Here is a 144,179-nt window from a genome sequence, read left to right on the forward strand (position 1 = left end):
TTCCTCACTCCCTCTTAGGATGGAGCTGTTGCAATGCTAACGATTCCAAGGTTGAATTTTGCCCGGTGCAAACTTTGATGAAGTTAGCAGGATAGGCAATGAGTTCCACAATTATTTGATTCCCATCATAAGTTTTCCCTCATGCTCCACCTCACCTTGTGCAAGCTGAACAGCTACACAGTCCTAAAAATTTTCTGCATCAAAAATATTCAAAAGATAATAAGACTGAGAGACACAATGAGCTTTTTCTGCCAACTAGTTTGCCAGCAATTTTGCATATACAAACACAGATGCAGTTTAAAGGAACCAAAAGTCATCACAATCTTGATACTCACCCCTGCATTGCAGAATTTTAAAGAACCTGGATATCTCAGTGCAGCCCCCGAGGTTTTGTTTTCAGCAGGACATGACAGACACCACTGCATACGCCAAGCATGTAGTAGATTTTATTAAGCATAACTTTGGTTCTAAGTATTCCACCCTCATTCTTGTAATACCTTTAGTTAAAAACAATTATACAAGAGCAAATACAAAAAATATTAAATTATGAAAACAAATCCATTAAGGCTCCCTTTTTATATTTATATATATTTATATATGTACACTCAAACAAGTGCAGATATTAACAGAAGGTTAAAGCCACAAAAATGCTAAAAAATTTACTACTATACTATCAAAAGCAAGAGTTTTAAAAAAGTACAAAGTGGTAAGTGAGCCATTTTCAAATCACTGAAATATTTGCCGGATTGCTTCAAAACCCATATAGCTAAAGGGAAGATTAACAATTGCTTACGCTGACTGGCAAGCAGTTTCTTACTTGAGTAGCCGCACAGGACACTTGTGGTGTGACTAGCTGACCACCCATTTAAGGGTTGCCCATTCTAGCCCAATCCTGACTTTAAAGACAAGCTTTTGCCTGTCAATTTGACATGAAGGTGGCTGGGATTCCTAGACTAAAGGGTCAGCAGAATTCAAAGATGTTCTAACACACACGTTGATGTTCTGTTCACACAGAGAATTAATTCCAACCGAAAACAAAAACCTACCTCACGCTGTATGTACAAGGGAGTTTTCTGGCCTCCTGTGTTTCAGACAGAGAAACTCTACCCTGAATCACAAGCTAACATGGAGAGAAAGCAGAATGCCTTCAGCCTTGAAAGGCCCAATCCAACACACTCACTGAAGCCAAAGAGAGGTCCTTGTCTCCCACTGACTCTAGTGCCATTTGGTTTACACCAACTTCATTTCACTGTGCATGCATGGTAGGATTGCTGTGTTCACCAAGGGGAAATGGCTGAGAAGAAATGGTCTGCTCAAGCCAGAGGAGAGTCTCCTCACCAACTTCCAGACATTTCCACACTGAGCAGAAGGTTAATAGTGGAGTGGAAACCAAGAGGCATGAAGTTTGGTAGGCTGGGAGTGGCTAAGATAAAACATGAGCATGGCATGGAAGGCTCATATATAGTGCTGTCTCAACAACATGAAACAAACTCAATCAGTGCAAGTGTTTGAATAATGTGCTGCCAGAAAGGAAGATCCTCTCCTTCCAGAAGAAGGGAAGGAGAGAGTGAAGAACCTGCAACACTCAGGGTGTTCCTTTGTTGAGAAAATACATGGAAGAGTCTTACGTTTGGCCTTTGCCTTTTTTATGTCCATAATCTGAACAGTCTGGTAGGCCATCTTCATATTTAATCTTCTAGATGTGAGTCACACTGCAAGTCTAAATCAATGGCAATAGACTTATCACAATTCAATTTACTCTCAATCTGATTATGTCCTCATAAAAAATGCCTGGATCTTGACAAATTGAAGTCTGTATCTAGGAAACATTTCTAATTGTGAGCATTTTGTCCCAAGTGCTGTGCTGACATTGTATTTAAAATGTCCAACACTTACAGGAAATGCAAAAGGAGCTAAAAAACAAACCAACAAACCCTCCCCCACCACCTCTACAATACAAACATACCACTGTTGATATTAATAAAAAGTGTTCTCAAACAGTTATGTCCAATGTCATTACAAAGTAGAAATTATTTTGTTTAGCATCCTAAGGCAAAGACTAAGATTAGATCCTCAGCTGATGAGGATGAACACAGCTTCAGTGAGAGCTAGGACTGTGCCGACCAAGGAAGATGAGGATTTCTCCCCAGATTCTGAAGATAAGGTACCTGCACCCATTCACAACAGGTGAGAATCCAATTCTATAATCCTACATGAGTAATCTGTTCCCCACTCCTCAACCCAGGCTTTCCTGGATAACTAGTAGTCATAAGCATGAAGGATCAGATTCTGCCATCCATGTGCAAGCTGAGCAATATTTTATTTAATGGCAAGACACAGGGGCAACTTGTGGAAAGGCAGAAGGTGACAGAATTGGACCCTAAGACTCAGTGGTAACACACTCCCCTTCTTTCTTGAGGCTAAAGGAAGGATGGGATAAAATGAATTTCATTTTATGCCTCACTTTAGGGAAAAAAAATTCCATTTCAGTAGATTCCAACGATCAGTTTGGTCTGGCTTAAATGCTGCTCTGTTGCACGAACTGCAACAAGTTCCTGCAAGCAAAGAGCCGGAACTGATGGCAGATCAGATTCCTGATTTCAGTTCCAGCAAATAAGTTTGAACACTACCGAGTAATGTGTTAACACTGTACTCAGATGACCATGTCCTTAGATGAGAAAGGCCACAACAGCAAAGTAAGTAGGACTTCAGAACACTAAAAGTAGAAGACAGGTCATTTTGCATTGAGAGGTAAATTCACAGGTAGCACTGCACAGGCCTGTACACAACGGTGTAAGTTTAAAGACAGAGAGAAATCAGCTTCTGGATTCTCCCTGGTGAGAGGATCATCAGATTTCTGCTCCTTCATAGCCCAAATTCTACAAGCCAAACAAGGAAAAATGGGCTTTAAGGCTGCTCAACTTTTCACTGCTGGTGAATTTGAAGCATTCTCATCTTGCCCACAGCTGCCTATCCTAGTGGGGATGGGCAGCAGTGATCAACACACCTCCATCCTCCCGGATTTGATAAAAATTCCAACGGAACACAAATTATTGTGGGATATACACAGGCTGTAGTTCTAGATGGAGGCAATCTACCTGCACAGCAAAGCTTCGTAAGACATCACAGGAGGATTTTTGTTCTTTTTAAAGCAAAATATAATCTGTGTATATCTCCACTAAACTAGGATCACAAGAGATAAAGCAGTGCAACACTGAAGGAGTTTCTCTAGTATCCCTGGTTAAAATCTCTGAGTAAGCATATCAGACTGGTCCATGACTCTGAACTGACAAACAGACTCCTTATCCATTGATCTCAAGACTGCATTTGGCAAGTCGATCTGTTTATGGTACTGTCTTTTTAATCCACACATCCCAGGAATTAAAAATCTCATCTTCAGTAAGTGTCAGCTGGATGCTGTTATTTTTCCTCTCGAGGGGCAAATCTGAGACAACTTGCAAAAGCCTCTCTCTGCAGGAAAGCTGGAAGTCTGAGCAGGCGCTGGCTCTAGGAGTCTGGTGCTTCTGTTGCTTCCTGGACCGTCCTCCTCAAGTTGCCCTTGACTTTGACAAATTCAGGTGCATTTTCCTGCTCTTCCTGCATCTTCTGCTGCTCCAGTTCCAGCTTAAAAGGGAATCACATAAAAAAAAAAGTATATAAAACAGATCTTCAAATTACAAGACAAAAACCTAAAGGTTTCAATAACTGGCCATGCAAAACTCTTTAAAATGCTTCCTTTCTTTCTCTCATGGAAAAGATGAAGTTGCATTTCTTTGGGAGTATCTGTTCTCATAAATGATAATTCTTTTCAAATCCTCGGCTTTAGCTCATTCCAGATGTCCACCTTTGCCAGACGGACAAAAACTCTGCAAGCCCAGTATGAGAATAAGATGGAAGCATTTTTGAAGAAATTCTTGAACACCTTCATTAAAGAAACTACAATAATTCCTTTCTCTGGCTTTTACAACAGGACAAGGACAAATGTGCCTTGTGGGAGAACACATGTGAACAGCTACTACTGAGCACACTTGCAGAATTTATTTGAGTGTTTAAGTATGGATTTCTGTATCTAACTTGAGCCTCTTTTGGTGTATCCATTTTGTCTATCACAAAAAGAAAAAAAAAAAAATCCTCCTTGGCCCCTAGTTGTCCGTTTTTGAGAGCCCATTCACTGACATTTTTAACCCACTTGGAGCTCCTGCCCATGGAGACACTCAAAATTACATGTGAGGTTAGACACTCTGCTCTATGGGGCAAGGCTGTACAGTGCCCGTACAGAACACAGCTTACACGTCACACAGAATACAGATTGCTTGGCAATCCTCAGTGAAAGCAGATAAGTCAGCAGAAAGGAAGAAACAACCCTTTAGAAAACTAACAAAAGCTCCTGAAAGGAGCTTTTTTTTTTTTTTTTTTTTTTTTAACAGACCAAGGTCTTCCTGATTAATGGGGACCATGTATGGCTCTACCTAAATAATCTCTACTTTGTCTCTGGTTCACTGGCAAGGCACATGCCTTGTTAGAATAAATCACGACAACGTTCCTCCATGAGTCGTGTTGTAAATTAACGCTGTTCCTATGATGTTTACAGTTACAATATTGTTTGCAATGGGCAGGCTTTTCCTCTTCTACAGAATTTTCTATTCTACATATGTCCTTGGATAGCTCAGTTTCAAATCAAATCTTCCCACAAGCTGAACCATTTGAAGCTGGGTCCTTAAGAGCAGAAAGGAAAAGTGACAGGATGATACCCTTAAAAAGACAATAGCTTTCTCCCTCCAAAAATATTTCTAAGCCTAATTAAAAAAAAAAACTATAATAAAACCCCCAAACCTAAATAATGATTGGATTACACCTAATTTTCAATAGAGTAATTATTTGGCTTAATTGATTTCCATTGAGAAAAACAGAAGATACTGTTTTAAAGCATTCATTTATTTAAAAATAAATGCAATGCTTCAGGCACAGTGACTTCTTTGATGAGGTGCTTCACTGTAGAGATATTTCCTCGCAGGTACACGAAGTGCCTTAAGAGGCACAGACATGTTTGGCTGGCCCTGTGCCTAGCAGTAAGCTTCACCACAATGAACTCCAATTCCACATATCTCCATACTCAGGATCTTTTCCTTCATTTGAAAATGCCAATGGGCTCACACGTTTTAAGGCTACAAAAGATATTTTTAAAGTTGTCTAGTTTCTTATGTACCCCAGGAGAAAGAATCAATTGATTTTTTTATTCATTAAGCATCCACCAGTTTTGCTGCACTACAGCCTAACAGCCATTCTTAGTGGATCATCTCTTAACAGTCAGGCTACAAGAGTTGACTAATTCACCACAGTGTCAACGGTTAAATAAGGTCAGTGCTCCACACACATTCCTGTTGTCTGGTGCAGGATTCATTTGACCAAAGGCACACACCATATGCAGTTCCTATAGAGTAAGTGACAACAAACAGGTAATTGTAGAGTGTGATTTGACTCATCCTAAAAAAGATATCTGCATTTGATCAGAGGAAATGTGCCAAAAATTGGCTGCTGCTTCTCTCCTGTCTACAAAGGGAGTCTCAGGTAAGTAGCTCAGATGTAGGTGTGTAAAGGTAGTGTTATTCCCCAACTCACCTGCTCCAGTTTCTGCTGCCGTTTCAGTAGCTCTATTTCCAGGTCTGATTTCTTCTTTTGTGCTTCCTCTTCTTTTTGTTGTTTAATAACTTGATCTCGTTTCCTTTTCTCCATCACCTTCTGTAGCTCTGGTTTGTTCTGAGGTGCAAGACCCCTTCAAATTAAATGGGAGGAGTGGTGGTATGGGGGGGAACAGGGAAGAAAGAGATCAGTTTTAATTAGCAGAAATTCACACAGAACTGTAGGCACGTTTTCTAAAGTCAAGTAGTTGCCTGTTTAGATACATTGGAATATAAATAATTAATTAAAAGGAAAAAACATGCAGACATTTGCCTGGTTTCTAACCAAAACCCTAAACTAGAATTTAAGTCATATTATTACTGAGGATATTTCCCTTTAACGTGCATGCTAGTATTTCTCCTGTATAATTCACTACTTTGACTTTCATCTTCTTCTAGTCTTCCCTCCACTCTCTCAATTCCAGAAGAATGGATTTAAAAAAAAAAAAAATAAAAAAAAAATCACAAATCAAGTCTCTAGTAGAGCTAGAAACAAATTTTGGACAAAAGGCTTCCCTTGGTGGCTGGTAACTAAGAGATTGTGTTCAGACAATCCTACGCAGGGTGTTATGCCCATAGAAGTTTGCATGAACAGAACTAAAACATGGTCTCCCTCTGGATTTTGTCACACTGCTCCTGGAAATCGTGGATTCTGTCCTTCCCTGAAAAATGTGAGAGCTTTACCCATGCCTGGCTGCAAAGTTATTTCCAGTGAGAGCTCCCAGGCTACACTCAAAACCACAGAGCTAAGACAACAAAAATCCAGAATAAAAAAAAGTTGCAATCACCTTGGAGACCAGACAAAGGCCGGAAGATTCTCCCTCTCAAAAGACTTTAGGTACTACATCAACTGCGCATTTCAAGTCTGTTCAGCACAAATTGCTTTCCAAGACAACTACTCTAAAATGAGAAAGATTACTCTTTGGGAAGATGCGTGAATTCATTTATACAGGCACACAAACAGATACACACTTAGTCCTACTTATTTTTGTGACTTCAGCTATTTCTTTTATCTCTGTTATGCTATGATGTTTTCAAAATTTGTTATGATAAGATTCAAAGCTCTCCCTTGTATTCAGATATTAGCGTCACTTAAGTCTGAGCAGAAAGATCTAAAATTTGCCTTTGTTATTGTCATCTCCCCTGTGAAGACTATTATGCGAAAACATCCAGCATTAAGTTTAACATCAACCATTTTTTATTTCAATTTTAAGAAACTCAATAATCTGAATAAGCTTTCAGAAAGCGTATTTTTACCTTCCCCTACTTGGTCTGTATCTGTGGTTGCCTAATTCTTCCATAACATGCATACCTGACAGCACGTCCAATAATACATTAAAATGCCATTTTATGGTGACATCTATGAATGACTCCATATATTATGCAACACTCTATCCCTGTACATACCCTGACAGCAAAATCAAATATTTAGCAACACAAAAGCTGTTCCCTATTTCTCATAATAGGTCTCATGGCCTGAATGCAACAGAAACTACAAGATTGTGTTCGTATTTTATATTTACTACTTTTTAAATTACATTTTAACACATAAAACTGAAGTCAGGCAGAGAAAAGCTGGAGTGATTTTTTGTTACTACTACTACTACTACTGGATCAGTGAGGGCTGAACCAATGGAAACTTCCATACTGGCAATTAGCAATCAAGACAGCCACAAACCAGATGCAAGCTGCTAAGTAACATTACTCGGTCCTGCTTTTTTTCAGTAAGGTTGCACTGTAACAAAGCAGATGCACAAGACTGATTTAGATGTGCTGTAGCTATAATAAAGGGGACCTGCAGAAGATACAAGCAAATACAACCTCTCAGTCTAAATAAGTGGGGTTGGTAGTCAGATCTGTAACACAACAACTGTATTGTCAATCCTGTTTTCACTCTCATATGTAAAAAGGAAAAGTAACAAACAGGTGACTACTGGATTAACTGGGTATCTTGTATCACCTCCTAGTGATTGTTCTGGTTAAATAAAAAATCCTACATCTTTGATACAGAGTAAGCAAAGTGTGCTATAACACAAGTTAGAGCTGATAGGATTAAAACCTCGAAGGGACAGGACCAATACTCTGCAGAACTGAGGTTGACTCCTAATAAGTAAAACCAGTTTAAGATAAGTGACCAATGCCTTGAGGTACCACTACCTGGATCTTTGTTTGCCCCAAACAACTACCATTTCTGCAAGTAAATAACTATATCATTTAAAGACTCAATAGACACTGCTCACAGTAGGCATGGAGAATGATTGGACCAGCACTGGCTAATATCTTCTAAGATCCAGAAAAGGCTGTTCAGAGCTGACTGGTAAAAAAGTGAAGCTGCTGGTGCCTACACTGAGTCTTCACAATAAAATAAGGTGCATGTTAAGCAGAATTCTGTAGGAGTACCAGAAGTCCTCCATACATATGACAGTTTACAGTAACAAAGCAGAACACAAGCCTAATATCTACATTACCAAAAAGCCTCATATCACAGCTAGGACAGTGGCACGAAGCACAGAAGACTAACCCTCTTCCCAAAACCACAAGTTTTTCTGCTGGTGAAAACCCTCAAAGTATTTTGTTTCTGCACCAATAAATAAGAATCTAAAATTAACAGCTGCAGCTAATCAAAATCACAATAAGAGAAGAGTGGGTATTGAGGGCTGCACAACTCCTCTGTGTAATAGGATATTCTCCTAGAAGAAAAGAACTCCATACTATTTAAAAGTGCTTTATGCTTTCATAAACTTAAAAGAAAAAAAGTAGCCTTAATTTATTGCAGCCTCCACATCCTTTAGAATAAGACCATAAGTCGGGAAACTTCAACTATCTTTCTTTCAATGACTATAAACTTCTTGGTGCTAGGAACTGACTTTGATGTTTAATCCCATTAACGAAAAATAGGACAAACACCTATTTAGGCCAGTTTCTTCCAATTCAGTTGGCGTTCTGTAAAACATTTCTACTTCTTCATCACTAAAGAAATGCTGTATTGTGTATCCAATTCATTTAGAATTAAGTATCTAAGCCTAGCATTTGTGAGGATTTTGCTATTACACATAGAAAAGACCCCTTCTCCCCTCAAAATACTACCCTACCGGGGGGGGGGGTGGGGTGGGGTGGGGTGGGGTGGGGAAGAGAAACTTTCATGATGTGACTCTTATTGCCAAATAGACAAACCCAGTTGTGCTGGAGTAGCTGAAGCAATAGCTTCCTCCTCTCCGTTATCAAGGTCCTGGGTCTCAAAAAGCCTGAATGGCTGCTACCAGCACTTTATTCTCAGATGCATTCTCAAATACTGTTCTTCGACTTCTGTTTTGTGGATCCCCACACCCTTGCCTTTGGAAAGTCCATTCTGGGCAGCTTCAATGCACCAAATCACTAATTTCTATCATAGTTAGCTTCTGTTTGTTTAAATGGAGAAGCATCACAAGGTTTGGTGGCTTTTTCTCCACCGTGTGGTCTGGCGGCTATTTTCTTAATACGCTTTCTAAATAAGTCCTTCACTGCTGAAGAGATTTAGTAACAGAACTTCAGCTATTTCTGGGCCAAGTGCCTGTGTCTCTGAAGTTGATGAAATCAAGTTCCAGTTATTTACATCTCTAAAAGCAATATATAGAGCAACAGCTGTGCATCCAATCCCAGAATGGAGGAAGCAGCATTTGCGTAACATACAAAGAAACACTTGTGCAGCAGCAGAGCAGGCACCAGACTACCACACTGCATTGCAAGAAAGATCAAGTAAATAGAGAACAGTCTCATGTGAAATAAAAATATATGATTTCTTTGATTTAAAAGTGGCTCCATAAAATTAGAGCACTGGGAACAGTGAAAACCCACAGATTTTATCATCCTGCTGGTAATAGCAGAATTTTGTGAAATATTTGATAAAGTTAAGAGTTCAAGACAAATTACGGTGCCCAGGTAACCAATATGAAATGTAATAGGGGAGAACTGAACTGCTTCCTCTTGAAACTGACCCTTTGTGAGTATTCACAAAAACAAAATTAGAAGTCTTTTATAGCAAGCTTTTGCAAAGCAACTGAAATTCAAACAGAAATAAATGCCACGGTTAAGAAACAGTCTTTTCACCTACAAGATCTGAATCAAAAAGTGTCTGCTGGGTTTTGGGTAATACGAGTTTTAGTTTCATCAAGGTGACAAGCTGTGTGTTTGGGGTGGGAGGGTGGCACAAGTCATTTTTTAGACTCTTACCTTTTCTGATTCATAAGCAACTCTCTGTGGAGATCTTGATGATTCCGGGATGACTTCACAGGATTAATTAATTTCTGAGGTCTAATTAATTCAGGATTGTCATCATCTATGTAGTCTGGTTCAGCCATAATCTTTCTTGGAATGGGATATGGGTCTTTGGGTTCAGTGTCCTTGTTCACAGTATCTGTAAAACGGGGAAAACTGCAGTAAATCTGCATTGAAAGGCCTTTTAAAGATGTATTAAAACATAAAGGCAGCATATTACATTGGTAACTGTTATGCTTTTCCTAGATTAATTTTGTCTGTAGTAAGTAAAGGCTCTCAGAGCAAACATCAGTAGTATCTTTTTAAATAGATCGCAATTTCACAACAATGTCATCTCCAACAGTCTTCATCCATTGACTTGGAGACACAGATCCCCCCCATTTTAAGAATTAGACAAATAATTTAGGTTAAGCGCGTGAAGAGCTCTATTGATTTTAATAAGCCTACTCAGATGAAGCATTTTTAGATCAGCAATACTGAGACCCTTAAGACATTCCTGCCATCCAGTATCATGTCAGCTATGGGGAAAACACCTTCTGTGGATAAGCCCTGAACTGTACTGCACTGAGCAAAAGCTTCTGGGTGGAAATTGCCAGATCTGCAATTGTTGGGATGGGGGGACATATTTTTGAGGGGAAAGGTAAAGGAGAAAAAGTTGGATGAGATTGTTTCTTAAAGGCCATATTTCACCCAGTGAAAATCCACAGAAGTTCACTGATCTAAAGGCAATGAAGTCTTTATGATTTATATCATCTGGAAACATGGCTTTTTCCTATCCTAAAAAGCTTGTTTATACACCAAATCACAACTTTTAATCAACAGCTGACAAGTAAACTATGGTTTCAAATAATTTATATGTGACCATTCATATCCCATTCCACTACAAAGCCTCAGTCACAAAAAGTTCAGCATCCAAAACAAAGCACATTCAGAGCAATTCTGCCTTCGTTTGCTGTTGTGGAACCTGCACACAGAATCTGCAATTATCAGTTTGATGAAACATTGGCCCCTCAAACAGACCCTAAAAAAATAATCTCACAGCATGTGGGTTTACATAGATGAAACAACGGGACATGAAAGAAAAGGCGAGAGACCTCCATTAGCCTGACTGGCAGAACAGCTGAATGCTGAACACTGTATGGTACGGGGCTATGACACAGATCAGAGAATCACTGGGATTTGCTGCGTATTTTCCAGTAAAAGCTGAATATGTACTTTAATTTAGATCCCACTGTTACCAGCCCTTCCCTCCCTCTCTCACTCCACGGGCTGCAAAACCTGGCCAAATTCAGTCTCAGTTTAATCCCTAAACTATTTTCTTTCATTAGGAATCTCATATTGTTGCTCAAGTCTGATTCAAAATCCACTTGACATAGCGGAAAGATTTCCACTAATACTTCAGTATATTAATACTGAACAGTACCACCATCACCCTGCTTGGGCTGCACGTGTGCTTACAGATGAAAAAGCAAAACGACAGGACTAAGTTTTCAGCAGATGCGGGGAAGCCACTCTAGATTTGAGTGTGTCCAATGGACCCGGGATAGCCCTTTCAGCTTCTTTGTTTGAATGGATGATGTGAATTGTGTTTTACTGGTGCTACATCTCACACAGATGAGCAAGCTTCTACAAAGCAAATCCAATGAGAAACAGCTTACCAGTGTGAGCGGCTCTCAGGGTGGCCCCTGCATTAGTTTTTCAAGGCAAGTTTATATGTAGCATTTTTTAACTCTGTGGGGGTGCTAGTTCTCACAGAGACCTCTGAAACTAATATAAAAATTGCCCACAGTTCAAAACTATGTAAGTATATTGCTGTACATGACATAAACCTCTTACTGACATTGATCATGCAATAAAAATACTTCTTCCATCACCCCTTCAGAGCCCTTCCTGCTTCAGTCAAGCAACCAGCTATCACCACACATGTCAAATATACAGGATCATTGGAAAACTGTGGTCAGAAGAAACTTGGAAGATTTCTAATCCAAACTCCTGCTGAGAGCAGGAACAGCTATGAGATCAGACCAGGTTGCTTAGGACTTTACACAGTAAAGTCCTGAAGTCCTCCAAGGCTGCACAGCCTCTGTGGGCAACCCTGCTCACCCATCTTCATGGTGAAGTTTTCCCTACACCTATATGAACCTCTTGTTTCAACTCATGCCTGTTGCCTCTCACCCTCCAGCCATGCGCCATGGTGAAGTGCCTGGCTCCATCCACCTTCTTGGTAAGTTCCTCCTAGGCACAGGGAGCTGCTGTTAGTCCCCCCAACCCTGCCTCTGCTCCGGGCTGAGCCGGCCCAGGTCCCTCAGCCTTTGCCACAGCACCAGCGCCCTGGCCTCCAGCTCATCTTGTGTGGCCCCTCGCTAAATTCCTATCTCAAATCCCTCATTGTTTAGTTGCATGCCATATAAAAAAAAAAAAAAAAACCAAACCCCCCAAAACCCGAACCACGGCATACTTTTCAACATATAACACATAGCACCATGCTGCTAATAAAAAATGTGTGGAAGTCTTTTCTCTTTACCATAGACAATGAATAAACTAGCTGTAGTTCTTTTCTTTTTTTTAAATAAGGACACAATGATTCATACTTCCTCAGTGTTCATTTCAGGCTTATCACAACTAAAACAACTCAGATGTTACATATCCAGCCACCACCCAAAATAAACCTGCTCTGCAAGTATTTGTTTTTCTGTACCCCTCTATCAGTTCTGACGCATTGATGGGGCTGCAAGTCTTCTAGAAAGCATTTGTCGTCGGCAGCTCTCCATTAAAGTAAATCCAAAAATAACCTGCTGCTCCTTCAAGACAAGTTTTCTGTTTGCTTAGACGAAGATGAAAAACGCAGAATTACCCTACAACTGTCTGCCATAATGTACTATTTTTTTTAACACGAGCCCCTGAAAACAATTTCATTCAGTCATTTCTCAGAAAGTTTCATGTAATACTTTGCAGCACATAGATTTGCTTTTGGCAAGCCCTTAAAATAAAGTCTATTGATTCCTCTTTCTTCTGTCCCATCTCTATTTTTAAAAATGTATTCAACTCAGAGGTCAGGAATTGTGGTTTCCTAATGTAACATGAACTCTACTAGCAGCAAACTTGAATGAATAAAACTCCCTTGGGAACTGAAGATGCTTTCAGTGTGTGATTAGGCTGCAAATGATTTCAGCTAGGATTTCCAAACAGAGCCAGCAAAATAGGGCACCCAGTTCCCACTCAGTGAATCCTCTCACACCCTTTGCAAACCTCAGTCTGGCTGGAGGCCACCAACCCAGTCCCGCAGAGTCACTGTGTAATATTATACACAAACAATACAAATAAGACAGTGTGATTTCTACCCACACCCTTTCAAAGCAAACATTTAAAAAAGCACAGGCAAGTTTCACATAAAAAGGAAACTGAGGCACAAAGGATTCACCATGCCAATGGCAGACAGTAACAGAGCTGGCAGTGTAGCCCCACAGTTTCATTCTGAGATTCAGGCTCACACCAATAAACCAGTCAAGCTTTCAAGAATCCCTTCAAAGTCATCAAAGTTTAGTCAATTAAAAAAAATAAATTAATTCCACAAGTCTCTAGTGCTCATCACCACAAAAGTACACAACCCATAAAGCTGCTTTCAGATCATCACTAGGTGCAACAGTGGGACATGAACAATCCAAATAATCACTTAGCAGGAATATGCCTCCTTAAGAGCATCCGAGAGGCTCCTTTTAACCATCTGCTGTTACATGATCAATTGAGAATGCACAATCCATTTCTGTGTTTCCCCATTACCTTGCTCCAAAACAAAGGAAAGAGATTTGGATTCAGGGGATGTTTTAGCTGAGCTTGGCTCAAGTTTAATACAACCACTAATTTGGCAGGTGCTTCCCCAGTGCTTTTGCTGAATTAGCTGTTGCTGCACAAGCAGCACAAAAGCATTTATCTACCCTATCTTGTCCTGCCTGAGTAACATTCACAGACTTTGTCCATGACTTCTTACGTACGCATGGATTTTCATCGAGAAAGAATAAATTGGGGATGCTACATGGAAGAGGAATTCTAACTCCTCAAACAGAACTACAAAGCAATTTCAATATCCCAGTAGACAAAGAAAATGCCTCTGTATAAAAATAACTTCAAGTATCCTCTCAGACAGAAATTTAATGTTTTCAGATACAAAGATACTCTTAGAGCAATCAAGAAGTACCATACTGGTACCTCAGTCTTGGAGAGCCAAGACCAAGTGGTCACATACTTGCAATTCTCTCATTTATTTTCCTTGGAGCACAAGTAAATTCAGGGAGAATGGAAAAGACCTGTCAAGTTGATCATACTGAAGAGATACAACTGAACCAGGGTGTGCCAGAAGCATGCAAGTTGCATCTGGGGGAGCATGTCCAACAGACACGTTTGCTTCCAATGTTACTTATTTTTTATTCTATCTATAGAGGGTATTTTTCAGAAAAAGTCCCTTAATGGTAGTAACACTAGAAACACGCGTACAAAGAGAACTACAGACAGCCACTAGCATTTTTAACAGATTCAGAGTAGATCTTAACAGCACTGGGTTAAGGATTCAGCAGCTGCCAGAGCTTTTGCTACAACAGGGCTCCCATAGCTTTCACAACAGAGGAAAGTTCATGCCAAAAAAACCCTCGTGTTTATATGGCATTCAGGGATTGCTCATAACAGAAATCACCCTCTACATATGGAATCTGAATATAAAAATTCCTGCGAGACACCATATATTTATATTATTACACACATATATGGCATTTTCACCTTTCAAATGATTCCCACAATTATTTCCAGCTATGAAAGCAGACGTGGAGTTGAGGTCCCTTAAAAAGCAGATAAATAAATACCTAAAAATACCGATGAACATAAAAATAACAGACTAGTCCAGGATCCAAAAGTTACATTAAGGCTAAATTCACATGATTTCCTTTTTGCCTTTATAAATTCCTGAATTAATATCTTCCACAGAAGCATTAGCTCAAACACTGAGTACCTCCTGAAGATTTTATTCTCAAAAAGCTTCAACATCTGTTCTGAGCTGTACTGTAAACCATCAAACGCTATTTTTTAAGACTTACATTTTTAGCTCTTTAAACTACTGCGTAGACTTGTGGTTTGTTACAAGTAACCCAAAGGCATTCTTTGAGAAGAAATATGGTTTTTCTCTCCCCCTTCCGATTTCAAGAGGAATTTGAATAAAAATTCTTCAGCACGTCTCTGCTTAGACATTACACAACCAGCACCGCTTGTATCAGCCAGCTCAGGTGGAAAGCAAAAGAACTACTTAAATGCAGAGTGGGCTTTCCAGGCACCATCTCAGCACTGCTTGCACATGAAAGCTCACCACTGCTATCATTTTTACCCATATGTTCTGGGTGCAGTAAGAGGCACTTGACTAGAGAGATTTACTTGATTAATCCTTGATTGTAGATATGATTAATAACTTCCCACAGTTCAACCTTTAATTCAAAGTAAGAGTTCCTGAAAATAGAATACAAAATACCCTTCCCAGACAAGATGCTCAAGCCAGCCACTGTCCAAGGAGTTTGGCTCTTATTCACACTGTCTTTCACAACTGAAAGGGATGATAGGGTTTGGATCATGGCAAAACACAGCCAGACTGCCTGCGGAGGTAGAGGGAAGGACCAGAGAGGTCCCGGCGGCTGCAATTTCTCCCAGCCCCTCATGCTTTGTTCAAAAAGGCTGCCACTTCCCAGCTACTCAAGTTTTGCTTCTAGATCAGAAGAGGAGAGTGTCTTCACCTGCCTCAGAATCAAACATGTTTAGGGCAGGGTGTACCTACTGTGCCACAGGGATCGCTCATCAACTATCCACCTGTTACTAGATTACTTACTACATTACTATTCTTCAAACAAAATGACTTTTAAACTCTTTGGCAGCCATCTGGCTTTTATTTATGACTCCAGCATTGCCTTATTGATCTTAGACAGGTTATTTCATCCCTGTGTGCCCCAGCTCACACATGTACAGAAGAGCATCTTAGAAATCACCACGAGCTTCTGCAAGGCCAATCTCGCTGCTTCTGGTCATGCACTTCTAAATCTTCAGATCCCAGCAGACACAAAGAAGTAGCAAGACTGAAAAACTTCTGTCCATACTATGCCAGAACAGTTTAACTCACAGCACCTTCCTTATACTGGGTATCATCAGTTAACGGCTTCATTAGTTGCATGGCTGCCAAAAGACTGACAGACCACGTAGACATCTCGCAGGAACAAGGGTGCCACTCCTGCTCACCTGATCAGGGCAGCCCAAAGCAATCTCGGTGATGTCAAGGATATGGAAAGAAGAAGGGCTTGCTGGCTACTGAAGCTGTTCCTGTTGTCACTTTAGAGGATAAAATGAACTAAACCACTCAAAATTTCAAGGACATCCAGTTAACACTCATTTTCTTCCCTTAAGTACTGCTGAGAGAGTAATGTCAACAAAGCATAGAAAAATCATCCACTAGATGAGAAACCAGAAGAAAGATGGTCATTTTAAAGATGTTTGCATTGGCACTGATACCTAAAGGGAGACAGAATGCAAGATTTGGGGCAGTGCTCCACACTGTTACAATTCTCTCAAATGCAAAGAGCTGTTTATAGCTTTCATTCAATTTAAATACCACCAGGCAGTCTCTGTTCCTGTGCTCTGAAGTACAGTCAAGTCTTGGGTGCTAAGGGAAGAGCCTAGATCCTCCCAGAGACTGAGGGCTAAAGAGCAATGCTGGCAAGGGCAGAATGGCTGGTTCCTTGTGGTCTCTAGTCTACTTGGAAAAGAGATGCAGAAAGACACAAACTGCTTTAAGAATAGCCTCACCTTCCACTAAAATCACTAGGACCAATGAACAGGAATTTGTATTAATCCAGAAGAATTTTTCCTCAGGATGCAAGATCTGTGACGAAGCTCTCTGCCACCAGCTTTGAAATCAGATGAAAGTACCAACTCTAAATAGTTGCATTTCTTCTCTTGCTCAGTTAAAATGCTGAAGAAGTATCAATGCAGCTGTGTAGAGGTGGAAGATGAAAGAAAGAAAGTGCCTCTCCCCTCCTACTGCAACAAGAGGTCTCCACGCAAGGTGGGCTGTAAGAGCACTGGGAGAGAAGAAGGTGAGGGAGACCTTCATTCACCACTGCAGGCAGAGACTAGATCCCCTTTTTGTCAGACGCAGGCAAAACATGGATATAGACTTTCTGGGCAACAAACTACTTAGCAGCTCATTTTTAATACAGGCAGTGGAAATGACAGAAAGACACGGGATGAGGACTAGCACACTGTGAACAGTGCCCATCTTCCCTAAATCCTGGTCTATGCTGTAACACCATGGTTCCAATCTAAGACTAACGGCAGATAAAGCAGACAATGCATCTTATCTGCATCATTCCTCTTCCCCAAAAGTCCTGAATGTTTATTAAGGACTTTCTATCCTCCATATTCCTTTTGCTCAGGTCCTTGTGATTACTGAAAACCCTAGACAGGGTTGGGGATATGGAAAGCTATTCTGATGGCAAGAAGAAGAGCCAGTGTTTTGGACACCTCTCATCAAAAAGGCCTTTAGTAACTATATTGCTTTCTTCCTGAAGAACAACAGCATGTCATACACACACCCTCTCCCCTCCACCTCATCTAACGTCATTCATTTGAAAGGAATAAATCATGACTAGCAAAGGGATGCAACTAAATATATATTTGGCTTTCACCAATACACTACACAGGTAATTATTATACTGCAGTAAACATGACTTTCAGGAGAAGATCACTGAAATTATGCCTCCTACAAAATGCACTCCACAGCACAGTTTGCAACTAGATTAATCCCAAAAGGTAACTAGCAATTTATTCATACATGGGTCAACAGTGATCCATATGCGATTCTGAAGTGACACATTTTTAAAAGAGATTTTAAGATTAGAAAAGCAAATAAGATCAGTTTATACTCCCTGCAGCTACAGTGCACCATCAGTGTTCGAGACCAGTCAGTCTGGACCACAAAATTAAAAATCAGGGCAGGTTCAGTTGAATCAAATCTAACTACATTAAAATATGGGATTTCGTAGGAAAACTGAGCCTTGATTCCAAAATCAGAAGTCCAAAGAGTCAGAGGACAGTTTCTTCAGGGCTTCACTGTTGCAAATGTTAAGAACTATCAAACAGTGTCACCCAGTGGTAAAGGACTTCCTGCAGACAGGAACAGAGTAGAAAAAGTCAAGGGGAGAAGGGGGAAGACTGACCCAAATCTATGTTTATATAAACCGCTAAAGTTAAAGAGCAAACAGACTAAATCCCACACCATTTTAGCAGCAAGTCTTACTTCTAAGTCATTCCATTTCTGAAAACATCAGCATTAGAGGACAGTGATTCTTCAAATATAAAAGGTTTAACACTGAAGAGGTATATTGCTGAGGGTGAGGGGCAAATCCAAAGCAGCCAGCAGCCTCTGATTAATTGGGAGAGTGGAAACATTTCAAACATCTGACTTGAGATGCTTAAAAGGAGAGTGGTGAATCTTGAATGCTCTTTAAATCTAGTTCACAAAACTTCAGCAAGATTCTTCCAGGGAAGAGAGAAAGACGTCGATGGTGGTTGGTTTTGCACTTGTTCTGTATTTTCTTCACAAGATCTAGTGAGCAAGATGAGAGAGTAATGTGTGCCCCAGTAAGGCAAAGCAAGGTCCAGGAACAAAAGAGTGTAGGTAATAGTCCTGAAACAGAAATCCTCTTCCAGATGCTATGATGATGATGATGATGATGATGATGACGATGACGACGGAGGGTCCTAGTAAATATTCAGCTGGGCAGACATCTATGCCAGATATAAGCCAAAAAGGGTAAAATGACCTTTGATATAAGTGACAACATTTCAGAGCAAGAGAAGAGACAGGTTACTTGGCACATATGTAAACCTGATTGGCACAGCAAACAGTTTTCTAATTTATATAGAAAATAGGAAGGTAAAAAGCAAATGGAAGAGCAATACCTATAAACTGGAGAACATGCCCTATACTGAGGCAGTTCTAAGAGCTCTGCTCATTTGTTTTTTTAAAAAGTGAAGATTAAGACCAGCCTGATTATCCTATAAGCAACAAGCCTGACAACGGTTTGAGAAATTCCAGTGACTGGAGATTGGGGCTACAAAACCAAATTCCTAAAATAAGACGCATGGTTTAAAAGTAAGGGGAATAAAACACTAGATTTCATAAAAGATTTGTGTTCAATTGCATGGAGAGACCAAATTACAGGATCATAATTATCCCTTATAGTTTTACAAATTTATAAATCTATGAGTGCAATTAATAAGTGTTTGCAAAGGGGTCAGAAAATTAAAATCTCTGCATTAATCAGGTAGTTATGCATTCAGTAGCTAGAGCAGCAAAAATGAGACCAAGCGAGCAAAGTATTTCACATGCTGCCTAAGTTACACCAGTGCTGTAAATTCCCGAGTCTTGCCAATCGGGGCTGGTGAACCTCCAGATTTTGCTTCATGCCACGTGCTGCTGCTCCTTAGGGCACACCAGCGTCCTGCCTGGGGTTATGGCACAGCACGATCTGCTGAGCTGTCATGCCTCGTCTCCCCTCTGGGTGTTTCTGAATGACAACTTAAAAGGAATTCTACCACCCATAAAAGAAGCCCGTTTTCAACAAATTCAAAAACACCAACATAATGAAAAACACACAGTCCACTGCAGCTTGCCAGATTCCTAAATATATTCATAGGTAGTTATGTAAAAGTTAAGTACTTCTTCAGACTATCAATTACCTGCCAACTCAACAACTCAAGTTCCCTTCATTTTCTAGGAAGGGACCCCCTTCCTAGGAAAGGGAGAAAAAAAAAAAAGATTAAAAATCTGCACTGGCAAAGATTGCTTTTTTCTTCTCTCTTTGGTGGCAAACAGCTCAAAGCAAGCATCCAGCCTCTGTTTTGGATTCTTAACACAAGGAGTATCTTTTCCTAGAAACAGAGAAAAGGAAACAAAAAGAAATAATTTTCTTAAACCTATTGCTACTCCAAGCTAACACACTCCCAGCTTACTCACAGGAAAGAAATAAAACCTTCACCTCAAGGAGTTAGTCTTGGCCTAGGCAACTACATCCACATTCCAGCCTGCACTGTGTCCACGGACACCTTTCCTCGGCCAGACCTGTTTTATCTACTCTTAGCTGGCAGAGATGTATTTTAGGTATGTGGCTCCTCACCGCAACTCAGTCGAAAAGGACACCACTACAAATGCAGAGAAGAAAGACCTGAAGGAAAAGGCAAGAATAAGGAGACCAGTAAAAACTGATGACCTGATCTTCCAAAAGTGCAGTGGAGTAAGAAATTCAAGAGAAGGCTGTTGCACACCCTACTCATGACCTTAATCAAAGGCATGATACCCTAATGGGTTTAAAAGGAATGAGTAGGTATAAGAATGTATGTCAGCCAGAACAAGCCTCCTGAAAACATATGCTACAGGAGGCAGGGCATACACAATATGGGTTTAGGACTATCAAGCCTGATACACGTGCAGCTATTAAACTGCAACAGTGACCAACAGGAGCCCTGCAAAGAACACGACATGCCACAGGCCACTTAGTGGACCATCATCTTCTCACTGCTTGATGGAAGAAATGAGAGTTCTGAAAAACAAGAATTTATAAAAAACAAAAATTGAAAAAAATGCTGACACTGGGTCACATCTGTCAAAGCTGGTGACTTTTTACATGCTTTTTATGAGCAGCTACAATCAACAGCTTTTACTGCAACCTCATAAATCAGGAAGCTCTGACACCAGGGCAAGGCTGAGTATCAGTCAGTATACTGCACATAAAAGGGTAACACAGCCTGCCTTGCTTCTCAGACGGAAGGGCGTTGTTTTCTAAAGGAACATGCCTCCATCTGAACAGTGTATTGAACTGTTGCTCACACAACTGAGTTGCCTTTGGCCTTTTAGCCTCCCTGGAATGAAGAACCCAGAATGTCATCACCTAAAACAAAAGCAGTCACACAAGCATAGCATGTACACAGGGGAGATTTTAGCTTATACTCTGACAGAAGAAATTGTGTACGGTGACACATATGTGTAGGGTGTTTTCTAGGTCATCTTCTTGTTTTGGTTTTCTTAGAAAGGTTTGAAGAGGTTCAGGAAGGGAAAAACAGACCACCACTCCCTAATCCCTCCAGAAAGGAACTACCCAACAAATTCCAAGTAGTTAATGAAGAAAAATAAGAAACTAGAGGGATGACCCCAGTCTCTCCACAAAGGGATTGTTTGCTGAGCTTGTGAGCTGGTGGCAGGAAAGGAATTTCCTACAATTGTTACCTTTCTGCTTGACAGATCACCTGAAGGGAAATTTCAAGACTGTCCTTCCTCAGCAGCACTTATGAAGGGGGCCAGCCGTGCCACCGGAGTTAGTAGGACCGCTCAGCTTTGCTCCTCTCATCCTTCCCCAGGGCTTTTGAGAGGGCGGCTTATTTGTTTTATGTGCTACAGAAGTGGAACTGAACTGGACTTAAACTTGACCTGGAAGAACTCTTAAGTACGTAAGTTGAACAAGCAAACAAACACGCAGCAGTCCTAAGAGGCACCAAAGGGATGTCCGTCAAACTGTTAAACCACTTGCATCCCAAAAAATTACATACTAGTTCACAATGGTCTCATAAAGGAAAATAAAGTGTGCATATTCTTGTCTCTTCATGCTCAAAAATAAAGAAAAACCTTAAAGAATCAAAAACCAAAGGGCTGCAAAACAAGACTCACATAAAGCCAAGAAAGGGGATGAAAGCCTTTGTCGTGCAATGTCTGCAGCTGAGGAACAAAAGCAGTATTAGGTCACAGCTTGGCTCTTGCTAGTCAAGGTTCATGAAAGTAGTGTACAGAGCTTCCAGAGAATTGAATGCCGTTTGTCATTCGCATATAGACAACCAGACAACCACATCTCTGAAAGAGGGTGCTGTCAGCCTGAAGAGAAAAGCCTTCTCACAAGCCTTGGAGCCCTCTTATTAACACCACTTCACAGGTGACTCAGCTTACTTTACAACAGGCAAGCTGAAAAGCTGTCTCCTAGCTCCAGTTTTAACAGCAGCAGCTTAATTAATACGATGAATACCTATTGATAGGCAATCATAACTGCCAACTGCCAGCTGCACCTCTTCATGCCTGAGGCCAGCCCTGTTCTTTGTTCCTCTGCTGAACAGACAACTTGGGGGGCTCTTAGCACCTGCTGGGCCCGCAACCGAAGAGGGAAACTTTCAGGCCAACAAACTTTGTATGCTGGCAATAAACTGCATGTTAAGAACTCCTTAAAAATGTTACCATGTGGTGTCCCCAGCAGGACATCATCTTACTGTCTCAGATGTTTGTAGAAGGAAGGAAGAAACGGCAAGACGTGTTTCTGCAGTCCTCTTCCTGCTCTCATTCAATAGCTAAAAGGTCTATTTTAAAAAACCCAAATATGGAAAATTCCAACGAGCCTGTATGACCCCCATGTTTTTTAAAAAGCACACCTCTGTTTTGCAACCAGAAGACGCTCACGGCTGAATACTCAGCACTCCAGTGAACACATTGCACCACGTCACAGCCCAGCAAGCACTGCCTTTCATGTTTCCTATCACTAAATTAATTACTAGTTTTCTCCGTGACTGTGTAACCTACAAAGATATTATGGACTTATTAGAAGGAGAGGAACTGTGTTTGTGATCAAGGGTGACAGAGGAGCTGGTATTTGTGTAGGCATCTCATGCATTCTTGATTCCTTGGGTTGTGCCTCACCCCAGGAAAGGTAGGTAGTTTGCAAATGTGAGCACAATTTCTAAAAAATGAAAGGAGGTGGAAGCCCATTTCCTTTACTGTAAACTTGACCTGTTACTAGTCCCATAAATCTGAATAAAACAATCCAGCCTTCCACAACACTTTCAAACATTTTAACCCAAGTTGCTCAAGTTCCTACATACATCACAGTTTGTCCACCATCTTAGAACACAAATCACTTTCTCAACCTGCTTGCTTAACAAGTAGTGGAGAATTCCAGATTGCCAAAGTAGAAAATTTACATCTGCTTCTTTTTTTTTAATTAGACAGTCATGTTTTGCCACGATTCACTGAGGAATTACGTTTTAAAACTGCAAAAAAATTACTGAGCAAGGGGAATTCATCAAAATATAAAGTGGGACCTGTTCATTATAATGGGCTTGGTCACAACAGAGGCTCACTCACTCAGCAGGAAAGCTGCCCCGTAATTACAGCAAGGAACCGAGTCACGACAGAAGAGAGACGCTCTATTCTCAGCTCTACCAAAAATTGGATTTGTGATGCTGAGCAAGTCACTGAGGCTTAAATTAATCTGGAACAGGCTGTGGTTGTCAGCACAAGACAACATGTTGGATACCAAATGCTGAGAGAGCAAGACAGGCTTTTTTGGATGAGCAGATCAGTAAGAAACATCATAAATTACGACAACACTATGCTTTGTTCTATTATAGGCAGCGTTTTGTCAAAAGTTTTGGAGCCATTTCAGGTTAAGCACTCTTTTTTTTAGGATTGAACAAATGCTTGTTTTAGAATCAAGAGGCAAAATTCAAATAGGTAATTTGCCGAATGAAGTTTAGAAAATGAAATTGATGGTTTAAAATAAGCTAAGAAGTTATGGATTAACAGATACAGAGAATAAAATTTAGAAAAGATGTTAGAGTTAATAACACAGAGGCTGTGAACTTCTCGGTGCTGCAAAAGAAATGCCAGGGATTTATGAGTCTTATGCCTGAAGGACCAATGCCATTTTCACCCCAAGCCTATTTTTATGAATTTCTTCCTTCCCAAGTTATTAAAGTCCCTACTGTTTTCTTTTTTGTTATATGTCGATGGATTTATCACCTCAAAAACAAAAAAAGACACATTAAACACATGCTTTTGTATGCTGTACTAGTAAATAAGTTCTCAGAAATTACTCCAAGATGAAGATCCACATTGAAAAACCGGAATGAGAGCTGGGAGCCTGAGGGCTTTCCTATCCCACTGGTGAATACAGCACGTTCTTCTCAAGCATGTTAGTAATAAGACAGAGACCCATTTATCAAAATCTGTCCTCTTTAAAACAGCATGTACTCCTCAACAGTCTCAGTGCTCAGCAGGGTGTAAATACTGCATCTTCAGCCACTGCATCAATGCGAGTTTACATATACGTTAGTGTTTAAGATTACAGAAAATGTTTGCTACAGTTAAGTCCCATTTCATCAAAAGAATGTTAATAGTCATCCTTTAATATGAATGTTAACAAGTCAGCCATAGCTTTTTTCATATCATCGAAATATACGATGTTATAAACACAGGTTTTCTACCTACTACACTGAACCCAACAGCCTGCCTGCACAGAGGATGTCGTCCCACCCGCTTTAACATTGATCCCAAAAAAGCAATTGGAAAAGCTGCACAGAAACACAACAAAGGCAGCATTTTTACTGCCAGACAGCAACAGGATCTATTTCCAGTTTAGAAATGCATTTGGTTATGAAAGCAAACAGGCTATCAAAGTAATCCAGGAGCCCTCCCCTGCATAGATTTGTCATTAATACTTCTCGTTCTCTTAACCTACACCTTTCCAGCACTGCTGAGAGCAGCACTGTCACAGGTACTAATGGCACCAAACTACAACTGGTAAGTGTTTCAACATGGCAAACATGGTTTGACCATGGTGTTAGCTCAGCCACATATGCATCTTAAAGATCTTTGCAGCATATGACAGCTTGCTCCAGCCAGTCCCAAATCAGCGGTATTTGAGAAACTCTATAGCAATGATCAGCTCATGCTGCACCCGTATGCACAGGCCCTGCAGGAAAGCAAAACCCCCAGAAGAGACAGACACAGTCAGGTGGGATCACGCAATTTCTGCCAGTGCAATGCACTAGTGAAAATCAGCACACAGGTCTATCTGTACCAGTATCAAGCAAACCTATTCCAGACTGGGAACAGCTGGGCCAGCATAAACACATCAGCTAGTGAGGAGAATTGTACCACTTCAACTGTACAGACAAAGCAGTACGACTTGTAGGAAAAGGTTAGAATCCCAGTAACATTTAAGATCGGACTAAAAAGTGCAAGTGGAAGAGGGGAATATCTCTATTACGGACATTGTCAGATAAAAAATCCAAGCTCCTTCATCTTTCACAATATATGCAGGCAATGAGGAAGGAGTTACAAAAGGCTAAAATAACAAGATTTCAATCATTATCATTTGAGTTGCATTAGAGCTCATGTTATACATTTATTTTGCAAACGGCAATTAGAACCAAAATTAGAGCAACCTCACTGTCCACACACACTTGAGAGAGTCATTATGCTCCACAAGCTTACAGTCCACACAGAGGGCTGAATCATTATCCCCATTTTATATCCTGTATCTTCCTGGAAGCCAATGGCCTTTGGGGCTTACAAAATAGAAGAACTTTTGGAAATTTTACCTTTGACTGCCCTCAGTCAATGTTGCTTCCCTCCAGAGAGACATGACCCTCAGCTCGTCTTTCACACAAAGGTAACATCCCGCTCACACTTTAGGTAACTGTTGAGTTTAGATTTTCCAGATAAAAAAAAGATGTTGGTTGCCACCTTCATTCTCAAACCTCACCTTGCCTGCACTACTAACCTGTTTGCTGCAAAGTCGTGATGCATGAGATGCAATATTATGTGTGTTTGAGCAGGGTGACAGTCGCCTACCTCCATGAGAGTCCACCAACATGACATCATCTTGTACACAGCTAAGCTAACAACTCCACAGTTTCGGGTTAAACACCCTCTTTCACAAGAGCCCTTTCCCTCTCACAAACACACCTAATTAAACATACACCTCAGGGCCTGGTGGAACCAATAATAAGTTTTGTGGTTGTACAGGGGTGCAGATTTTGGTTCAGGAAGTATATGCCTGCAAATTAATTTTGAACCCCATCCTACTGGGCTCAGTGTTTTCATATGGCTTCTACTCAACATAAACATTTACTACTATTGAAAACCTAGTGTTTCCAGGAAAACAATGTTTAGTTAAATTCACACAGTGATAAAAAAAATGACAATAAGACCATTAAAAGTTTGAAGTCAATGGATGAACTTTGCAAGTCAGCAGCAGTGGTTTTACTAGAGTGCATGCCAGCAAACATGCCTGTCCATCATCAGAAGTACCAGTCTTACTAGTAGGAAGAGTAACAAATTTGTTAGTTGTTTCCAGTAGAGCCAAAAGGGCAAAGTTTGTAGAGGCTAGAGCACAGGCTTTTATCAGGGAAAAGAGATTTATGCACAATTTCAGAGTTCTTTAATCTCCTCCAGGGGGTATTTCCATTGCTAGAGAGTGCTGACATCCATTTTAGAGAAAACCTCTGAACGTGTCTTTTAAATATCCCTTCCCAAAAAACTCCCCATGGGACAGCTGCATTACTTCAACAAGTGGCTTGAGAGGCAGGAGGAGACAGTATGTTAAATGGGTAAGGCAGACACACGGAAGGCCAAGGCAACAAGAATTTCATCCAAATTCTCGTGTCTTGTTCTCCCCTTCTTTACATCAGATAAATCAACATAGTTCAGCCGTAAACACCTTCTATTAATCTTGCCCAAGACCTCAGCTAAAAACTGAAGACATCAACCACTTGTCTCTGTCTTGCTTAAGCCCTTTTATATATCCCACTCTAACCCTTGTTTATACCATTATGATTATTATCTAATTATAAACAATGGCTTGATTAAAACATACATATTTATAGAAGCATTCATGTCACCTACCTTTAGGCCTTTAACTGCTGTAGCTAAAATGGGAAAGCAAGCTCCTTATAGCATTAGCATGGTTATCCAGAGGGCAAACCAAAGCAGCTATGCTGAGCACTAATGTCAAATATCATCGCTCTCAAGCAGCTTGCAGAGACACTTGCCTTCCTCTACTGGGGTTATGAGAAGTCCAGGGAGCCTAGACTCCCAAACTGCTTTTTAATAGCAGTGGGAAAGGTCCTTCAAAAATCGAAATAGAAATTCCAGCTCAAATTTTATAAATTACAGTAATACTGAACAAATCAAACCTGCCACTGCTTTCTACAGTATCTGCAGTATGCCAGTTACTTCCAGCTTCACATACTGTATAATTTAAAACCATGGACTATACTCAGTTTAATCATTTCCTGTATTATTCACTGCATTGTGTGCAATACCTTGTGGATTAATTATCTAGGTAACAAAATGACTGCAAGAGCCATTAATGTTGCCGGTCTGAAGTAGTCATGTAAAGAACCAGAGCAATATGCTCCTGCAATCTACAGCATGAGGGAAACTGAACTGAAGAACAACCCCTCCTACCTGCCACATAAGGGTGAAAAAACCCCTTCCTCCATGTGCAGGAAGGTGACTAAACCATTATGCCACTGTGGAAAGTCCCAATGGCTGGGAAAATTGAAGAGACGAAAGGGCTTTCATACCTGGAAGCCAAACTGTTCAAAAGAATGGAGAGAAGGGTCACTGAGTCTAACACATCTGACTCTTCTTCATCTGAAATCCAATAAGGAGCCAGAACTTCTTATCAATCACTACATGAACTTACTGTATAGTAAATGCTATATGGTGAAAACTATTTTTTTAGTCCTGTATGTAGAATCCCAAAGAGTAGTGCAACACCATCAATAGCTGAACTCACTGCGGAGCCCAGTGGATCCCCAGTACTGACTGCTCAGAGGATGCAGATGCCCCCTCTTCTCCCCAAGCACCCAGAAGTTCTCACCTCCTTGCATGAAGTGGCTAGCTAAACACCAGGAGCAGGGCATGGGTGGAACAAAACCACAGTTACTAAGTGGGACGATCCACTTCACCTAATAGTGACATCTAGAAAAATATGTACCCAGGCTAAGATGGTCCTTTCAGCTGGCCTAAGCCAATCCAGACTTTTTCTGTAGAGAGAAAAAAAAGAGGACAGCACTTCTGGGAAATGACCTGTTAGAGCAGGCCCAGAGGAGGACCATGAAAACGGTCAGAGGCTGGAACACCTCTCCTGTGAAGAAAGGCTGAGAGAGTTGGGGTTGTTCAGCCTGAAGAAGAAAAGGCTCTGGGAAGACCTTATAGCAGCCTTTCAATATATAAAGGGGGCTTATAAAAAGATGGAGAAAGACTTTGTACCAGGGTCTGTAGTGACAGGACAAGGGGCAACCATTTTAAACTGAAAGAAGGTACGTTTAGATTGGACATAAGGAAGAAATTCTTTACAATGAGGGTGCTGAAATACTGGGACAGGTTGCCCAGATAAGCTGTAGATACCCCATCAGTGGAAATGTTCAAAGTCAGGTTGGACAGGGCTTTGAGCAACCTGATCTAGTGAAAGATGTCCCTGCCTACTGCAGGGGGGGTGGATGAGATGAACTTTAAAGACCCCTTCCAATCCAAACCCTTCTGTGATTCCATGACTGATCACATTCATATTAGGATGGGATAAACATGTTTTTGAGGGTGCTTGTACTGATCGACAAAAGCAATCCAACACTGAGAGAGATACTGCACCCAAGGTGACAGAGCCCTCCTAGACCCAGGACACGCACACAGGTGAAGGAAGCCCTTGAGCAGAATTACTGCTCTCCCTAACCACAGATGTGGCCATGTACCACCAGCAGGCTCAGCTTGCACATCTGGAAATGTCTCATTTCTGTGCATCCTGGTTAAGCAAGAGGCACAGATTTCTGTTTGAAGGCAATATAAATTGCACCACTGGAAATACCAATGGAAATATTTCTGTTATTTCCAGGCCACCAAACACAAGTACACGTACTAGTTTACTGCTCTGGTTTCCACTTTGAGAAATGCCTTTAATGGAAGCATACCAAATGCCTCTGAACATAGATGTGCCTAAACTGCATCTCCAAGAGAACTGTTTTTAAATTAACTTTGAGCATGTTCTAACCTGAAAAGGGAGAAGGAGAGGGAAGAAAAAAAAAAAAAGAGGAAAAGAGGAAGAAGGTCTCTTTTGTGTTATTCTTCTTTCTGCGAAAACAAGAGGAAATAGGTGTTGGTACAAGCAGAAAGGAAGACAGATTTACATCTCAAAGTTTCAAAACAAAGTGCTATCAGCAAAAATATTAGATTATTGATGCAGAGAGAGAGAGGAAGTTGCAAAGCTGCTTAACATTTCAAGAAGCTGTGAGGCTTTTCACTCAGTGCTGTAGCTGGGGAAAATAAAAATATTCTTTGAGTAGGATTTAGTAACTCAATAACAAAAGTCAAATAGATTAAATGCTGCATCTGTTGTTATAATTAAATTAACAAAGTACTGATAGAATCATGCATGTTTTCCCCTTGTGTACCATACCCTGGGCAAAGATGTGCTGTAGCTGTACATATTTCCTGTGTTATAAATTAAAACACAAGCCAAATTCACCCTGCCTGCAATGCTATTAAAAATCAAGGAAAATTACTCCAGGGATAAATCTGGCCCAGAGATGTTTTTCAACAAAGATGAGTTTCAGAATAAATTCTACCAAAATAGGTCTGTGCGGAAATACTTGAAACATTTTCACTGGTGTTCCCAGAGCACCTCTTTAAAAATATATTGGAACAGATAGTTGCCAGTATTAAATAGGTGGAAAATTTGAAGACAATGTTTTAGAATACTCTGTTTCCAGGTGATCAACCTGATATTCTTACAGTCTGGATTTGTGGGGCGTGGTTTTGTTGTTGCTGCTGTTTCATTTTTTTGTTTGTTTTCAGGATTTTTTGGGGGGTTGGGGTTCGTTGTTGTTTTGGTTTTTGTTTAAAATACCGAAGTATCTGCTGTCTTAAACAAAGGCCACTTTATATGCAGCTCAACTTGGATACCAAGAACTGAGGAGCTCAGAAATTACAGGTATACTTGGAGAATCAGAACCATGCATTCAAGAGATTTCAAATTTTTACACCAAGATTGCACAATCAGATGAAATACTACTTACTATAAATAGCATGAGGTTAGACTCTTGGCTGGCATGAGCTGGAGCCAGTCTACTAAAATCAATTAATCTTCCTCCGCTTATCTGACTCACTCAGGGAATGTGCACAACATTAACATTACAGTTCTCCACAGAGTCGCACATGCAGAAGTGCTGGCAAGGGCAGTGGCCTCGGTTAAGCTTCACACGCAGTAGCACGATGCTGGAGACCTGCATGAATGCACCCCTAACACTTCTCCCACAGAAGAGTGCGTCAACTAAAATGATGAAAACAGCCATAAAACACACACAAGTTGCTGAAAGCAATGTATCTACAGCAATGTGCGCAGCTAGCAACCACTGTAATCCCATTTTTGCAGAATCATAGAAAACTGGGCTGGAAGGAACTTCCAAGAGGCCATTCATCCCTTCCCTCCCCAGGGCAAGATGTAGCACACCTACACACCCCTGATGTCTCCTTCTTCCTCAGAAGTTTTTGAGCCAAAATCTTTCATTCATGATCTCAGTCCAAACCAAGATGTGATTCAAACCCATTTGTTCATCTCATTTTAAGCTCCAGGTGTTGGCCTTTAATGCCAATAAACACACAGAACATCAAACTGGCTGGCTAGTTCCTATGTGAATACAGAGCTGAGCCTTTGCTAACACAGGGACAGCGGAAGATACAAACAGGTAGGATTAATGATTTTTTTAGAGCAAGAGTCAAACACAGCAGAAATAAAAAATCTGTTCAACAGACCTCCATTGCAGGAGATATTTTTAGCACATCTGTAGGAGACCACAGAGGTCATGAGAAAATCTGCAATGCTGTCATGGAGGCCATCCTCTCCATAACAGGCACTGAGAGGCAGCGGGTGTACATACCCTCCCGCTGCCATACAGAAGAGGCCACACTGTTCCCAGAGAGTGCTGTTCTCTCCAGTGTTGCTCTGACCAAGCCTGTTTTCCATCCCCCAGCTTTTACAAGTTTGTGACAAAGTCCCCTTGCAATGGCACAGGAGCATGTACTTCTCTTCCCCTCTGTTTTCCCACCAGAAAGTCACAGGCTCAGAAGAGAGTTCCACAGAGCAGACAGCTCCTGGCTCCCCTGCCTCCCAAACCTCACAGGGCACAAATCCAGAGATGGAGTCTGTGGAGGGAGGAAAGGGGAGGCTGGCAAGGAAGGCCATTAACTGTGGTATTTTGCAAAAATAGTACTTGGATGGTTCTCACCAGCACAGAAAGATTCAGGACTAACAGTGCTACTGATGGTGCTTCTGTAGTAAGGTAAAGAGAGAAGGGTCTGGACATCAGATCCTAGTCTTAGAAAACTTTTAAATTATTAAAGCAAGGCATCAATTCTTGTAACAAGGCGCTGCAGCTTATTTAAAGAAAATAACGCACTAATAAGAACATTCTTTTCCTTCCACATCTTCCAAGCATGGCATCACTAGGATCTGTTTGGAAATGTTTCCATTGCTTCTGCCACAGTCCCAAAAACAATCTTATGCTTGTAAAGAGATGCAACCCAGTCTCCTCATTGAGATTGTAAAGCAGAATACATATTTCTTCTATTTTTTTCCCCATATATTTCTTTGCATGCAATTATTGAGGCAAATCATGCTCCTCAATCTCCTGGGACTCAGTTTATTCTAATAATTGAGAGAGCTTTTTTCTTCTCTGATGTTCTGTTTTTCAGGGCAAGGTTATTTTTTTTGTGTATGATCCTTTTTCAATTATGCAAAACCCATGGCAAAAGTGTAATAAAAAAGCAACAACTCTCTTGCTTATTTTTGTGTTCTGACATTTTCATTTCATGTCATAATGAGTCTAATCAATCTATCCTGCATTACACACTTATCACATTCCTAACCAGTAGCAATTAGAAATAGATATCCGATTTCTTTCTTCCAGAATTGTATGAAAATTAATATCACTTGTCACAAAAAGAATTCAGACTACAAAGAGCAACACAAAAAAACACGAAGTATTTTAATTTGATACCATTCTTCATGCAGTTCTCAAATCAAAAGCAACAATGTTAAATTCTATTATTAGTCCTCCTGCTTGGATCATCACTCTGAATAAAGGCATTAATGAGATGGAGACCTGTAAAGCATTGTCTTAGAAGCCATAAAACATAAAACTAAAATTGAACAATTTGGTCCTCAGGGTTAAGAATTCTCACTAAATCACACAATCACCAAGAAAAGGCTGAAGTACTGAACAAAGAGCATCTGTAGTGGCTCTGTTCCTTTCTGTACAAGTGACAGGCAGGGTATCTCTCGGGTGACAAATGCGCGAGTCTTCCCATGACCCATATTAGAGATGTTGTACCCGTCGTGGTCAGGGAGCCACACTGGCAGCTTTCCATCCCGGGGCTCGAATTCTTACAGCTGCCCATGCACAGGACTTTCCTGCTCTCCTCCGATACGCTTGCCCTTATTTTCCGAGAGGCAACAAGCACAGTTGTCCCAGTTAAGCAGGAGGTGTCCTGCACCAGTAAGACCCAACCGGTCTCACATTGGCAGCTGCAATAAAAACAACTGCTCCACTTCGGCAAGGAGCAGCCAGTTGCTGCAACAGCCAGCTCTGCCCCAGCAGATGGAAGTGGTGATGTTTCTTCAGATTGGTTACAGAAGTCTTGCCTTTAATTTCACTTGGAAGCTTGTCCCTGCCTATCAGGTTTGTTCACTTGGTGCATCAGCCATTTGTTCTTTAAAAAGTTCAAATGGGGGAAAAAAGGCTGTAGAAGCTGGAGTAATGCTGAGCTCTTCTGTAACTACAGCTTCTGTATCTGTATCTCTAGAAGTGGCTATATCACATCCAGAGTACGTTGGCTTACCACCTCAGAAGTCAGAGGCCTGCCCCAGTTTCAATTTCCATTGCTGCCTGTCACTCAGTTGCATGCTAACTGTGAAATACAGACTGTGACTACAGCAAAGATGGACATAGAGTACAAAATATTCAGTGATTCAGCCTCAGCTCTCAACTATCTACTCAGATGTCACATCCATTTCATAAAAACATCCACCTGTTCTGCATCCGTGTTAATGGGGAGAAAAAAAGACGAATCTTGCAGATGTGCAAAGCTCAGACAACAATAAAACAGGTCAATGATCAGATAAAGACTCAGGGTGAATACACTGTGAAAGAAGGCATGAATTTTGTTTCCTCGCAAGGTAACAAGACAGACTGACAGTAATGCCTATTGCAAAACTGTCTCACAAAAAAAGAGTGACACAATGAGGGATCCAGGACATTTGTATGCAAACCCATTTAAGCTGAATCCCATAAAGCATATACAGGAGCGGGGGTGCAAGAATTGCACAACTGTTAGCTTGCACATTACCTGAATCTTGGACAAAATGCCTGTGGCCAGCCATCTCGGGGATTTCCAGGCAGTCTTAGGAAAGTCTAATGGCTCACCAGCTGCTACTGAAACCTATGTTCAAGAAGAGGCTAAAAAAATACCAAGTGATCTCTTATTAGGTCCAGACTTGCCACTGAACAAAGTAACAGGATAGGCAGGATCCAAGGAGTCTCTCCTTTATTTGAGCGATCCCTTGAGGCCCAGTCCCTCCAAGAGGGACAGCAATTACAAAGCTTTCATTAGCAAACAATTAACCTCGCAGTCACCAAAAACTTAAAAGTTTCATTTAGCACATGAAATTTTTTCATTCCCTTCTAAATCCTTTATACAATCTGCATATCAGCAAGTACAGATCACCGTTTTTATTTTAATATAGCAAACTAAATATAACCCTGATAGTTAAGAGTGAAATAAAGAAACAATGGCAGATTTTGAATACTGATGGTTATTTCCATCCCCACCCCCAATATTTGCACGTGTCTTCCACATGCTGAGTAAATAAAAACCCAGAGAGAAATACACACTGTGGGTCGGATCTTTCAGCAGGTATAAGTCAGCATGGTCTGAAATGACTCTTCATACATAATTACACTGCCAAATACTTAATGAAAAGAATTGAGTGGATGTCAGCATATGCTTCATGTAAAACAGAGAAGACAAGAGTTAAATTAAGCCTCACTATAGGAACTGTATCATATGGTTTAAAAGAAAACCACACTACAAACACATGTGCAGGCCTGAAAACGGGTAAAAAGCATGAGAAATGTCAGCTGAGGTCTGGTCCTCACAAGGCAGGAGATTCAACAGCAAGGGATACTATTATCCATTGCATCCAGAGAACTGGTTTTATAGGAACTGGCAGGCTTTCTGCTCCAAAGCAGCTGCTTGAATATTTAGCTTGAAAGGCAGACTATTCCTTGCATTTTCTTTGGTGTGTCTTTTAGATGTACTGCTAAACCACTCTGCTGACACAGCAGTGCCAAATGGCAACGTGCTTCATATGGGACCAGAGTGCCTTTAGGCTGAATAAGTGCCTGGTAAAAACTGCACATGGTTTATACGGCACACTGAAGCGGAGACCACAGCACTGTACAGATGCCAGAGGCGCCTGGAAGCTGTCGTGTAATTTTCAAGGACACGGCTCAGTACGTTCACATCAAGCAGTGTGGTTGTACAGGAGCCATTTTCAGTGCTGGCTATTTTGTCGTAAAGACAAAGAAGGAAGCAGTCAGTAAGAGACAGAAACCTGTGCAGTCAGGACAGCAGCAAATGACTCATGTACTGTAGAGATGCACACAAGACTAGTCCATGCTAGTCGGAGCTATTACCGATAATAACTCCAACAGCCTGCATTACATAGATACCAGGTTTGCAGGCTACACATCTGCCAGTTTTCTTGCTAGATAGTGAAAAACAGCATACATCTAATCACTCAAGAGCAATAATTCCCTTTCCTGCTTCAATCTTCTGTTACACAGTTTCATCTCATCCAAGAGACTTAAAATATATAAATTAACAATATCTGATTTTTTGCTGGAACAGTGGAACAAAATAACTGATAAATTGAAACTTAAAAAAAAAGAAGATAATGCAAAAAAATCGATGTTCAGCAACCGAAAATAATTTCCAAAGCAATAATTCAGCTTAGTGTGTGATTTTACACACACCCAGAGACACAGTTTTTCCACATATTAAACTAATGCTATCTAGAACAAAAGATGTACTCAGCTTCCCTTTGAAAAGCCCATCACACAAGTAGGTATCTAATAAATAAAGAGACAACTGTAGTCTGATACAATATGGCAATTTCAGTCTAACACAGAATCTTGCTGGCACTGAGACTGATGCCACACATTTTAAAGGAAAGCTACTAGACCTTTCCTGGTGTGAATATTTAATGTTTTGAGAGAAGCGAGAGAATTTTGTGTTTAGAAGTTACTCCATCAGAAGCACACACTGTTCTCTTAAACACTTTATTTAAATTAGGGATAACCAACTTGTAAGATTGCTCACAAAATCTCCAACCCCTCAAGCAAAGCAAGAGCTCCTCAGTCAGAAAAGCTGTGGACAAACAGGATTATCAGTCTGGCTTGCGAGTGAGAATAGCCTGTTAAAAAAGGCAGAATCACATTTCCATGTGGAAAATTTTAAAATAATTATTACTAAATATAACATCTCAGATTCCCCCCCCCCCCATTTCATTTACAATAATACACATACGCTCATCTCTGCTTGTTCCTTTAGATAACAACAGGTAGCAAAGTCAAAGTCATGTTCTTGTTCAAAATCTCTTGGGCATTGAGAGGTCCCTCCCAGGTTCCCCTGGAGGGGAACAGCAACACTGAGACCACAAGGAAACAGGCAGGCATGTCCAGGGGGGGAAAGGAATAGCAAATACCTGCATGTGGCTCTCAGACCCATCTTCTCCATAGGCCTCAAAATATCCACAAGGTAGCCAAAATTCCCATACAAATCTGAACTGGGGGCAGGGGGGAGGGAAAGAATCAAGTATTAGTATGTTTCAATTTGAAAGTGTCATTAAGAATTATAATTCTGAGGTAGTTACATGGGGGGGGGGGATAAAAATCAAGCAAGAAGGAGCCGTTTGATATGGCACCTAGATGCCAAGAGAGAGAAGCATTTATTCCACCACACTGAAATATTTTATATTCACAGTCATCGCCACAGTGTTGAATAAAGTGAAGGAAAGTGTTGCTGCTTCTTCCTCGTATCATTCTCTGCTATGGCACCCTCTGCCATCCAAATTCCCACTCCCTCTCACACCTTTACAAAATGTCAGTGCAGTGACTTTCTAGGAATTTGGGCCAAGTTCAAGAATACCCATCTGCTCCCGTTGGAGAGGAATGAGATCAGACTGTAAATGCGTGGCAGACTCCTAGCAAAGAGACAAGTGAGCACAATTTGGACACATATGAAAGTCAGTCCCAGCTTTCTTCATTCAAATTAAAAACTTTAGACTCGCCCCTGTCTCACTGTAATGAAGCATTCATATATTCAGTTCATCATCCATTTAGGTTAAGTGCATGTATAGGCAAGCACTCTCAAGACACTTCATTAATCTACATTTATCTTAAAGATGTTTAGAATTGTAGACGTGCACGCACAAGATGAGTTTTTCAAGACTTCAAAGCAATTAGGTCTTGAGAAAAGTGGCTTCGGTAGCACATGTTCTCACAGTTATTTAAATAAATTCAAATCAAATATATGTTTAAATCAGCACAAGACTTCTCATTAGACACAGGCATTTTTTCCGGTTTTAAGAGCTTTTTTGAATTGCTTTGCACTCTGTACTTAGGAGCATGCACGTATGCAGGTAGTCAGCTTGTAGGATGGTGCCCCTTCACAAACCTACACATGCCCCCCCCCAGGTTCAAAAATGGAATTTATAATACTTTGTCATTACAGTTAGTACACCACAGAAATATATATACAAAAGACATGCTTCATATCTAAACATCAGTCTTTCAAGTAACTTGCAGAAACAGACAGCAGAAACAGAGCCAACAACTGAAGAGCAGAGCAGCACACCCACTGGGATAAGTGCTGGAGCAAACCTGGGTCAGCAAGTCCCTGACTGCTTGGAAGGAAGCACACAGACTAGAGAAAGGCTGCAACAGCAGAGAAGAAAACCAGAATACACCACAGCTCCTGGGCAACTCGCATTCACTTCCTCACTTGTGTTCTGAAGTGCATAAATCTGGAGTCACCTTCTGGAGATGTTTCTCCCCACCTGACTGGTCGTCACGGTAGCCCAGGGCTAAAGTTAGGAGCAGAAGCCTGAAGTTGTCCACTGAACACTTCTAACTTCCTTATTTGGTAAGATAGTAAACATTTAAAACAAAAACCAAAAACAAACACAAAAAACAAAACCCAGAAGTCAAACTATTGCCCAAAGCTATATGAGAACTTATGTAGAACTGGAAACTGAAGATGGATCATGAAAGTCCCAGTTGAGCACTGTAAGATTAGCCCTTCTGCATTTGACCATCTACTACACTCCTATATGTGCAGTAATTTCAAATCCTGCCTATTTAAACTTTAACAGAAGACTCTTGAATTTTCCATCATTGCAAAAAAAGCCGACCCTAACTCTGGCGGAGAATATTAGACTTCCTTATAATCCCAAGTGTGTCTCTTGCTTCCATATATTTATTTTCCTTTTAAGTCCATTTGTGGACTTAAAAGAAGAATAAATAGTCCATTTCTTGGCCAAGTCCATCTCTTGGCCACAAACATAGCCAAGAAAAAACAATGTGATTACATTCTGCATGTGGTTAAAGCCTGAAGCCTGCTTTTTTAAAACAGACACATAAGCATACAGATACGTATGTACCATATACGTATACTCCCACATATATATAACAAGCTTTTGTTAATAATCAGAACAGATCTTGATGAATCACCTCTATTTGATTTTTTTTTTAATGATTCTTGTAAAAAGCAATTCCCAAATGTGCAAACTATTAAGAAAATATGTGAAAAAACAAAGTCTGATTGGCAGACTAAAGTTGTAGGCTGAATAAGACATGAGCCTGTTTAGCATTAATGCCAGAAGATCCCCTCTCACTCTAAAAATCTGACATACCATTTTCTTTATTAGCTCTAAATCAACTATTCATTTACTTTACATTAAAATTAGGAAATTAGAAATTAATACAGGCGATTTAGAACTGAAGTCATGCAAAGACAGCACTTCTTTTTTAATAGACTTGCAGTTTAGAAGTGAATATTACTGCACGCTGCGGAATTGCTACAACAGTCCACAAGGGCAGCACTAGAAGTCTGTCGATATAACCATTAAGATTTAATTTACTAATTGTAACAGAGTTGATTAATTCAAGGCTTCCTTTTCCACTAATTGAATACCACAAACTGCCTCCAACTATTATGAGTTTAGATCCAAGTATATGAGCAAGGAATGACTATCTCATGCACCATCTAGAATTCCAGTTTCACAGATCAAGGAAAGGAAATTTTTTAAAATGGGGCAAGAAAAAGAAAGGCAAGATAATGCTTCACCCTAGTCAAAAAGTCACTGCAACTCAGATTAACTTACAATTCATGAAACTTTAGTAAAAAAGCATAGAAATGAAAGTGTGACCCTTAAAAAGAAAGGTCAGATGTTCCATTAATTTCCTCTTACGTTTTTGTGAAGCACGTGGTCCAAGGTCACCGACAAGTCTATTACAAGTCACAAATATGCCACCAGTAGAGATCCAAGAGTTTCCCTTCCAAGCTAGAGACAATTACCAACAAAACAGAAGACACCACTCTAGGACCAAGCTGAATAAAGTGAGCCAGAGCTCTTCATCAGCAATCACGTTTAATAGAAATGACAATATAGAGAAACAGCTTTGCAGCCAGAGCCTGTGGCTGGCACAGCTCCCAGTGCATTGGGACAGTTAACTCCTGCAGAACATTACAGTTGCTCATAGCCCCTACTCACTGCAGAAGCCTTGCTAACATTTGTGTTTACTACTCTAGGTCAATGCCAATAACTTCACAGTCCTTACCTACTGAAAAGTGCTACCTCACTCTACCTTTAACCTTCCCCACATCCTCACAGTGAGGACATGCCTCTTATTCCAAGCACCTTAAACTCCTCCATCTAAGCCCGTTTTAAATCACACTCGGAGGTTTTCTTCCCTTCCAATATTTTTAGTGACCATAACATTAGAAGAGGCTGAAAGTTTTTCCTTTCTTAATCTCGACAAAACCTTTTTCCTCTAAGTACTTTGTAACAGGGCTGCCGCACAGCACCATTACTGGAAATGAGGGGTTTATAATGGAAATAGTGATGTAACCTTAAACATAGCACCAAGCTGCATGAAAACCCTGTCATGCTTCTGGAAGGAAAATGCATTTAAAATCCAACAGGCTCTGTGATCATCATAAAATGCACACACTACTGCTGCATGCTCTCAAAAAGCTTCATTAAGTGGGGCTGGGCACAGCAGCAATGAACTGCAGTCTCCCCTGACTGTGTGCAGTACATGGGCTCATTACTACCACCAGCTGTGACCATCTCCATGCTAACAAGAAAGGCCAAGATAAAAATCTGCACTAAATTAGAATCTAGTTTTGCGATCATAAAAAGAATAAGGGAACAAAATTGGTGTGAACAGAAGTCAGTGCTGGAGGGTTACTCTCACTACCTGTCCATTATATGCTTAGTTATTCTTTGCCTAGCATTAACACCTACGCATTTCTCCAAACCAGTGACTCTCATTATCATCCTCGTCCTTTGTTGTTATCAAACTAGCTTTCCTCTGGGGAAGGTTTATCAGCTTCAATGAACACTGGCCACTGTACTTCACATAAAATCTGGAAATTCTGAAATTAAGACAGTAAATCATCACTACCCTCTGCACATAAGTCCAGATGTGACAAAGATATAACAACGGTGTTTTATTAAATAAGTAAAAGAATACTGAAGAGAAGTGAACAAGACTTGGCCTTAGTGAACATCTGAAAGTTAATAATGCTGATGAGGACTGCCGTTACAAAGACAAAAACCTCCAGGAATTTAACACAGGTAAGTTTTATTATTAAAACTATACTTATACCTAAAATGCTCTGGATTATTTAAGATTTAAATAAGTGAGAGCCAGGAGACCTCATCTAATCAGGAATATGCTGTAATACCCTCCGATTCAGAGGCTATCAATTTACTTTGTGTTCACAGACTACGTACAACATACCATAAAACAAAATAATAAAAAGAGGTAAAAGGCAAGAGCTGATACAGCAAAAGACCCAAGCAGTAGCCAGGGGAAGAACAAGAAGGTTGATTTAAAGACAAACTATCTGCATGTGCAGTTCTGAAATCATAACTCCCAACTTTCCTATCACATTACTGTGTGCACTGCAGATGAAACAAAGCAGTAGAAAATAACTGGGCCATGTTGCCTCTTTTGAAAGGAAAACTCCACCATCATGGAAAGCTAATAAAGAGAATAAAAGCAACAGGCAAGACTAAGAAAGCAGAGAATGAAAAGTAATAGCATCGATTCAAGTAGTTCATTTTTTATTCATGGATATTCTTTCCAATGGATATCATAGAAGCATTTTATGCTTAATAGGTGCCATCACTGGGCAAATGTTTTCTAAAATAAAGACTGATTTATTTTTAAGCACGGAAAAAAAAACCTTTACCAAGGCATTAAATGGTATCATTCCCCCATCCAAAGCCTGCACAGAAGGGCATATGTGAGAAACAGCAGGAATATGCACAACTCCTTTACAAAAATGTCGTCATAGGAGACAGCCATATGCAAAATTCAAGAAGCAAAATGAAGCATGGACCATGTAAAACAAAAGAAAACTTCTCCTCAGTGAAAGCTTTTTGATGTTGAACCAATTTAACAGAAGGTGGGTGGTAGAGATGCTGAAGTATTCTGTTGTTCTAAATTGCAAAGCAAATTAAAATGTCTTCATTTGATATCACTGACAGACAAATTAACCAGGGTTCCTTGACTTCTCAGAGAAGGCATGTGTATTACTAACCACCTTTCAAAGGGCTTCGGAAGGCGGGGGAGAAATATCCATTCTGTGTCCTCAAAGGGCAATCGAGGGCTTTATCCAAAGCCATTCTGGGAACTTCACTGAACAGCAGATGGTATATGCATGAATTCTTCCCACCAGGTCTAGACCAGTCACCCCAGTTCACTGCTGTTGCTGAAGAGCTATCACCCTCTGGAGATGCAACTCTGGCTCAGCTTCACTCTGAAAACATCTTTCTCACTACTATAAAGGAATATTCAGCTAATGGATTAAATCCCATTGTTTAAACTACAAACTGTATCCATAATTAACAGGCAAACCAAGGCCTCTTTTTATTTCTTTTGCATAAATCGCTCTCCTCCTTCCCCAGACTCCATGATAGAGAATGTCATTTGTCGATATTTTACTTTGTAATCTCATTAGCAGTCTCTTCTTCTCTCTCACATTGGTTAGGTTTTGTATTTAGATAGAAATGTCTTCAGATACTGCCTGGCAACAGTTACAGTGATCCCATTCAGTTGGAATTGAAAATGCTATTTCATCTACTGTGATTTTGTTGATATCAAATACTCAGATTAATAGTAAAGGTGGTGGTGGTAAAATAGTTACAAGCTTTGGAAGGATATAATGTACTCGATACCCATTTCCTTTATTTACTGAGCAAACATGCAAAGAAGCATGTGTTTTCCTCCAGCGAGCCAAAAAGGCACGCGAGAGGGTCACAGTGACTGATAGAGGAGACTGTGTAGAAGTAGGTCCCTTTCCTGCCCATGCATCTTGCGTACATCCATGCATGTGCTGCAGGATGCTGGCTGGAGATGACACGGGGAAGCACAGACTCAAGGAAACAACCCTTCTGCTTCCCTTGGAGGTGCTACCCTTTATGCTAACTTTTGCAGTGGCTGCCCTTGGGCAAATAAATATCAGATGACTAATAGTCTTATGTGCCAAAGGGAGCCAGGAAGCCGACTGTTCATGAAGCCTTCCACATGGCACTCCAAAAGCCCAAAAAGTACTGGAAAGGGGCACTGGGATAGGATCCGCAATCTTCTTTCAGACACCAGAGCCTCACTGGTGCAGCTGACCTGCATTCTCCAACTCAGCATTGAAGGGCTAGCCAAAACACGCATAAATAATGGCTCCATATCAGCTGGATCTACAAGCATCCCGTGCTGGTGAGAACAAGTCATCTCCTCTCATGTACTACTCCATCACCAGCCACAGATGCTAAATATGATCCCAAACCACATCTGTTTTAACTTGCGTAAGGCCCTTTACAGACCAGAACCTCATGTTAGATTGCCATTTATTGACTCTGGTGGTGGTGAGAAATCCAAGGTTTTAAATGACCAACATAACCCTCACCTTTGAAATCTAATTCAAACCAGTTGTAAGACTTCCTTCTTAAGACTAATTCCCTTTATCCAGGCATCTATTAGATTTAAGAAAGAAATCATAGCAAGCTTGAATTTTTAAACTTGTTTTTAGACAAGGTAGTTCTTCCTTGAAAGGCCACGAAGGTTCTTCATGATCTGCACATCTAAATATCTTCTCGCACAGCCAGGGGCAACTTCTGCATATTCAAAGCTTGCAGTCTGTGGGTTTCAATGTTTGACATCAAGAACAAAGTACATGCTGGTTCAAAATAATCCCATGCCTCCATTTTTCACTTCAGCTAAAAAGGATTCCACAAGACATATCACAGGAGAAAACACTGGTGTTGATTTGTATTCTAGAAATGAACAGATGCTAAAAATGAAAATTATTTAAGCAGAAATCTTGATTGTTAAATATTTGTAGCATTTTCTGTTTCAGTTATTCTCTGCAGAAGGGTTGCTGTAACATGAGCCTTTTGTTTGCTCAAGAGGCAGATAAATTACAGCACTAATTGGTCACATATAACACACACTTATTCAAACTCTTTATTACACATGGAAAATGACTCAGTTCTAATGTCCTAAGTGAACACATTTTCAGCTGTTATTCCTATCAAGGTTGCATTAAGCGACATAAGTGAAGGCAGAGTAAATTCAGAAAACCATCAAAGCAAAACTGATTTTATTTACTTAGATAAAATCACCTGAAGCAGGCTGGGCACGAAGTGGAATGGACATTTTGTTTATAGATCAAATTTATGAAATGAATTATTACCTAAAGTTAGCAATTTGATTATTTTTGGCCCTGATTCTAGATTTTAGAACTAGTAGAGTTATCATTTTCTATCTTAATCATATTTCTGACTTCATCGTTTTCTCAGCTTTGGAATAACTACTTATTGAATTGAAATGAGTGGTTAATGAATTTATTGAATGAAATAAAAATCAAGAAAGTATCTCTGAATACGACGGAAAGACTGCTGATAAATTTTGCTTGTTTCTCAAAAAACCTGGTTCCAACCTCTTAACCAGTAAATTTCAACAGGACACAAGTGTTTGAGGCATGGGGGGAAGCCTTAAGGTGCTTAGATCAAGGGATTAGGGGAGGTTAAGTTAGTCTGAATATTTCATTATGGCTAAACTACACATTTATTTTAAACTTATTTACAAATAAGATTCCCCCCCCCCATTACGTTTATGTATTTCTAATCCAGTTTAAATTAATGTTTTGATCTACAAAATCCTGAAGACCTACCCCATACATACATTCAACAAAATACTCAAAGATGATCTCAAAGTGGACAAACCAAAGTCATGGGTCATTCCATCCTAAAGCAGTTCTTTGCCAATCTTGAATTTACAGTTAGGGTTTAAGTCTCATATCCCCAATAGATAATCTAAAGTGCACTCCTCTGACTTCATCTCGGACAAGACTCACTGTATCACAACACTGGTAGGATGCTTGTACAATAAAACAAAGGCACAAACATAGCAGATGCTTCCATACCTCGTTGAGCTACCAGTTAAATAGCAGAGCAGTGAAGACGACAGCAGTGCTGCTTTACCACACACCAGGCACCCAGAGCAGGATCAGATGCATGTCAGATATATGTCCAGCAGAAAGTCTTCAGGCTCTGCTCACCTGTGTTATTCTTCCCTGGAGAAGTGGAAAAACGGTTCTTTGAGAGGCACACTGCCCCAAGAGCTAAAGTCTTCCTTTTCTTCCTGCTAGCATTTGGGCGATGGCTGCTACAGGTATAGAATGGCCCCTCTTTCCTGCCTCCCTTCTATCCTTACCTTTACTGGCAACAACAGAAACCACCTGGCTCAGAAGATCAGATAGCCCTGCAGCAGCTCCCACCCGCTTTCCCTGCTCCCCTCTCTTTTCCCATCTCCCTACATCAGCCCTGCTCTGGGGGGCTGGCATAGGAGTCAGTAATCGCACAGGGGATGCGGATGAGAGGGGCACACAGCTCCAGCCTGGGAGGTTTCAGTTTCTAGAGCAGTCCTGCACAGAGAGGTGGAACCACCTTGTGATCTCAGACTGTGTTGGCTAAGAAATACAAAGCAAACATCGGATTGCGTGCTTTTGTGTACACATCAGAATAAAAGGAGGCAAAGATGGTCAAAGAGATACGGCTGCATAAGTGACTGTAGGAGCTTTAGGCACAAATACAGAAGTGCCAGGGGGACATGCCAGAAGCTTGGGAAGCACAGCAGACGGTCAGCCAAGGCAGGCGTGTTAGTATTGAGCAAGGGTAACAGCACTGTAACAGAGAAACCTGAACTGGTTTAATTGGGTCCTTCTCCTTATAAAATAATTACAAAAAGAAGTGTGAGATTACAGGACCACCTGAAACTGCCGTGCTAATAAAATACAGGAAGCCATTGATCTCAGTAAGAGTCATTTACTGAATGCGTACAGAGAATTGAGTCTGTAAGGCTAAAAGATCTTACTATTTCTCTTTTTTTTTTTTAAATGTACAGTTCCTTGCGAAAGTCAAACACCGCAACTGGAGAGAACCCATACCCAAATGATTCTGCAGTGATCGTGGGTTCGCTGAAATTCTGAAGGCAGAAGATACTGAAGCTTTTCCTGCCTAAATGCAAGGCTGACCATTTTAAAAAGCTTTTCACAACCCGCCAAAATAACTTAGACAGTATCACACCATCTCAAAAAAACGGGTAACATAAGGAGTTCAGAGAAAAAACAAAAATCAGAAAGCATATACAATTTTTTTTTTTTTCACATGAATGACTATGCAACTGACGTCCCTTTAAACTTAAGCATCACTAACAGATTAGCCAGTAGCACAGAAAGCCAAAAAGCAGAACAAGACTACAACAGGAGCGATGGAATTTACTTAACAAGGTCTACAACAGATCCTGGCACATCTCTGGCTCAGGAAAAAAAATTAAAAAAAATTGAAAAGACACTTACCGCAGGATTTTGTAAATATGGGTTGATGCTCGCATACCGCTCAGCGTTACATGCGGTTGCAAAAATTCACTCTGTCTCATGAGAGCATACGCATACACCCTAAGTTATAAATTCATGCAAGCTTTTGCCAGAACCAGTCAGACGTTTTCCTTTATTTCCACAGCTGCTGAAAAGTATTATCGCATCCATACTCTATCATGTCCAAATTTTCCTGGCTTTTGAAATGATCCACACTTCCTATTTAAAGCTTGAGCTGGAACGGGTGTTTAACTCATTTCACAAAGAGTTTGGTTATACATCTCCCTTTATGAAAAATTTAAATTGTTTGGCTAAGAAGCAGTGTCTTTTTACCCCAAGACGCTACTCCAGCCACAGTTAAGTAAATAATATGAAACAAACAGGGAAAGGAACCAAAGTGTTTTGTAACTAACAGAGAAGAGGGCTTTGGGTTGTTTTCATAAAGTTCAAACAGAAGAAGTTTTATGACTTAAGTAAAATGAGTGCAAAAGGGTTTGGAGAAGGAAGGTTTCCATTAAAGAGATCTGAACTGGTTCAACAGTAATTTGAGCTCCGCATGAGCTCACTTTTTGCTGTGCCACAGTCAGCAGCGAAGCAAAAACTTCACAAAACACAGGAGGGAGCTGATGACAGATGAGAGGGCAAGAGGCAATGCACGGACCATCTCTGAAATAATTACTAGCACTATATTGCAGCCTGCCATGAGAGAGCCTTTCCCACATTTTTAAAGTGGCAAATGTAAACAGCACTTTAAAGGAAATTTAACTGGAGTGGTGAACCAGGAAATAAAAAAAAAAAAAACGAGCTGGAAGAAAATGATGGATTTTACTGTGCCCCAAGGAGCAGCCCTGGGAAGTCCCAGCTCTCAACAGAGAATCCCACTTCACGGTCACCAGGTCTCTCCATCTGTAGGGAGTGGGATTTCAGGATGACGTTTCCTTTCCCCCCACTTTGCTGGCTGTCACAAGAGGCTATCATCAGCTGTGGCAAACCCTCCTCCGAGACATGGAGAAGCCACAAAGCAGCTCAGGACATCTAACGTGCAGTAAGCCTCAACTGCTTTAGGGGTCTGGCAGAGATACCTTGGCTTAGGGAGTCATCCTCTACCTGCCTTTAAGTCAGCTCTGATTCATAGCAAAATAATCATTTTGATGGTGAAAAGCAGCTACTATAAATGCTTTCTTGCAACAACAGGGCCAACAGCATCTGCAATGTATGGGACATGGGCAACCAAGGAGCAGGCTCGGGCCAGGCTCAGTGGTAGGTAATGCTGTGCGGAGTTCATCCCTGGCTGCCAGCACCCTCACTGCACAAGGGCAACCGGAGCACAGCCCCACCGGTTCCTGCAGCAGGTGATGTGGGTGACCCTTTGGAGAGAGGACCCCACAATCCCACAGCATGAGCCCACAGGAGGATGACTGGGGGAGTCATGCCAAACCTGCAGCTGACGGGAGTCCTAGCTCAAACCCAGTGTCAGGGCTGCACTTAAAGCACAGTGCAGAGGCTGCCCCTGCACTCTCCTCTTGTGCGGTACAGGACGGTGCCCAGGGACCACTGAGCTCTGGAAGGACACAGTAACATGCAGTATGTCTGATGGGGATCTAACAAGACACCGCTTCATCTCAGGCAGCATGGCAAGTCTCCCTTCTGGCAGCTTAATGTTTCACCCGCAGATCTGCGTGTAATCAGCTCAGTTTTAGAACCTGCAGTTAAACCTCGTCAGCTGAGCCTGAAGATTAGAGATAAAAAATGGGAGATTCGGGTACAAAAAGTAAAGCAAGGCAGTCAGAGTTGTTTTTTCCTTCCTCATTACTCATCACTGTAACTGCACGCAACGGACAACCACTTGCACGCAGCACTTATACCAGTTCAATCCTTTCTGGAGAAGTGGGCAGGCTGTTACCAGTTTCCAGCAGAAAAAGCTGAGAACTACCCAAAACCTCACACAGGTTGGGAGCAGGGACATTCATTCCTCCTGGGAGAGGCGAGACATGCCACCATCTGCATTGGCAGCCCAGCTGCCCAATACCTACTCAGACGGTTTAAATCCTGACTTACTGGGTTGAGCAGCACTTGCAGAAAGACCTCACATCAATAGGAACCAAATTAATGGTACAGGAGGAGGAAAGGCACAGGCTTTGCTGAACAGGAATTTTCTTCTCCAAGGAATTCTGCAGGTAGCATCCTGCATATTGCAGTAAATCGAGACAACAGCCCTGGGCAGACCTTACAAGCAAAGTCAACAGGAGTCTTGCTGCATGATCCATACTTTTTGTATATACAAATGTGATTTTAAATACAGAATGGCTTGATAAAGGTGACTCTTTAGGATACCAGTGCAAAAACGCAAATGTAAGGAACTGTGTAACCTGAATAACCAAGATTTCTTTGCATATAGAGGCTTGCTAGCCAATTTTTCTTCAGCTTCACTGTGTGACTGAAATGTAAATGGAAACATAAGTATTTCTGATAACAGGTAATAATGACTTAGGAGAGTCTCTCCAATTTTTATTTATTACATGGGCAAGAGGCCAGACAGAGCATTTAGTTAATTAAAGTTTTACTGATAGCAGTAAGTGGTACATTTCTGAACATCCTTCTTCCCCACCCCCGAATGTGGTCCTTAGCCTTCCTTTTATGTACAACAACAACAAACAACAACAAAAAGAAAAAGTTACTACGTAACTCCTGCAAGATCCAAATAAGAAAGCTACATATTAAAAAAAATTAAAAAATAAAACCCAAATTCATCATTCAACATAGCCATCCTCATAGAAAGACTAACACGCAGATGAAATGGGAAAAAATCTTGTCTATGCTGTTAAGGGGAAATGCTGTATTAAAAAGGTAAGTTTTGAATTAAAAAAAAGCAGGAAGTAGGAAAAAATAATTAGTTCCTTATACCCTGCAAGTTGACCAAATGTATCAAACTTTGTTATATTTGTTTTTCATGTGTTACTCACTAGGCATGTTCGTGCAGTGGGAAGAATACCAGATAAAACATGTGGTTATTGGCCAGCAGAGATAATACAGTTAGAATGCAAGCTCAGGTCTGCAGCAGCTTTCCTTAATAAGTATTTCCTATTTAAGCCAAGACTGATCCTACATGATGCGACAGGCCACTGATACAAAGAAATCACTTTACAATATGATCCCTGACTGTAAAAAACAAAAACAAAAAAACAAAAAAACCCCAACAAAAACAAAACCAAAAACCAAACCAAACACCAGCCAACGTATATTCACTGTGAGCTTACTGAGTTTCATACTAGTGTGTCTAAGTTTCCACTTCATGTAAAACCAACTTTTATCTTTCTGTAATACAACCCAGCAGTATGTTGAATTCAGTGGTTAGTCTTTCAACTCAGAAGACCTGAAGCCAGTTTACAAATACAGAACAATTTGAAATAACAAGAGTTTCCTATCCATTCTAATTTTCAAGACTTTGCAATGCACATGTCACTGAAGTACAGGAATAGCTCATTCAGTTACAAAAAGCTTCTAGAAGGACGTGATAAATGAACATTACGCCTTTATAGTCATAACCAAATGCATGGACTGAAATACACAGGGTTTTTTCCCGTCCTCAGCTTTAAAAATTTTTCATGTGATTCATTGGTCAGAAAGTTAGCAAGAATAAAAGTGTTATCTACTATTCCCCACCTCAGCTACCCACCAAATGACAGTTAAATAGAGCTGAAGGAAATTGGTGTGGTTTGCTTGCACAGCAGCCTTTTGCGCCTTTACAACCACACAAAGTAGGAAGAATCTAAGAACTATTCTGATGTCCACATCTTAATTAAATCAGTATGGCTCTAGCAAAACTGGACTGCAAGACCTGGGCTACAAGAGCCACCACCAGGAGTTCCCTTGGTGCAAAGCTAAGCTGCAAATATATCCAGAAAGACCTTTTCATAATGAAGAAGCAAATATAGGACCAGGTCAGGTATTTAAGTTAAATTACCTTCTTGGATTTCTTATATGATAATTTAAGTGTGCACTCGCACCTCTCCTCATAAGTTTTGGATGGTTTCAGCCAAATTTTTAAAGGGTTTGAAGCCTCCAAGATACAAAGCTCCCCTAAATTTTACGTAAACTGGTGGCTGAGTAACGAAAGACTCCAGCCAGGAGTCCAGGCTCTGAGAGTGCTTATTCCCCTGCTGCTAGACAACAGTTACAAGTAGCACATTGGAAGGACGTTAAAAAAAACAAACAAAAACAACCAAAAAACACACCCTCTAAGAATTTGGATCAACAGGAAATGAATTGTCAGGAAAACAAAACCAAGGTTTATGGAAGGCAGAGCTGGAGGATCCCTACATTGACTATATGTGAACTGGATGACAACAGGGATTTAGTTATCCAGCACAGAAGAGTTCAAGCTTGTGATGCTGGTATGAAAGATTCATGCAAGCTTATCTCATGCAGATCAGCTAGAAAGTTTATAGCTTCAGTTTGTAGCAGAAATACATACGGTACAAACAGGGGTTTTGGGGTTGGTTTTTTTTTTGTTATCTCACATGTCATTTTCTTCCCAGTCTAGTATTACAGTCTGACCCATTTTTCTTCCCCAATCCAGAGATCAGGTCAAAATTTATCAAACATGATGATGATGAAAAGGTAAACTCTAATGTACTACCTGCCTGCATTCTTTCTGAAAGTAGGTGTCTTGTAGGATACCTCTGGCTTCTGTGGCACATATAAGAAAAAGTGAAAAAAAACCAAAAAGAAACAGAAAAAGCCCCCAAAGCCAAAACTATTCCAGCTTTAAGTACAAAAACCTCTTCTATTAGGAAAAACACACCATCACTGTGATGAATGTGATTAAAATTTCAGATTCTTGCAAGAACCACTTTCAGTCATTTTACAAACTTCCTGTTGTTTGTCAGTTACATAATTGACACCCATAATCTAAAGTATCTTTCACTTTCGGAAAAAAAAAAAAAAGAAATTATTAACCTTTAACAAATTGTCTTATACAGATGGGATAATGCAACAAGGTCTAACCCTGCTGCAATGAGAATACATCCAGTTTAATCCCAGCCTTCAGCTGAGGACAAGTCATATCACTAAAAGTCTTCCCAGTTACTATCCCCTTCTCCATTACTTCTCTTGCTTATTTTGTTCAACCCTAGAGCAGAATCAGGCACAGACCCACCTGCAGTCCAACATCGTCATTTGGCTCTGGAAGATACATACATGCTTGTACAGAGCCACGCAGCCTCACCCTGTGCTTTACACCCCACGTGTGAAAAGCAACACACAGAGTCCAGAACAGGGCTGGGAGGAGAGAAAGCCTGGTGCCATCACAAGTAACCACTGCAAGGCAGCTTGCTTTTATTTACTGCACACATATGTGTACACCTTAGCCAGATTTCAGCTGAGGGCCTTTAACTTCTGAAGTTAGGTTTTCAGCTTCAAAAAAGCTGGCTCAGGATAAAAAGTTTCATATTCTTAACATACACTACTCAAGCGAAGGGCAGAGGAACTGCACTGTAAATTCAAGCCTCCCATAAAAGAGACGTAGAAAATGCACACCAGAAAAAAAAAAAAACACACCACACAATTCACAGTAGAGACTATATTGTTAAAGAGTTGAGAGGAAGACAACAGAAAAATCTGATGATTTAAACTGACTACCCTACATTGAATAGTTTGTCAATACTCCCACTCCAATGCCAAACCCACCCTGTAAACTTCAAACCCTAGATTCAAGTACAAACTTTAGGCAAAGATAAAGAAAGCCCTTTTAAAAAATGTTCTTCTACTCCCCTTCCATTAAGGACTTCAAAGTAGTAACACTTAAACCTAGTCTAGGCTTTAAATGTCCCAAACTTCAATGACTCAAGCTTTTAAACTTCCATTCATCCGCTCTTCATTCAAAATTGGTTTGCAGAAAGATTTTTAAATTGTTTTAAAGAGCACCATTGTTCATTGTAGGACCTTTTGATTCTCTAGCATGCACTATCACTTATTTACATTAGGTGTTCCATTAGTCAAGTGCTGCCTAGTTCACATTTAAATGAATCACAAGCACCAGAGCAAAAAAGACTGTTACGGCAAAGGAATCCAGTTCAAACAACATCCAGAAGCACAGAAGACATTTAGAAGTCCAGAAAAGTAAGAGAAGTTTGCTTTGCTTCTTAACTTGGCGTGTTCATAAACAGAAAACTGTCATAAAGAAAGTCTGAAATTGCTTAAACTTAAACAGAAATGCCACTAAAAACTCCTTATGTCTTAATTTTGATCAGTGACACAAAGGCATTGACTGAAAACACTAGGTACTGCAATTAATTAAATTCCTTCCAAATGCATCTCCAGAAAAGGGCAGGGGGAGAGGGCATCCCAAACCCTATAATAGGACCACACTATTCTCCCAAAACGCACAAATACTAAAGTGGTGCAGTAACCACGTGAGTGCTACCACCCCTCCAGCATGCAATTTGGAGAAGCAAGTGAGTATTGTGCTTTAAGCACCGCCCTTTACATTAAAAAAAATTAATGGTCATGGCCCTTGCGATCCAAAGAACTTACCAAAAGCAAAAAAGAAATGTTTATTCTATGCTCAGCCCAAATCGTAATGAAAACTAACATTTGACCAGCACAGAGGAAAACTGCAATTTAATGAAACTGCAGTTAGTGACATCCCATAAAACGATGCCAATCAGTTGTCTTTGAGTCAGCTACATTTCCACATTGAGTAGAAATGCTTCGGGTGACTCACACCAATAATCCATCTGGGAGATAAGTAAAGGAAATCTCTAGCATGATTTTGTTGCAGCTTTTCAAGATGAAGTGTAATTTGCCTGGTACTCCTCATTTGACCTTCAATTATTTGAAAACCTAATTGGAATTCCGATTTGTCTTTAGGAATTTTCTCAGAAGCAAGAAGCTTAATGGGGGTAATGCAAGATGCACAAAATTGGCGAGTAAGGTAATGATCACGGTCTAACCAGATTCTGTTTTCAGTAAGAAGCAGCATTTTAAGCTGCCTTACTTGCCTAAAGGCCTTTATGAGACGATTTCTATATCGGGGTAGTGAGTTTATGCTCAAAATACAAAGTTTATATTATCTTTTCATTATGTTTCCTTCCTGTTTATTCTTCTCTTGGTTCAAAGTCCCAAGTTCAAAAATCTATCCTTGCACTAATTAGTTATAGCTGTAGGCAAGTCAACTCAGCCTTTGTTTCTCAGTCTGTAAAAGGACAATAATAAATATTTATCTACTTTAAATAGATATTGGAAGGATTTTTTTACCCTGACACAGTTTGTTCTTCAAATACACAATGACTCTATAAAATTCTAAGCAGAAATTACCTAGTTTAACTACATTAACTGAAATGATTGTAATTTTTGTAAATGGCTTGTGGAGCTTTCATATCCTTTCCTTTCTGAGGAATACTGTTTGTTACAGTATGCTTCTAAGCCTCCTGTTTAGCAAACCATGATACCCTAAGCTGAGCTCACAGCATCTTAACTATGGCAGTTTAAAAAGAAAAAAAAAGGAAAAAAAAAAAAGAAACAGTACATGGATTACAAAGACATTTAATCTTAAGAATCTGAATGGTTGTATTTTAGAGTACTGATTTTTTTTCAGTCCCCTTCCTGAGGGAAAATACCCAGTAGGAATGGGAGCTCCTTATTTCATTGCTTTTACAGTAATGAGTTATCTTTGATATTCAGTGTTTTGTTGACTAGTATGTGTAATCTGGTGCTTTCTAAATCCAATCTTTGCCTGACTTCATAGCACTCTAAACATCTGCACTTAGAAAGTAAATTAACTACATTTGTGGCTGTTTTAGCAGTCATTTAATCAGCTTCCTATTAGAAAGAAAAAAATACCCTAAACCAAAGTGTGATTCTGGAGATAAAATAAAGATGAATCTCAAGTCTCGTCAAGCATCAAAGCTGAACAGGAAACCAACTGAGGCTTCTTCATTGTTAAAGATTAGAAAAAGGAATAAATGAACTCACCACTAGCTCAAACTTTAATACTTAAGTCTACTAGTCCTGATGTTACTTGTAATAAAGAGATTAAGATCCCATACTAAAATGGGAGGAAGGGGTTGAAATGATTCCTCACAGCAGTCATTTAACGAAGCACCATTTTATCAATGCATGCTATGCCCAATTTGATAGGACTCTTCATTAATTCAATTTCAGTCAATGATGGAAGGAAAAAGCTCTTTCAAAGCACACACTCCTCTACCTTAAAGTTCATTCTAAACTCTTGCCTTTCAGTGCACAGAATAGGCATTACAAATGCAGCCCTCCCCCTGTATGCTACCAGATGATGGCAGTCAAAAGAATTAAGCATTAAAACAAAGCCCTCCATCAATACAGATAAAACACAGGAAAGTAAAACAGGTGACAACATTGTGCTTCAGCAGCTAGAGAGTCTTTTTTCATGCATAATTCTGAGGGAGGGGAAAAAAAAAAAAAGGCTCCAAAAAAACAGTTTTACTGAAAGCTGATACGGGGATGCTTCAGCAATTAAGAATTTCATATGGCAGACACCAAGACCTTAATTAGCATAGCATTATAAAACCTGGGCATCCTTCTGGGTGCAAAGTTAAGTCCATCACAGACTGAGCTGACCACAACCTCAGCACCACAGAAATGAGAGCTTTTCCCTGGCAGATGCTGTCTGTAGTCATCCTGTGCTAGCAACACCGCGACAGCTTTGAGGAAAGGAAGAGCTACTTAGCCACAGGAAATCATGGCAGTGGATTAGGAAGAGACCAGACAGATACCTGAATTACAATTTGAGCAGAAAATTTAGCTTCTTAGGTACCCATACGGCCCACTGCTACAGAAGTCCCCCAGGATTTAAATACTTCCCCCTCTTTTGAAGTTCTTCACCCAGTTCCTTTAAAAACTATACCAGCATCACTGACCAGACCAATCTCTGACCCTGCATTTTGAACTGGCCCCCATTTTTAGAGTCATCTGCTATAAAATTTCACAATAAAAGTGACATCAGTTGCGGAAATTTTCTAGCCAAAAGTACTGGTCTAACTTTTTTTAAGTCCTGTTTTCTTTGAAAATAAGATTTACTATAGGCCTATGCTGCTCCTCCCTGCAATATTTTTGGCTGAAGCTGGCAAATGGATTACATTTAGCTAAAAGAACATGTCTTGGATCTGTTAATCATATTAGTTACCTGGAAACAGGTAACAAGGTTGAAGAGATGCTTTTTTAGCACTTCTACAGAGAAAAAGTAGGCCTTAACTAGCTGGAAAGTATATAGATCCCTATAGGGTTGCTTACAGTGTGAAAATTTGTTCCTGCAATGAAATAAACATAAGTGACGAAGCACCTTTATATGGACACATAAAGCTACATCTACACTGGAAGTTTCAGTAAAAATCTGGCTCTCCAGCAAAGCAGCTGCATTCAGTGCAAAACTGATCTCTGATGCAAGAAAAAATTTTCTACTTCAAGTTCACAAAACCACTGAGCTGATGTCACAAAAAAAACAAACCCACAAACCAACCAATGTGCTTCACCATTTTGTGTCTCTAATGTCCATTCACTCACTCTCTCTTCCCTATTTAAACTGTAAATTCCTCAGGGCAGAGACTGTCTCTTTAGAGAGACAGTGCTACACAGGAAGGGCCCTCAGGCCACTGGAAAACAAAACAATAGTTGGCACACTTATTTTCTAACTTCATGTGCTAACTTGTCCTCGCATCCTTGAGCAAGGAAATTAATTTTATTCTGTTTACATATTACATTGCAAAAAAAAAAAAAAATCAAAGTCATTGCACATTCAGTAAATTCTTGGGTTTATAGAGGAAACTTGAAGGTACAGCACTTCTGCACAATTAGGAAAAAGATGTAGCATAAAACAGGGCCAGTTGATGCCTCCAACCTCTCCCTCTTTTTGCTCAGTTTCATCAGTCACTACCTACAGAGAAAGCAAGATGGGCCCAAGAACTCAGATTTGAGCTTCCCCAAAACAGTGAGTGTTTTGATACAATGGCATCTGTAACACATGCTTCAGCCTTTTAAACTAAATCCTCCACCTGAGACTGACCGGCATGGACATTCACAAACTACAGCCTTCTTAACAAGCTTCAAGTCTGGCTTTCTAGTTGCTGGAACTTCAGAAAAATATTTGTGCAAGTCTTTTCAATGGGATATGGCTTCGCCTCAAGAGATACATGCCTTCTGCTTTTCAGAGACATTAAATTTCTTGTATTCTAAAGCTAGCTTTTAAGGCATTTTCTGAAAAAGGAAGAATATGTTCACTCATATTTTGCATAAGAAGTTTATGACTTATTCAGCCTTCTTGTACTTGAAAGAAGAAATGGGTAAATGAAGAGTAATGGGAATGCTTAGACTGCCTTTGGAGAGCCATCCTGCTCCCCACAGTTGCTATCTGTGGTAACAAATAGCATGTACAGGACAACCCCAGAATACACAAGACTCCCTGCGCCTGAGCATTTCTGATCAGTTAGTGTGTCGTTGTGCTGCTCTGTATGACGAAGGACACAGGAGAAAGGTGGGAGAGCAGCAAGGCAAGCCGTGCTTACTGCTCACCCTCGTTCTAGCAGCCAGCCACGAAAGGTCATCTCTCCAACTTGCAAAACCTACTGCCAGCACAACTGGGAAGTCGGTTACAATCCACAGCACTCCAGTTTGCTTTTGCACATTACATAGAAGGATGGCCTCAAAGGTACTTTTAAGGCTTGGAAGAAAAAGTTGGTTTACTTTTAGAAATACCAAAAAACCACACCTCCCACCCAAAGAAAATCCCCAAACCACCACAACTCTTTCCCCATCCTTTCCTCCATTCCCTTAAGACACCCAAACCTGGCTATAAATTTCTGCCAGACTGTTTTCAGGGGACAGCAGTGATATGCCGGGTACTATAAGAGTTAAACATGCATATTACAGCTTGCATGATATGACATCATCTCATCTTCATCTTCTCATCATGCTCATCTTCAAAGACAAGTTACCTTGAAACGCTCTAGGATGGAAAAAAAATACAAAACCATAATATAATGCAAAGACTATCATAACCCAATCAAATGCCTCCCTATTCTCTCCAAAAATAAACCCCCAAATCCCAGTGGATTCAGATGAAAATTGGCTTTCTTCCTCTACCAACAGCCAAGGCCCAACCTGCATCTCAGGGCGAGCCCAGGCATCCACTCTTCCTTGAAGGGCACGGAGGAGCTCAACTACCGCAGCAAATCTGAAGGACACAGAAACAATGCAGTGGGATATTCAGCAAGTCATGTTTTCCCTCAGTGACACTTAAGAAGAAACTGAGGTAGTGGAGATGTATTTCAGTTGAAACAGCAGAGCAGTGCACATATTTGAAGGGCTGGTCAGCAACCAAACCTGCCAGGAAGAAGAAAATTTCCTTTGGCTCAAACTAAACTCCTTGCTCTTCAGAGGTACTAAACAGTAAAGCTTTTCCTCTATGGTCATATTAACATGCAAAGTGACTCAAGACCATCCATTCCGATCCCCATCCTTAAGTGCAATACCCAGCTAGAGGTGCACTTCACCCATCTGACAGCATAAACTCCAGCTCCACTGAAATCTTTTCAGCTTATTTAGAAGCATCCAGCACAGGCACTGGCCTAGATTAGGAGTGCAGTTATGCACACACGAATGGTCTTGACCCACTTCTCGTCACATCGTCTTGACTACTCAGAGCTGTGAATTCTGCTTTATTATTAGCACAACAACAAAAGCCTGTGTATATACACAAGGTCTTAAGAATACCCATTCACTGTACAGGCAAGGAATGAAAATAATTGTTCTATTATTTCCCATCATCATCCTCTTCTCGCCACTGAAAGACCCACTGAATGCCATCACTACTGAAATACCTTTGACTGGCAGTGTTTGGCTCCCGTTTAGAGCAGACACTACCAGACCTGGTGAGTTAGCTAGTACCAGTAGGCACAAGCACGGTGAGCTGAACATCCTTCCAAGATGGACAGGAGAACTCCTAATATTCAAGTAAGCAAAAGCAGCTTAATGTGGGCTTCCCTCTCTACACAATAACAAACAGTTTCAAGACTCAGTTTCCCCTCCCTAAAATAAACTATACCGCAAAGCAGAGGGACTGCTTCAACCACAGTCAAACACGAGGGCAGTTTCTCCTTCAGAAGCATTTGTGGGTTTTAGCTCTCTAGCTTACAGGTAAAATTAATAATTCCTGAGTACAAGGTAAAAAATAAGACCCATCCCACCACAACAACAGCAAGGTTGCTGTCCAGGACATTAAAGCACGAGCATGTTTCACACTTCATCATCGTACATATAGTTCTCGACAGGACTCCAATACAGCTCATACAGAGGGGCAGTAAATGTAAGAGGTTGAGATTTGCTAAAGGACAGAACAGAGATTTTACAGTTCATCCTGCAGGCACATATGCTGCCTGAAAGTGCAGTATAAATGTAAAAATGAATAAATCGATCTCATCTAAAAGAAAGGAGTTTGTCCCACTGTTCATAAATGACTGCACTATTCTTCTCTTTGAAGAACAGTATGTATTTGCACAAAAGGCAACCTTCTGGCTTCATGTTGCCAGAGAAATTTTAAAAATGTAAGCAAATCCAGGAGTTTTGCTTCTAGGATAAATAAAGCTAAATAAGGCATACGTTACTGCATTTGTGCTCCTCTGCTCATGAAACTAGGATCCTTGTCCCATCTAAGCAAGCTGATGACCTGCTGAAGACTTAATTAACTCCAAGCCAGACTAGATCTATACTAGAAAGCAAACTGCACTAAGCCACCGCAAACCCTGCCCTCCAGCTACAAATGCAGGCTAAAAAATTAGAGTAACTACTGATTCCAAATATTATTTAAAAATGTGATACAGACCAGTGGACAGAGCACTGCACACAACTGCTCCAAAATCTGTGGCTTATTCTTTTATAGACACAACTTGGGAACGCTGCTCTCCCACCTGTGAGTCTCCTACCCTTCACTGCACAAAACTTACAGTGTTGGCCTGAACACAGGAAGTAGGCTGCCAGCTTGAAACATGTTTTGAAACTAAAGTTAAACAATGACAGACTTTGCAATTGTAACAGTCAACCACCAAACACAGTGCTGTAAGGAAAAGCATTACTTCAAACTTCAGTTTTCCCAGTGTGATGACACACAGAAGTAGCAGGTATCCTCCGGTGTTTTCGAGTTAAATAGAAAGACGAAGAAAAGTCCACATCCTTCCTTTTCTTGCAGATGCCACTGCTCCCTGCTCATATAACCCCTGTGAGATTTCTGCCACAAGAGAATTGCCACACGCAGCTCTCCACTGTCATGCAACACACACAGCCCTTCGCACCGACGCCCTGAAGCAGAAGAGCAGCTGGGAGGGAACAGCAGCTACGTGAGTGTCTGTGCATAGCAGAAGAGCGAGCAGCTGCCCCTTTAGAAACCACCTTTAAAGACAAGCACGAGCCTGGTCTCCCAGGGTGGGGATCTGCACTCACATCATCTTACCCAGCTGCTGGGCTCACAGAAAAGCAGTCCTGGTCTTGCCATGACCCTCCTGACTCTGCAGAGCCTTCTCTTCCCTTCTGCTGGGTCCTGCTCACATGTAACTGTACAACAGGCCAGACGAAGGACCTCCCCAAAGATCTAGCCAGAGACCCATCTGTAAAAACAGTATCCACTATTTAAAGGCAGGTGTAGAAAGGAGAAGAAAAATGTCCCTTACTGTTTTTTCTCTCTCCTGCGTACAATGAAAGTCTTTGTTTAAGCACTTACTGTAACACAACCCACCTGTTTTTCATAATCTAACAAAGACCAACATGCATGTTGTTGGTGAAAGAGCAGTTGACCACTAATTGCAACACAGCCAAGTAACCAAACTGATTTTCACACTGTACCTCTTCTCTTACTCCTTCATGCAGGGGGAAGTTCTTTCAACACTAGCCAGTAGTTCAGGAGACATGAGTTCAAGTTCTTGCACAACTACCCACCTCCTGTGTAGTCACGGACGACCCATTTACTTTCTTGTGCTTTTATTCCCCATCTGCAAAGGGAAGGTGTCTTCCTGACAGTGGGAAGACACAGCACCTTTCCACTTCAGCATGGTTTTGAGAGGATTAATAGAAATAAAGTGTGCACAGAGACAAGCCTGACAAGAACACGCAAGATGTGGAAAGAGAAAGTATCACTGATAAATGTAGTTCCAGCCCCATAATTTACCTTTCTCCTAAAAAACGCTTTTCCTATCAAATTTGCAGCTCTATGTTCAGGTTAGCATGTGACCAATTCTTTTTCCACAGCTGAATCCTTCCATTGTCTTATGTTAAAATTAAACATCGAAACCCCAACTTACATGCTCTTTAAGTAAACACAGAAGAGTTGCAGGCTTAACATCATGTTAAGCTGCAAACCATACTTTCACTGATACTCTGGAACACGCCACGTCTGGCCAAACCAGAATAAACTTCAGACTGATCACTGAATTGAAGAAGCATTAAGCAGATTTTTGCCCTGCAAAGTTAGACAGTGCACATACCTTGCTCTTTGATGCTTGCTTTTTCCAAAAGTGTCAGAACGGTATCAGCTGTGAGTTGTGTCTGACAAGCTCTTTCTGTGTACTTATGAGATGCAAATATATCCAAGTTGTACAGCACAAAGATGTCAGATACAAAAACGGCTCAGCAGAGACTCTGCAAAGCTGAGCACTGAAACTTGCTCTGTTCAAAACTACCACAGTGCCAAAACAGCCTTAGAGTTGGCCATGTGTATTTAATACTGTTAACTGCATACAAAGATAACATAGTTTTATTCAATAAAATCTTTTTTTTGAAACTTTGATGGAGCCAAAGTTCTGTTAAAGCCAATTACTGGTTAAACAGTTCCACTCTTCTTCCCACAGCTAGTAAACAAGAATATTTCCTTCTATCGTCCCCCATTTTTCCTTCTGCTCCAATTTTTAGAGGATTTTCCTGTCCTTACTGATGTTATGAAGGGGTGTTCTCAAAAAGTTGTTTCTCAACGTCCTGACTATGGCACTCTGTAAAAACTGAGTGACTCCCCCACCCCCACCCTGGTCTGCTCAGTCTCTTTCAAGCCTGGCTGTTCCACTGCGTGACTGTCAAACAATCTGCCACTTCAGCAAATGCACTGACCATAGCCACCACACAAGTCAGCTTGTAAAGAAGAGGCATGTGCATGTGTGAGAAAGATCTCCCAACTGCAGCTGCCACACAGCTCCTCACTTACCTAGTCGTGCAGGGGTGGTGTAGGGTTCAATACAGTTAGTCTCAAAACCTTTAAATGCTCAAGGGTGAGCTGGAGGTCAGAGAAACTTCTTAATTTTGAAGAGAGAAAACAAGATGCTAAGACTGAAAAAGAAAGAAGAGAGTAAATTAAGGGATATAAGATCTGAAGCAGAAAGGAGAAAGCAAGTGGGAACGTATTTAGAGGACCTGATGAGCTGACTCTCCCACCTCCTACCTCTTAATTTTGGGAAGCATCCGCGTACCACTTGAATTAACAATACTTAAGTGTGCAAAATCGCAACATGACTTGTGAGCAGTTTGGACTCTGAAAAACAGAAGTGACACTTCACCTGCCAAAATCATCCCTGGCAAAATTCCACCAACATCAGTGGAACTACACCAAGCATGAAATTGGCCCACAGTTGCTTTAAGACAATAAAGGCTTTGTTTTAGGAGATATAGGGCTTTTGTGGTTCTTTTTAATAAAGCTCAGCAAACAATTGTTTATTGTCCCTGAGCAAATATCACTGACAATAAGCAAGCAGCTATCACATTCATAGTACACGCTGTCTGTCCATATATTGCTAGGAAAACAATCATCAATAAAGCAAGAGATTCTCAGTGTCCTGTTCATATCACAGGGAGATTAAAGACAGTTTAAATGCCTCTCAAATTGCCTACAAGATCCACAAGCAATTATTCCCATTTTTAACAACGTTCTTCCACACTCCCACTTCTCTGACAAGTCAATGCAAGTTAAATATCCTCATCGGTGCTCCAGGATTGAGCGCACACATGTATGTACCACAACGCAGCACAGCACCGCTGCCAGAGGGTTATTCAACAACATTCCCACCGCAAACTATACACAGCGACCACACTATGCTCACACAGAAGCATCTTTTCCTTGTTTTGTTGCATTTTTGTTTGACTATGTGAATTCTCAACAAAACCCAAAAAGTTCACATGTTTCTGCCTCTCTCTAGAGTTTGCTACAAGCATGCCCTGAACTTACAGGACCAGACTCTGCTCCACCGCCAGCCATAGCCATACACCGCATTTGCACAGTATAGATATATGCCAGAACTCATTAAGCTATGAAAAAATCCAACGGAAGAAGCAAACAAGTAGTTAAGTTACACAGAGTTCCTGCACTGCACCCCTTCCCCTTCTGAACCCCCAAAAAACATTTATCCGTGCAGTTACCCTGGCCAGCTGCACTGCCCTTCAAACCAACGTGTAGGGAAATCTGGACATTTGGACGCTCGGGGCCCTTGAGAGAAACTTTGACAGAACCGCACTGGAGCGCTTGGTGCGCTCCCAGCTTTTACTTTTTTTTAAAGATTTGTAAGGAAACATCCACTCTCCACATCAGAAGTTCAGCTGCTCTGAATTCCCATTTTACAGGGCAGGACATATAGAAAATAAAGCAAGTATATTTTTGTATTTGCTTCTCCTTTCCCACCTCTTCTTCCCATCCGACACCACACGCCCCCGGCCCCACCAGGCTCCAGCCCCCAGACCCCGCCATGCCGTGGGGGTGCCCCGACCGCAGCCAAAAGTCACCGGAGAATAAAAGTTGCCCCACCGGCAAGCCGAAACCGGCAAGCCGAAGCCGGCAACCCCACCGGCTCCACAGCCCCGGCGAGCCAGGGGGAAACCCGCGAAGCAGCTAACGGCTCGCCCGCGGGGGTCGGCGGGCGCCCGGCCGGCGGGACCGGCAGCCCCCCCCCCCCGGCCACCCTTCTACTTCCCTCCCTCCCCTTTTTTCTTTGCAGAACCACGATTAACTCCCCGGGTTTCCCCTCACGAATGAAGTCGCAGAGTCGGGGCTCTCCCTCAGGAGCCCCACAGCCCGGGGGTGCCGCCGCCGCCGCCGCCGCCTCCCTCCCCGCACAGCCCTCCCGCCGGCGGCACCCCGAGACCTTGCGGAGGGGGGCGCGGGGATGGGACCCCCCCCCTTCACGCCGCGGACCCTCACGGGGAGCCGCCTTCCCTCAGCCACCCCCCGCGGCCGTCCCGTCCCGTCCCACCCCGCCAGCGTCGCGCCTTTGTGTGAGGAGACACAAAACCTACCTCGCCGGGGCGGCTCTCCCCACCCCGGCAGCGCGGGGTCGGGGGAACGAGAGCAGGGAGACCCCGAGGCGCCCGGCGGGAGGAAAGAGGGAAGGAAGGAGACCGGCAGCCGCCCGCCCGCTCCCTGACTGACTGAGGGACGGACCGCCCGCCGGCACGGCCCCCGCCACACGCGCGGAGCCGGCCCGGCCTCGCCTGAGGGGAGCGGCGGGGCGGGCCGGGGGCGGGCCCGCCGCTGAGTCACCGCCGAGGCCGCCCGGCCGCCTCCTTTGTTGTCAGGCGTGGAAAAATCCGGGCTTGGGGGGGGCTGGGTGGAAATCCTGAGAGAAACGGGGGGGGGAAAGGGGCTGTGTGGAGGCGGAGGTGGGCGCCGCGAGGGTTAAGGGGGGCTGCGGTCCGGCCCGGGAGGGACAACACGCGTGGGGTGCCCGCGGGCGGTTTTCAAACGCTTGCCGAGGCCGTTGGTCCTCTCGAGTGGGCCCACTCACCTGCAGGAGCCGCCCCTCTCTCCATGGCAGAGGAATGTCTTGCCTGTGCCTTCCTTTAACTTTCCCCGAGTGTTTTTTTTTTAATCCCTTTCCGTGGCCCGGAGCCCTGCCCGCTGTGGATATTTCCACCGGTCAGTCTGCAGGGATTAAAAGTTCCCACTCTGCGAGCAGACCCATCCGAGTAAGAGGCCAAGAAATCACGGCCAGCCGGCCAAAAAGCGCCTCAGCACGTCCCAGAATCTGTTTCATAGCGAGTACTGCGTGATGGAGACACGACAGGGAGCCAGGGACACAGCACAGCGTGCACAGACTTTGGGAATGAACCCCAAAAAAGAAAGACCTTTGGGTGTGAAATGTGTCCTTATACATTGGTGTACATACTTGGATTGAATCAATTTCTTTTGTATATTTATCACTAGGATTTCTTCAGAGCAGATGACCTGAATCGCAGCAAAGTGACAGAAGCAACTTGAGTCATCCCAGGGATGGAAAGCTCCAGACTGATTTCAAGAGCTCAGTAACTTGAGCTGAGCATTCAGTGTCGCTTGGGCTGTGGAGACAGACCCTTCCCCTCCAAAAACCCCCAAGAAGTCCCTGCAGGAAGGGTACTGGGTGCTCAGTAGATGGTGCTGTTTCCACCGAATCGGTCCTAAATAACCCACTGCCCCAGCATGGTTAAGGGGAGTGAGTGGGTAAGGAGAAATATGTTTTCTGTGGGGCAAGGCTGAAATCCGGGGTGCAGGTACGTACTAAAAGAACGCTCAGGTCTTTGTGTGCGGCTGTTCTTTCACTAGGAAGAAAAGGCAGCCTGGGTGAAACCTAACAAATCAATGAAATCCAGAGCATGGGTGGCCACTGTCAGTTCTGGTTCAATTTGAGTCTGTTGCCAAGCACCAACATATGCAATCAGAGCTAGGCTGTGAACAAATGAAATGTTATAAAATACTACATGCTCCTCAAAAAGTCACTTGTGGCATGAGAGGTTGGACACCCATTTGTGTTGTCCACAGTGTTCACAGTGTCAGCCCTGGTTACGGGCAGCCTCGTTCCCCAGGTGCCCTTTCCTTCACAGGAATGTTGTGAGATATAGTTGTTCTGTATGTGGAGCCCATGGATACTGTATAGAGAAAAACCTCATAAAAATTGATTTTTTTTTTATTAAATGCAGTACAATGATGTGCCTAGATGAATGAGGGAGTATAAATATTGAATAGTTCCCTGTTCTGTGAGCAGCTCTCCATCTGAAGCATGAGAGGGGGAAATGGTGTATGACCAGGGAATTGCAAACAGCAAGGAAATAACATGAATTGCAAGGCCAGCTGGAATGCTGGTTTTCCCTATCTTTTGCATTCTTGACCTTACAGACCTCTCCATATTATTTCTGTATGTAAACATTAACCGTTTGTATTCTAAAGACACTCTGTAGTCCTGATGAAGTTTTTACCTCTGTTGCCTTAGACACTGCACAGGCAGTTAGTTGTCCCTGCTCTGAAATCTGACACTTTACAGCAGTGTTTCCCAACCCTTTCTCAGCTCAGACAGCTATTTTGCTGCGATACATACCATCTTCTCAGCAGATCCTGCACATCCACACCTTTAAATGGAATGTAACACTTTGCTGAAGCTACTAAAAATTTCTGGGTATCTTGCCATGGCTTGTCAAAAGAGCACAGGCATTTTTCATGGTGATAGCTACTTTGTTCCGGTGTTACATTCAGTTTAAGTGTGTGGTTATGTGGTATCATTGGCCATACCAGGTGCAGATGAAGCAAAGTCCCTCCCCACACATACTATCAGCTTGTGCTCCATGAAATGACTGTATTGCCATGCAACCCCTAAGCTACCATGGCTGTATCCAGACTTGAAAACTATTGCTGGATGTAAGAGAGAAAGAGGAAGATTTGGGAGAGACAGAAAACTGAAAGGACTCACCAAGAACACATCTGAGGACCAGTGATGGCTGAGATCAACCTGTCACCCTAGTGTCTTAATTCCTCACTCACTGCCTCATACAAGACAGTGGTCAAATAATAGCTCTGAGTCGAACATCTCACAAGTAGTTTAAGGGATAGCTTGTGTCATTAGTTTGCCTGGTTTTGGTGCAAGGGCTGCTAGGTACCCCAAACCCCTCGTTGGGGAGAGAGTGAGTCAGTCCAGCTCGGCTCCAGCCCGTAAGTGAGGAACAGGGACACATGAGGAGTCAGTATTGTCTCCCGTCTGTGAGCCACTCAGGTTCCTGGTGTTCCCCTTCCTTCTTTAGGGCACATCGTATGTGCCTCATGCCTCTTGACCACATGAAAATTACAGTGCATGGTTCATGTGATAAACAAATTTGGCCACAACTGCATTTTATTCATGACAAGCCTTCTTCCTCCAGCACTGTGGGTACTGAAACTCCAGAAAGCGCTTGAGAAAGCCTCAGGAATCTTTCTAGATGAAAAGCACTATATAAACGTAAGACATTAACATTTTATTTTTAAATGAAAAGCAGTGTATTGGAATCCAGAAAATGAATAAACTGGCTGCACTTTAGAACAACTTTCAGACAGAATGATGCACTGGAAATACTTAACAAGATAAATCCCTTTTTTATTAACATTATAGCCAAAAGTATTTAGTCATTCTATTGTGTAAGTGTCATGGGACGTATGTAGTATGTAGTTTGGCATTTTGGTATCTTATGAATCAAGTATTATGTATTTTAATTGCCTGCTGGTCTTCGTATTTCTTTTCAGTCAAACTGCAGAATTAAAAGCAAAATCATCCTTTAATTACTTGTGTTGTCCTTTTTGTGGGGTAGGGAATTGCATTTTACTCCATGCCTGTACCATACCTGGCCTTTGAATGTTACCATAATATAACCTTAAATAATAATGATGATTATGATGATGATAATAATAATAATAATAATAATTTTACTGTGGCAGAAACAAAGTGGAGTACAGAGTCAGCAGCTGTGGGATTCCCCTTGCTTAATTTTAGCTGTCTGAAAGCAGAAGTCTCATCTAAGCAGGTCATGCAGGCTGTGGGAGAGGTAGGTACCTCCAGAGGGAGATTCATGCCTCCTACCTTAGGTGTCTGTATTAGAATTGGATTAATTGCTTCTGGAAGTGCTTCTGCTGGTTATACAAGGCAGAGGCCTTACAAGCTTCAGCTAGATGCCTTCCTCAGAAATTCTTTAGCTGTGTGTAGTTCCTTTACCTAAAGTGGCAAAATGCCTCCCCATTACTTTCTCCTATTTGTAAACAGGAGATGAACACTGCCTGTATACCAGTATTTTTATTCCACATAACATGGAGAAGCACTGACATCATAGGAGAATATGGTTTTCTTTATTCCAATGTAGTCACTTTAAATGTTTTTTTTCTAGATTTTTAATTTAATCAAAGTAAATCAACTTGAATGCAGGTTGCTATGAAGTTTTTTCCATGCCATAATTCTGCAGAAACATCAGTTAAGTATCTGAAGAAACATCTGCTAGGCACATAGATGTATAAATATATATAGGAGCTGAACAATATGACTTTTGAGTTTGCAGGGGTTTCTTTACAGAAAGCTAGGGGCATAAAAGGGATTTCCTCCAAGTTTTCCTGTGTATTAATAATGAAGATCAGGATGCCACCTTTGTTTCCTCCCCTTCTGAGCATACAGTGAAAGGAAATGGTTCTGGATCGAATCACAAAGAGCAGTGGAAAAAAACAGACTACACTCCATGCTGGCACTCAGAAGTTTAATTATCCAGCATGCTGCATCTTTATGGAAGAAGGAGACAGATAAATCCCATATGTTAATAGTTGGCCCCCTGTGGCTGACCTTTGGCTCAAATATTCCGTATTGTGATTAATGTCGCACAGTTGGATCCAAAACATGCTCATTCCCCAGGCTGCAGAAAAAAAGGGGATTTAATTTACCTTCCAACAGCAGAATTTCATTTGATCACTCTTTTGGAGACTGATTTTATCCCTGCCTGTAGGTTGGCCTCTGAAGAGCTGTTCTGCCCTTCCTCAGCTAGGACTCTTAAGACCCAGCTTCTCATGTTGCCTCCACTACTGGCTCGCTGGGCAACCTGAAATAAGTTATTTTGCCTCATTTTCTGGTCCAGTAGAACAGCAAAAATAACTGTGACTTCCTTGCTGACACAGTTTGAAATTTGCAGCTAGAAGACACTAAACAAGGTTCATCTTCAGACAAAATTAGATATTGACCTCTAGAATCTAGAGGTCTCACAAGATTAGGTCAGAAAATCATAGCTGCACTTGGATCATGGTTTTCTGGCCACCTTCTCCCCTAATCTTGCAGTTCTTAGACGCCATAGATTGTGTTTGCCTTCTCATGTCGTTGTAGTAATCTTACATCATTCTAATAACATAAACTGTACCCGTGGGCCTGGCATATATAAGCAGGCATCAAGATTTCTGAGCCTATGTGTCAGTTTGATCCTGAAGGACACAGGAACTGTGGACATGATACGCATCCCATATATTACAAATACACAGTGCATAGCACTCCATGGCACTTTTCTGGGGAAATCAGATCCTCAGACATGTGGTAATAGGTGGGCTTAGAGTTTTAATGCAGAATGCTTCAACAGACTCTAACAACATGTCACTGGCATCTGCTATAGGGTTAACGCCTTGAGGTGCTGAGATTAATAATACCAGAATTCCTCCCCATTTGACTTCTCTAGAGTCAGGTCTGACACAGAAAGCCTCATCCTTAGCTAATTAAAGACATTGCTAAAATTGCCACAGCCCTCAAGTGAGTTTACACTGAGCGCTTTTTTCTGCCTTCCTCGTAGATGAGATGAAGCAGCAACGCCTGATGAAGGCTTGGAAACTGCTCCTGCTCCTGTGGAGATCACAAGGAATTTTGCTTGGACTCAGCCTGTAAAGACATGCCCAGCTGTCTTCCCAGGGATGACACAGAAAAGTCTACAAAAATACAGCTGTAATAGCTGGAGACACAGAAAAACGTGAGACAAGGCCTCTGAGGAGGTCTGTCCCTACCTCCAGCCAGGACACATCTGGACTATTGCGCAGGCTGGGCAAATTTTTCCATTTCCAAGCTGTTTTATTTACCAAAGATGGCAGGCTGTTAGCAGACTGTACTCAGGGTGGCCTTATGGCAATTGGAGCAGACAATCTCCTATCATTTCCCACTAAAGCAAATAAGCTGCTCTTTCCCCCATGAAAGGAAAGACAGATATTCTGTGTGCTCTGAACCATAAAGTACATGCAAATTGCAAGTGACAAGTAGCTTTTTTCTGTCTTTCGTGTAGTAAGATTACACTCCAAAGACCTCCCATGGGCCACATACATGCTTGCAGAGGAACATGTACATGAATCGAGACTCCACAGCATCTTCCATCACAGGACCTCAAAGTGCTGGTTAAACCTAACAACTGTAAGAAATCAATAACCATGCCATCTCCAGCATGTCTACCATCAGAATATATAAGGATGTCTAATTTCAAAATGAAAAACTACAGATTCGCATTTTCCAACAACTGCCAACCCTAGTTGAAGTTAATGGGTGCCTTAGAGATCACCACAACTGAAAATAAAGTCGAAAAAGAAAAAAAACCCACACATCATACCTGCTGACATTTGACATCTAAAAGCAGTTTAACCTCTAGGTGTTGAGTTCCCTATATTTCTATGCAGGATTTCCTATGCAGAAATCCATGAACATGGGTCACGCTGTGCAGAGCAGTGACTCTTGTGCAAACTTAAAATCTCAGACCTTCTGTGTAAGCTCTGCAAAACCGGTGGGTACATGCACAGCCTGCCCAGTTTTGAGTATGTCCAAGTCCCTTTGCATGGGCAGATTAGCCCTGCTTGTCATACTACAACAGTTGCTGAGCACCTAGAAATCCTTAATATTAGCCAAGCTACTCTGGTTTTCCATAAATTCCAAGAAAAACAGAAAAAGCCACAGGATGGCAGTTGACTTAGAGAAATTGTATAGTTGACAGAGACATCCAGGTCAACGCACTGGGCCAGTAGCAATTCTAGGATCGGGAGTCAGAGCTCCTGGTTCTCACTATCCCAGTAGCAGGTAGGTTGCCCACTGGAGTGCGTCTCCACTCCAGAACTGGTTCAGGTCTGTGATCTGCGTGTGACACCTCTGGCTGGCTCAGGCAAGTCTTAGGCAGTTGCACCATAAAATTCTGCCTGCATTATCTCTGGCCCTGCATGCTACTAGGACTTCTGGGGTCATTCTTCCTGGGGAAGTTGTGCTAAATTAAGTTCGAAGTCTCTCTGATTCTTTCTCAGTGAGTCATTCATCACAGGAGTGCTTGTCTTGGTCTTCTAGACACATGGAGAAAACTGTGGGAAGAAACTGAAGAGGCATAGTAAATGAGTTAGCATCCCAGGGGAAAGCAGAGCCGTAGCCTGCGCTTCCAACCGTGGCTTCAAAGCTGGGTGACAGCGTATTGTGTATGATCAAGAAAGAAAATATGGGGAACACCGTATCAGAGCCTTCAACAGTGGGTAGTGAAGGCACAGTGTGAGCACAATAGACCCATTTCAGCTTAATCAACTGATGATCTCAGCTGAGTCTCTAGTCACCAATTCTAATACAAATAGTAACAGAGAGTAATGACAGCAACACAAACAATTGACAGAAATAGGTTTTCAACTGTTTTCCTGGTTTCCCACTTGAAATAAATCATTATTCTGTCCCTAACTCTTTGGTTTTATTGTCTACCCCCTGTGGTTTAGTAACCAGCTGGCATTCCTTATAAAGAAATCAGCAGGTTGATTTAGGCTGTGGCTACCCTGAAGTCCTCTGAGGCTTTCTTATTGACTGACCATATCTTAGAAAAGGTTGCCAGTAAATTATAGCTCTGCTTAAGAGCATCTGCCTCAGGGCTGCTCTCCCCTCATTATAAAACCTGATCTAATCCTGCATGTCTCTTCAATTATTGGAGAGTACAATTCAAGAAGTGGCTTCCCCAGTGAACGTGAAATGAGATAAACTATTCCTAAGTAGGGTAAACATGAATACTCAAGAGTGAAGCTAAGCATTTCCAGGCCAGTCTCCTTCTGATTTCCATGTGGGTTCCAACAGAATAACATATCACCACTCCTGTTTATGTTGACTGTTATTTTACCACAAAAATTAGTTAAAAATTGGATGTCCATACACCTGTCAGTAGAACTACTTGTAAGTATTTCTGCCTGCAAAAAACCACGTATGTGATAATTCAGGTGATAACCCTAGGAAATGTACTGGATAGGTCACTTGCTTTAGACTCCCCAGTCTGACACAGAAAGCCTTGGAAGATGCTTCATCTCCACACCAAGATACAGGAAAAACATTTCCTTTATGAAATCAATAAATGTCAGAGAGCAAATGGAAAAGTAATAAGCTTATCTTAACATTTTTGCATGTTAGGGAGATAAATTATGTCCTGGATTGTAGCATGAGTTCAACACATCAGTGCTGATGGAGATGAGTTAGTCCAGCTTATAGCTCTGTGAATGAAAATATCTCACATTATGGAAGCATCCTACTGTACTGAATAAAAGGTGAATAAAGGAGCCTGTTAGTGCTCCTGTTGGGTCAGTACCTGCTCCAAGCTCCAGTAACTGAGACAACTGGCATCACTTTCTGTGGTCTTCCACACACATCCTAGCACCAATGTCCAGCTTTGCAAGTCCTGCCTGAGCTCTAGCCTTTCTTGAACCTCGCCTTTTGTGAGCACCCTTTCACTGGAGGAAGGATTAAGTTTCATGTTGCGTTATTAAAATCTAAAAAGTACGTTTGAGCACTAGTAGATAGATGACTTTTATTACAGCTTTCTATTTTCATCTGGATAAATAGGAAGAAACAGAAGGATTTATTTCATTCAGGGGCAAATGTGCATCTAGCAACTAAATTAATGGAATCTGTGAACCCACGCCAAGGTTATATGGCAGTTTGACTCAATGTAATGTTAATGACTTACTTACTCTAATTGTGCATTAAAACCCCAGATTATGTTTATTTCACAGCATTTCTTTCTGTCTAAGGGAAGTTTATTACTCACCCAGCTCCAAATACAGAGTGAATTTTGCCATCGCTGGTGGGAAATGAACAAGCTGTCTCATCGCTGCTATCATCTATGTGTGCTGTTCATTGGAACATTAATTTGTGCCAAGGAGGGCAAACTAGATTGGGATGTCAGATGATAGAAGGAGGAGCACTCATCTGAGGACATGGTGGGACTACATGCAGATCGTCCTTCCTCAACCTCAACCTATGTTGCCAGCCCAAGGAAGTGCTGTCTGTCCTGTGGACATGCCTCATAGGATCCTCTTGGAAACCTCTTTTCTTGCACTTCCTTCTGATCGTAGGATTGTAGAATGGTTTGATTTGGAAGGGACCTTAAAGATCACCTAGTCCCAACCCCCCTGCCATGGGCAGGGACACCTTCCACCAGACCAGGTTGCTCAAAGCCCCATCCAACCTGGCCTTGGTCATGGCCTGATCGCTCATAGCATAAAGGCTTAAAAAGACTGTAAGAGTAGCTGCAGTGTTCAGATTACCAATGTCTAGATCTATCTCTGGCAGTGAACAAAAGTAGATGCCCAGGGAATACTACAAGAAAAGGCCAAACATATATGATACCCCAATCACAGCCTCCAGCCACCCACAGCTTCCTGAGCTGGGTATAGATTTCTACTAATTTCTACAAATAGATGTAGATTTCTATAAATAACTCTCAATAGATCTTTTTCCCTTGAACCTGTCCAGTCTCTCATTAAATTCATGTAAGATTTTGGCAACATCTTTTGGCAAGAAATTGCAAAGCTCAATAGTCTTCTCATAGGAGAGGATACTGTGCTACCACTTGTTAAAAATATCTTTTGTAAATGTTAATCACTGTCAGTACAATTATAGGTAAAATGATCCTACAGTCAATAGAAGCAAACTTCTACAGGCTTCTCTGGTGTTGGATCTCAGTAATATGGTCTAACCCAAGCGCCCACAAAATCAGCAAGACATTCTTAATTTTAGCTAGGTCCACAACTCCTGGCTGCCAGAAAAAAATATTCCAAATTACAACTTAGTCAAAGTGAGGTTTAACCTCTCCTAAGTAGCCAGTAGCCTTTAATGCAGTTCTGGCTTTGTAATCCTGCTTTGGTTTCTAGCAGGATTCACCAAAACATTGATTTCACTTAAAAAAAAAAGGTACAGAGTGTTTCTCAAGGAAAGATGAAAGGATGAATGGTGAGTGGGGCTGCCCCACTACAAACAATTACGGAAACAAATAGGTCCAATAAAAAGCTCTGCTCTCATTTACATGGGTACAGCGCTCATCTATCCAAATTGTGGCCCCTTTTATCAAAGGATTTAAATCCAGATGATCTCCTTGCAATTCCCTCAAATTTATACCATTTGTATTCTGCTTTTGATCAGCTATTTTCTACTGTGCTATTAACTAAGACAGAGGCACCCTGTTAATGCAGTATACTTCAGTGAAGAGGACCTCCTTAGTTATATACTTATAGATAACTTCAATATTCCCCCAAACTAGACGTGCCACCATGACCCATACAGTCAATATGTATTGAATTTGCATTCTTTTATAATGCAAGTCAGTTGTAGAGTTACATACAAATAGACCTCAGGGGGGCCTGGCCTCCCAGCTGTATTAAATAAATCCCCTTAGCACAAAAGAGGAAGAAAAGGAAACAAAAAGCTTCCTGCTAGCTTTTCCTGGAAGCATAGAAGTGAAATAATTCACTTCAGTGTCCTGTGGAAATAAAGGGTAGTTAGAAATCATCAGAAATGAACCTTAACAAAAAATACAGTCCTAGAAGCAAAATAGTAAACATCTTGCCTGTAGAGAGGAATGAAGTTTTCCCAGTGCAGTCGCTCACCATCACAGCCCTGCAGAAAGCACTTCATCTTTACTCAGACTAAATGTCCTTGTACTGTGGAAATCATAAGGGGAAAGTGCACCACTGGGATGGACATAGTTACAGGGTGAGTTTTTGGCAGTAGTTTATATAAACTCCTCTGCGCTGTTTTACTGTGTTGCAAATTTACGTCTCTATTGGTACACATACAATACTCAAGCTGACTCTGATCTGATAAAAGGAGCAGTTTAGATGTAATTTCTGGTTTTCTTGCAAAATATTTACATGAAAACTTGAAAACAATTTTGTTTCAGTTTAAAATCAGACATTTTTTCAGGGTTTGTTCATGTATTAACCACAACCCACATGCCTTCCTAAAACTTTTGACAAATATTTCCATTTAGTCTAAAAACTTGTTTCTGGAAAAAAACTTCTTTTGGAGATACCAATTCTTCTAGAAAAACTAATGTAAGACTTATGGTGATCCCGGGCAGACCCTGTAATGTGGGTGATTCTCAGTTAGTTCTTCCTTGTGGGCATCTTCTGGGGCCCTCCTATGCATTAAACCCTGGACAAATGCCATATCCAACATAAATTGCCTTTAACACCAAGTCCTCCCCTGTGTGTATCTCATTGTCTGTATTCCCTGGATTTAATGGCAGTGAAGGGATATTTCATGCATCTCCTATGACGAGAGGTGTTTTTCCATATGTCCCTTCACAGAAAGAGACAGAGTGGAAAATCAGTGGGGGTTTTTTGTTGATGTATGTGTTACAGAATGGATTTTGGAGAGGGAAGCTCAGTAGTGTTTAGTCATGGCCCTTTGGTTTTGTCCACTGATTTCATTGTTCTGCTCTCACAGCATCCAGAATCGAGACGCACATTTTGTTAGCAATCAAGTGAATGGAAAAAGGCTGGCAAAAGTTTGGGCCATTTCCTCTCACAGACCATTGAGATCAGGGGATCAGAGGGAGCAAGCTGAAGCTTACCATGTGTCACCAGCTCTCCTAGGACTTGCCATGCCTTGCATACAAACATGATTTTACCAGTCCGAGCACTGAATCTGAAGCCCTATTTGCGTATGACAGCGTATGCCAGATGAGTTTTGTTTTGCAAAATCCAAAGTAGGAATGACTGGGGTGTAATCAAAAGTTCCTGACTGGGAAGCGTTAGATAAATGGTTCTGGTTTCAATCCATCTCCTTTGTTAATCTTATTATTCTATGACTGCTTAGAGTCATTCCATGCTCATTTAAACTAAATACGTAACCCAATTAAAACAATCCTGAACTACTTAGATCTACAGAAGCAGACTAAATTTTAGTGCTTCTGACATTTTAGATCATTCAGACCTCCAGAGCATAAATATCTATATTACCACTTTATCATCTTTCATCTCAACCATCATTAATAAATTGCACATATGGGTTAGGAGGTTGTCAGGTTTCATACATATGATGCAATAGTTCCAGTCAATTTCCTTAATAAACCAGCACCTAAAGAAATTACTGGATATTGAAATCCCCTGGTACGGCTCTGTGTCTGACTACAGGATATAGGACTTGGGTCTGCAAATCCACTTGGGTCCCTGGGATCATGGGAATGTGCTGAAGTGATGGCAAGAAAGGACCGAGGAAAAGGGTGGAGCTGAAAGTATTCGGTCCATCAGCACAATGACTTTCCTAGCAGAGCTGGAGCCATACCAAAGGCCTGATGGCTCTCTTCTGCTGTAGGAAATAATCTGCTAACTAGAGAGTTCACAGTGGAAGGAAACAAGGAGAAGGGGGTAGTTAGACTGAAACAATGAAATGCTTTTCTCATCAACTGTACTTAAACCCAGCTGCAAGTTGATCTGTTTGCTAGGAAGAGGCAAGCGAGGTCTTTCCAGGGGATTCTCACAAGGTTGCGAGTAAAACCAAGGAATGCTGAAGAAATTAAAGCGAGAACTTAACTAAAACAAGGGCAAGAAAATCATGGCAAACATATAGCTCAGCAAATAACTCCAAGCGTATAATTTCTTCCATGGATTTTGTACCATTTAAGTTCACAAACTGTTCATGAACAGATTGCAAAATCATAACAAGCAAACAAACAAGAAAACATTTATTCATTATTGGAATAATTGATATACAATATGTTACGAGTTAGAGATAATTCTTGGTCTCCAAATTGTATCAGCCACGATTGTGTGACTATCGTAATTTGTACAGAGTAACTTTGTCACATGAGTCAGATGGCTCTGCAGGACTTAAAACCATCACAATTCATCTACGTGGTGAATGGGAAGCTTTGATGTGTCAAAGACAGCAGAGGACCTAGTGGAGCTGGAGGATGTACAGAGAAAGGCAACTGAAGTCAAGGGGATGGAGCAGCTGCCTTACAAGGAGAGATGGGAACGGCTGGGACTCTTCAGTTTGGAGAAAAGACAGCTGAGAAGGGATATGACTGAGCTCTACCAGCTCACAAAGGTGGTGGGTAAGGTCAAAGGACAAAGTTTTCCACTCATCCCTCAATACTATAACCAGTGCAGCACCCCAAGAGCACCAACTGCTTCTTGGGGGGATCCGCTGAGCTGATGCACTGCTGCCAAGGATGCTCTGCCCAGGGACATGACAGCACCAGGGAAGACAAGCAGGCCTCCCAGGTAAAACAGTGGTCATGGCCAGAAGGAGGTAGAGAAAGACTTGCAAGTGGACCACTGATCTGAGCATTCAGGCATTTCTTATGTCCTTAATCCATTTGGCATGGGGTGCCCTTCACACAGGATAACTAACCTGTAAGCAGAATGAGTCCCAGTTGTATAGATTTCCACAGGCGTGAAAGAATATGCAAGTGACACCATCACAGATTTGTCCACCTTGATTTTGGTTTGAAGAGTTCAGCTCAAGTCCCACATCCCTGCTTATGTGCTTGGACTAGTACATGGATTCCTTCCTAGTCATGCAGGAGCTGGGCTTCCCAACATCAGAAATGCTATGAATTAAAAGTGGTAGAATGAGTAGAATTCTACTACTTTCATTAGCAGAATGAAAGAAACTCAAAAAGACAGTAAATCTGATTTAATTGCTGTATGCACAAAGGCTGAGCTATAGGACATTCTTGTGCCTATCTCTTTGGTCAGTAGCAAACATCAAGGAGTTCATTAATCAGCATGCTGCCTACCGCACTGTGTTTTATCTTCTCAGTTTGCTTTCCTGCTGTCCTGACACAGCTTTAAATTCCTCATGGTGCTGCTGAAGGTACTTCTCTTTCTCACCCACGCCTTCTCCTTTTGCTCCCCTGTGCCCTTTCACACTCTGAATATGCATTTGAACCTGGCAGACACAGATCACTGCTCTGCGACTGGGCTTTGACTTTTTTTCTTCCTTTTTTAATATTTTCTTCTTTTGCACCTGCAAATGACTGTGGGTGTGATTTTCTGTCATCAGTTATACAGGAGTATAATTTGTGCCTCTCAGAAGGCTTAGCAAAACTGCAGTCACTGCTTCATTTGTGCCCAGTTCTGAAAAACAAAACACACCTGCAATTACGTATCTGTGGGTGCAAATTATAAGGATAATGCTTAGACAAGTTTGGGAATTTTCCAGTGAGGCAACTTTTTGCTGGGAAACAAAGAAAACAAAACTGATCTACCTGGTCTGAGGGGGTTTTGTGGGAATGTTCACACTAGTTTCAACAATGATGGCATTTCTGGGCAAAACCATACAAAATGATAATCAGCTTGTCCCACCTCAGAATAGCAAGAACTCAGAATTTAGAGTTCTGAAGAACTCTTTTACTTAAGATGAGGGTGCCAACGCCAAATCCTGCTTTGCCTCATTCAGAACAAGTAATTGATTCTGAGGTCTCACATCTCCAGTGCATGCCCTGCCTGCGATGCTACCAATGATTCCTTCTCAGTGTCTTTGCTTGAAGTTGCCTCACCTAAAATACTGAGTCAGCTCTAGGAAGTCTGCTGACCGCCTCAGCACTCAAAGGATTTATTAAGACTGAAGGTCACAGCTGGGTCTTCACTTTGGCAGGATGAAGCCCCGGATGGTGCACACCCCAACCATTCTGACAAGCCATAAATGACTGAGTTGAGGTTCCAGGTGATCACCTCCCTCCAAATGTTGGCTTAGGGTTCTGGAGGGGTTCACACTAAGCAAAGAAACCCCCTCTAGTCTCTACAGCTTGTGCAATTGCCTAAAAGCATATTATCTTCAGGCAAAACCCAGAGACCTGGCTTTAGAACAAACCCTTTAGACTGAAAATGGTATAAAACTTTTCAAACACATTATGCATCACCCCGTGCATCCCATCTTCTTGAGGCAGAGCAAAAGAAAGCTTTGCTGGTGTTGGTTTCTTAGAATGTCTGTTAGTAACTATAAATAACTTTGAAATTCAGGCAGGGTTAGTCCAGATGGGTCTAGGTACTCCATGAGTATGCTGTGGGCCATATCTACCTCCTTTTTTTCCAGTAAGAGGACACATGCATGCATTTTTCTCCACGTGAGAAAACAGTGCATGTATTTTACAACCCATCTCCCTCTTCTTAGAAGACTTTAATCACATGAGAAGAAACCAGCTGGTCTAGCCTCCAACAAATAACCCCGGCCAGCTGCGGTTGAAGGAAACCTGGTGGCAAAGCCATATGAAGAGTTGTCTGTGGCTGTAAAGTGGGCTCCTGCTTCCCCTTCCATGCTGCAACATAGCTGAGGTGTGGAGATGAGGCCAAGGCAGGGAATGAGATATGTCTCTCACAAAGTTTTGCTGATGCAGGTCCTTCATCATGGATGTCCTCTCTTAGATTCAAGACTGAACTCAACAGCCCTGACCAGGTACCAGAGTGCTTTCCCCCACTGAAGCTGCAGGCTAGTCCTGACGTATTCGTAAATATCGTGAAAAGCTTTGGTGAAAAGAACGAGGAGTTTGGAAGGACTTTTTTTGTGTTAAGAGCCTCTTACTTCTAAAGAGCTAATCTGAACAGGATGAATCTTAACTCGGCCACTGCTGAGTCCTCTGAGCTTCACTGCTCAGTGACAGATGACATTTCTCCTCCAGCCTTGTCGAAAAAGAACAGCACTAAATTGAAGCTCTGTCTCATCATGCTTCATTAGAACATAATGAGGCAAAATTACAGGGGTTTCTGGCACCACTCAGCAATTCAACACCCTGATCCAACTCAAAGCCAGCAAAGTAAGAGAGCTACCAGCCCCTCCTGCAGCACCTGGCACCGGTTCGGGGTCAGCGCAGAAGATCCACTAAGGCTTTTCTAAGGGGTCTGCCACCAAGATGGCATCTGGCGTACCGACCAAATCATCCGAAGTATCCCCAAAGGGCCCAGGGCAGATGTAGCAGCTGAAAGACACCGGACCGGAGCTGCTCAGGAATTGCCATTCCTAAGGGCTGCAAGGGGTATTAATGGGCCCCATGTGCTACAGGAATGCAGAGCTCTGCGTGGGCTGCGAGATTTATGCTCTTGACATTGGGGGAACTTCCTGACTAAGAGCTAATTGCTTTGGACTGTGAGTGTCTCTGCTCTGAATTACTGTAACTTTATTGAACAGTAAACCTAAGGGAGCACCGAAGCCAAGGACAGACGGTCGTCCTCTGTAAGATGCCACTGGTTTAACCTCCCGTTTCTGAGGATGTGGAGCATGTAGTATTTTTGTTTAATGAAGTTCATATTTAGTTGTCAGTTAAGTGTCATAAAAAGATGAGATTGGTCTCATTATGGTTGTTTCCTAGTTTATGTCTTCAACAAGGACCAACAGTGAAGGTATGTGGAAGAATGTAGGAGCAGAGCAAAGCTATACCGGTTTCCCAGCTATGGCATGTGCCAAGCCACAGATAGTGTCTTTGTATTTTAGTAACCTTCAGTCATTTCAGTGATTTTTATGAATTTGTCCATTAATGAACTCATGTAAATGGCTGGCAGCCCAAACATCCCACAGCTCAACCAAACATTGTGTGAAGGACTATCTCCTTTTGTTTGTTTTCACTTGCTGTTTGCCAATCACTACACTTCCTACAAGGTATTTAGGTGATTGTGCGGGTTATAGTGTAGTTTAATTGACAATGATATACTTAGACAGAATAATATACTTGAAACCAGACTGAGAGATCCAACTGTCCCATTTTCTGTTCAGCTGTGACTGCTGACCATCAAATGTGAAGTTGAGCTCCCCATGGGGAAAGAATCAATGTATTTGAAGGATCTGCTTGAGGTGAGATCACCTGAAGACACAGACATTCACTCATAAGCTCAATGGTCCAAGAATTTTGCTTTTATCTGTGTAACCCATTGAGGTACTCGACAAAGGTGTGGATGCTCAGTGAAAGGAAACATGAAAGCAAGTAGAGGGACATACTGCAAAAGGAGAGGAAACCAGCTCTGTGAGAGGGAAAATGAGTGGCCCTGAAAAGATCTGGAGAAGGCACATGCACAGTGGTACAGTAATAGATGGAGATGTCAATGTGGTGGAGGGAAGAAAAAGAAACATAACGTTCAGTGATTTAGGTTGGTGTGTGCTCGGTTTGTAATGGTTTGATTTGAATGTGTACACAGAATTAAGAAAATCACAGACCATAAGAATGACAAAAACTGAGGAAAACAAGGTTGCTTTTGAAGGGACCCCCCCTCCTCTTGTCACCACATGGTTAACAGAACCTTTATTCCCCAGCCCCTTATTAACACAACATTTTCAGGCTCCACTGCGAACCTCGAATACTTCTAATTCATTCCTGTAGTTCCCTGAGCATTCAAACGAGACAGAAATTTAGTCAGTTAACTTATTTAGGAAGGCCTTCTCCTCTTTCCTGTGCTGCTCACATTGCAGTATATTGCTGGCATTGCTTAAAGTATTACTGGCAAATAATATTGCTTTGTGCATTATAAATAGAAATCAGGCAGCAAATGAGATTAAATGTGGACTGAAAGGCACAAATTCCTGAGCAGAACAGTCTGCATGTCTGACAGGAAATAGAAAAACTTTGTTAAGTTTGCCCATGACCAGCCTAATTTGATCTCAGATTTTTATTTTTTTGTAAATGTGGTATTACATGTCTACAAAATATAACAGCTTCTTGAAACCAAAACCAAAACTACCAATATAAGATCTCTTCAGGGCATCCCAAATTATTTAAAACTGAACTCATTTGAATTCTGCTTTTCCAGTGTTCCCATGCAACAGATAACAGTAAACAGCAAGTTAAAAATATACAACATTAGGGTTGTATGGGCAAAAAATAACAGCAGGCATCTGTGAAGGACACGTTAGCAACAAATCCCCGCTTTGGTGATAGATGACTTTCACTGGTAAGAAAGATTGTGGTGATGGGACGTGCTTCGATGACTATAGCCTGTTAAGCAGGGACAGAATCCACCTGCCTTGAAGAGGCAAGGAAATCTTTGGCAGCAGGCTGGCCAACTTGGTGAGTTTTTAAGCTGAAGGACTTGGGATGCAGGGTCCAAAGTGGCAGTGCCCACGCCATTGCAACCAACTGGGGAATAAGCCAGGCCAACCAGAGCAGCAACAAATGTTCCTTAGCTACCTCCCAAGACAAGAACCAGAAGACCAACCACCTCAAGTGTATGTATGCCAATGCACACAGCCTGGGGAACAAACAGGAGGAACTGGAGCCCTGTGCCCAGTCAGAAAGTTATGCATCGGTCTTACTTCAGTCCCTGGGAAAGTCATGGAACACGTCCTCCTGGGGGCTATCACAAGTCCAATGAAGCATGTGATTGGGAAAAGCCAGCACAGATTCACCAAGGGCAAATTAGAATTAGAATCATTAAGTTTGGAAAAGGCCTCTAGGATCATCAGGTCCAACTGTCAACCCAACACCATCATGCCCACTAAACCATGTCCTGAAGTGCCATGACTACAGGTTTTTTGAACACCTCCAGGGATGGTGACTCCACCACTTCCTTCGGCAGCCTGTTCCAATGCCTGACAACCCTTTCACTAAAGGAATTTTTTCTAATATCCAATCTAAACCTCCCCTGGTGCAACTTGAGGCCATTTCCTCTCGTCCTATCACTAGTTACTTGATAGAAGAGACCAGCACCCATCTTGCTTGACAAACCTGATCACCTTCTATGACAAAGTAACCTGCTACGTTGATGTGGCGTGAGCGGTGGACATCGTCTACCTACCTGGATTTCTCCAAGGCTTTCATTACGGTTTCTCACAGTCTCCTCCTAGAGAAACTGATGCGTTACGGTCTAGACAAGTGGTCTGTGCAATGGGTGGGGAGCTGGCTGCACTGAGCGTGGTGGTAAATAGCTCCTATTCAAACTGGCAGCCTGTCACAAGAGGGGTCCCCCAGGGATCGATATTGGGCCCAATGCTGTTTAATATCTTCATAAGTGATCTGGATGATGGGATCAAGTGTACCCTGATGAAGTTTGCTGATGATACCAAACTGAGTGGGGAAGTGGACACTTTGGAAGGAAGAGCCACCTTGCAGGAAGATCTGGATAGGCTGGAAGAGTGGGCTAACAAGAACCTTATGAAAATCAACAAAGACAGATGTAAGGACTTGCACCTGGGAAAACATAATCCAGAAGTGCAGCGCAGGCTGGGTTATACCCGGCTGGGGAGTAGCTCTGTGGAGGAGAACCTGGGGGTCCTGGTGGACAATAAGCATAATATGAGAAAGCAGTGTGCTGCTGCGGCAAAGCAAGCCAACAGGATGCCTGGTTGCATCAACAAGGGCATCACCAGCAGAGATAAAGAAGTCATTATCCCACTCTACTCAGCACTTGTCAGGCCACTCCTGGAGTACTGTGTTCAGTTTTGGTCCCTGCTACACAAAAAGATGTGGATAGGCTGGAGAGGGTCCAGAGAAGGGCCACAAAGATGATCAAAGGACTGGGAAGCCTGCCATATGAGGAAAGGCTGAGAGAACTGGATTCGGCCTTGACAAAAGAAGGATTAGGGAGACCTTATCACCATGTTCCAGTACTTAAAGCGTGGCTACAAAGAAGATGGAGAATCCCTTTTTGCAAGGAGTCACATAGAAAAGATGAGGGGTAATGGGTACAAGTTACTCCTGGGGACATTCTGATTGGACACAAGATGCTCTGCAGTGAGGTGGTGGGAAATCGTACCCATTTTTCAGGATTTTCACTTGCCATCAGGTTCTCTACTACTCGGGCATCTTCCACATTAAAAAAAGAAGCAGATGTAAAAGTCCTCATTGAACTTCTCTGAGTCTTCAGCTTTTTTTTATATATCTTGATTAATTTTATGGATTTTTTTTTAGTTTTGCTTCCAGTTGTAACTTTCACAAGAACATTGTGGATAGTTTTGGTGGCAATTAGAGTGAAGAATGTCAAGTTTCCGACAGCATCTATCATTTTCTGCTTCGGTAGCAAGGTCTTTTGGAAAATTAAGATTAATTTTCCCTGCTTCCTGGCTCCTAAATATAGCTCTTCCCTAACTGCACTGCAAGTTTATTTCACAGCTAAAAGCTCTCTGTTATCAATGATCTGTTCGTACCCCTCCTTTGCTTCTTCCTCAGCTTGCTTCCTCTTTGGCATTTTAGAGATTTAGCCACGCTAACAGTTTCCATATCAACACTCAACATGAGTTGCAAGAATCCAGTCTGGTAACTGCTAACTGGATGTTTCCTCTACAGGCATCTTTGGGGCTTTTTGTAAACCCAAAGCATCACAAAAACTTGTGTTAGAATCAGATAATTTTCAGTTTTGTACTGCAAAACTTGAAACATTTTCATTTTTTTCCATGAGATTCACATCAGAAGTTTCTTCGAAAATATGTTTCCTCCAAAAACATATTTTGGTTTGGAGAAGCCCAGCTTTTCTCTCCAGTTCTGCTGGAAAAGCAGGAGGAACCGATGTCAGCTTTGCTTTGCTGGAAAAAGCTATTGCAAATTCTGCTAGGGGATGAAGGGCTGCATGTATCCCCAAAGCAGAAGAAGTACGTAGAGTTCTGAGCTCTTCTTTAACTTGGCTGGACATGAACCTGCCCTGACCTGAAAGCCAAGTGGCTGAGCATTCCCAAACTCCTTGTCTTTGCAAGCCAAGCGCTCCTATTTCCCCGCTTTGTGTAGCAAAGCAGCAGCATCGAGTGCAGACACTCAGCACGGGTGCAGCGTTGAGGCACAGAAATTACAAAACAAGGACTGAATCACGCTTAGGGCTGTGCTGCAGTCAAAGAGGATCCTGTGCAGACGCAGAGACCTGGAGCTTATTTCATGATCGTGGCCTGGATCAGTGTACGTGATCCTACACCTGTGGCAAACTCCCGTTGATCTTCGTTATGCAGGATGAGGACGTGAATGAGCTGGGACTGAGGAAACACTTAACGCGCAAGAGAGCTTTATAAGTATTTTAATTACAACCCCTTGCTTTAAAAATGTAACCATGATCTACAGTGGTAATTTACACTGCAGATTTGTAGTAAAAGTATTGCACAGTCAGTGTGATATTGCAAATGGGAGTTTAATAATTGCTGATTACTTTAGAAAAGTTGTCTTGTAAGAAAGACATAGAAATAAGTGATAATCAAGGGCGAAGGGATTACTGCTGTTGATTTAAAGGCTTGCCGAGGCAGATTCGAAATCCCAAAGCTAGAACATTTGTTTTAGCAAATAAAAATGCAAAGAAGAACAGACTGGTGGAGTCCTTGTTCGAACAACTGGCAGGCAAGTAGCAATAAATCATGAAAAAAACATTTCCTAAACTTTCCCTTTTAATAAATTAGGTGTTGTTTGTAAAATAGCTTGGGAGAACATGTTAATACAGAACTGCTAGCTAGGTAACGAGCCAAATCCATCTCTGCATTTCGGCCGAATTGCACCAGGGATGAATTTGGCTCTGTCTCTCTATAAACATGAATCAAGCTGTTTGCATTTTGTCATTACACTATCCCTGACCCAAGAGGATACATTTCCCTGGCAACAACAATTAAGAGCCTGACAAAAACACCACACATTATCTGCATCATTTTTTTCTTCCTTAACAAAAGTTGTATTTTCCCACCCCAACCCCTCCCTAAGTAAGGAAGATTAAGGGGCCCTTCCAGTTTCCTGCAAAATCAGAGATAAAATTTCCACTGGTTTTGATAGCTACAGCAGAGCTTTCTTCATTTTGTAATTATTTATCGGATTGATAGGCTGAGCCAGGCAGCAGGCCCAGCTCCGTTGGCTGTGGTGCTCGCATTTTGGCTTATAAAACTTCTCTTGTCCACAGCAAATGCAAAGAGAAGAGGAAGGCTGCTGCACCAGTGATGCACTGGGACCCTTCTGGGTTCCAGGTGTTTGGGGGAGACGACAGCAACTAACGGGGATTTCTTTGGGAAATTCACCAAAAGTAAGAGCTACACATGTATTTTGGGATCACGCGCACGTATTTAAGCAAGAGACTCACAGTATGCATCAAGGCTTTCCTGCAAGCAGTTTTGGCCAAATGGATCCTGTCTATGGAAAAGTGTCTCCTCGGGCTGTGTGAAACAGCTGGCCCAGGTTTTGGGTCCTGCTCCCATAGACACTGCCTTAAATACAAGATACTCATGTATCTCACAGGCATTGCATGAAGGAATGGTATGTTTTGTGGATGTCTCTGTCTGACTGAGCTTGCCATCAGGAAAATGGGGTGACTGCTCTTTCCTTTCATTTGATAGTGGGATCTTTAGGATCGTCTCCCAGTTTGTATCTATACCTCAGATCCTGGATTCTGGCTAGCCCTTTAGGAGCAGCTGTAATCTTCACCACCATCCTTCTGACATGACAAATACAGAAAATCAGTATATATTCCCTCACGTCTTTATCCTCTGTAAAATATTTTGATGAATGTAAACCCTCTCCCAAACCATTATCAGACTTCCTTCCTAGTCCAATACAAACCAAGACTAAGTGTATAGCTAATAATTCTAGGAATTTCCATCATGGCTTTTCCCAGCTGAATATTACACATTAGGATAAGAGGAACAGCATGTGCATCAGTTATAACATACAAGATGCTACTTAGTGAGCGTCAGTAAACCTCTGCTCAGAGCTGTGCAGAATGCAATCCCTGTCTTTGAGGAATTTTGCATGCAAAAAAGCTTAGTCCTGTCAAACTTCATTTTCAGAGGAAACCTCATTGAGTGTTTCAGGGTTTACGCACCCAGGCTTTAGGCAATCACTGCATCTGTAAGCGGTGTATTTATTCCCTTGTAGTGAGCTGAGCTGATGACATGCAAACTGACTGTAAGAATGCTCAGCTCTGTTGGAGATAAAACCTGCTTCTGCTCACTTCAGAAGGCTGAACTAACTCCTAGCCTTTTAGCTGTCATTGCAAAGGGCCAGGAGCAGGTAACAGTCATCACATCCAGCCACTGCAGTCAATGGTACAAAAGAACAGTATTTCCATTGACTGCATCTGAGATACCCACTGAGGTGCCCTGTGAAGTTTTTACCTGACTGATGGTAAGTCAGCAAAATAGCAGGAGAAAAAACCAAAATCTGTTTTCCTCCCCTCTTGCTTGTTTTTGTGGCAACGTGATAATCCCACTATCAGGATCAGCAGCCCTTTTCCGTCAGCAAAACTAAGCAGTCATTACCACCACACCAAAAAAGAGCCCAAACCTGCTTTTCGCTGCTTTTGAGCGATAGGCTGGGAGGGATTTTCCACATCTGTTTCCTCCATTCACCTCTCGTTCACTGCCGTGGGGCAGGAAACTCATTGCTCTGTGCACCAGCTGCTGACCCCTCTGGGAGTCAGCCTTCAAGCAGGGCTGGAAGTCCTTCACACTTCATCTCCTGGAGCTTTCAAAACATAGATTGCTATTAAACCCAGCCCAACTTGCTGCATCAGGGCAGGAGGCTGAGCGGAGAGTGTGTTTACTTTGGGTATAGTAAAGAAAAAAGGAAAAGAAAAAAAAAGAAGAAGTCAGTGAAGGGAAGGGAAAAAAATGAAACCTGGCCTTACCAGGAATATTTCAATAGCTGCGCATGTCAGTGTGAGGAGTCAGCTCTTCCATGGGCATGCCCCGGCTGTCCTTTCACACTGTGCTACACATCAGTGCTACCAAGAGTTCCCTTATCGCCTGCCTCTGCTTGCTTCATAAATCTCCTCCAGGATGCCCTCTCTGCAGGAGGAGCCCTGTTTGAGTCATTCCTGCTACCGACAGGTCCCCGAAGGTCTGTCACCTGGATGGAACGACTCTAACGCCTTCCCTGGCACATCCCAAAGAGCCCAGCTCCACGGCAAGGTGGGCCCATCTCTGCCCTCTCCCCCTGACTCCCGTGAAGATCCCCTTCAACCTTTATGTGATTTGGGGTGCCGCCAGCCAGTGTCACCCCCAGCATGATCTGCCAGGAAACTCTCCCACTTGCTCCAGTGCTTCCTCACTGCCTGTGGCTGTCATCTTGCAAATGTGTTTGCCGTAGCAAGGATCTCTCTCTTTTTCTAAGGCTTCATAGCATAGAAAAACATGTTGTTCTTCCCCACCCATCCCCTCCTGAGAAAGAATGCTTATGAGCAATGAAAGATAAAGACTTGTCATTCAAAACCTCTTTTCCCAGTAACCTTTAGGCATCTGGCCTCTGTCTCTTACTGCAAAGCCAGATAAGTTCCCTTCCTGATTTCATCCAGCTCGTTTTCACACTTTCCAAAAGTTGAAACTTGCACGCTGACGAGCCCTTGAGACTGATTGAAAATAGACTGTGTTAAGCAAAAACACCAGCCAGGTCTTCACTGTGCAACAGCCTGTCCCAGAATCTCACACAGCACCTTGTCTAACACTAATTTGGTAGAGGCTGGCGTGTCACGTCAGAGGTCAGCTCTTCAGCTTGGGTCTCCCAGTGTGACTTCTGGGGGGCCCTACTGAAGGCTCACTCCCTTCATCAGCAAGGGATAGGAGACAAAAGGGGAAGGCGGTCATAATTTTCAGAGATTTATAGCTCCTACAGCAGAAAATGAGAAGGCAATACTGAATTGCATCCGTGAAGAATCCAACAGCTTCCTCGGCAAGCAGGCAGAGCGTGCAGAGAGACCACTGAGGTCTTTCTGGCAGTGTCGTGCCCTTCTGCAGGTGGTGGGGTGTGCACAGATGCCCACTTCTGGGTGGCAGAGGCGAGCGTGCAAGGCAAGCAGGAGAGCAAGAGATGCAAAGAGTCGTAGCAGAGCAAAGACACAACAAGGTGCTCTGAGAGAACATCGTGACTGCCTTCAACATTTGTTGCTTCATAAGCAAAAAATCAGTACGAGGCAGTGTTGTTTATCACACACTGCGAAGGATGTGCTTTCATCTTCACCTCACCCGGACCTTTTAATCCCTGATGTTCTCCTTAACGAGATGTGCTCTGAATGCTCAGCAAAGACAAGTGCAAATGCTTCCGCGGAGTGCGCAGAACTGCAGGGTTTAGTGTGGGGTGTTCACTATAGCTCTAGGATTATACACAATTAGACTGTCTAGACCACATTCAGAGGGGATGTGGATGGGGTGAGGATTACCAGCTGGGAAATCAGATATTCAGGAGAGGGTGGGGAGCTGGGTTGGGGTGGGAGAGGAAGCCAAGTGGAAATGTAAGAAAGCACCAGAAAAATTGCCACTGGGCTGGATTTATTGTACACCCTCAGCTTCCTTGCATTAGGTGTGTCCTGTGCTCCTACTGCAACATCTGAGCCTGTCTTTCTCCTTCCACATCCCTGTTAGCAAGGAAGGTGGCATTGCCTTCCATTAACGCTGGGCCAGTGAGACACAAATTGGGTGGTAATGTTCAGGTGTGCTGAGCTTCACCTCCTGTCTGCCTTCTGTATGTGTCCTGGTGCTTCAGAGACACCAAGCGTGGACGTCTCTTGGACACAAAAGCACGTGGTCCTCTACATGTGCCCATTTTGTCCTCTTGGTTCATACAGAAGGTCTGTGGCGGACAAAAACCTGAAGTCAGGTCCCCAGGCTGTTCTTCTAATCCTTGGACCATGTTTCCACCCATGTCCCTTCCCTTCCAATGGCCTCAGATGTTCACCTTATTGCCAGGTGTAGGAGTATTCCTAAAGAATTCAGTACAGAGTCACGATCTATTTGACATGTCACAGTGAGTACTTCTCACATTGAAAACAGAAAAATGTCCTGTTTTGTTCCTTTTGATGTTCCCTGCAGGCAACTGGGCTCAAATCAGTGCTGCGTATTGGAGAGATGCACAGAGGAGATGACTTGTCCCTCCTCAGCCTGAGGGTCATGGCACAAAGATTGGTCTTCCTAGGGCAAATCACAACAGCACTGAGTTCTTAGCATCCTGAGCTTTAATATCCCAGGGTTCCCCAGGGTGACAGGACCTCTCCTTCTCTTCTGCCTCCCTGGGGTATTCTCCAGGGAAGTAGGTGTAGATGAGCTTTGTGGACACTTTGCATGGGCTCTGCTGGAACATGGTGGCCACAGACCATCCTTGGTCGATCGCTCCTGTTCTTGCTCCTTTGCGTTGGACTGTGCTTTGCCTGGCACCGGTGTTTCGGAGCCAGATGGTCCTGCAACTTGTTGCTTCTTGCAGTTGGGCTCTGCCAGCCTGAGCAGACGGATTGGAGGGGCCTCGGTGAGAGCAGGAGCCGTTTTTGCTGAAGCGTAGGAGCTATTTTAAACACATCAGCAAAGTCTAGCGTGGAGAAGACCCTGCTGCCTCAGAAGCATATTTAGCCAATCTGATACTGAAACCTGACCATATTTTACAGAGCATATCATTTACCCAACTCCAGGCAGGTCCTGGGGTTGGGAAGCTTCATGCAGTTCCAGCCATTAGCAAGGACACCCTTTCTTCAAGCAACCAGTTGAGGAAAAACACATTTTTCACTGCATGAGCTGGAAAATGAAACACCTAAGTTCACCTGCTTCTTTATTTACTCCTCCATCAGTGCTGTTGGATGACCTGCAGGTACCTCTTGGCATTACTCTTGTCCTCTCCCACTCCTCTCACTGAAATAGGACAGAAGGTTGGGGGAAAAAATGAAATTTTTTTGCAGACCTGTTTAATCTGTCCATGCTAACCCCTGCACGCAGCAGCCCTGCATGCAGGTGTCCTGCCTGCTCTGACCCCAGAGGACAGGGAACCTTCATCCCTGCCTTTAACTATCTTGTCCTACACTCAGGGCATGCCTTTGTGCTGGGGACTGTGGGTGCTTTGATACTGTCTATAGCAGAAAATAAAGAAACTCATCTCTCTCTGCTCTCCTCAGTCCTTGCATTGCTGATATTACAGTCTCCAGCTCTTTGTAGTTTCCAGCATTACTCTTGGGCTCTGTGTAACTTCTCAGTGGTTTTCCCTGTCTCCTCTTGGCTCTAAGAGGAGATGTGCTATCACTCTCTGACATCCCGCTTTCTGCAGGGTGGATGCAGGAAATACTCTACTAATCTTTTTGGCACTAAGGAGGCACTTTCCAGTCCGAACAAACCCAGAGAGACTTTGGGTTTTATTCTCGCTGCATGACAAGCAGCAAGCACCATAGGTGTGGGGTGTTTGGGACATATCCCACTGCACCGCAGCTGGCAAAACAAATCTTTCCAGAAAGTTTTCACCACCTGCCCAGCTTCCTCCCTGCAGGAAATCCAGCCTCCCCCACTCCTGGAGACGATAGCCGGAGCTTTGTTTGCAGCTCCCCTTTCACAAATAAAACCAGCGCTGACTAGTAAACACAGTGCCACTGAACGTGCAAAGCAATACTCAAAGCTTGGAAGATAATGATATTCTTTTCTACTGAGTTGGGTAAGAGCATCTGCCAAATCCGGGAACTGCTTGCAAATAGCTCCTTGTTACTGTAATTTGCTTTCCAGCAGCACCCTAAAGCCCCAGCCGGGACTGAAGCTTTGCTGTGGGAGCAACGGCTTTGCCTTTGAAACCTGACCAAAGAGACACAGCAAAGCTACGGAGCCAAGGGATGGTCCCCGCTGACCACTGGCAGACCTTGAATCCAGCTCCCTTCTCCCCATATCAGCAGCTTTACCTAACGCTATATGGGTCCACATGCTCCATACCTGCTCTACAGCCCATACACATGCTCTGCTTCTTACGCTGTTATTGTAAGACTAGAGAGGCAGGGCCAGATCCAGCGTAGGTACAAACCTCACTCGTCAGGAAGAGTTTAGCTGCAGAGAGTGTGGTATGCAGATGGAAAAAAGGAATGTGAGGATCAGTGCATTTAATCTGTTCTGAAGTCCAGTTAGGTCAGTATCCAGTCTCCAAGTAAGGCTGAAACCAGTGGCTTCAAGAGCAGATAAGCATATCCCTTCAGCCATGAGGATTATATTTCTCTTCCAGAAGTGCTGATAACTTTAAAAACCTTAGATTTGGTCTTTTTATAGCTCTCCTGCCCTAACTGGTCTCATAGAAGCCCTGTATTTCCCAATAAAAAAAATAGACACTCAAGACTGAAGAATTTGAGAAATTTCAACATTATATGAACCTCAATTTACCTCCTCAGTATATAGTACTTATCATCTTGAGCTAAAAGAACGGAGACTGTAAGAGGAAGAAATAAAAGACTGATGTCAGATATTGGTAGGGCTGTAAGGGAACAAGCAAAGAGTGTTTGCTGGGACATGGCCATCACTGGGTACAGCCTGTTGCAGAGACACAAAGAATATGCCCAAAGTCCCACTCTCCAGGAGGACAGGAGTGGGAGCATCCCTCCTTACACAAGCAGATTCAGAGAAGGAAAGTTCACCTGGATCCTGCACACAGATGTTCCTGAAGTATGTCATGGCATGCAATATTTTTAGTACAAAATTTCCATTTAAAAATTTTTTTTAAGTCTTTTTTCCAAGAATTCTGTTAGCTTGGAGCTGCTGGAGAATCCAAAGTGAGAGATAGGTACCTGGACCAAGTCCATGGTGGCAAAGTGTCTGATCTCCCCACTGAGCCCAGGGAACAACCTAGTTCTGGAAAGGAAAAATCTGTGGGGTACAAAAGGCTGGAGAAAACTCCTTGGGCGAGCTTCCAGAAGAGGATTTCTATCTAGCAGGTCTGCCAAAGGTTCAATGCTACCTAAAGGCCATGCCGACAACAGATTGCTCCCCTGGAATTTGCCTTGGGAAACAACTTTTCTAATTAAAAGCAAAAGTTTTAAATGGTCAGAAGTTTTGCTAACTCTGTTTCATGGATACTGGTATTTTAAATGAGAGCATTAAATGCTCCAGTAAGACATTTTTGATGGCTAGGGATCTGTGGTGGTCCAAAAGGAATTTTAAAAGAAGCGATTTACATTTTCTATAAAAAAAGCAGGAGGTGAGGAAAGCTTCACTGAGCACAATGAAAGAGCTCTGGATTTATATGGAATAAAATAATAACCAGGCTGAACTGCCAAACCCGTTAATGACCACGTTCCCTTTCCAGAGATGGAAAAAAGAAGGACCAGCACCTTTTTTTTTTTAACCTCACATTTCCAGGAATCTCTTCGCTTTGTTTTTCACATCAGAATTAGAAGAGGTAGGGTTAAGATATTGAGATAAAGGTCATCCTTGAGTATATTTAGCCTGACTCAAAGTAGGAAATACCAGAAATCCCTCCAGATTCCCAGCTCCACTTGGCCATTTCAAGACACACAGATAAATCCCCCAACATCTGCTCGCTTATCAGCCACACCAAAGTGAAACCGCAAACCATCTGCTTTTTTGAAAAGCAATACCCAACGCAGTTTGCCCCTGCGTTGCCCACTGCTTCATGCCCCGCACCTTCTCCGTGCCAGCTGCCGAGGGCAGGGGACGGGATTCCGCAAAGGGACATCCCTGGATCCTCGGCAGCGCTTGCATCCAGTGGAGCTGCCAAGGAAACCCCTGCCTCTGTCTGTTCACCTTCAGATGAGCTACCATAAAGGCTCCTGTTCCCAGGGTGGCCAGGTCAGGGGATAGCTCACCTGCAAATAACATGGAGGGATCTGCTTTCTGAGCCCTGACGTGTTATGTGGTGTTTGTATTTTGGATGGAGTCACGTGTGCCATGGGTTGTTGTTTTAAATTACATTCAAGGTGTGTGATGTATGTTTGCATCCTGCGCTGCAGGAAGGCATTTTTTTAAAGCTATTATTTTTATCTCAATGTAAACAAATGGGCCGTAGTTTGGAAGGGTATCTGTGGTGCTGCTGATGCTTTGAGAAAAAAAAAATACTCAATTTTTGTTCCTGGAGGGTATGCCACATTGAGCGAGTTCCTTGTAATAAAACCCCCACACACCCTGCGCCCTTTCTCCCCCTTTATTTCCAGCATTCCCTGTGATTTTACAGCTTTCCATTTGTACACAGCATTGCAGAGAGAAACACACATGGACCCTAAGATGTGGGTGCTATGTAAAAGGGATGGAAACAGAATCCAGATCTTCCTGCCCACAGCCTCACGCTTTTGTTGCCAGGTCATGAGTGGCTCTACCATCGGTCGCACACACAAATTAAACTGCACACGTGCTTAGGGGGAGTGGAAGGGAGGTAAATCTGGAACATGGGGTATTTTCTGGTTTGCAAGACCCAAATCCATCTCCGGTTGAACTCCGCTTGGCACCAGTGGGTTACTTCAGCAAAATACTTTTTTAGACCCTGCTCCATTTCTCATTTTTTAACCTGCCGCTCCACTTCTGCTCAAGCAGCTTTTGTGCCAAGGATATAAACAACTTGGCCAGTTTAGGCTTTTCTCATGTTAGCTGCTATCTTAGAAAAGGACAAAATTCCAGATGACAAAGTATTTCATTCTCTGATAGCTGAAGAAGGAAGTTGTGGCTTAATGGAGAAACCCTGCGAGAAGGAGAAAACCATGAGCAGAGGACAGACCTGCTGAACCGGGCAAATCGTGTCTGTTTTGCCACTAAGCAGCAATGCAGTTGCTTCAGCGCTGGTTAAAAATACCTGTGGCTTGATCCTGCTGCAATCAAAGGAAGTCCAGCCTGGGTTAAGAAAGGGATTTCAAAAAAATCATTTTGCAATGGTGCAGATGTTTACTTTAGTGTCACCGGCAGCACAGGCTGGCCTGAAAGGCAGCAGAAATGAACACACGCCCATGTCTTACTGGGCAGCTCACCATACAGCGTTGGCATTTCCATCTTCTTTATCACTGCAAGTGGATTTAAGCACCTTTGTTCTCCGACCCTGGTGCAGAAGCAGATGAGCAGCCCGTCCAGTTGGAGTCCTTTAATATCTTAAAGTACTGCAGCTACATCAACTTGCCTGTTACCTGCACACTGTCTGATTTTTGCTCAGAAATGTGCTTTCTGCTTTGCTTGGATGGCGGCCAGTTCACTTGTGGTGCAGCGTGTAACCACACCATGGCAGCAAGAAGAGAGGAGCCACCCTGTGGATTTTCTTTAGCAAGAAGCCAGAACACTGTTTTTCCTTTGGTTTCCTACTTTGGCTTTGCTTTCAAGGTCTGCGGAGGAGGAATGGGTGATTTTAGGCTGGTCTGTGGAGTTTACCTTTCCCCAGATGCCACGTCCCCGTGGCACTGATAGCCGGTGCCAGCGTTGCTCCTGGCGTCTGTGCTGGGAGAAGTGCCCAACGACGGGGCTTGTGAAGATGCAGTTGCAAAGCGGTGGTGAGAAGGCTGCCGAAACTTGCTCTTTGTATTGCATGGGGCTCATGCTAAAGCCATCGGCGTGGATCCCTATGCCACAGAGGTTTAAGCCGTGGCCCAGAGCTAAGGAGGGACCTGTCACCGCAGAGCAAGAGGAGGGACAGTGTGACAGCCTGTCGGGGAATGCAACGAGTCTACTGAATTCCTGACAGTTCGAGAACAGCGCGACCTTGAGCAGCTTGTAGTATATCCTTGAAGAGTCTGGAAAGATGCGAGAAGACCAGTACAAAAACAAGATAGTGATAAGAAGAACCGTCCTAACGAACTCACCAATCATGAATTGTTAGTTACTAACCAAACCAATCATATACTAACACATACTCTAAAGAAGGGTATAAAAAGGTGTGTTAGAACAATAAAGTAGCCATCTTGCGTGATCTATTACTTGTCGTGTCCGTCTCTACCGCGACAACAGCCCGCTCCAGCCCAGCGAGTGAAGATGGAGCAGGCCTCCTGCAGCGAGGTTAGAAGACATTAAGATGAGGAATTTGTGGCAGAGCTTCCCCTCCCCTTTCGCTCCCCAAGCAGCGAAATGCCCTCTCCTCTTCCTCCTGGCTCTGCCTGGGGGTGCAATGGACCCCAGCTGCTCCTTCTTCCACTCCTCCCTTCCTTCTTTGCAGCTTGCTGGGACCTGCATATCCACCAGTAGGGTCCACAGCAACATATGGGTACTGCCTGGAGGCAGAGTTAACCCCTTTTTGCCAGTAACAGGTCATGGGCAATCCCAGCAGTGGAAGATATTAATCTAGTCCTTACCTAGAGGTAAGTCTAAGTTAGCGCCGAGGGGAAAAATCCCTCTGCCTCAGCATGGAGGACCCAGAAACCAGCTTCACAGCCACCCAGCACATCTCCTACCAGCTTCACCCCAGCATCACGTCCAACCCCACAGAGGTCTGGATGGGGAAAGACTGTTCTGTGCTGCAGATTCATTTGCAGACAGATGCGGATGGCAGCTGGACATCAAAGTGGTTCCCGGAGCTTCAGTCTCTCCTCCCAGTTCCTCTTGGCATCTTGCTGGTCCTGAACTGGGTTTCGTTCAGATATTTATGAAAAACAACTCTTTTGTTGTTTTTTTTTTAAAGAGTATTTTCTTCACAGACTTCCATTTCTTTCGGCGCCATCCTGTTTTTAAGCCAGGAAAATATGCGGTTTTTCATTTTTAAAAATGACACATTCCCGTGAGCAATGCTAAAAAACAATAACAAAATGATGTCTGAACTTTTCACTTTACATGGAAAATATTTGCTATTCTTCTGCTCAGAAAATTAAATGAGTCTTGCTCAGGTTCTTTCTTTAGAAGAATTTAGATAAATCACAATTCAGAGGGCAACTTTTCAGCTCAGTATTGATCTCCAGTTGACTCTTCATACACCAGTCCCAGAGCTGTGCGCTGCTCAGAGCATCTCTGCTCACTAATTTGTCTGCTGGATCACAAATGCAAGAGCCAGAAGGTTCGCTTTCATTTCTCTGCCACAAAAAATAAAAGCAACCTTGTGACTGATTCTAACTGATGAACGCTAAAAGCTACATCGGTAAAAATGTTTTGTTTCATTGCTGCTTCCTTACAACGCTGCCTCTGGGACATGGCACAGACGTTGCACATGAACCCCCTGTGTCAATGCCGGGCAGATTCAGTGCTGACACGAGTGGGGAAGATGGGAGAGCTTTTTTTTACGCTTTTTTTTCCACGCTTTTTTCCCCCTACACTTTTTCCATGGCCGCATCAGCTCACACGCAATTCCTCAGCAGCTTTGTCCTACTGCATTGCCCCGACCAGCGTGGGCTGCAGCAGCAGCTCAGTCGATGCTGTGGCGTTTTCCCCTCTCCAGTCCCAGCATCCTAAATCTCAGCATCTGCGGCTGGTAACAAGGGCTTGTATTATCATAAATAAACTGGTGGTTCAGGTTAGAGCTCACATATGTTCCAGCACTGGATATTACCGAGAGATTAATTCACTTGCCCAGAAAATTTTAAACACTCTAAATAGATGCCCAGGCAGCTTTTTCCAGGGTTCTTTTCCAGCTCTGATCTCTCACTTGCCGTCTGGGTGGGCCCATATGAAATGCTGGCCCCACTTCAATCTATAACCACAGATTTGTGAGAATGTTTTATTTTATTGCTCTGCTTATAGCAAACCAGGCAGAGAGGGAAAGGCAGAGGAGACCCTACACAGCCGAAACCTGTGCTGGCCTCTTGGGTTTTTTGCCTTATCTAGAAAGCCACAAGGGTAAGATCTAATACCTCTGGGTCCAACCTCACACACAGAGCTCCCGTGGCATCGACGCATGCTCAGCACTTGTAAAGATTATGGGAATCCGTGATAATAAGCATCTGTGCAAGAAATATGGATGTTCACAGCTGTACCCATCCAGGATCACACTCATCTAGGATCTCATCCCTCCCGCTGCTGGCAGGTGGAGTCCATGTCTCAGAAGATGAGGGCATTTCACTGAGACGTCCTTCCACCCAACCAGCTGCTACATCATGTGACTAACAGAATTCATATGGTTTTACCAAATCACCCCAAATTTCAAAACAGTCTGGTTACAGGACCAGATTAACCACCCCTCTGAGTTTTGAGTCTACAAAACAGCTAGACCTGCTAAGTGACAGTAATATTGATGATGGATGCTCTATTAGCAGGCCTGAAATCTTCTCTTTTTAGGGTATACCTGTTGTCCACTCCCCCCAACACATGTGTGGGAGCAGGAGGTGTACAAGACTCCCGAAAACAAGTCTGGGCAGGCAAGGGCAGGAAAACAGGAGCTTTCCATGAAAACAAGCTCAGAGTGGCGCGGAACAGATACTGCTGGATACCTTTTTAACAGACATTTTAGGAACTGCCAATGATTTTAACAGCCAGATCTACCAAACTGGAGTTAACAACCTTCAGCCTGGCCATGATTCATATCCAAAACTTTATAGAGAGATTTCATGGCCCATCATTTCTTGTTAGCGAAAAGAGAATGAAGTTCTTTAAAGGAGGAGATGGACAAATTCCTCTTCATTCACGCTGTAAGAACATGTCTCTGCAGTGTATGGATTGAAGGAGAGATCAAATACTGCATGTACACATAGTCACTATCTTTTGCAAGGGATGAGGTCAAAGGCTTTTTTAATTGCATTAGCTGCAAATGTCTGTCCCATAGAACCACTGCGTTAGCAAATTGAAACAAATCCCAAGATGATAGGCTGTAATAGACATGCAACAAGTCCCAGGTCTGTTATCACAGATCTCGCTCTCTTGTATTTGCCATGATCTGAATGTCATCACATTATCATCCCAGCTCAGGCCAATTTAGAAAAGACAGGTTTTAGTTTGCACCACAGAGTGGATGCAAGCTCTGCACATCACTTATACCTGGTAAGGGTTCATTTTCCAAGACTGGCAAATCCAGCTCTTTCTGTGACTCCTCTTCTTCTTCATCGTCTTCTTCCTTTTATGTTGCATTTCCCAAGAGAAAGCAGAAAAAAAAAAGAAAGAAAATGCAAACCATTAAACTGTTTGTCAGAAAGAGGCAGAAAATTTTGAATGGTACTAATACCAAATAGAAACATGGATTACATCAAAAACATCTTTCATCAGTCTTGTAATTCATGCCTAGCATGAAAGCAAGCCTCCTAACAACCCTGTGTCGGACATCATTTCCCCAGAACACCACTAATGCAGATGGAGAATGTGAAACTCAGGAAGCATATGAAACCTCACAAAACTCACCCAGCATTTGAATGGTAGAGCTGGCTGGAGATGAAAATCCAAGATTTAATCTTGACATTAAAACCCAGTGTTGCCTGTCTCATGCTCCAGCTGAAGATATTAAGCTTCTCTGTCCATTTCAGAAGAGAAATAAAGTTTTATTAGAACTATTCAACTTTTCCTTATTAAAATACTAACCCCATTCATTTGAAAATCCCATTGATGCCAAACACAGAACAAAGCAAAAGGCAGAATTGTTTTTTCTTCTGGGACTTTGTCCCTTGGGAAGTGAATGTCTTCAGCATTCAGAGGAAAATTCCAGAAACATTCTGACTTGCCATGTCCCAAAGCTTAGTTAAGAGAAGCAACCCAGTATTTTCCATAAATGGGTTTACATAAGTAATGGTGTAATCTAATGGCCTCTGATGCTGTCTGTGCAGTACACATAGGGCTGCATTTGGTGGGGTGGAAATAGCTTCGTTATTGCAGTTTGCAGAATGAGGTGAAGGTGGGACTGGGAATGGAGGATCATCATAGGACTGTGGAGGTGACAGTGCAAGTCCCTGGCTCCACATCAGCCTTCTTACATGTCTGGGGCAAGTTGGCCCAAGAAGGACCCCTCTCTCTTCAGTTCTATCTGCCTCAAGTCTACCCTAAGTTTGCTCTGTAGGCTCTAGAGACAGGCACCTCCAGCTGGTGACTCGTCCCATCTAAGAGAGTCACCCAAGATAAGTGAGGTGAGTCTGGAGACAGTTTAGGATGAACACCAGAGACTATCCTGGGACAGAGACACAGCTGTCAGATGTCTTGAGCAAGATCAGATGGGCCCTGCCCTCTACTGCATCAGCAATAGTGTGGCCAGCAGGACCAGGGCAGTGATCGTGCCCCTGTATTGGCATGGGTGAGGCCGCACCTCGAGTCCTGGGTTCAGTTTTGGGCCCCTCGCTACAGGAAAGACATTGAGGTCCAGAGAAGGGCAACAAAGCTGGTGAAGGGTCCAGAGAGCAAGTCTTATGAGGACCGGCTGAGGGAACTGGGGTTGTTTAGGCTGGAGAAGAGGAGGCTGAGGGGAGACCTGATCGCTCTCTACAGCTACCTGAAAGGGGGTTGTAGCCAGGTGGGTGCTGGTCTCTTTTCCCAAGTAACAAGTGTTAGGATGAGAGGAAATGGCCTGAAGTTGCACCAGGGGATGTTTAGATTGGATATTAGGAAAAATTTCTTCACTGAAAGGGTTGTCAAGCCCTGGAACAGGCTGTCCAGGGAAGTGGTGGCGTCACCATCCCTGGAGGTATTTAAAAGACGTGTAGATGTGGTGCTTAGGGACATGGTTTAGTGGTGGACTTGGCAGTGCTACGTTGATAGTTGGACTCAATGATCTTAAAGGTCTTTTACAACCTAAATGATTCCATGATTCTATGATTCTATACTGTGACATAAATCAGTGCTAAATGGATGGAGCTTTGCAGCTCTTCAAGACTGCAGCCAGATACAGTGAAAACTGGTCTGCAATTAACATAGTGAGGTTTAATTGCAGATAAGCAGAAATTAAGATTTTTCTTTCAGCACTTTCAAGTCTCTTGGGGTAATGCCCTGTCAGAAGTGTCCATGTGATTTAAAAGGGGAAAAGGAGGGACACGTTCAAGAGACTGGATGGAGGTTTGAGTGCGTGACAGAAGCAGGTTTCATGGTGTCAGCCTGGAAGATGAAAGTTGCTGTGGGAAACTCAGAACAGGTTTGATAACACAGCCCATAACCCTTCCTTGGTGTAAATAGTGTTCTTGTATTTAAAATACCAAGTGCCTTTTTTGCTTTATTTTGCTTCATTACAGCCAATGGCACAGACAGCTTGACCTTATGTGGCAAATACTGCCAAGCAGATATTCATCAAGAAACCCAAAAAGGCGTGATTCCATCCAACCTATCAAGATGGACAAAAATACCATCATCAGAGCTTTCTCAGCAGCAACGGCAAAAGGATATAGCGTGGGTCATGCATCACGTCAATGTGTTTTTCTCACCATGGCACGGCCCAGCAGTCAGCCTGCGGTCTGGGTTTCATCCCCTCCTGCTCACACGCTCCCATCTTTCCATACCTCAGTTTTCTACCCACAAGCGAAAAACCAACAGCCCTCCTGCAGGCTCTGCACCATGCATATACCTCTACCGGGATATTCAGTGGTGAGCTGGCCATGGACATGCGTGTGAGCAATGTAGCCCGGAGGACTTGGTGCTGGCAATGGCAAAATGCCACACAGCTGCTGGCAAGAAAGGGAGGAGCTGCCGGTGCATAAAGCAGGCAGGAGATCATATTCGTCTTTCAGAGTAGTATTTCCAGATTAAATATAAGAGGGAAGCTCAGAGAGGTCAGAGGCTGAGATTGACTTTCAGAATGATGCCTTTGATGTCCAAAGAGGGAGGACAGGCTTATTAAAAATGCAGTGTGGATTGCAAATCTGTCACACACTCAAACCACCACGTGGAGCGGGAGGATGGATGAGGCGGTTATGGAGAACCTGCTGACAACAACAGCCTCTCGAGTGACAGGTCAGTGAATAGTTTGCTGCTATTCAGCGTTGTTTTGACAGAAACTACACAAAGCAACTGTGTGGGGGGCAAGGAGCGAATGTTCATGTCCGCTTGGAGGTTTGTTTATAATCTGGCGGTGGGGAAGTATGAGCATGAATGAGAATTAAGCCCTGCATTGGCTTAGGAAAAAGAATTTAGTGAGGCAGAACAGGGAAGGGAGAGAAGCGAGGGAGGGGATCATAGGGGTGGAGGGGAGGAGATGGCAACGGCAATGACAGAGAGGAAGAGTAGCTGGGACATGCTGAGTGAAGGCTCCACCAGCTTCTGCTATCTCCCTGGCTTTCCACTGCCGTGCCTGCTCTGGAGCACACTGGGTTTTACCTTCTGTACCATTTTTTGGCCACAGTGACTTTAATAGGCTAAAGCTGATGGTGTCCAGCGCAAGGGTAAATGACAGGCAGGGAACCACACCATCTGCAGGCAAAGGTCTTGCATGCCCTCCATCATCTCACTCCCCCTCATCCTTCATCCCCAAGCAGCTGCCCGATAGCTGCCTCGCCACCTCGTTGACAACACCATTCACTTGCTGCAATCTGAACCTTCCCCATAGAAAGATCGTCAATGGAAAATTCTTCACGTTTGGTGAAAATGAAAAAAACAACAGTATTCATCAGTCATTGAAGGCAGCAGCTCTGGAAATGTTGCCAAGATGCCTCATGGGCATTTAGTTTGGGTTTGAGCTTATAGATGAGTGTGTTATGCTATAAGTGCTCTGTTCTCATCTTATAAGTGACGATCTGTCTCCAAAACCATCTCCCTTTTTCAAGAAGTGGAAATTTCAGGTGGTGAAGGACCTTGGGAGATAGAGGCCAGATATCCTGGAAGGTACAGATCAGGATGCAGTGGAGACCTGCGATAAGGGGATTATATTCCTTGAGTCTTTACTGCAGCATACCAAAATTTTTGGTCAGGGAGGCTTTTATTGTAGTTGCAAGTAGATATAACATCAAGGCATCCAAACAAATGTGGCTTACTACTAAATAGGACAACCACTTTCTCCTGGCAAAGTTTAATCAGGCTTAAGTATCTCAGACTGATGGAGAGTTTCCTTTTTATGAGGGAACTGAAGAACATTTCTATTTTATATTCTTGTAACAGGATTGGAAAAGTTTCGGAGAAGGGCAATAGGAAGGATATAAAGATGGGTGGCTTCATGCAGGGCAGCTGCACAACTACACAGGAAAGAAGCCGGACAGGGGGTTCTGAATATGCAGAAACCACCTCCAGCTCAGACTGTCCCTGAGCTGACGGCAGCATGTGGGGATGCACCACATGCACCTGCCTGTTCTCGTTGTAAGTAAAAATTTCAACTTATACTGCACCAAAGAAATAATATCTGCTTAAAGCCAGATGCAGTGTCCAGCAACGAAGTGTTTAAAACAGAGCAGTAACCAGGGAAGTCAATATTATTTACCATCTCTGATATTTATCCATTAAAATAACACTTTGTACCTGCCATGCACTAGCACTGCAGCTGCACCAGACACGAGCCTCTGCAAATACCCACCTGGATGCATCAGGCCATCCCAGGGAAAGAAAATCCTCTCTCTATTTTGTGTCTAGGATCATCAAGAGCATTCCATCATGGTAGCTGGCAGCAAAAAATTAACTGCAAGAATGCCTTTGTGCTTCCCACTCCTGCTGATATATAAATATATCTATATATATAAAGGTAGTTGGAGGTGCAGCTTTAACAACATCTGAAAAAATGCATCATTCCTGGTAAAGCTGCTCACACGTGAGTGCATGTCCATGCATTTGAAACCAAAAAGCTATTGTGAAACCTTTTTAGGACTCAGCAGCCCTGTCTTGCATGACTTTTCCCATGGGGAAAGTCCCTCCTGGGATCATAGGGCAAAGTGACCCAGCCCCAGTGTGCTCAGCTGTGAAAACTTTTCCCCTTCCTTATTTTCTATGGCTACTTCACATGTCATTTGTCTTTCACCGTCAGTGGGATCATGGTGCTGGTGTGAGTTAAGAGAAATGTAGGATTTACTAGTCAGGAGCTGCTGGGCAGATCCGAGGGGAGATTCTTACTTTTCTGATTTTTGCAGAATAAATGCATTTTTGTATCTATCAGAAAAGCAGCCATCTCAGGCAGTAAAGGGAAGCTACAAGAGAAGCTACATGGAGTAACATACTCCCTGCCCAATAGGTGCTGTGAATGTCTTCTTAATGCCAGCTACCAAGGACCCTTCTGAGAGAAAGGAGGATGTTCACGTCCCCAGTGCTTACACCAAATAAAGGTTTAGGCTGGCTTGGGTCCCAGATAAACTTTTCCAGTGGAGCAAAGACTCTGGAGGCTGCAAGCACTAAGCCCCATGTCTCGCCTTGCAGAGAGGGTCACACGCTCAACCCAAAACTGGGTTCATCACCCATCCAAATGGGTTGGAAAACGAAGGGGGACAAGCAGTACACGAGTGCTGCTCCCTGTTAGGAGTGGGCTGATAAGGAAGGGACGGCATGGTTAATGACATGCCAAGGGGATGAAATAATGTCTTGAATGAAAGCACGGAGATAGGCAAGAGCCATATTTATGGGTGTACAGGGCAAGTAACATTTCATACACATTTCAGCACTTCCAAGATAAAAAGAAAAGGTTTTCTTATGGGCCTTCTGGGATAGATAAGAGGATTTATAATAGCTACATTTCTGGCCCATTATTATGCATGTATTTGCTTCGCATGCCAACTATGACATAGAGACGAACTACATGATCAGCTTATTCCATTGTGTAATTTCAGCTGTAGTAATTACAGCTGATCTTTCTTTGTTTCTCCTCAGCCCAGCAGAGCGTGCAGCTGTACCACCCTGCGGAGAAGTCACCATACGGCTGAGAGCGGACCGGGGCTCTGGCAGTGGGGTCCAAGTCTCTCAGGCCAGGACTTGGCCATTTAGCTCTCCCCTCTCCTCTCCTGACCCACCGCCTCTAGTAAGTCACCTCTGCTTTCCCACCACCACGACTGGTTTAAATTCAGTGGCACCCTTCTCATAGGAGAGTTATTTGGGAATCTATCCAACAGGCACTCATCATCTCCATCCCTCTCCTGCAGCACAGCTGCAACTCATTGAAAATTTGGGCAGAGGTTTGACACAAGGGGAGAGCCCCTGTGAGCAGAGCCCTCTGCCCCCTCAGGACCTGGCCCCACAAAGAGACAGAGGCTGGAAGTGCTCTGCTTGGGAAAGAAACATCTTCAGCTTTCTCTTATAACTGTGGGTTAAATCCAAACCTGAGGTTAAGGGAGATATTCTAGCGATGGATCACACCTTGACAGAGGGCTTCCTTCGCTTTGGCTATCAAAAGTTCATTTGAGCCTGAGACATTAGCTAGATAATCCCTTCCCTGTGCGTTAGCGTGAGTGTATTGCATTGGTATGCAGCACAGAGCTATAAGAGGCTATAGGGTAAATAATCCTTCCCTCAGCTTTCCTGCTTCAGACCTGCTGGAGCCCGTGCGATGGTACCTGTGTACACGGCAGGGCAGTTGCAAGGTTGCACACTGAAACATGTAGATGAATGTGTTCTGGTTTTTTTCAGAAGCAAAACAAAACTTTGCATTAGCACCTCTCAGAAAAGCAGCCTGGAAAAAATGTCTTGCTTGACCAGACTGGAGCCTCTGAAAGAGCAACTGGGGGTCAGCTCCGTGGCATTGGCAAAGCCCGCCTTGAAGACTTCAGCCAAGCAATGCTGAGGAAAATGGGCATCTCATCCTGAGCTACACACGCCATGCAGGGATGGTGGGGTCTGTAGATTTACAGGACCGGGCAATAGAGAAAGGAGAGTGGTGCTGCCCCTGTGCACCGTATTTCTAAGATGACCCTTAGGGTCATCCTCTCTTGGGTCTTTCTGTTCCCACCTGTCAAGAAGGACATGAAAAAGAGGGTTAAAAAAGTGTTCTGGAAACAAAACTTGGAGCATAAAACTTACACTGTTCAGTTCAGCCCAATTAAAAATGGAGAGGAGACTGGTCAGAGAGACAAATGCCTGGGAAAAACATGGCTTGCACAGGTTTTATTGGGTGGGGAGCATTAGAGAGGTTTATTTCCCTTCCCAGGTCATTCTCTTGCTCCATTGGTGTTGCTTCTTGGCCCTGTGGGATGTGGTAAGAGCATCCACTCTTCCCCCCATGGGATGAGGGCTGTGCCCCTCTCCCCAGATCAGATTTGGAGGTGTTTCACGCTCATGGACAAGGACCTGGTAAGGTTCAGAGGCTGGCAGGTGGGGCTGGATAAATACAGTCTTGCAGTCACACCTCCTGTGTGACACCTGGTGGCCCCTGGACACCTCCCTAGGACAGAGGGCTCCATTTTGTGTGCCAGGACATGTGTGTCCAGTGGATTCCTGAGATGTCATCCAACCCTGGAAGGGACACCCAGGTCACACACGTTGAAAAGGGAGCCCAAGGATGTGGTAACTGGTAGATGAATCGCCACCCGTGAAGCTCGAACAAAGGATCACTAAACCTTCCTAATTCACCTCTCCAAGTCCAGGTCAAGGGGAAGCAGACAGATAATATGAGGACGATGGCTCTGTCTGGACTTCCAGCTTCGATCACTACCTCTTTCTGAGGTGCTACTGCTGCTCACAGACGGGCCACAGCATTTTCCCCTTGGCAGAAAATCTGCTTTCATGTCTCTCTGACACAGACTGTGACCCTTTGGTCCCTGACACAGAGCAAAAACCACCAAGTCTCCAAGGATAAAAGTAAAGCTTGGAGAAAGCTGCGGGGTCCTGAAAAAGCCATTGATAATGGGATGCACAGGAAGGCTGGAGGATGGGTGTTCACATACGTGCTGTCTGCCGTATCTTTTAACTGCCCACCAGGCCAGCAGTGAGCACTTGATCTGACAGATGGTTTTCTTCAGCCCAGACAAGCCACGGGGGACATCACACCCACCCACACTTCCCCGCTTCCGCTCCCAGGCTCCTCTAAATCCCAGCAAAGAACCCCACTGCCCTTTCACACAAAAGCCTGGAGATTACTAGCTGCCCTTGAAATGTCCACATCCTCCCCTGAGAACTGCCAGAATTACTTCTCCTGAGGAGAAAGGACTTTCTGGCTTGTCCTGGCCAAAGCCCTGACACTGGCACAGACAGAAGCTCCAAGTGTCTCCTTCATGGACACTCTCCTCAAAGTGGCAGGAAGGTGCCACGCTGAAGGTCGCTTTGGATCCCACGTTTACAGCACGATTGTCACCACACTGAGCTCCAAATGATTTAGAATAGTCTCATGGAAACTTGAAATTGCCCACAAGGACCACACGACAGGTGACAAAAGCCAAACCAGTCTCCCTAATCCAGGACCTCGTAGGTGAGTCACAGCATCAGCCATTTCCATTGGCTCCACACCATCTGAATAGTTATCCACAAAAAAATGGGAGGAAGGGTGAAGACATGGTTAGGAAATCTACCTAACCAGATCCGTTTGTCTGGATTTTCTGCATCATTCAGGTAAAGTCTGGAGCACGCCACGGTGAAGGGCTCAGCAGTATCTCTGGAGCTGGGTTTTGTGACAGCCAGCTGAACTGCTGGAACCACTGGATCACCAAAATGCAAATGCCCCATTGGAGTTTGCTGTTAGCTGGTCCCACTGTAGCTGAGCTTCAGGCCATTAAGGGCCAGCACCAAAAAGGGCTTAACCTACCAATTTAATAGGAAATGCCTATAAACCTAAGGGAATGTGCTGCTCAGGGTGCCACAGACTAACAAAAGGTGTAGGAACAGTCTCGTTCTGGGTGTCAGATGTAGTGTCTACTTTCAAAGTGGTGGAGAACGGAGTATCTCTAATACATCCAGACTGGCACTGTTTGTATGGGGCTACACTGTTTGATCAGGGCTACAACTGGCTTTAGTGGGATCCCCTAAAATGTTTATTTCTATACATATAAAACTTGATACAAACTAAAAAAATTCCCATCTTATTCCCTCAAGAAAAAAGTCTTGAAAATTTTTAGGAAATACTCTCCACTTTGACCTCACATCAGGAAGACTAATGAGCCTTGACAAGTGAGTTTGACAAAACCCTAACACATGCAGAAAACAGGGGGGCAAACTTATGTTAAGAAGAGGAGAGGCACTATGTCTGTTGCTTTGCTCGCTAGCTTAAAAGAAGTTAACAGAATCAGTACACTTACACGTTAGCCACCGTTGCAGTGCTTTGTACCCTTCAGAGTAACTGAGGACTAAGCTGAAGACTAACCAAAAATGATGGTCTTCACAATGCAGAGGCAGGATCCTAAACGAACCTGGCTTCAGGAGTGCTGAGCTCTTGCCTTTGCCTTCCAGCCATGCCAGCTGGTTTTTTACCTTCTTTTGCAAAGTGGTTAAGGACTACATCCAGACTTGCCATGATACCCACCAGAGACCAGCAATACCACCAGGTGTCTCAAACAAGAACGAGCACTGGTCCGCCTGGCCACCCACCTCCTCCTCTCGGAGGTCTCCATTCCATTTTGGAGCAGTAAAAGTCCCACAGCGTTGCTTGACCTTGTCTTTTCTGCAGAAGCAGTTGGTGCCAGCAGCGACACCTCCTTACACCTCTGTTTTTAAGGGACGCTTTGTCCCATCATCTGGGACCAGCGTGGCCATCCTCATCCTTACATTCAGCCTTTGTAGGCGGCTGACCATGCAGTCTCACGGTGGGACAATTTGCTCCGAAGGCACTATGTATGCTGTCTGCCACCAACACTGACTCCCACGTGTTGTCTTCTCCAAAGGCTCCAGCCTCATCTCAAGGTCAAAAAACAGCTACCAGGCCACGGGGCCATCCATCCCTCACCCAGGTCAGAGGTCCTTGAGAAGCAGAGATTCCCCTCATCTTTAATTTAGGGTGCGGGTCTAAGGCACACACATTTTTCTTTAAACAATGCAAGTCACACAGCCCAAAAGCATGTGGGAGCCAGAGGCTGTTCTTGGCTCAGGGTTTTCAGCTCTAGAAGAAACTTCCAGATGTGTTACGGGTTGCACGTATGCTGCCCATTGCTGTGGGATCTGAGCTCTTTCTGCATAAAATCGATAGCAAGACACTGGGGAATTTCCTGGACTCTTGTTTGCCTCTCTCTCTTTTTCCTAATATACAAATATATGTATAGAAAGAAGTAGTACTTCTCAAAATTATATTCGGAGAAAGTTTTCGGATTTTGAGAGGGTTCACTCCTCACTTCATTTATTTTTTGGCTGTTAGAGTTACAAGGTTAGTGGCAAAGCCAGCATTGCAAAGTGTCATCTTTATGGTAGAAAGGCTTTTTACAAAGAGAGGAGGCATTTTAGGGGGGGTTTAAAGCCGGTCAAACTGGTCTCGCCTGATCTCTTCCCGTAGTTTGCTTCCTCTTGCTGGTTTTCCTCAAGCAAGAATGCTTTGTCACTAGCTCTCTCCAGCCTTGCCCTGGGCTTTGTGAAGCCCGTATAAACAGCTTTTGTACTTTCTGCCTGGAAAACCTCTTTGTCTCCTTACAGAAACATTTTCTCACAATTTTTGGGGACAGAAACCACTTTACAGTTGAAATAAAAGCCTCACTTTGGCTGCCTCTAAGCCTCTTCATTGTATTAAAATGCACTGGATGCATCAACAAATTTTAATTCTACCTCAAGATAAAAAAGGCTTCTCAAACACTTAACTCTAATGTCTCAGCTTGGAATCATATTCCAGTCTCCATTCTATTTTTCAAAAAGAGAGTCATTCCTGGTCTTCCACCCTCTAGGTCGCAAATGTGGCCCTGAGGGTAGGCTGGGTCTGCAATTTTTGTGTATTTCTAAACTGAGAAAGAGTTTGCAGGTACAAACTGAATGAAGGGGAGGAGGCAAGATGTCTGGTCTTATAATAAATACAGGGGAAAAAAAGCAAAATCTTGCTGGGGAACTGGCATTTTATAGGCTCCTTGCAGGATGCAGGATATTTGTGGAAAATTTTGAAAGCTTTTGCTTTTGGACCAGTTTGGAGTAAAATCAGATTTTGCTTCTTTTTTTTTCCCCAGGAAAAAATACCCACCAGAAAGACTGTGATTTTCAGAGAGCTTATCTACAACCAACTCACTGCTACAACACAGCGCATTCCCTGGCTCAGCTTGTTGATTTCTATGTTTTTTTTACTATCCTGGTTTCTGCCTTTCCTGCAATATTTGCTTCTGCACTTGCAAAAAGACACACACAAACTCCTGGCTACAAGCTGATCCTGCTCCCCTAAGACAGAATTTACTGACAATTGCCTGGAATAGTCATATTTTTTATAATGATAGAGTGGCTAAAGCTATGGAGAGAGTAGAAGGAGTTGGAGAGATTAAAGCTATGTGTCACTACCTTGGGAAGTTACGGAGACAGGAGGCTACAATGGGAAGTATTGCTTAATATTTGTGCAAAAGAGCAGTCCCTTTATATCCCTTTTCTAAGACATTTACAGCACTGTGATGAATTTTCCCCAAATCAGAAAGGGAGGATAAAGCTTACAGAAATTGATAGTGAGTCAGTCCAGTGCCAAAGGGCAGACGGTAACCCGCTGTGTTACATGTGGCAAAGAGCTCAAGCAAAATGGGGCCATGAGATGTGGCCAGATATTTGTCACTGAGGAGCCTGATAGAAGCTTTCTCTGCATAAAGGAGTGGGCCAGAGGCAGAGCAGAGGAGATCCATCCAAAAACTGGCAGCAAAATGTCAATGCAGCAGTTACACAGGAGTTTCTGGGCAGCGGGAAGAGGAAATTTAAGAAGGGAGCTGGACACCGGCAGAGGGATGAGCTAGGTGTCCCTACCTGCATAGAGCAGACACACATATACTTTTCTACATAGAGGACACAAAAGTAGATCCTGTTTATCACAAGAACAGTATTTGTACAAATTTTTCCCAAAGAACAAGTAATGCAGGCTTCCCTCCACGTCCCCAGGCACTGATTCACACTTCACATTAAATAAGTCTACAGATAGCCATAATAAATTGATTTATCCTCTTAGAAACATGTTTTCTATCCCCAAATGGTTACACTTCTCTGCTTGGAGAGAAGATAAATTCATCTTTTTAGGGAGCACACTGGGGGGTCATTGGGAAGCATTTGAACACAAATCGCCAATTCAAACACATTATCTTTTCCCACCCGTGCTAGAGGAGCACCTCAGAGTTGATCGACTCTTGTCTTTCTGCTGAACACACCTTTATTGGGCTTGGTGAGACTCCACAGCCTACATGAGCCACTCACCCAAATTTGGGGAGAAAAGGTATCACCTACCAAGGGAAGTGATCCTCATCAAGACATTTCAGAAGCAATAAACTTCTCAGCAATCACAGCCTGATATGGTTTAACCACAGCTGGACCATGAGGTAGCAAAGCAGTTGCTTGCCACGTGTGCTTTCATGGAGCTCTGCCCCAGGAAGCAGACCACTAGAGAAGGTTGTGCGCTCTCTTTTTCTAAGGCTGAACTACTGCACAAGCTAAGCTTCCCCCAACAGCTGTGTGAACATCTTTAGTCTCTGAAGAACGATAAGGTGCATCACTAATGGGCTGGCTACCTGCTGGTGTTTCTTTGAATCTCAGAATGCAAAATTTAAAATATTACAGTTTTTTTCTTTAAGTATGTGTCTGTCATGCAATATTTGCATTGCATTTTTCTTTACTTTCACTGAAATTTGCTTAAAGTCTTATCCTTGGGATGTTTAGTTTCTAGGCACAGTTTCCTTCAACTTCCATTGCATCCCACATCACTTCTGGTGATCCTGACACTGCGTGGCTATATTTGAGACTGGATATTTAATGAGCGCAGCCTAGAAAATAATTTCCTTGAATAAATATATTCCCCCATCTTCTCACCCTTGCTGCGCGTTAGTGGCCTCAGCTTTGGTGCTTAGGGAAGATGCTGCTGGATGCTATTATCCAGCCCTGCTTGGCACAGCCGCCCTGCCAGCTAAGACCACCCTTTGCTGCCTCCCCATGTTTATATCCTTCATATATTTGCAGCTGAGGTAATCTCAACTGGAAGGGCCAAGGCACAAGAAATTTCTCCCATGCTGGCATCTAGCACATGCCAAGATTTATATCACCTGTGGAACTGGATTTGCTGGATGTACTGGGACACTGACCGTGTTGGGAAAGCTCACAGACTTCAGGGGTGAAGCAGCTTACAAAAAGCCTTTAATTAGGCACCAACATAAAATTAAATTCAGCCTTATTCACAGCAAATGATCATGCTAGCCTAAGGAGGACAGGTTGTTATCATATCTGCTACAGTTAAAGGACACCAGTAAGTCCCATAGCTAGCAAAGATAGGCAAGCAAGTTTATCTGAAGCAAGCAACAGAGTTGAAAGTGAAGGGGGAAGAGGAAGAGGGAAAGAAAGGAAACCCTCATCAAATCCTCATTTATATATTTGCACTTCATGCAGCAACACTGCCAGATGACTGAGACGTGAGGCCAAGTTGTGCAATCTTGCAAAGGGCTTTGCAATAAAAATTGAGAAAGCAGAAGCTGTTAGTTTCTGTGGTTAAAGTCAGCTGCCAAACACCCAGGACTGGAAAAGGTCCCACATCAGGACCGTACCTGCCTAATCTCAGGCCTCTGACATCCCAGCATATATTGCAGGTGATTCTCCAAACTCGCAGGAGACCTACAGCCAGGAGCCTTTGGGGACCCTCCCTCTTCCCTGGGAGTGGGTTGTTCTCCAGGACACCCCCAGACCCACTCACACCTCTCATTTCTTTCCCTTCTCTAAAAGCCCCCTTTGCCCATGCTGCTGCCTCCGGGCTTTTGCAGGGGTCAGAGTCCCCGTATCAGCTGCAAACCGGAGATCCCAGCACGTTAACCGCACCAGAGAAGCGGAGGAACATGAAAGATGCAGAAACAGATACAGGCTCTGCGCCACACCATGATGCTCCCCTGCTTGATGCGGGAAGCACCGGGGATGCTTCCAAGCAAGGACAACACCACATCCACTAACTGACCGCCAACAGGCAGCAAACCGCCTTCATCCCGGTTCCGCAAGTGGATTTACTGGATTAGCAGAGGTGGGGTATTTGGGAAAGAGGGGTCCCTTCCAGCAGAGCTGGTGGGGCAGAGGAAGGGGAGGGGGGTAAAGCTGCCGTCCTCTTGTTTCCTAATTGGAGTTTATTTTAGAAGCAAACAAATGTTTGCTCATACATTTTCCCTTCTCCTTCCAGCCCTTCATGTCACTATTAAAAGGAAGGAAATGGGTGAGGGGGAGTAATGTTTCACTTCGCAGTTTGACGGAGTACTTGGAGGCTTCAGAGAATTATGGGTGACTGTGGGGGAAACACTTTCAAAAGATGTGTTTTTTTGTTAGAAGAGGCAAACCAGTCATTTTCCCATTTCCAGGAATTAAGATCTTAGAGGACCCCCCGACCCACAGGTCACCCACGGACAAGTGTCCATCCCAAGGCCAGGTGTGTGGGGGTGGCTGGTGCAGCACAGGGACTGGGCTTGTGTTGCCTTTGCTAGAGAAATCCTGCAGACAATCAGATTACAAAAGCAAAGCTTGAAGCCTGCAGCACTGTCCTTCCCCCTAACTGCCTCGTGATGGCTTTTAAAGTGCTGGGGAATGTTTATCATTTCCCAGTAAGTCCTTTTCCAGAAGGTAGGAGCTAAACCTACTTGCAGCTGTTCCCGTGCTGCCGCGCAGCAGGGGAACAGCTGAGAGGTTTTTTTTTTCTTCTCATTTTTCCCTTTGTAACACTCAGCTGATCTCCCTTGGGCTACAGCCGTGGAAGGAAACGATGCCGCTCCGGGATGGCAGGGGATGCTACGTCCATGTGTCCTGCGAGCAGAGCCGCGAAGGGGCAGAGAGGCTCCGTTCTTTTGGGTCCCCTCACGCCGTCATCCAGCCTCGCGTGCCCTTCGCCTGGGAAGCTTCTGTGCCAGGATGGGCCGGCTGGGATGCGGGATGAGTGTCCCTCGTGCCCTGTCCCCCTCTGTCCTGAGGGTGGGAAGGATGGTGACAGCATTGTCCGGGATTTGTGAGGGATCACTGCAGCTCCCAAGGGAAATCAGAGCAGCCCATCCAAGGGCTCATCCAAATCAACCTTAATCACACATTTGGATGTGAGTGTGGGTACACATTACCTGGCAGGCTGTGAAGAGAGGGAGAAGCCCATTCTGTGAATATATGAGCACTATAGGGCAACATAAGGGCAAAAGTAGACATCACAGCCAACTTCACTGAAGAATACTTCCAGCCTGAATCTTCATTATTTTCTGGACTTTTCACCAAGACACATGGCACACGAGAGGCCTCAAGTGGCTCAGCAATCCAGATGTCACTTAGGTCAAACAGCATTGCAGTGATATCAGCAGAATGGCCTCTATGGACCGTACGTGAACCTCTTGAGATTTCTTGCTTTGCAGAACATGTGTATAGATACCACTAGCGTTCACCAAGCAGATCTTCCCGTTTAGAAATGCATTCTCCAGCACCTTCAGTGACTTCTGGGCTTTTGCAAGTAAACTCGGAGCAGGAATGGACATCCCTGCCCAGCCCTGCTGGGGGGGTTACAATTCCCAGTCCTCCTTCACATTTCCCGTGTGATATTCAAATATACCACGTGTACAATCCCATCAGCCTTCCACAGGGCCATCACCTCCGTTCCCTTTTTCCAGGTTTCCCAATGGCTTCGCTCACGCAGTTACACAACACCCCTCCTGTGTTAGAATCTGGGGTCTTGGCTGTAAAACTCAAAGCAAAAACATCTTTGCCTCCTGCTCCTCACCTTTACAACTGATCTCCCTCCTCTCCAACACAAACATCCCCCATTGGAGTCCCCTAGCAGGCACCACCTCTTTGGCCCTGGGGACATGCTGGGTCTCTTTTACATGTTCCTCAATGGATTTCTCACCCCCCATACCCTAGTTTCAAGTGTACCCCTTCACCACTGCCAACTCCTGGAGAGCCCCTGCCGTCCATCTGTCCCAGCCCTATGCATCCAGTGATGCTCTATTCTTAGACTAAATTAAAAATACAGAGCAAGAGATATAGCCACCAGAATCAGCCTTTAAAAGTCTCTAGTTTCTTTTGTCTCAGAGTCCAGTGATTCAGATTCTTCCGCATCTCGCAAAACTATCTGTGAGCTAAAAATATGTGACCTCTACAAGGGGAAATACATAAATCTGTCTGGCCTCCACAAGTCACCAAACTTTCAGGGTAAAGAGCGTTCTGCAGTCTCTGGTTTACTTTTCAACTTCACTTCTGCAATCATAAATGTCTATTAATGCTGAAAAACTGGAATTGAACTGCATTTCGGAAAAAGTGCGGCATGCCATAAACTAGATTCAGACTAATGTACAACTTGGTCTGCTCAAAAGTGCAATTTAGTCATGCAATGTTAAAACGTTCAGATAAACGTCTCAGAAAGGCAAGTATCTTTCTTTCATGACTGGTACTTGGCTATTAATAAATTAATTAGTGTAATAACTGCAGTTCTTAGTTATTAATTAGTCACTCAGATAGGGGGTCACTGTACTTTTGGCCCAAAAGTGATTTGCTTTAAATCTGTTATAATCTTATGGATAAAGATTTCTCCAAGCTGTGCTCTGTTCTTGTTGGGAAAGTTTGACCAAACAGAAACCACTTTAGTAAGCGTCCCCATTTCCCACAGAGCACACTCTCCACTGTGGGCTCTGGCAGCTGACCAAGCACAGAAGGTGATACACGAAGCTCCGTGGGTACCCAAACCTGCAGAGCCTGACAAAGCCCAGCTCAGCCTTGGACATGGAAAGCGCGGCGACGTGACAGCCCTGCAGAAAACCCAATTATTTCCTACAAGTTGGAAGACACAGGCTGGTGATCTTGTATAGTCTGAGGTGGGCTGGAGAGAGACCTGCCAGACCAAGCCCCTGCATGTGGCAGTGGCACGTGGGTATGTCAGGCTGGAAAGACCCTCCTGAGTGGTAAAGCAATCACCCTAACCTCCCCCCAGAACCCCACACTAAGGGATGTGTGGCCATCAGTGAAACAGCAGCAGTCTCTGTGCTCTTATTTCTGCTCAGGCTTGGTAGAGCTTTTGGGGGGAGGAGGGATGAGATCTTTATCAGCAAAGTAGCTTTAACAATTCTAACAATAAATGTGTTGTCTAGCAGAATAGTCCTATGGGAAGCACGCAGTAGAGCCTTTTGAACAGGATAGGGGAAAACCAATGGGGAGTCCAATCTGAATCAGTTTTGGACTGGATCCAGAACAACAATAAAAAGCGCAAGGAAGGGGCCTGAACCCGCTCGCTGGGAACTTGGACTGCCATAATTTTACCGCAGAAAAGCGGAGTCTTCTAAGCAATGTTCAACATAAAAGCGTTGGAATCGGCTGCCGTGGTGTGTCTTACTGTTTAGACTATTGCTCATCCTCTCCCTGCGAGCAACCAGAGCTGCATAGTAAATGTGGTCAGGCCACTCGGCAGGAGAGCTGCGGACAGCCAAGAGCAACGCCGGCGCCTGCGACACGGCTCGGCGCGAGGCGAGGACAACATCTGGGTCCTGCATGGTCTCGTGGTCCACAAAACAGCGATCCTCACCATCTGGGGGAAGAGGGAGAGCTCCAGAGAGGGACGGCTTAGGTGCAGGATGGATACTGTCTTTTCCCCCCAGGTCAGCACCAGCGCCGAAAGCCACGAGGTGAGGTTCAGAGGAGCAAACCGGGTTGGGGTGAAGCTCTTCTCCGCTGCAGTCAGCGTCAGCGTTGCAACCCTCTAACAGTTCCCCATCCCTGGTCACTGTGTAAGGCACCAGTCTTCACGCCAGCACAAGGACGGCGATGTGGGGAAGGAAGGGGGAGAGGACGGACTGCCCTTTTTGGTGTCGTGCTGGTCTGTAACCATACATTTGATCTGGAATTTATGCTGTTGGGAGCCTTGAAGGATGGTTTCTCTGCCTCAACCACTCTGCCTGTTCCCTTGCCTTGTTGTAGCCCTGTCCCCACAGCTCTGGCCAGCCGAGGATTAGAGCTCCCATATTTCTAGGTGGGATTTGCCGAGTGGAAAACTCCTCATTATGGTTTGGGAACAACCTGATGGCACATGTATAGTGCAAGGAGGATGGGCAGCTGCAGCAGTGCTGGCTTGGACTCGCTGGACACCCAGCACCCAGATTGGAAAGGCTGCACTTCTCTGCTGGCATCAGACAGGAAAATGAAGCAAAGAGCTGTGAAAAACTCTTTAGCCTTTAATCACCAGCAGTGTTGGTAGAAATATGATCTAAAAATGTTCTGCCTTCACAAGATGCAAACAACACGCAGAGCCCTACGACGTCTTAGTGCAGGGGTTTGTCACGTACCCCCTTAATGGGCACGTTCCTTCTCAGTGATTTATCCCCAACTTTACTCTAACCCCCTTCTGTGCAGGTGGCACGTGGGGGGGCTGAGCTATACATCAGCCACAGAGCTGGAGGCCGAGTACAGCATGCATCACAGTATGAAGCATGCAAAAATGCAGACCACAGAAACGATATGTGGGAAAAGACATCCCCATGCTGAGGTTATATTAAAGCCTGTGAGCCAGGAACAGCCCATATAATGTGCATGTTGGGGGAGGACACAGCTGCAGTGGGAACAGAATTGTTAACATTGCATGACACATTAAGTGCATGTTACACTGGGTAGTAGCAATGGGGAGAGGGTTACCCCCTCCTTTATTGCCCCGGGAAATCCATCTTTTCACCCATGTGCAGGAATACAGGGAGTTCATGAGAAGAAAAGGTTTGGGGACTCCCTGTGTCCCTTCCTGCCAATACATCATGACCTGTCCATGGGAGAGAGACACCACTACCATGACTCGCGTGGGCTATCATGTGCATTTACAACTTTATAACAGCATAAGTGCAAAGGGTTAGGATTCCATAAACCAGTTCCTGACCACGACAAGCCTTGGCAATGTAGAGCTAGTGATGTGCTACCACACTCGGATGCTGGCTGGGCTGCTGGGTTTGGGTCCCATCACAGTCAGCCCACATTCTCCATGCTCTGGTTGCAGTCAACACCAGCCTTTCTCTTGACCTTGGTCAAGGGATTTTCTGGTCTCTGCTTATAAAACCCTCTGAGGGAAGCGGGACCTCACTGTCCTGGACCAGGACCAACACTGGTCTGCCCCTTCAGCTACACCCATGGTTCACAACCAGTTTAAGCCAATCTAAGACCACGTTGTCACCCAAAGGTGTGCTCCTGCCTACCCCCTGCCCCGGCCACATGTTCCTGCTTGCTCCCTTGTGTCAGCACAACTCTTGGTGCAGCTATCAGCAAGTTGGATCAGTTTGGTGGGTCATTTTTCAGCCAGATTAACAGGCTGACCTGCTTCACCATGTGGTTTCACAACTGCTAGCCTGGCACAGTGGCGGTGGCAGGAATGCACGGCCGGGGATGGGGTGGGGTGGGACGGGACAGGGAAGCAGGACTGTCCCTTTTGGCAGCCAGGCAGAGCTGGATTGGCTTGAACTTCTCATGAAAACCTGCTTTTAATTTTCCCTTTGGTAAATACGAATAATTCTCTTTTAATGGGGAAGTTGTGAGGCTCCATTGTGTTTCTGAGGTACTCTAACCACAGCATCTTTCTGCAGATCATAACCAAGTTAAGTGCGTTGAGCAAATAATATTTCAGCTGCTAACAGTTGAGTCAACAGCAGGGTGATCACGATTTAATCTTCTATTTCGCAGGGGGAGACCACGCTGCTATTTTACGAAGCCTTTTTCATCACAATAGGATTCTCTGAATCAAAGGCTCACAGGTGTGATTTTTGGCTGGGAACAAACAGCTGCATTCCTATCAAACATATTCTGCTTTCCAAGCACAAACAGCCTTCAACTCTTTGCCGTTCAAAAGAATTGCTTTCCAGAAAAGGAAGGTGTTGCCTTCCTGTGAGTTCAAAGGCCCATCAGGAATGTGGTGGTTAGGACGCTGCTAACAAAGCATCCTTCATTACCAAGGAACAATTCCTAGTAGTTAACCAAGCAAAAATGCCTACAGGAGGCTAAAACCAGCAGAATTTGGAGAAGGAAGAAAAGTAAATGCAGCCATCAGCAGTGAGAAGAAGGCTGCCTCCCCTTTTCTTTTTTTTGCAGTAGCTGAATCAAAAAAACACGCTTCTTGGCTCCAAGCAATGACCCTTTCAAAACTGATGGAATAAAACGGACACCCCTTTCAACAACAAGCTGAAATGCTGCTGAATTTTCTTGTTGATCTTTGAAGTGATATTACTATATAATAGTCAATGGCTATGCTCTTTGGGAGGTTAGATAAGATGTGCATAAAGACTCCTTCTGCCCTTTCAGGCTATTCATTTTGTCATATGGATTTCTTTCAGATTGCCTTCTTTTTATTACATAAAAATTCTGAAGAGAGGCAGTGGTTTGTAATTCTCTAGAGGACTTTACATGGCCATACCAGCAGAAATGAGCAATTTTATCCTGCAGGGATGCAGAAGTGCTGTAAATGAGAGGCTCCCAATATGCAAGATATAAAGGAAGGCAGTTCCTTTCCCAGGAACGTGAAGCGGGCAAAACTTTAAGAGTCAACTGTGGTCTGATTTCAAATATCTCATAAGAGATCAAAGGAATTTGCTACAAATTCATTTCTTGGGTGTTTTATTATTGCCAGACTTCCCTGCAGAATTTATGCAAGCAGTGGATCGAGGCCAGCAGATCATCTGAGCCTGCAGGCCACCTGCCAGGGCATATCCTGGATTAAGGCAGGAAGGTGGAAATAAAAGGATGGAGCAGTCCTCCCGTATGGGTGGGATTTGTCCATACCTCACTGGTGATGCAACGTTGCTCTGTAGGGAATCCATTCACCCCAACTCTTTCAGGACAGCTTCTTATCCTTTGGATATGCTTGGGATATCCTTAGGAGATACAGGGTTAGAGAGCAGGGGACTCGGCGGAGCACGGAGCCTGCATCTCGTCAGCTCCTGCTGACCACGGTGATCCTCAGGGTTTGCACAAAGTGGAGCAGAGCCCTGTCGCAAGGCCGTTGCGGTGAGACTGCTCCTGCCTCACCAGCACCTGCTTTAAACCTCCTCGGCCCCGCGCTGGGCCAGGAAATCTGGGATATGGGGGGCAGAGCGGACAAACGGAGAGGGCAAGAGTTCAGAGAGGGGCAAGGTTGAGCCCTGGGTCAACCTACAGGCCAAAGCTGGGAGGAGAAACTGGTCGTCCCCCTGCGGCAGAGGGGTCTGGAGGGGAGGAAGGCTCTGCTGGCGAGGAGGGGAGGAGCCGCTACCCAAATCTGAAGCATGTGCTGTTTGCATATGCTGTTCTGCGAAATCTGGGTTAAAAAAGGAGCTTGTCCAAAACTGGAAGAAAGTATCTCCTTGTAATAAATGTGCGAACCAGATCTAATTTCTCAGAAGGAATGGTCATCCTCATCTTAGGCAGTACCTGGCAAGCTTGGGGTACTGAAGTCGCAGAGTCTTCTCTGTAGAAGACTTTTTTGCAAATACAAGGCAAGAGAACTTTTTTGTAAGAATCTCCTGAAATAAGAAAAACAAGAGTCTGCTTAGAAGGTGCTCTGTAAATTGAAAACATACCACAATGCTCTGTACTACATGGGTTTTGCTTAGAGAGCAGAAGAAACTGAAGAGAAACCACTAGCAGAGCTGTAGCAATTCGGGGGTGCAAGTAGCAGAGCCGCTATATAAAGTGCCTTGATATAGCGGGAAGGGGGACAAAAGAGAGGAAGGGGAAAGGGAAATGAGCTGCCGGAAGGGGGAAGCCACCACGATTTGCTTCTCTCAGCAAGGCAGGGCTTAATGCCTTCTGCAGGCAAGGAAACAGCCTTCCACCGCTGCCCTTTCGCAGCCCACGCTCACAGCAGATAGCAGGGTAATAAATCCGACAGTCGCTCCGCAGAGAGACCCCCCCCCCTCCGCATTCCTGTGCAAACCTGCAAAGGATTATTAGCTAAATATCTCCCTTTAAAATCAAAGCTAAACTTCCAGAGCTCCTAATCTGACCCTGGCAGCGTATCAGGTCGTAGAGCCGCACGAGTCTCCCGATAACAACAGATATGATATGATATCTTTTGCAGTAAAGAAAGATCTACATCAGATGCCTGCATCCCAGTTACCTGGGTGATTCCCTCCCAAACATCCCCACCCCTGTTTTCAAGTCAGCTGAAGGACAAGGATAAAAAGAGGTTAAAAACTAAAGTGGAGTAGCTCACCTCTAATTTATTCCTGAAAAAAACAGTTTACCTTGCTATATTAGATTACCCGTGTCCCCTGAAAGACCCAGAACATTAATCGCACATGTTCACCACACTCCCCTTAGGTAAGAAGAAAGCCGATGCAATGCCAAATTCCTGTATCAGTTCAGTAACTCTGCTAAGCTGCTCCTTATTATTCCACTTACAGACCCGAGATATGCAATGTAACTGTTTTGGGTTCTTGCCCTCGAGCTCCACCTGCACAGGGCAGGCTGGTAGGATAAGTGAAGCACAGTGCTGGAAAATATACACCCATTATCTTATTACCCTTTGCCATCACCAGAAACCCATAATGACTGAGGTCCAAAATACATTAAAAGCCTTTGAACTGATCATTTACAGAAAATCGTCAGCATCATTGGGTAGGTGGGTATTTCTAGAGGTTAGCAGGTGTCACGCTGTGTGATGCATTTTATGATACAACCAGGAAAGACAGAAAAGCAGAGCCAAAATATCCAGACTGGTATCAAACATTAATACTTTAAGAGACCATATTATGAAAAGAGTTTTCTGATGTACAGCCATGGCGAACATTAATAAACTTATTAGAGCTGATCCAAGTTTTCCATCTTGGCTTTTTGCTTTGTTTTGTTTGCCAAACATCAGCAACAACAACAAAAATTTCTTTAGCAGAAAAAGAAATAATTTCACGCATGATGTATGCTTGTGCTTTGGGAGAATGAATAAAAACCCCAAAATTACAAAATACATATTCAGGTCTCTGTGTTGCTCTCGTTCAAACCACACTGACTTTGGGAGGAACAGGAGATGAAGCAGGATCAGTATGGGTTTCAGTCACCTCCCAAAACTTGCCTCACTTCCAATTTTTCAGCATTAAGGGACTTTCCCTCCCACCTCTGCCTTCCCACCGGCTGTGCTCTCGGGCTGCGATTTCTCAGGTGACAGGCTGTGTTAGGGACTCGCATCCCTCTGCATTTACCTCTCAGCCATTCCCTTCCTACAAGAGCCCACCACCCCTGCGGTTGAGCTTGAGCCAACTGCACTGGGTCTAAAGCCGTGAGCCAAAACAGCTCACGAGCTCATCAGCCCAAAAACCTACATTATTTGGTTTGTTTTGGAAGGGGCGGGAAGGAATTGGGGGAGAAGCTCCCTCCAGATCCCATGTCTAGCATTTCTTGGTTTACATTACACAGGTTTGGTAAGGCATTTTGAAGGCCAGGTTAGGGTTTAGAACAGCAAATGCGCTTTAGGGAGAAACACTAAGAAATAAAAGATGAAAGGCAGGCTCAGAGGATAGGAAGGGAAGGCATGTGGGAAAGCACCGAGGGGCCAGACCCACGTACTGCGACAGCTGTCAGAGCAGAGGTTAAAATCACAGTGACACTATATTTTAGAAAAGAAACCCATCATGAGAAACCCACCAGATGATTAGACTAGATTTCTTTCCTCTAACGCCTTGGCGCATCTTGGAGAGCAGCATCGTTTCTTTAAGTAACCTACATGATTTACATGGTCCTGCGGGTTGGGGAGAGCGTTCAGGATATGCAAAAAAAATCAGCCTGGGCTCAAATATTCCCCCTCCCGTGCTAAAGCATGGGTGTGCACGCACCAAGGGCAGGTACAAGAAGTGGCTGCTCTTGCTGCGCCCACCTCCAGGACAGGGAGATGATGGGGGAGCCCACCACTCCTCCAGCATCCCCCCTGTAGAACGGAGGAGTGGCAGCACATCTTCGCCGGTTACATGCCCATATGGGCTGACAGAGACACCACCTCGGCACATCAGCGTAAACTACTAAAATGATCGTAGCTTTGTCTAGCACCCGAAGTAAGTCTCCTAGGAACAGTGTTAAAGCAAGCTGGGCTCCAGATGCTTCTTTATATCCAAATATATGCATTCCTCCCTATTGGGGTTTAAGACCTAACTAAGCTTTGCAACCGGCTTCACGAGAGCTACCCCTTCTCGCTGTCCTTGCAATGAATGATGAACCTCTGAAATGAAATAGCACAGCATTTGCACGTTGGAGGGCAATATAATAACCAGCACACTCAACCCATACTTTCTTATTTATCTGCCTGTTCTTCAGAGCTAAGCGAAGTGTGAGCTCATACCCTGCCAGGCCTGAGCAGCTAATCCTAGGATATTCCACTTGGAGTGGTGTTTATTATTTCAGACAGCAAACAGGGCTGCTAATGAGCCGACACATAGGTGAGAAGAGAGGGAGAGCTGCTGACTGAGGGGGCAGAGGAGGGGTCCCCCACCTCCCGCATCCCTGCTCTCCCTTTCTCCAGACCTGTGCCACCGCGATGCCACTGATTTCTGAGTCTCCCATCTCAGACCCCTACAGACAGTACCAGGTTTTTGTTATTTTTTAAATCTTATTGACAAATAATGCCTCTAACCAGGCAGATCTTAGTGAGATATTATGCCCATTCTCTGCATGTGCAATTCTGCTGATTTTATTGGAAAATCAAGATCCTTCCTGCTGCTGGTAATGTTTGCTCTTAGGCTGAGAAATGATGGCTGAAGGGAATTGAAACAATAGGATTCAACGAGCATTTGCATCCAGGGGGTTTCTCTCCAATGCAATTCCACAAGCAAAACTAATGATGATGAAAAATGACGTAAGTGTTAATATTATCTTTGAGAAGAAGTTAAATTGCACAAGACCGGGGAGCTAAAAGAATGGTTTAATTAAAATCTGCTTGTGTCAGCCTTCTTCCCTACACGTACGAGCAAAGCCTGCCGGGAAAATCCTCCTCCAGAAAAGAAAAATCCCTCTGAAAACTGGAGAATGCCCAAAAAATGAAAGCCAGAAAAACAAGAGCAAGCAGTTGCTCAAGGCCAGTGGCTTCAGCCAGAGCCCCGGTAACTGGGTCCAGCCCTTACCGTCCCTGGAGCCGTGCTGGGGCAGGGGCAGCAGGCACCTTCTCAGACCTCTTTGGGGTCTCCCCTCTCCCCTTCTCGGGGGGCTAAGGATGGCAAGATGCAACCTCCTTCCCTTCCTGGGAAGCGTTTAAACACCACTCTGTGAGTGTGTGTGCATGTGCATGGCTCCAGGGATGCCCAACTCAAAAGCCAGGCATGCTCAGAATAATGATATTTGCTTTGATACTAAAGCACTGTTAATTTTATTTGCTTTCTGCGCCTCTAGGGTATTCTTGCTTTCCTCAGCATCCATGAAGACTCAGAACATGCTCTGGCTTCTAAAAGATATCTAACATTGGGTGAATGTCAGGCATGACCACCAGCTGCAAACCACCTCGGATGAGATGAGGAGGGAAGAGACAGGGCACGTGCCCAGAAGAAACTCTGCAGAGATGTGGGTGAAGGAAGGCAGAGCAGACCTGCCATGTCTTGCACCAAGAGGTAACAGCTTTTATTGAACGAGCTGGGGTGCGTGGGGGAGAGCAGATGAGCTCTGAGGTGCCCAAGCCCTCTCCTGTGCCTACCCATCGCAGTTGCAGCTCTGTTTTCAGCCTGCTGAGCACAGGCTGGACAAAAGCACAAGAAAATCATGGCCAGGAATCAAAGAGGGACTTCTGAAACCAAATAATTTCCATCTCTGATCATTCCCTCTAGGCCAAGAAATGCTAAAATCATGTAAGGAAAAAAGCAATCCCAACATCAAGGTGAGGAGCAGAAGAGGTTATGGGAGCAACTAGTGGCTCTCCATCGGTCTCCAAGAAGCCCACCTCAGCCTCTGCCTGGGGCTGGGAGGAGCACAGACCCAAAGGATGTGCAAGCCCCAAGCAGCAAAGATGAACCCGAAAGGCTGTGGCATCCCCGAGGTGATTGCTTGAACCTCTGTAGGCTTCTGAGCAGGAACAGTTTCCTTTGACTGGGGAGACCAGAAAGGCCACAGTTGTATGTGAAAAGAGTCTGAGAAATATCCCAACATGTCATGATGGTGGATGACTTCAGCTGTTGAGTTTGGGCCAGGTAAACTTTGTCAAGGTGAGAAGGAGAAGACTTCTGAGATGACACTGCTTTGTTTTGTACCCCTTTGCTAAACTAGAGCAAGATGCCTGGAAATGCCCATCTCCAGCAAGCAGGAGTCATGTCAGGAGGTATACTGGCACTTACTGTGACTTTCAGAGAGGATCTTGTAGACACAGAAACTCTCTTCTCCTGCTCCCTACCTCACCTATACATCTACCTTTATGTATCATCTCAAGGCCATTTTTAGACCTTAAATACTTCTCTTTTTTACTATTCTGAGTTACACCCAAAAAGACCTCACCCTACTAGTAAGATTCTTCTGCCAATTGATGATGACTCAGTGTAAATTTCATTTACTGCTTCAGTTTATTGTTTAAACTTCCTGAGAGATGGGACTGCCACTCTTTCCTTTCAGAAGTGCATGATTTCAGACCAGAGGACCTCAAGATCTGGGACTCGATTTCACACAATTTTCTGTTAAACAAAGTTATAACACCAAATGAGATACTGCTGAATTCTTGTGCAATGAAAACAAACTTGTCTTGAAATTATGAGATTGCAACATTTGAAATTATTTACATAATTATATTTGGCAGAAACAAGAAAAATCTATTCTGGTGGGGTTTTTTTAATTATTCATTTGCAAATGTCACAATTAAGAAAAGCTGCAAAGGGTGGAGGTTGTGTATAATGGGAATTGTATGGTAACAGCATAATGAATATTAGATGCTTCTGTCAAAGGATCATATCTGATTGAATAATAGCAGAGAAACTGGAAGAAAAATTCTCATGTATGTCCTCCAGAAAGTGGAGAAAAATGCAACACGAAGGACTGAAGTTCGCTCAGGTTTTGAAGCTGAGTAGAGAGAAGCAGAACTGAAACTGATTTTTGCATTATAAGACATATTTGCGTTTAACATCTAGAAGGCCACATATCTCAGCAAGGAGACAGCCAGTAGCAAGAAGTTTTGGCATATAAAAGGAGTGGTGTTTCAAGGCCTGGCAGGACTGCAGAAGAAGCCGGCAGCAGACAGAAGAGCTTTTAGACCGGTTTGTGGAAGCAGAGGAAGAGTTGGGCTTAACATTAGAAAAGGACCTACCCATGCAGACATCCAGAGAAGCTGAACAAGCATTACTGCAGTCCTCATAGGGATGAGGGCAAATTTTTGCTCAAACAAATAAATTTAAGTCTGAAAATACCCCACTCTGGTGAGAGATGGGCCTCATCCTGTGCAGGTATCGATGCTTATCTGGATCACTTGAGCGCTCAGTCTTCCTAGTGAAGGCACCAGCCAGTCAGCAAGAAATTGTATCAGCCATTTGAAATCTCATTGAGCCAAAACCTGGACAGCAGAGTCCTGCTGCATTTAATTACTTTTTCTTTGTTCCCCGGAGGGTCTAGATCACACAGCAGGGCTGTGGAAGATTTGGGTCTACCACTGAAACAAGGTCCTCTACTATTACTACTTTTCGATGCCCAATTTTGATTAGCTGGGGTTGATTCCTACAGCTGCCAAGTGAAGGGCTGATGTTCCTCAGCAGCAAGAAATATCTACCCAAATTTCACTTTAGGTACCTAAAAATGAATTTAATCTTTTGGCACCCGGCTACTCTTTTTCATAATATGCCAAAGGACAGACACAAATTCTGTTACCAAACAGATCAGTTTGATCTTTTTACTTATCCCCACCATCACAATCTGAAATTGCAGAGCAAGGAACACATGTTTTATGGCACGCGGGTCTAAATATTATTCAACAACTTTTAACCACTGAATTATTTGTTGGCTCTGTTGTACGCCTTTGCTTAGCTTCTCTTCTCGGAGCCAGTACAACAGCAGGACTGGAGGCAGCTATGTATGTGTCTAGGTGAAAAGACTATCCTGTCCCCAGAGAAGGAATCGCCTTGTTAGCCACAGCATATGTCTGCTTTGTGTCAGGGCAGGAAAGCGAAGGGTCCCTTCTGCTATTGCTGTGGCGTTCTCCGGCTTAATTAAAGAGTTACAAAAAAGCACTACTTTAAACAGAGCAGCTGGAGAGCTATGACCGCTGGTGTATGGAAAAGAGGGTGACAGAATAGGGCTACATTCAAAATGTATAGCTGGTCCCAAATTACAGGAACCTGCCATTATTCTTGGAGGAGTTTTAGTCTCCGTGCAGAGTCCTTACTCAAAATAAAGCTCTGTGTGCATGTTCCGAAGCCTGCAAAGCTCAAACAACAGCATTTTGCATCTGATGCTCAGACACCGAAATCAATGACAATCTCTCTTGGGATGGACCCGCCACATCAAACACTTAGATCTGGCTGTGCCCAGTTGTTTCATTAGGGGAACTAATGGCCCAGATGATTTGTTTGTTTGCCGTTGTTGGCACACTTATCTGTGGTCTAAATGCTTCCATTAGAAATAATCAAGAAATAAGACCTTTCTTCTTATGGTTTTGATAAGATTTTTCTAAAGGTCAGAATTTAGGCATAATGGCTGGGGAGAGGCTGAATGCTTGTATTATTGTATAGCTGGACTACTGCCAAGCCATTCCCTTCCAGATATATATTTCACGTTACCACCTAGCCACAGTGTATTAGGTGTTATAATATCTCTAGGTACAATAGTCCTCAACGTATGGCTATGGAACAAATAAGAAAAGCAGAAGCAAAGATAAACACTGTCATGCCAGAAGCATGGGATGCCACAGGGAAGGGACTCTGAAGGTCCCAAAATAGCTATACTACAGCGTATTATATCTGAATATAATGATATAATGATATACATAGTATGTGTATGTATTTTTATATATATATATAAAAATAAGATCTATAAAGTTTTTGATTTCTTGAGCTCTATGTGTCTGGGCCAATATACAGTCATGTTCATGTAAGACTTGGTCTTAATTCACAGGCAGAGTGCCCAGGGTCCTACAGGCTGAAAAGTGACTTCCTGGGGGACTGATGAGCAGTTTGGTGCTGGATCAGGCTCCTTAGGTGCAGAACTCTTCTTTGGCTACTAATATTAACCCCAAACCAATACAGTGCAGAGGATCCTCAGTGAAAATGTTGGTCTCAAGAGGCAATCAAAACTGAGCCAGGATGTTTGCAATCTTCTCATGCTCATCTGTTGTAAAAACCTGGAGCTAATAGGGGAAAAACAGCCTCATGGTTGGTGCTAGACTCCCCAGGCTGTGCAAGCTGAGCATGTCACTAGTCTCTCTGGCTGGGTTTATCCTGCCTGAGCTCTCTGGCTGGGAGAGCAGTCAAGACTTGCATGGTCCCAAGCTCTTGTGTGGTCCCTGGGAAGCCATGTGTCCTTTTAGGTACCCTGAGCTCAGACCTTCTTCTTTATTAAGGAGAGACGCCATAGAATCACAGAATGGTTTGGGTTGGAAAGGACCTTCAGAGATCATCTAGTCCAACGCCCCTGCCATGACCAGCGACAGCTTTCACTAGCCCACGTTGCTCAAAGCCCCATCCAACCTGACCTTGAACACTTCCAGGGTTGGGCCATCCACAGCTTCTCTGGGCAACCTGTTCCAGTGTCCCACCACCCTCACCGTAAACAATTTCTTCCTTATGTCCAATCTCCTCTCTTTCAGTTTAAAACCATCGCCCTTTACCCTGTCACTAAAGGCCCTAGTAAAAAGTAAGCCCCCCTTTAATTATTGAAAGGCTGCGTGCAATAAAGTCTCCTTGGAGCATTCCCTCCTCCAGGCTGAAGCCCAAGGCTCTCAGCCTGTCTTCACAGCAGAGGTGTTCTATTCCTCTGATCATTTTTGTGTCCCTCCTCTGGACCCGCTCCAACAGGTCCATGTCTTTCCTCTACTGAGGACCCCAGAGCTGGACACAGTACTGCAGGTGGGGTTTCACAAAAGAGGAGTAGAGGGGCAGAATCACCTCCCTCAACCTGCTGGCCACGCTTCTTGTGATGCAGCCCAGGATACAGTTGGCTTTCTGGGTTGCAAGTGGACATTGCTGGCTCATGTCTGATTTTTCATCCACCAGTATCCCCAAGTCCTCCACAGGGCTGCTTTTAATCCATTCATCCCCCAGTCTGCACTGATACTGGAGATTGCTCCAACCCAGGTGCAGGACCTTGCACTTCTTGTTGAGCTCCATGAGGTTCACAAAGGCCCACTTCTCCAGCCTGTCAAGGTCCCTCTGGATGGCATCCCTTCCCTCTAGTGAATCCATGGCAGGGGTGTAGAACTAGCTGATCTTTAAGGTCCCTTCCAATCCAGACTATTCTATGAGTCTATGATCCTACAATCAATGGCAACACCCAGCTTGGTGTCATCTGCAAACTGAGGGTACACTCAATCCCATTATGTCATTAATGAAGATATTTAATAGTACTGGTCCCAGTACAGACCCTTGAGGGACACTGCTCATTGGTGGTTTCCACTTGGACATTGAGATATTGACTGTAACTCCTTGGATGTGGCCATACAGCCAATTACTTATACATCTAATAGTCTATCCATCAAATCCATATCTCTCCAATTTAGAGGCAAGAATGTTGTGGGTGACCATAACAAAGGCCTTCCAGAAGTCCAGGTAGATGACATCAGAAGCTCTTCTCTTGTCCACTGATATAGTCACTCCTTCATAGAACACCACTTCTACAGCCACTTAGTCAGGCATGATTTGCTCTTGCCGAAGCCGTATCAACCTTTCTCTTCTGCTTTTGCTGCCGGAGAGGGGGTGGCCATGGCTGTATCAGATGGGAAGACTGCTCAGCAGCCAGTCCTGGATCGGTAAGAACGCACAATATTGACAGAGTTTGCTTTATCAATGACATGAACGCTGCCGAGCCACAAAACAGCAGAGCTGCGATGTGTCAAGTCATAAATAACTCATCATGAGGAAAGTGTGCACCGTCTGGGCATGGAGCCATAGCATTCATCCTTAGATACGCATTCAAATCAGCTCCATTAGTATCATATTCTTCTGTAATTACTCCACTGATTCAAACTGCATCTTATCTCCCCCTGAGAGCTGCAAACACCCTTTAATTTACTGAAAGGCAGAAGGAAGGAGAATGCTAACCTAACATCCATGCTGTGTTCAGAGCAAGGCTACGGAGAACATGCAAATGGGGCATGAAAGCCTACGAGGGCTGAACATTACTGGTTCTGCAGGTGCTAAAGTCAGCAAAAGCAAAAACCTGAATGCTAATGCGATGCCAGTGTTTGCTTAAGTAGCAGCATCCCAGCACCCTTGTGCTCACCCTAAGAGTAGAAGGGGTATGAACTCTTCAGTGACCCTGGGCTGTTCTGTGTTGGTGATGAAACCCAAAACCTGTCAAGTTTCATGCGGTCTCCAATTTCCTAGCGGGGGTTTCAAAGTGCTCTTGTTACAGTATCTTGTTTTCAGAAGTGCCTTTCATGAAACTTTACAAATTCTCCTCCTTAATCCCCTTTAAATGAGGGTCTCGTGACTTCCAAGAACTCCCTGAAAGCTTTACTATTTCTATTATTATTGTTGGCGCGCAGGAGGTTCATTACTACCAAGAGCTGTTGGAGTAGGTTTCAGGGTGAGAGAGGGCATGAAGGAAGTTCTTAGGCTGTCCCTCATCACTCTGCTACGCAGGAGCTGTTGCAGAACAGCAGCTGAAAGCTGCATGACCCCTCTGCAAAAAATAACCCAGAAATGAAAGGGTAGGAGCACGATTTAGAAAAAGAAAAAAAGGAGAGCTTCTTGTCAAATAGAGGAAACTGCACCATTTTGGTCGGGGTCACATCTGGAGTAGTTATGTATCAACTGAAGCAATGCCATGTGAAAGATGAAAGGGAAGGTTGCTGGATGGGCAATCCTGCCGGCAGGAGAGGGGTGCTGGTGCTCGTCGGTCTGTGCAGAGATGTGCCAGCCTAGCACCACCAACGCTGCTGTGCACCAGCCCAGGATGGGACACGGGGTCTCTTTGATCAGAGCTTGCTACTTCTACTACTAGGATGGATTTTATTTTGCGTATGTGCGGGCCACGGAAGTAAAGGAGTTGTGCGTTGGCCAGGATGAAAGGCTCTGCGCCGTGAAGTGCCATTACCTCTGTGTTTATGTGGGAGTGGAAAGCAAAGAAAAAATGTAATGAGCAAGTCTGGTTTCACTTAGGTGCTGTTTATATTGAGAGTCGAGAACTCCCGGCCCACACACACTCTCCCCAGACAGCTGCCAGCTAGAGAGTCAAGATTAAGAGGAAGAGATGAAGGGAAAACGTTACAGTAGCATACGCTACTAAGAGGTTTTGGTGGTAAAGCACAAGGAAGCAGAGTGAAGAAAAAAAAATGAACCCTGTCCAAGGACTCTTTCAAGCTTCTTGGAGGGCTCTGGCCAAGTCACCAAGGCCATAATCTCCCAGCTGAATTTGCCAAAGTGTTAAAATATAAATGTAATTTAAATAAATGACAACATTTTATTTGAGGTGCTAAGCTCCTGCAAATACTGGAGGAGCCAAGGGTGTTAATGTTTCTCTGGCAACCACAGTACATAGCTGAGTGCCCAGCTTGAGCACTTCGAAGGGATGGGTTTTACCCTCTGGATTTAATTTGCTTAAATTAAAGCAAATTTGCACCAGAGTAAGTTTGGAGAAAACAAAGGTAACTTTTGCTTGTTGTGCTGGAGAAAAGACTGTCCCCGTGCAATTTCCACAGCCACACTGATCAAATGACCACAATCCCCTTCTGCTGAGGGGTGGAGTGAAACCTTTGCAAAGGTAAGCAAAGGAAACAGTTCAGTATCAACTAGCTGCTGTTCACCGAGCGATGCTGCTCATTTCCTGCTAATTTTTATCGCTAACTAGTCATCAAAATACTTAACAACTCCCAAAGTAGTACTTGAAATGCTTCCTTCAGCAGTCAGACACCCAGGCCCACAGCACCCAGGGAGAGTTGAACGCAACCACTCTTGGCCGTTTTCCCAGGAGAGCACCAGCAGTGCCAGGAATCCTCCCAAGGACTGTGTCCCTGGGAGCTGGAACTACAAAATCACAAGTACGTGTGAGTTTGACTGCGAGAAGTCCCATTATTTGCAATGGACTCTTCATATTTTCCATGTATTTATAGAGTTTACCTATGGGGCATAACTTCAGTGTAGGGCTTCACCTAGGCAGCTACTAGTACGTTTCCTCCATCTCAACCATCCTCATCTCTTGCAGTCCTGTATCTCCATTCAATGAGCACTTTCCCTCCCGTAATTATGTGACAAGTCATGATCAGGCTCTGTTTTACAGTTCATCTGCATGGGTATAAACAATTCTGCAAAGTGTCAAGCGGGGAGGAATCAAGCTCGAGTCCTTGATGCAACGCATTACTTGAACCCCTTAGATATAAACCATACCTACAAACTGACCAGAGAAGGATCCAAAGAACAAAATGAGGATGATAATAGAAATTTATCCTGTGTAGGGAGGGGTATTCATGAGGTTCCTTTTCAATTTCCCAGACAGTTGCAATTACACCTTCAAATTCAGGAGTCTGTCACAATTATCTTGCCACTCAGATCAGTTCTGGTCCAAAGCCTGGTAAAGTCATTGTGAGTCAATGTGGTACCAACAGCCTGTCTGTTGACATCCAGAAACTTGAAAAATGAGCTTCACTGGGTCAAATCCAGTCTCTAGCATCTCTAGCCAAACAACTAACCTAGGTATCAAAAAGGCACAGGTGAAAAAGGAACAAAGTTATTTATTCAAGATTTAAAAGCAGCTATAATATGCTCTAAAGAAGTCTACATACCCTGAAGGTATGACTGACACTTTATATAGGAAATCACAGGTGAGACGGGTTTCAGTGAGGCTCCCCAGGTGCAATGGGAAGCACAGCTTACTTCACCAGACATATCATTCCCAGGTTCTCTCATTTAAGGTCTCAGCTCCTGATTTTCTGGTGTCTCAAGCAGCTTGAAAGGGAAGAAATGATTCCATGATGCATTGGATATTGTTTGGGTTTCTTTTGTTTTGGAAAAAAGCCTCAAGCTGAACTCTGAAGGTCAACAGAGTTCAAGTCACGTGAATGATATTGCTGGTAGAAAGGGTCACTAATATGCTTTTGTCAACATGAAACATTTATTGGAGTCATAGCACAGTTGTTGGTTCAGAACAATAAGGCTTTCTCCTAAGTTTCCACCCCAGAGTTTATCAGTGACTAAAAGTGGACTTGGAAAGAAAAGATGGGAAAATTCTTGATGCTGTAGCTGAGGTTGAAAGACTAAGCAAGCAAGTTTCAGTGTGTAGTCCTGGCAGCTTTGATTTATGGCCTTGTAAAGTCTGATAAAGACCCTCCAGGCAGCATACAAAACACAAAATTAATTCTTTGCATGTCAGAATCAGGACAAAGATGTGAGACATGGAGAACTTCATTGACATTTAATCATGCTTTATTACTGACGCAATCTCTAAATATTAAAATGATGGTCAGTTATTTACAAGCACATTGCTGCCACAGTAATTTGTGACCAAACTAGTCTAACTCAATCTCTTTGGTAATTATATTCAAATCTAATTTTTGTTGGGATCATGTTTATATCGGATTTAAGGTTGGCTCCATCTGGAGCAGATGTAGTCTTCTCATAAAAGGAATAATTGATCAAATTCTGGATTTGGTTACATGCATGCAACTCCATTGTAATCCAAATTATGTGACTACGTGTCCCAGTGGGGAGGGTCAGCTGGAAGATCTTGTTAATTAGTATATTATTTGCTCAAATTAGAATTTTATGCTGCTATTAGTGAAGAATGGACTGATCTTCTACTTGAAAAGGATTATGCTGACAGGTAGACAGGAGGTCTCTTGGTGTTGGAAGTTCTCAGCATATTTGTTGTTAGCCCCTTGTGGATGTCATTTTGAAAATGAAAGAGACAAAAGAGTATGAGCATTTTTCCTGACATTACTTCAGTTTTTGTTGAAGAATTTGAGGCAAGAACATGAATTAAAAGTCTCCTGAATAGGCCTGTGAGATTCCTGTGTTGACATAGCACGTTTGCCTTTTGCCACTTAGCAGGTATACGTTATTTTAATTTATAGATTTCAGCATGCATAGGAAAGAGGAAAAATTTTGTCTCTTTTATAGCTGGAGAAACTGAGATACAAAGGGAAGTTCAGATATGCCAAGGAGGATGGAAATTTGTGTCTTCTCCATTGGGCCTCACTGGCTCCGTTAGTGATGTCTGGATATTATTATTTTAGGACAGGCGTGAGCTCTGTTTCGGGGACTGCAATGCCTCCAGCCTCTGTTCTCAGGCAGCCCTGTGCTTTCTCCTCTCCCTTCCTCTCCGCCCTCCCACCAAGGCCACCCACGCCCTGCTCACGGAGACCCTGTGCTCCTCTTTCTCTCCTCGTGGCCCGTATTCTCCCTCAGCCCTGCATTCCAGTCCCTTCCCTTAGATGTACACCAGATGTCCTGTGTGCCTCCCACCACCTTTTCTCTCCATCTTCTTCCTCCCTCTCATGCCAGGACCTGCGTGTGTGGTCCCCAGCCCATCCCACACCATGACCATAACCTCCCTCTGCCTTCATTACAGGGCTCTTCCCCACTCTCTGCTGCAGTCCCATTGCTGGGACCCTCTTCCTCCTCTCTGTATTTATCATGTTTCTTCCTCTACTGTGGCAGAGAGTCCAAATTCCCCAGTATCTCCATATGCCGCGCTTTCATTCTCATCCCATCAGAGCCTGTACACATTCTGCATACCTTCTTCCACCCACTTCTACTTCCAACCAGTGCACCACAGAGCCTCTGTGAATAGCCCCGTCCTTTTATTTTGCTTCAATTATTTATTACCTTTTTGCCTGGGAAGGCAATCATTGAGGGTACTAACGTTTTAAAACCGTTTGTGCCGATGGGCAGAGCCGAGAGGGAGGACACTGTTATGCACTGAGAGCTGCCGCTCAGCAAGTCTCTGATGCACAGACCCTCATAGAAAAGCTGGACGTGGATACTCAGACACTCAGACCTCTGTGGGTCTCCTGGTTGTCTCCGACACGCCACCGATATTGGCTCAGCTCAGCCCGTCAGCAGCAGAGTGCCCTGACAGCCCGGGGCTCATCAGATGCAACGTCTGGTCTGTGTGTGTCATGGAGAGAGAAGGTGCTCCTCATGTGTGTGGGACTTCACGAGTGTCTCCAAGACCCCACAGACCTTGGTAGGAAGGTCTCAAGGCTGAGAGGCAGCACAAAGCCCAGTTCCTAGCTGTGACAAGGAGTTTCCTTGCAGGTCTCCCCAGAGACAGGAAAACATCAAGGTACTTAGAAGAAGATGTTCAGCGGGAACTTCAGGGCAGGACCACACATCATCCTGATGGATGTTTTTGTAGCTTGTTCTTGAAAAAAAAAAAATCAAAACAGTGATGGACTATTTGTTGTGGTGACTTGGATGATTGAATAATTTGAATCACCCAGATTGTCCAGAGTGGTGGCGCCCGTTCCTGACTACTCCTCTGATTGATTGGAGATTGCTATAAATTTGTACTCCTAAATTTGACCATATGTACTCCTAGAGAAACCCCTGGCGCAGGCCAGTCAGCAGAATCCCTGCTCCACCACCGCAAAGGCATGGGGCATCTTTGGATCAGTACGGTGTCAGCCCTTCAGCACTGCCGGCTCCAACAGCACTGACCTGGGGAGGTCAGAGACGTCTGTGCCCAATGTAGGGAACCTCTTCTGCTACAGTGGACACTCATGGCATGAGATAGGTATCGGCAGTGGCTTTGACAGTACAGAGAAGAGCAGCGGATGAGCAAAGGTAGGGTGATGTGGTTGGAAGGGAGCAGGTAGGAGCAGAAGGAGGGCAGAAATTGTCACAAAAGTGTTGAAAAGCCAAGAGCACCCCCAGCTGCGTTGCTGTCTCAGTGACAGCAAAGAGATGCCTCAGTCTGATCCTGTTTCCTCGTGCTTATAGGCAGCATACATGCATCAATATCCACACCTCGCACAACCACAAAAACATTGACTGGAAGGAGCCTCTTGAGGTCTCTTGTCCAACCTTCTGCTCAAAGCAGGACTGCTGCCAACACTACGTCAGGTCAGCTGTGGCTTTGTCCAGCCAAGTCTTGAAATCCTCCAAGCACAGCACCCCCATCACTTCTGGGTGTCCTCCTCCCATGCTGCACTACTCTTCAGGTGAGAAAGCCTTTTCTAACATCCAACCCGAACCTCCCAAGCAAAAAAAAAAACCAAAAAAACAAGTGAAACCAATTGTGTTGGTGAGGGAGACCTTGTTAGCATCTGGTTTGGCTCCTTGAATGACAGACGGACTAAATATACTTACTCCATCGCCAGATAATGGTCAGCTAGCTCTTCAAAATCTCACGTAAAAGAGAGATCCCAGCACCTCCATAGCCAGCCCTCCCTTTTACACTGAAGCAAATTATTGCCCTCAGCCAGCTCCAGTTGCTCCTTGCATTCCACACAGGGGCTGTGGTTGATGGCAACAGGACTGAAATGGTGGTCTACAGAGCCCCCAGCACTAGTAATAGCAGCATAACCCACCTGGAAACCCTGATTCTGATAATTTTCTTAATTCCAGCAGATAAATCTCATATTAAACCTTTTTCTAACACTTCTGAAAGACAGACAGATATCTTTGCCAAACACAATATTACCCGACTGTGAAAGGGAAGCAAGGAGAGGCACTCTGAATATATGTGTGATTTGGCAGGGAAATTGGTAGTGGAATGGACTACTAAATAAAAGCTGTGGTATAAAAAGTTGAGTCACACATGTGGCTTCTATTCCTCAGTGTTTATCAGGGGGAAAAAAAAGCACGTGATCTCCAGTTACCTAACCAAGGGAAAATGAGAACAGTGCTGTTTGCCTGTTACTATTCATTACTTCAGCAGTACCAACGGCAAAATACCCAATTTTGTGATCTTCTTATTCAGGCAAGAATAAATTGCATTCGCTAAAACCATACTCAAAACCTTACTGTTGCCTCCAAGCACACACAAGCTAAAAATAAGATGGAAAAAGGATTTTGCAGTCACTGGTGCTGCAGCCTCGAGGCACCTGGCTGAGGTGGCAAAAATGCAGCGTTCACTCCAGTCAGTGGAAAAAAAAAATGCCTGTTCATTTCACGGGATTTTGGATCAGGTCCAAAATAAGTGAGGATCACCAAAAGATAGGAAGGCAACTGAACAAAACGTATTGTAAAAGTGCCTGGTATTATTACAAACATCCCCTAAGGCTTCTGATAATAGTGCAGGAAAGCTATAGCTGTCATATTGTATTATTTTAGTAAGAACAGCCATTAGTCCTTTCTTGACTGCATGCCAATCAATACAAGATAAATGCTCCTATGGATTTTTTTCCTCTCTTTTTATACTTTGTTCAAGCGAGCCAATTCTCTTGTCTTGTTGCATAGCGACTTCTAGAGCACTCACCTTTGGCACGTGGATGATGGATGGTCTGGGGATGTGAGTACAGAGTGCAATAACATCATGGCTTAGCTCTTTAGCAGCAAACACTGATGACTCCGTGGTAGCAGACACTGACTGAGCAGCGATATGATTGCTAGAATTGCTGCTTGCACGGCTATGCTTTTCAGAGCATCTGCTGGCTTTGAACATCTCCTCGCTGTCCTTCTCTCCTCTGTGCTTGATGCTCTGTGCTATTGCAGATGGCTGCAGGCACACCGCTGAGATTGCCTCCGTCTTCTCCTCCTCCATGGCTAGAGGGCTTGCGTTGGGCTGGTCAAACGGAGTGTTTTCGTGTGCGTTTCCAAAGCAGGTGAGCAGGGCTGAGCAAGGGAAAGGATGCATCTTGGATGACAGGTTATCGGATCCGCTTAGCCTGCTTTCCACATTCGCATAATCAACAGGCTGCATTCACATCCAGAAGAGCACCCAAAATGAAAGCCCAGGCATAATGTCATTCCAGCCTTCCTAAGAGAGAGCACTCCCTTTCCTGCTGTCAGGAGCATTCAGAAGCGGGGTCCTACACCTCCTGCTCTGTCCCCCACCGAAGTCAGCCCGCTATCTCCTTGCCACCGCCCACTCCTATTGTCTGCAAGGCAAAGAAGCGCAGACACAGTAAAAACGTTTGCAACCCTTGCATACTCTTCCTCAGAGCTTTCAGCAGCTAAACAAAGCCCTCACAATAGCCCCATAACCCCGGCGGGCTACGGTTACAGGAGCGGACGCTACAGCACCAGGCGGTCCTCAATCAATAGTGCCGCAGCCTCAAGTTACCTGGCGAAAGAGGCAAAAAGATAATGTAGCCCGAGCTCTCCAGCCATAACAGCATCAACGCGTGTATCGGTGTCATCATAACAATAGTATAACTGGCTCCGATTACCCTGCTCAGATATTTATTAGCGATAAAACCCCAAATCGTTCATCTATCACTGACTTAGATCAAAAAATGTACTTTCAGGCTCTGGTTGGGCTGTTCATCGTTAAGAAGGGAAATGAGTGGCTGCTTTGGTCAGGGAGGAGAAGATGGGGTGCTGTGTGGGCACCCCACGTCCTGTCCCGCATACACTCCTATGGGACAGGCAGGATCCGGCCCCACAGCTCCTCCTGCGGCCGTGCAGCTCGCTCCCCGCCGCACAGCATCACCTCTCCCAGCTCCTCGCAGAGGCACACGCTGCTCCTCCTGGCCCGCTCCGTTTCCCGGGGAAAACCGGGGAAGCATCCTTCTAAAACTCATCTGCCATCGCTCGGGTGTAAGAGGAGACGTTTCCTTTCTCAGTGTGCACTGGCTCAACGCTGGCTGTTAAAACAAAAATATGTGGGAAGTGAAGGAAGGAGGGAGAGTTTGTGGTTAGAGCATCTGCCTCCAGAAAATCCCAGTTCCTTCTTTTTTGTGCTGCCACAGGCTTCCTGTGTGATAGCGGAGATGTTATTTGATCTCTATCTCCATCTGTAAAAAGGAGGAGAGTAATCACTTCTTTTTTTCCATCCATTATACATATCCTGTCTCTTTATAAAAAGTTATAAACTCCTGAAGGCAGCGGCTTGCTCTTATTTCCTTTTAAGAGGCTGGTACAAAAGATCTCCAAATACAAACATGGCATCTGCTTGCTAATAGCATCTAAAGAGAAATTTGGGGTTTCAATCTTTCCCAACAAACCCATACTCTTCCATTTACTTTTCTAGCCTGGTTTGTTGTTAGATACTGTTAGATGCTTGTCGTACCCTCCCTGTAACTGTGCTTTTCATCTTACTGTAAGGCTTGACATTGAGCAAAAATGTGATATATTAAGAGATACTCATGTTTCCAGTAGCTCATCAGGAACCAAAGTGCAGAAGGTTGAGGGTTAAACTCCTGTTGTGTCAATTGTCAGTGCCCGAAGCCAAACAACCTCAGGTCCCTCATCCCCCATTACCCTTGCAGTTCTCTTTGTACCCCTTCCTAACCTTCGTCTTGTACATCAGCTTGTCTCAATGGCTGGTGATGGGTTTTAGAAAGGTCAAAAGTGGCCTCCAGCTTGAGTAGCAATGCATTTTGAGCTGCAGGTCTCTTGCTGTCCTGTATCACTCCCTGGTTTGTAAATACTACCAGGGTGGGGTGAAGACCATACAGCTCCTGGAGTGAGAAAGATGTACCTAGTGACCCAAAAAACCTTGAAAAATGTTAGAAGATGATCTGATAGGGGGGAAAGCAAAGTCAGAGGGGGAAAATGTGCTGAAAAACTGGAAATTCTTTAAGTGAAGTGTATTATCTGTATTATATTGATGGGAGAGGATGATTTTTGTTTGGGGTGCATCTCGCTTCACTAGTGAGGTGAAAGCATCAGTACTGATCTCAGTATTCCCCTTCAGCAAGTGCCAGGAGACAAAAGACTCCTTGTGCTGATACACAGCAACTTCCTCTTGCTTTGCATCCATTGGAGTGGACATGGATCCCTCTGGAAGTGGATCCATTGCAGATGGATCCATTTTGCACCCACCCAGATGCCCTGCTCTTCTGCAGAGCAGCATGGGTGCCTTTCTGAAAGTTTTGGGTTCTGCTTTGGGCAGCAGGTAGATAAAAGTTCAGGTGGTTTTTTTCTCTTAACTTTTAAATCACTTCAGTTCTTTACTGGATCTGACCTTGGATGCTTCTTTCCCTCGGTTGCTAATTTATCAAAGGTAGATAATAGTACTTCTCTGCCTCATGGATGTTACACATTGTGAGTTGTTCCAGTATCACAGCACTGGAAGCCTGATGGGATCAATCTCTCAGATCAGGGAACTTCAGAAGCAGAGGAAGTACCCACAAGCCTGCGTAGCTATTCGAGTTTTACAGACCCATTGAGGACCTGTGTCACAGAACAAGCTTTCCCCCGGGATTTCTGGTGCCTCCATTCAGTCCTGGGCCCCAGCAGGACAATAGACACAGGCAAAATATTTTCAAGAAACTACTGAAATATTCAGATCCTCAGAAGAAGATCAGTTTGAGTCTAGACATATACAAAAGTTTAGAGACTCTTATTTCTTGCAGAGCAACTCCCCTCTAAGTTCATTTCCCTTTACTAATCCTTAGACCTCATAAAAATGCCTGAGAGAAACTAGTAAAATCCTCTAGGAGGTTTTTCTGTGTTATCCTCTAAACTCAGCTCTACATTTTGAGTGTTTATGTATTATCCCATGATTGGGCTAGTTATGGTACCACTTGGGTACTTGATGTCTTAGCACATGAGAACATTGATAAAGTCATTTCACCATGACTGTATTAAACAAGAGAGCTCAGGTGCTCTCAGCATGTCCAGAAAATCCTGGATATTGGTTGCCAAAAGGCTTCGTAGAACCACGGTGGCTGAGACTTGTCTGTTGTGGATAGACACCAGGCTATGTACAAACCCATGCATAGGGGCCAGTATAGGTGGCACTGGGCACACACCAGACAGATTTCATGGCTGTGAGAGGTCAGAGGGGCAGGACTAGCCAACCAAAGAAATAACTGCTTTTATGTGGGAGCAGTATTTGGTGTTTAGATGGGAACAGTAATTTCAAAGTGATGCACAACTAAGAATTCAGGCCATCTGACACATCTTTAAGTAAGACACATCTGACAGTAAGATGTCCTTGGAATGAAAATCATTATTTCAGCAAGTAAGTCAGCCAACAACCTACATTCAATTCTTTCCAGGCCTTCAGTTGGCCATGCCAGCCTTTCTTCAGCTCTTTCTGAGATTATAGTGATGCTAGCCTACGCAAAGACTAGGTGCACGAGCGAGTCATGATCACTTACAGTCACCGTGCAGCAGATGCATACCTGTGTGAAGAGGCATTATTCTAAAAATCAGGTGTCTGCTTGTATTGCTTCTGAGGATGGAGGACATTCAGTGCCTGCTTGCTGTGGGAGCCACAGAGATGCTTTTTCAGTCAACAAAAAGGACTAAATGTTCCATTGAAACTGTAAAAGAAGTGATCAGGACAAGGGTAATTAACCTATGAGTCTTGTCCTGAGTTTAAAGACAACATGAGAAATCTTCACAAGCCGAGAACATCCAAAATGAACTGGTGGTGACATCTAAGAGATGACAGCCATGAGCCCCAGCAGTCAGACCTGGGCCCAACCTCCTCACAGCTTGGGGCTATTTGGTTTTGGCTTAAGCTCATCACTCTAGCTAATGCTAAAGACACGATTCAAGGTTTATTTCATTCAAGCAGATCTCCTTGCACCAATCAACCAAGCGTGCTAACCACAGTTTGATGTGCGATGAGATATTATTAGGACAAGTGACAAGGCCCACTTTATTCTTCCTGGATTTGCTCATAAATTAATGATGAGCTGAAATGTACTGGCTTAACGCCTCAGCAAGCTGGACAAGTCAAGTAAATGGAGAAGGTGAATTTCAGCCAACTCTTGACCTGTCTTCAGTATTATTCCTTCAAGAGAAATTTTTCCTTCACGTGATTGATATTATACTCTTTTCTCAACAGGAGACATGGGGTCAGATTTAGCTCAGGTACCCGACGCTTACAGCAGGGACTAAGCCTTGCTGGTTATCTTTGCAGGAGCCAGTTTTACAGCATGTCATGCTGCTTTTGGGCTTCTACGTTGTCCCTTCTTTCCTCATCATTGTGCCCCTACAGAAGCACTGATTCTCTAAACATCTCCCAAACCCATGTTTGTCTGGAGGGGGTTGGCCATAACTTGGCATTCCCCAGCATCTCCTCTTCCTCATCCTGCCATAATCCCCAGCCTGCGTCTGCTGCCTCTGTACTGCCTGCAAAGGAATATGTTCATTGCACTAAAGTAAGTTTTAGGTTAAATCTGAGCTGGCGATGATCAGTAGAGCTCCACTGCCTTCAAATTATGGGGGTCTGAAAGGATGATCAGAGGAATTAAATCCAGTCTCCTGCTACCTTCTCTACCTCCTTTCAGACTGCCCAAACTTTAGTTTAAAAGCAGCTGAGCTTGTGGCTTCCCCTACTTCATATATACTTTCTATATACACACAATATATACGTTCTATAGGAAAAGATGAGTAGGATGTGAAGAGAGTGTACCTAAAACATGAAATACAGCTAGAATCAACTTGGCACTACTTAGATGGAGCTTAACAGAAAAGAGTTCAGAGAAGAGCAATGTGGATGGCAGAGGGACCAGCTCACAAGGGAAGGTTTAAAGAGCTCAGCTGGACATGCAACAAGAAACCAGTAAGATAAGCAATAAGATAAGATGCTCTGTGTTTATCTGAGAAGCATAGGGATTAAGGTTAAAAAAGCAGCTGATTATGGTAGCCAAAACACTCCCTAATAACTTCAGAGTTTCTTTCATCTTCTGGTGTACCTGCTATTAGGCATCACCGAGGGTAGGTGACTGGGTTAGAGGAACCATTAGTCTCATCCAGTCATGGCAGAGCCTGGGTTTCTAGACAGGCAAAATTTAGACTGATTAGCAAAAGAATTTACTTAATAGTAAACCAATTTTTAAAAATGCACAGAAACTTTTTGAGAGGTTTTTTTTAACTCATTTTCTGAAATTTCTAAATGTTTTGACACTTTTAAGACTTACAATGTCTGATGCTTGAAGAATTCCAGCTAACACTGCAGCTCAAGCATTCAAAAAAAAAAAAAATGCCCCTTTTTGTCAAAAAAACCCTACCATTCCCTTGGAAATCTGAATTCTGAAGGTCTTGAGTGGGCCCGTTTAGTGAGCTCCAAATATCTTTCTGCCAGGAGGCTGCAAAAACCTCCTGCCTTGGAACACCTAAAACCCAACAGAACTAAATGATCAGCTGGAGATAGACACTGAGTACACCCCTCTCTGTCTTCCCAGGAAGGGTTATCATTTTGTGGGGCTTTGAAAATGCTTATCACCTTAAGGGATTCATGCTGGACACTAAGGAGCTGGGAAAAACCACGGGTATAAAGTAAATCCAGCTGGTGAGATTACAGAAGGCTGGAAATAAGGGCTAAAGTACTTTTCAACAAATTGTGCCATCCTACTGCAGAATTTTTAAAAACAGGATGATTCCCAAAGTTGGATGGATGCATACATGCGCTCTTAATGTTAAAGAAGTTAATCGTTCAGGTTTTCTCTTTCTGGTCATGCAAATCATATTCATGCCAAATCAAAGTCCTGGGCCTGGGTGCCAGAATCTTTTGTAAACCAAGTCTTGATTCTGCTGCTGAAATGGGTACAATAGAGATGATGACATTTATTTAGCTGTCTTCCAGCTGGGCATGTTACTTCCATCAGTGAAAGCTGGGAAAATCTGAAGGCTGCTTAAAAAATTTGTTCTTTCATAACAAGTGCTACTAGTTTCTGAGGTGGGTTTAGAACCTTGTTGTTATAGCTGGCTTAACAGCAATTGAAATAAAACTTCTGTCTCTGAGCACAAGTTGTCCTTGAGACAGGAGTAGCATCTCTTCTGTTTGTAGTTTAAAGGATTCAAGATTAAAAACCATATTATTGTTCTAAAATATCCTTTCACGCACTAATGACACTTGAAGCTTCTGAGCCATAAGAACGTTTTAATATAATTGACAATTTGTAACTGATCAGCTTCATTTACTTTCTGCTCTTTTCTCAATTACACAACCAGCCTTTGTAACTTTACATTTATAGCAATTTTCAATTTTTTACTCTCACCCACTGGCACTAACATGGCGTGACTACGAGCATTATGTAAAACAAAAGAGCAATGACAAAATACTTCCTGAGCTTCAGTGATTTCACTTCATAGAAAGACTTCTTTTGAATTCAGAAATAAGCACTCTAGCTTCTGTGCAGCCCTTTTAAAGTAACATAGGCCTGCCCAATGGCCAATTTTTAGTAATCACTCCAAAAGGCAGGTGGCCTTCAAGGAGTAAAAGAAAGGGGATTATCTTGTTTCTGACTTAGAATCATAGAATGGTTTGACCTGGAAGGGACCTTTTAAAGACCATCTAGTCCAACCCCCCTGCAATGAGCAGGGACATCTTTAACTCGATCAGGTTGCTCAGAGCCCCGTCCAACCTGACCTTGAATGTTTCCAGGGATGGGGCATCTACCACCTCTCTGGGCAACCTTTGCCAGTGTTTCACCACCCTCATCGTAAAAAATTTCTTCCTTACATTTAGTCTGAATCTACCCTCTTTTAGTTTAAAAACATTACCCCTTGTTCTATTGCAACAGGCCCTGGTAAAAAGTTTGTCCCCATCTGGAACAGGCTGCCCAGGGAAGTGGTGGAGTCACCATCCCTGGAGGTATTTAAAAGACGTGTAGATGTGGTGCTTAGGGACGTGGTTTAGTGGTGGACTTGGCAGTGTTAGGTTAACAGTTGAACTCAATGATCTTATAGGTCTCTTCCAATGTAAATGATTCTGTGGTCCTATGACCTTTCTTATAAGTGCCCTTTATATATTGAAAGGCCACAATAAGGTCTCCCTGGAGCCTTTTCTTCTCCAGGCTGAACAATCCCAACTCTCTCAGCCTGTCCTCATAGGAGAGGTGCTCCAGCCCCCTGATCATCTTCATGTCCTTCCTTTGGATCCACTCTAACACGTCCATGTCTGCCTTGTACTGGGGTCCCGCGAGCTGGACGCAGTACTGCAGGTGGGTCTCACCAGAGCTGAGTAAAGGGAAGAATCACTTCCCTCGACCTGCTGGCCACACTTCTTCAGACTGGAAACATAGCTTTTACATAAGCAGCAGGCGCATCTCTGGACCCTCATGGCCTGATCCAGTGCCCCACAGCCACGCTCCTTCCTCCTGGCCGGCTGTGGGATGACTGCTCTGCTTGCACAGGTCGGCATATGGATGCAGCAGATTGCCAGATGCCCTTTTGGCAATAGATGAGCCAAAGGCCACTTTCCCAGCAGGGATTTTCTCAAACAACTCTGATTTTTCCAGCTTCTGCATAACTGGCGTGGGAAAGGGAATGGGGTCTCAGCCTTCCCTTCGCTGGGCTGCAGCTGTATTACTGCTCCCCACAGCAATGGGCAGGTTCCACTCTGGTGTAAACCGAAATGCCGACCGAGCCTAGACTGGGGGAATCGTTCTCTGGCTGCCCCTTTCCTGCTCTGCTGGCTGAGCCAAGTCCCCTTCCAGTTGCACACCACAGATGGCTAATTAGGATCATGGAGAGATGAAATCTGCTCTGTGGCCTTCTGTGCTGAGAATTGGCTCTTCGTTATGCAGATGAGATCCATCGGTGTGTCATTCTGCCTTTACAGCATGCAAATACAGGCAAATGGAGGGAGCCTGCACGTTGCAGCCGGAGGACGGCACAGAACCCGAGGCTACGGCACAGTCCTGCCCTCGGGGAATGGGAATCTGATTTGGGACATGGATAAAGCAGAGAAATGGGGCATGCAAAAGAAGGGAGCGACATCTGGGAGCAGGGAAGGTGAGCTTCCCGGTTTTTTTCATTCCCACTGATCTCTTCTTTGAACCGTCCCCATATCCACCTAAAAAATATCGTTAGTGCTATTTAACTTCAAGGCACTATCATTACCTCTCACCCTTAAAATTGCCTTTTGATGCTTAACTATGCTAATTACAATGTGACAATTACCTCTCAGTATAAATTCACCCAATTCCTTTGACTTTGTGAGCCCTTAACTGGACAAGTGTCTGTGGCTAACAGAAGGATCTGCAGATCTGAGAGCCACAAGGAACCGTGCCAGGTACCCTGTGTCACATATGGGCCGTGAAATCTCACTCTGAAATTTCTGATGCAAGGAGAAGTACTTGTATTTCCTTCTTCTCTCACAGAGGCTTGAAAATACATCATCATGTAGGATTTCAGCCATGCAGTTCCTTCCGTTCTGTATGCTTGCTGAAAAAACCTGGTCTTCATTTCAGTGCAGCGGTGGTCTGTAAGTAATAAAACCAGAATCAATTTTAAAGGGCAACATAGTGAGATATTTTAAAAATGTATAATTGCATTTTGTTTTGTATTTCCCTGTAAAACTTTGGGTGTTTTGTAGAAACACTTCAAAAATGTTAAGATTTTGTCTACATGAAGAAAAACTTCTCTTTTTTTCTCTGTATAAAGAAGTCATCTTTCTTGCTAAGAACATTTTTATGGAAAAAAGGAACCTACCAAAGCAATTATCATCTCACAAAATCATTACTTTGGTAAATGATCTTTCTTTTTTGAGAGGCTACTTTTAAAAACTCCAAATAAAACCTGCACTTGTGATGGCCTTGACCAGAGCTAGGTGATTAATCCAAACAGGGTCCTCAATCATTTTGCCACTTTCAATTTA

At 43.5% G+C, this 144,179-nt stretch overlaps 1 protein-coding gene across 5 annotated transcripts; it reads right to left on the bottom strand.

Moving 5' to 3' along the window:
• Positions 1-428: 428 nt before the first annotated feature.
• On the bottom strand, positions 429-62,893 carry FAM107B (family with sequence similarity 107 member B). Of its 5 annotated transcripts, none has more exons than XM_075024709.1 (5): positions 62,350-62,494; positions 43,609-43,758; positions 9,888-10,071; positions 5,620-5,773; positions 429-3,624 (listed from the first exon to the last, which is right to left on the bottom strand). In XM_075024709.1, the coding sequence occupies exons 3-5, from the start codon at positions 10,013-10,015 to the stop codon at positions 3,508-3,510; spliced, it is 399 nt and encodes a 132-aa protein (XP_074880810.1). In that variant the 5' UTR covers positions 10,016-10,071; positions 43,609-43,758; positions 62,350-62,494; the 3' UTR covers positions 429-3,507. The 5 variants fall into 5 exon arrangements, with proteins under 5 accessions (XP_074880810.1, XP_074880811.1, XP_074880809.1 ...); XM_075024710.1 differs by lacking the exon at positions 43,609-43,758 and adding an exon at positions 60,275-60,396 and having other exon boundaries at positions 62,350-62,472; XM_075024708.1 differs by lacking the exons at positions 43,609-43,758; positions 62,350-62,494 and adding an exon at positions 62,838-62,893.
• Between the last annotated feature and the right edge of the window lie 81,286 nt (positions 62,894-144,179).

The sequence above is a fragment of the Buteo buteo genome, chromosome 4 (assembly GCF_964188355.1).
Source record: "Buteo buteo chromosome 4, bButBut1.hap1.1, whole genome shotgun sequence".
NCBI lineage: Eukaryota > Metazoa > Chordata > Aves > Accipitriformes > Accipitridae > Buteo > Buteo buteo.

Excerpts from the sequence above, each read along its gene's own strand:
- FAM107B (XM_075024708.1), bottom strand. The coding sequence starts at position 62,862 with ATGGAGAGAGGGGCGGCTCCTGCAG. Across the intron at positions 10,072-62,837 it reads GAGAGGGGCGGCTCCTGCAG|ATACTGTGAACAAGGACACT; the intron begins GTGAGTGGGCCC and ends CCCGTTTTACAG. Across the intron at positions 5,774-9,887 it reads TTGCTTATGAATCAGAAAAG|GGGTCTTGCACCTCAGAACA; the intron begins GTAAGAGTCTAA and ends TTTAATTTGAAG.